General features: G+C 45.2%; 1 protein-coding gene, 1 long non-coding RNA gene and 1 pseudogene across 2 annotated transcripts; 2 read left to right on the top strand and 1 right to left on the bottom strand.

Annotated features, from left to right (window-relative positions):
* The first annotated feature begins 40,420 nt into the window (after nucleotides 1-40,420).
* LOC128572120 (uncharacterized) lies at nucleotides 40,421-117,332 on the top strand. The gene is made up of 6 exons (XM_053572054.1): nucleotides 40,421-40,472; nucleotides 41,234-41,338; nucleotides 109,943-110,047; nucleotides 113,194-113,294; nucleotides 113,666-113,755; nucleotides 114,932-117,332. Exons 1-6 carry the CDS (start codon nucleotides 40,421-40,423, stop codon nucleotides 115,250-115,252), a joined length of 774 nt encoding a protein of 257 aa, XP_053428029.1. The 3' UTR covers nucleotides 115,253-117,332.
* Nucleotides 50,368-50,632, bottom strand: LOC128572025 (zinc finger protein 706-like; annotated as a pseudogene).
* On the top strand, nucleotides 68,887-98,524 carry LOC128572026 (uncharacterized). The gene is made up of 3 exons (XR_008376031.1): nucleotides 68,887-69,220; nucleotides 70,902-71,076; nucleotides 97,729-98,524. It is a non-coding gene; the product is annotated as an uncharacterized LOC128572026 (long non-coding RNA).
* Nucleotides 117,333-144,179: the final 26,847 nt, after the last annotated feature.

The following is a 144,179-nucleotide window of genomic DNA, read 5'->3' as shown; positions in this document are numbered from 1 at the left end:
ACACAGAATGCCATGAGCTCAGAACTCAAGTTAGACAGTCAAGTGCATGGAGAGCCCTTACAAAAGAATAAGACAAAATCAATACGGCTTTTCAGCTTTCACTGGAGAAAATATTGGCTGGTATCAGTTAAGGGACAACCCCCAAGGCCAACTTTTGCCCTTGTTCTCATGTGCCTGGGGCAGGAAGTGTGGGGCATGCAGGCCTCACCTACATAGGTGTCCTCCTTCAGACTTTTGAATCCACTTCCTTGGGACAATGCTTGTTCTGCACTGGGATGGGAAGGAGCTTCCCACGTCTTGCTTATGTAGGGGCCTAGCACTTTGAGATAGAGCTAGTGGAGTTAGAAACTAACAAACCCCCCCAAACACAACTAAACGAGCTACCACCCCTACCCAGATAACTAGTTAAATTTGAATTCCAGATATGCAATGAAAAAATTTTAGGATAAGTATGCTTCATGCAACATTTGAGATGTACTTATCCTGAGAAATTATTTGGTGTTTATTTTCATTCCAAATTCTGTAGAAGTCTTGTGTCTTCCCTATCACCCTATCTTATGAGGGCTTTGTTATTTTTCTTCTCTTTTAAAATTAAAAAAAATGCATTTCAAACTTTTCCAGTGGGAATTCTTGGAAGATGGCCGATTGGTAGCAATTCTCAGCAGAGGCTCCTGACCAGAGGGAGAAAAACTGGTTGGAACTGGACTGAATGAAGCCAAAGGTGGGGAGCTGAGCCAAGAAAGAATTTCAGCAAGCTGTAACTCCAAGGAAGAGCATTCAAGGAAACAAATTACAGGTACAGAGCCTATTGACTAGAGGAAAGGTGACCCCCTCCTTCAAGCAGGAGGCCTACCACAGGCTATCTGTGAATGAGCAGGGAACAAAAGCCCTCTCGTTTTACCTCACTGGAGAGGTACCTTGCTGCTAAACACCAGGTCTCTTTCTCCAGGGAGGTCCCACTTATGAACCTAGACATCATCCTGTCTGGCATAAAATTGAACAGATATTTTCCCCCAGAAGTCCAAACTCCTAGTCCACCCCTCCCCTCTCACATGGCAATCTGAAGTTCTGCCCCCTGCAGAGCACAGAGTGTTTGGTCTTTTGCTGAGAGATCTGGGCGTAGTGTGGACCACCAACCATTAGGATGGAATCTGTAACTAATGGGGAAGAAAGAGGGTGCAGGAAGAAAGGGACGCTTGGCAGGAGGAGGAGCAGTCCCCTGGTTTTGACTATGCCCAGCCAGTGGTGGTGTTGACCCTCAGTTTGGGCTGTGTCTGGTGGAATGGGGGTGCAGAACCCCTGGCTCTGACAGCACCCACAGTGGGAGAGTGGTTGCCCTGTGTGGACTGAGTTCAGCAGGCAGGGCTGGTCCCCAGCCCCTGTTGGGTCTGTGAGCAGAGGCTTACCAGGTGTGGACTGAGGCTTGAGGGCAAGGGTGTGTTTCCCTGACTACAACAGAACCCTTGATCAGAGGCTTACTTGGTGTGAACTAAGACCTGAGGGCAAGGGTATGGTCCCCTGTCTCCAGCAGGGCCAGTGAGTACAGGCTTACCAGGTCAGGTCTGAGACCAGTGGACAGGGTGTGGTGCCCTGACTCCAACACAGCCTGCCAACAGAGGCTTGGCAGGCAGTGGACTGAGACTGGCAGGTGGGGGCGTGTTCCCCTGACTCCAACTGGTCTGGCAAGCAGAGGCTAACTGGATGTGGACTAAGATGAGTGGGAGGGGGCATGGCTCCTGGCTCTAACTGGGCCTGCGAGCAGAGACGTGTATAATAGTGTGGACTGAGTCGGGTGGGTGGGGGTGTGGATCCCTGGCTCCAATTGTACTGTTGGAGACCCTTGAATCCCTCTCTGTTGAGCAGGGTCTGTACTGCCTGAGACGATTTAATTGGAACTTGTGTCTGGGGCTGTCCACTCGGGGACATTCTGAGGCTGACCTTTGAAGGTCTGTAGCAGAAAAGAACTGAAGGATGGGGACTGGGTGCCACAGCTGTTTATATCTCTTTACAGCTGAGATTTAAACCTAACACAGTGGCTTCTTAGGATAGGGTAGAAGTTGGCTGATATCAAAATAGAGATAGCTTGTGCTATCTCACCAAGTAGGTCCTTAGAGTCTCTGGCCAAAACTCTGAAAGGGGCCTTTATAAGGTTGTAGGAGATAAACCACAATTCCAAAGCCCAGCACTTTGGTAAGGGGCTACCTCTACTAACTGGGAACCCCAGTTCAATCTCACCCTACCAGTTTTAATAACCAAATGGTGGAAAATAAACATGGTGTGGACCCAACAGAAGAACCAGCACCATGAATAACCAGAGTACATCAACCCCTCCAAGGAAGTGACAAAGGAGATACAACTGAAGATGCCATGCATAAACAAATGGCAGCAATGTCAGAAATAGAATTCAGAGTATGGATAGCAAATAAGATAAATAGAATGGAAGAAAAGATAGAAATTGAATTCCACGGAGTAGTTCTAAAGTTGTCTCAAGAAATCGAATTCAAAGACCAAGTCACCAAAGATATGGACATAATGAGAAAGGAGATAGCAGAGCTCGAGGAAATGAAAAAGTTAGTTGAGGAGCTACAAAATGCAGTAGAATCCCTTAGTAATAGAGTTGACCAGGCAGAAGAAAGGATCTCTGAGACCGAAGACAAAACTTTTGAATGTTCCCAAACACTCAAAGAGGCAGACAAATGGAGACTAAAAACTGATGATTCCCTGAGAGAGTTGTGGGATCAGTCCCAAAGGCCATTCATCTTATAGGAATTCCTGAAGGAGAAGAGGATGGTCCTAAAGGTACAGATGCTCTACTCCAATAGATCTTGGAGGAGAATTTCCCAAGCATTGCAAGAGACACAGAACTTCAGATAGTTGACAGTTTCAGAACCCCAGCAAGACTCAATCCAAATAAAGCATCTCCTAGACACATTGTGATTAACTTTGCCAAAGTTAATACAAAGAAGAAAATCCTGCAAACAGCCAGACATAAGAAAAGCATCACCTACAAAGGGAGAAATATCTGAATGATAGCAGATATCAGAGGATGGTCATCAACCTTCAATCTCCTAAAACAAAACAACTTCCATTCGAGGATGCTGTATCCAGCTAGACTGAGTTTCACTTGTGATGGAGAAATTAAATACTTTAATTACATTCACATGTTGAAGAAATTTGCCATACCTAAACCAGCTTTCCAGGATATTTTCAGACCTAGCCTCCACAATGACCAGTGCAATGCTCTATTTCCAAAGTAAACTCAGCCAGAAATTTTTTTAACAAAAGGCAACTTCCACAGTTTAAAAATGTCTACTGGATTTCTGAAAATCATGACATCCAAACCACAACCAGGCTTATCAATTCTCTCAATTAATGTGAATGGCTTAAATTTTCCTCTAAAGAGGCACAGATTGACTGTCTCCATACATAAACTCAGACCGGATAAACGCTGTATACAGGAATCTCACCTTACCTTAAAGGATAAAAATAGACAAAGGGTGAAAGGATGGACTTCTGTAATACAGGAAAATGGAAAGCAGAAAAAAGCAGGGGTTGCAATTTTAGTTGCAGATTAGCTTCAAACCAACAAAGATAAAGAAATATAAGGATGGTCACTACATATTTGTCAAGGAAAACACCCAACATGAAGAAATTTTGATAATTAACATTTATGCACCCTCCTAGAATGCTCCTCAATTCATAAAGCAGACCCTAACGGATACAAACAACTTGATATTTTCATGCACTGTAATAGTTGGAGATCTTAACACCCCTTTGACAGTTTTGGACAGATCCTCCAAGAAGAAATTAAACAAAGAAATATTAGACTTAAACCTGACCATAGAACAAATTGACTTTACAGAACTCTACAGAGCATTTTGTCCTAATAAAACTGAATATATATTCTTCTCATCAGCCCATGGATCATCCTCCAAAATAGGTCATATCCTAGGACACAAATCTAACCTCAGCAAATTTAAAAGAATAGAAATTATTCCTTGTATCTTCTTGGACCACTATGGAATAAAAGTTGAACTCAACAGCAACAGGAGTCTTCATACTCAAACAAAGTCATGGAAACTAAATAATCTTAGACTGAATGATAGTTGGGTCAAAGACGAGATTAAGAAGGAAATCACCAAATTTTGCGAACAAAATGATAATGAACACACTAATTATCAAAACCTGTGGGTTACTGCAAAGGCAGTCCTAACAGGGAAATTTATAGCATTAGAAGCCTTCATCAAGAAAACAGAAAGAGAGGAAGCCAACAACTTAATGGATCATCTCAAGCAACTGGAAAAGGAAGAACATTCCAATCCCCAACCAAGCAGAAGAAAAAAAAATTACCAAAATTAGGGCAGAATTAAATGAAATTGCAAACAAAAGAATCATTCAGATCAATGAAACAAAAAGTTGATTTTTTGAAAAAATTAATAAAATAGATAAACTTTTGGCTAACCTAACCAGAAATAAAAGAGTAAAACCTCTAATTTCATCAATCAAAAATGGTAAAGATGAAATAACAACAGACTCCTCAGAAATTCAAAAAATCCTTAATGAATATTGCAAAAAACTCTATTCTCAGAAATATGAAAATCTGAAGGAAATGGACCAATACCTGGAAGCTTGCCACCTTCCTAGACTCAACCAGAAAGAACTAGAAATCTCGAATAGACCTATATCAATCATTGAAATAGCACCAACAATATGAAATCTCCCCAAAAAGAAAAGTCTGGGACCAGATGGCTTCACATCCAAATTCTATCAAACCTTTCAAGAGGAACTAGTACCTAAATTACACAAACTTTTCCAAAGCATAGAAAAAAAGGGAACACTTCCCAACACATTCTGTGAAGCAAATATCACCCTGATCTGCAAACCAGGAAAGGATCCAACAAAGAAAGAAAAATATAGACCAATATCATTAATGAATATTGGTGCAAAAACATTCAATAGGATCTTAGCAAACAGAATTCAACAACTCATTAAAAAAAAATATATACACCATGATCAAGTTGGCTTTATTCCAGGGTTACAGGGTTGGTTCAACATACACAAATCTATAAATATAATATATCATATCAATAAAATAAAAAACAAAGACCATACAATTCTCTCAATTGATGCAGAAAATCTTTTTAATTTAATATCCAGCATCCTTTCATGATCAGAACACTAAGAAAATAGACATCAAAGGGACATTTCTTAAACTGATAGAGGCCATCTACAGCAAACCCACAGCCAATATCATATTGAATGGAGTAAAATTGAAAGCATTGCCACTCAGATCAGGAATGAGGCAAGGATGCCCACTGTCTCCACTGCTATTCAACGCAGTAATGGAGGTCTTATCCATAGCAATCAGGCAAGAGAAGATAATCAAAGGTATCCAAATAAGGTCAGAGGAGATTAAACTCTCACTCTTTGCTGATGATATGATCTTATACCTGGAAAATCCCAGGGACTCAACTTCAAAACTCTTAGAAGTGATCAAGGAATACAGCAGCGTTTCAGGATACAAAAATCAATACTTACAAATCAGTAGCTTTTATAAATGCCAATAATAGTCAAGCTGAAAATATATTCAAGGACTCTATTTCTTTTACAGTAGTGCCAAAGAAGATGAAATATCTGGGAATTTACCTAACAAAGGACATGAAAGATCTCTATAAAGAGAACTAGGAAACTTTGAGAAAAGAAATAGCTGAAGATGTTAACAAATGAACAAACATACCATGCTAATGGCTGGGAAGAATTAAAATTGTTAAAATGTCCATACTACCCAAAGCGATCTACAGATTTAATGTAATCCCTGTTAAAGCACCATTGTCATACTTTAAGGAACTTGAAAAAATAGTACTTAGTTTTATATGGAACCAGAAGAAACCTCGAATAGCCAAGACATTATTCATAAATAAGAACAAATCAGGAGTTATCATGTTACCAGACTTCAGGCTATACTATAAATCTATAGTGAACAAAACAGCATGGTACTGGGACAAAAACAGGGAGGTAAATTTATCGAACAGAATAGAGAACCAAGAGTTGAACCTGGCTACTTATTATCATTTGATCTTTGACAAGCCTATCAAAAATATTCAGTGGGGGAAAGACTCCCTGTAACAAATGGTGCTGGGTGAACTGGCTGGGGACCTGCAGAACACTGAAACTGGATCCCCACCTTTCACCATTAACAAAAAATTAATTCTCACTGGATAAAAGATTTAAACTTAAGACATGAAACTATAAAAATATTAGAAGAGAGTGTAGGGAAAACACTTGAAGAAATTGGCCTGGAAGAATATTTTATGAGGAGGACCCCCTGGGCAATTGAAGCAACACCAAAAATATATTACTGGGATCTGATCAAACTAAACAGCTTTTGCACAGCCAAGAGCACAGTAAGTAAAACAAACAGACAACCTTCAGAATGGAAGAAGATTTTTGCAGGTTATGCTTCTGACAAAGGTCTGATAACTAGAATCTACAGAGAACTCAAACTAATCAATAAGAAAAGAACAAATAACCCCATTTCTATGTAGGCAAGAGACTTGAACAGAAACTTCTCTGATGAAGACAGGTAAATGGCCTACAAACACATGAAAAAAATGCTCATCATTCTTACTCATCAGAGAAATGCAAATCAAAACCACTTTGAGATATCATCTAACTCCAGTAAGATTAGCCCACATCACAAAATTCCAAAACTACAGGTGTTGGCGTGGTTGCGGAGAGAAGGGAACACTTCTATATTGCTGGTGGAAATGCGAGCTATTACAACCATTTTGGAAAAAGGTTTGGAGAACACTTGAGGAACTAAAAGTAGACCTACCATTTGATCCTGCAATTCCTCTACTAGGTATATATCCAGATGATCTAAAATTATTTTACAACAAAGGCATTTGCACCAGAATGTTTATTGCAGCCCAATTCATAATTGCCAAGACATAGAAACAGCCCAAGTGCCCATCGAGCCATGAATGGATTAACAAATTGTGTTATATGTACACCATGGAATACTATGCAGCCATAAAAAGATGGAGACTTCATATCTTTTATGTTTACCTGGATGGAGCTGGGACATATTCTTCTTAGTAAAGTATCCCAAGAATGGAAAAAAAAGCATCCAATGTACGTAATACTACTATGAAATCAATATATAATCAGATACACATTCATATGAATGGCAGAACATAACTATAGTTCAGAAAGTAGAAGGGAAGAGGAGGGGGAGGGGAGGGAGGGTATTTGGGGGGACCTCACCTAATGTGCATGATACAATGGTACATTTCAAAACTATTAAGAAATGAGTATAATTATGATGGATGTGTTACTTAGTTCACTGTAAGAATTTCACATTGTATATCAAAGCAGTACCCTGAACCCTATCAATGATGCATCAATGTACAAAATTATGATTTAATAAAAAAAATTAAAAAAATATTTCAGATTAATATGAGGATACAGATAATTAGGTTACATTGTTTGTGTTTGTTAGGTAGACCCCAAGTTGTAGATATACCCCTCCCCCAGGAGTGTGCCATGTATCCCCATATTGTACCCATTAGGTGAGAGCACACAGCTTTTATTTTAAGGGCACCCTATGCCCCCAGGGCAGGTTTCTCTCCTTCTCCCTTTTGATTAGGTGAAAACGTCAGGAAGGACGTGTTCTGTTTTCTCGCTTTGCAGCTTTTGGTTTTCTGCTCTTCAGTGCGTGGAACCCAATGAGGGAACACATCATGAGAGCCGGACCTCTGGTGGACATGCAGGGCTTGGTGTGGGACTGTGCCCTGCCATGGCTGGAGGTTACTGGCCTCTTAAATGGAACATGAAGGGTTGGAATTGGTTCCATCTGTGAGGGTGTGGAGGGGACAGGGGGGAGGACCCTCGTGTGGAAGGGCCTCTGCTGCTGGCTACTTGGGGGCAGCAGACACCTGCTCTTTGGAGGGGGTGGGATCAGGTGAACCTGCATGGGTAGGGTCTGGCCTGGAGTGCAAGGACTTCAGCGAGTAACAGAGTCCTTGGCCTCGGAGGAGGTCTGCTCTGGCCAGATGGTCCTCAGGGCAAAGGAGCCATGTGGGTGTGCTCTCCCTGTCTAATAGGAAGACTGACATGGGTTAGTTGCAGGAGGTGGGGCTACTGGGCACCAGGGCTCTGTGTGTGTGTGTTGCAGGGTGGGGTGGGTGGCTGCTTGTCTTGGAGGTGTGCATGGGTGGGGCTTGGTCAGGTCAAGAAGGCAAAGGGCTGTTTTTAAAGCCCAAGTGAAGGGAGGTGAACCTTCTATTTGTTTGACTCCAGTTCTGTGCTTGCCTAGTCTTTTATACACAGGGCTGCTCCATAGACATTGAGGCTCTGTTTTTTTCCAAGGGACTGAGACCAAATATTAGTTCAGTGAGGGTGAGAAAGTGCCTTTTGTGACACTCGATCCCACTGCAGTAAAGCCAGTGGTGCCCACACGTGGGACAGTTGGACCAGCCGCAGCCCAGACCAGCCTCCAGGGTTCAGGCCTGTTCCTGGACCTGGGGATGCATTTCATGCTAGGAGGCCCAGGGAGCTTGAAGACTAACACTGACAGCAGCCTTTCCAGCTACAAGGTTAGGAAAACAGTGTGAGCCTCCAGGAACACGTATCTGTGAGGGACACATGTGCACGTGCACACGTGACAGGGCACTGTGTGTGCATGTCTGTGTGCCCTAGTTTATGAGCTTCCAGTTCCCCTCTGCCTGTGTCCTGGGATTAGGCTGAGTTCTCAGACGTCTCTCCAGCTGCGCCGGCTTCAATGAGACCAGGGAGCAGGTGGTATCAGTGTGGAACACAAACACACAGAGCCCTGGTGCCCACCATCCCTCTGCTGCAGGTTCCCTCAAGTGCAAATGGCTAACAATAGACAGAGGAGTAGTCTGTGAGGCTCTGCGGTACCATATGGGTTGTAGCAGGACCACGAACTCATATTTCCCACCGCTGTTTCATTTAATCCCAGAGCCAGAGCAACAAAGGTATGTGGTCCTTGTACCTTTCTCCAGCGGGGGACAGACTGACAGACAATGATGTTAGTGAGAGGGCAAGAGCAATTCTGGCTGATTTGAGATTTTTGTCCCTGGCTGCTGGTGTCAAGAGATGGGTGATTCAACAGGTTTGTTAGTGGGTGTTATGCTATTGTTTTGTTTTGACTCTTAGAAATAAAACATAAAAGTTAAAACTTAGAGCTTTGGATGTGGCTGTGTTCTACTGACATACAGGAACAGTTTTGTTAAAAGATCAGTTTTCTTTCTCCTGAATATGCATCAGCTAGTCAAATTCTGAATTCTATTCATAAGGAAATAACAAACTTTGTGGGAAAAAATAGAAAACATATAAACAAATGAAGAATAAGGCAAGCTTTGTAGAGTAGTACAGTGCCATTTCTCTTGGTAGGCCTCTTGTCAGACTGTTTTCTGTGCAAGCACAAAAACGCTCACCTCAGTTTATTTTATTTTTACAAAACTGAAATTCTGCACACACTGTTTTGTAATCGAAATTTTTTGTTTTTTGATATGTGATAAACATTTTGACCACCATGAAATAGTCTTCTAAATGCAATTTTAAATGTCTACATGCGATTCTACTGTGAACATGTGGGTTTACTTGATAGACCAACTATTGGATGTTTTATGTCTTGAAAATCCAGAATGGAAAATAATTAGCCAGAGGAAGGTGGATGGTCTTTTATTCTGAGGAAATTATTAACCCAGATTTCTGTGAGACAACACAGAGGTCCAGAGCATTCTATAGGGAGTTTCCTCCCTTGGGAGCCCTGGGAAGCAGCTTCCTCCATCTCCATGGCATTTAGTTTGCAGAGTATGTTCACCTGAGCGTGACGTACAAGTTTAAGGTATTAATCCTGCTCCCGACTCAGATTAATACCTAATGTGAGGTTAGTAGGGGAAAAGAGATGTGTTCCTCAGCGACCCAATACCCTTCCCTGTGGCAGGATGTGGAAGTTGGAGGATGAGATAGTGTTACATCCCTCGGGCATTGGCCCTGGCGTGTGAGCGCATGCCTTTGATAATCAGCATCACTATCTCTTTCATGTCACTGAACACAAAATGAGGCTGCATCAAAGAGAAAGACTGTTTTAGTAAAGAATTTTTTGAACAGGCTTGACTGGGCTGAATAACACTGGAGGCACAGGATTAGCATAGGTCAGTACTCTCGGAAGCAGCCAGGCTGGTTGCAGCTCTCATGGCGCCCACATGGCTCCTCCTCTCTTCCCTCTAAAGGTGTCCTGGGAAGGGGCACAGTGCTGGTTAGCCAGGCCTTTGTCAGTCTGAGCTTCTGAATTGCTGAATAATTCTAATCACACAGCCTCTCTGATCTTTCCCCCTCCTCCCTAAGCTGATGACATTTTCTTAATGTTCACTTACTAGTAGATACTTGTCCTCTGACACAGTGGGAGTCCAACAAAAACTCGTGAAAGAACAGCTCTCTGTTCGCGTGCCATCAGGGGTCCAGCTTAGTGAGTGCTTCAGCTATGTAAGGGCTCAGTTTTCTTTTCTGTCATTTTCCTGGTGCAGATGATCAGCAGTGATGTGTGGTAGGGAGGTAGGGGGTGGAAGTGCTGATGCCCCTGGACTGACTCTTTGGCAGGGCACACCTGTCTGACTCCATTGCACACTGGAGAGAACCAGACTCCAGCCCCTCGGGTTTGTGGGATGGAACTGCCTATGGATCCCTACTATTGGGTTGCTGGAGGCCCTTTGGACTCTCTCTGTTGAGCAGTGCCTGTACTGCTCAGGACAATCAGATTAGAACTCTTGATGTGGGCTGTCCACCTGGGACCCTCCAAGGTTGAGTGGTGGTTGTCTTGTAGCAGAAGGGACTGATTCTCCTCCTCCAATTGTTGCTGATGGGGGCAGGGCACTGCAGTTGCTTGTATCTCTCCCTAGCTGAGATTTCAGCCTAATACTGTGACTCATTACACTTGGATAGAGGCTGGACAGAGCCAGCTAGTGTTATCACACCAAGCAGGTCCTCAGAGTCTCTGGCTACAGCTGTGAAAGGGACCTTTGTAAAACTGTAGGGGAAAAACCACAATCACCAGCCCCAGCTCATTGGTACAGGACCAGTTAACTCCACTTACTGGGGCCCTCAATTCAATCTCACCCTACCAGTTTTACTAGCCAAATAGCAGGAAAAAAATCTTGGTACGAAACCAGTGGAAGAACTCTGGCAACATGACTCATCAGAGTAGATCAACTTCCCCAGGGAATGACAAAGGAGATACAACAGAAGGTGTCATTCATAGAGAAATGGCTGAATTGACAGAAATAGAATTCAGAATATGGATGGAAAATAAAATGAAGAGGTTGGAGGAAAAGATGAAACAGAAATCCAAAGAGTTGTGTAAAATTTGACTCAAGAAATTTATGAATTCAAATCAAAATCTCCAAGAATATGGACATAATGAGAAAAGAGATAGCAGAGCTTAAAGCAATGAGAAAGTTATTTGAGGAGCTTCATAATACAGTAGAATCCTTCAGTAATAGAGTGGAGCAGGCAGAAGAAAGTATCTCTGAAGTTGAAGACAAAGCTTTTGAATGCTCCCAAACACTCAAAGAGGCAGAAAAGTGGAGATCAAAAATTGATTGTTCCCTGAGAGAGTTGTGGGACCACTCCAAAAGAGCAAACATTCATCTTATAGGAATTCCTGAAAGAGAAGAGGATGGTCATAAAGGTCCAGATGCTCTACTCCAAGATATAATGGAGGAGAATTTCCCAAGCATGGCAAAAGATACAGAAATTCAGATAGTAGACAGTGTCAGAACCCCAGCAAGACTCAATCCAAATAAAGCATCTCCTAGACACATTGTGATTTGCTTTGCCAATGTAAAGATGAAGGAGAAAATTTTACAAGCAGCCAGACATAAAAAAAGCATTACCTACAAAGGAAGAAATATTAGAATGACTGCAGATCTCTCAGCCTAAACCTTTCAAGCCAGAAGAGGATGGTCATCAACCTTTTATTTCCTAAAACAAAACAATCCTCAGCCCAGGATTCTGTAACCAGCTAAACAGAGTTTCATTTGTGATGGAGAAATCAAATACTTCACTGACATACACATGTTGAGGAAATTTGGCATAACTAAACCAGTTCTCCAGGAAATACTCAGGCGTATTTTTCATAATGGTCTACCACCAAAGTAACCTCACCCAGAACTTATCAAACAAAATCTAACTTCCACAATGGTGAAAGAATTAAAAATATCCACTGGACCTTTGAAAAACATGACAGCCAAAACAGTACTATACCCATTAATCCTCTCAATTAAGGTGAATGGCTTCAATTGTCCTCTAAAGAGGTACAGGTTGACTGGATACAAAAACTCAGGCCAGGTATCTGTTGCCTACAAGAGACTCAACTTAACTCAAAGGATTAAAAAAAAAGAAGACTCATGGTGAAGGGGTGGACATCTATTAATACAGATAAATGGAAATCAGAAAAAAGCAGGAGTTGCAATTTTATTTGCAAATGCAATAGGATTTAAACTAACAAAGATAAGGAAAGACAAAGAGTACATATTGTCAAGACAAACGCTTAACGTGAAGAGATTTCAATAATTAATATTTATGTGCCCTACCTAAATGCTCCTCAATTTATAAAGAAAACTCTAACAGACATGAACAATTTGATATCTTCCCGCACTATAAGAGTTGGATACTTTAACACCTTTGGCAGTGTTGGATAGACACTCCAAGAATAAACTAAAGAAAGAAATATTGGACTTATATTGACCCTACAACAAATGGACTTAACAGACATCTATAGAACATTTCATCCTAATAAAACAGAATACACATTCTTCTTGTCAGCCCATGGAACATCCTCCAAAATTGATCCCATTTTAGGTCAGAATTCTCACGTCAGCAAATTAAAAAATAAATAGAAATTATTCCTTGTGTCTTCTTGGACCCTTGTGGAATAAAAGTTGAACTCATTAACAACAGGAATCTGCAAACTCACACAAAGACATGGAAACTAAATAATCTTATGTTGAATGATAGCTGGGTCATAGATGAGATTAAGAAAGAAATTACCAAATTTTTGGAACAAAACGATAATGAAGACATGAACTACCAGAACCTCCTGGATACTGCAAAGGCAGTCCTGAGAGGGAAATTTATAGCACTGCAAGCCTTCCTCAAGAGAACAGAAAGAGAGGAAGCCAACAACTTAATGGGACATCTCAAGCAACTGGAAAAGGAAGAAAATTCTAATCCCAAACCCAGCAGAAGAAAATAAATAACCAAAATTAGATCAGAATTAAATGAAATTAAAAACAAGAATTATACAACAGATCAATACATCAAAAAGTTGGTGTTTTGAGAAGGTCAATAAAATAGATAAACTTTTGGCTAACCTAACCAGAAATAAAAGAGTACAACCTCTAATTTCATTAATCAGAAATGCAGAGATGAGATAACCACAGACTCCTCAGAAATTCAAAAAATCCTTAATGAATATCGTAAAAACCCTATTCTCAGAAATGAAAATCTGAAGTAAATAGACGAATATTTGTAAGCATGCCACCTTCCTAGACTTAGCCAGGAAGAAGTGGAAATGTTGAATAGGCTTATATCAAGGAAGGAGGAAGGAGGGAAGGAAGGAAGGAAGGAAGGAAGGAAGGAAGGAAGGAAGGGAGGGAGGGAGGGAGGGAGGGAGGAAAGATTCTTTTTTAACTGATAAGAAAAACATATCTTTTTTAACTGATAGGACTTGGAGCAAGAACTTCAGGTCATGGTCCCAGGAGCTGGAACAAGGTAGTGACTGTCCCTGGAAAGGAGAGTCTTTCTGTTTCTCTAAAAGTGAACAACAGTGCAAAGAGTCCTGAGGTGTAGACAATATCCACACTCCTCCTACACAACATGGGGTCCCCCCTCTCCACATATAGACAGATATCCATTTCGCCATGAGAGCACTGAAATATACCCCACACATGGCTGTCTACATGGATAATTGCTGGGTTTCCCATTTGAGCTGAAAGAAAAAAGCTAAGTGACAAGATTAAAAAATAAAATAAACAGTTACTGACCATCTAAAAGCCTTGACATTTTGTTGACAGAAGCACAGATGTTTTGCTATGATTCCCAGGGCTCTTCCCTCTCTCATTCTTCATTTGGTTAATCCCTACATCTTCTTCAGATCCAGCCCACAGGTTACGTCTTCTGGGACTTCTCAGACACTCTCAGGGCGTCAGGCACTCTCCTTCCAACAGTGTTTTTACATTGTCTTGCAGTTACTTGCTCACTTGTCTTGGTAACTTCTGGGGACAAGGGCCACATCTGTCTCATTCTCGCTCTGCCCCCAGCACCTCACTCAGTCCCAGCACATCCTGGCTGTGCCTTAAACTGCATTGGGATGAGTGACTGGTGGCCTCTGTCCATATACTGAGTGTCCTTGACCTGAAACATACCAGTACTTGTCAGGTTAAACTTTTCAAGAAATGAAATATGGTCTTTACACTTACTGGGATATTTGTGCCTGTGCTTCTGACAGAAATGGGGAAGTGGCTCTCAGGATCCCACCGGATGGCACAGAGCTCCGTGGAGCTTGCAGATCATGCATTATCTCCATTTTTTACTTAAAAGAATGGAATTGAGAACCAGGATGTGAGGAAGGAGGAGCTGAGGGTAACCTCCAGTTGCCGTAGGCCCAGGCCCAGCTGTTGCCAGGGCATGGTGCCTTCCCCTGCCCTCACCGCCAGCCTTTGGTGGTAGACGGAAGAAGTCTGAGGTCTCCTCACTACCATCTTTAGGGATGCTCTTCTATTTTTCTCTCTAGTCCCCTGGTCAGTAATCCTCTGTAGGTTGCCAGGAAGCCTAACAAAATGGAGGTCAGCTTAATTAGAAACATTTTAAAGCCCTTATTTTTCTAATTAAGTAAGTTAAAAATATATAGGTTTTGTTTCTAATTGATAGAGATTAGTGTGGGATTAGAGATTTGGGGATTAAAGATTTTGTTCTCCTAGTAGGTTGGGGTTTTTTGTTGTTTGTTTTCATAACATTGGTCCCACTCCTGGTTGAGTAAAAAATGGACACTTGATTCCTGTCTCACACATGCATGCAGCTCCCTCTAGTATCATCTCAGATCCTAGCATTTCCAGCCCAGGGAGAGAACACAGTTCCCTGCCCATCTCTCCCCCTCACATCACACCAGGCCTCAGTGTTCACAGACACAGTAGTCACATACACAGGCAGCACCAACTGTCTGGCAGGAAGGACATTGTGGGGAAGATTGCAGGAGTCCAGCTTGGGCAGCTGAGGGCACCCAGACTCCCCAGGCACCCCACTGTTGCAAATCATACTGAGCATCTGTGGCCTTTTTTTGGGGGGGGAGGCAAACTGAGGCAGGCTGGGTGCGATGTAGGAAGTTTGTTCCAGGGTGTCCACTCCATTAGATAATCAAGAGAAACGTGGCTTTTATTTTTTTATTTTTATTTTTTCCTTTTATTAAGTCATATACACATAGATCATGAATACACTTATGCATTTGTGGGGTACAATGTGTTGATTTTTTAATACAGTTTGGAGTGCTTACATCAATTAATTAATATAGCTTTTGCCTCATTTACTTGATTGTTGTGTTAAGACATTTATGTTCTACACTTGATAGATTTGACTTGTACCCTTGCAATATGCTCCATAGGTGTGGTCCCACTGTTTACCCTCCCTCTATCAAACCTCCCCCCTCCTCTTTCTTCCCCCTCCATTTCTTCTTCATCCTGGGCTATCATTGTGATCTATCTTTCATAAGAAAGTGTGAGTAAATATAAATTGGGTTCATAAAAGTACTGAATACATTGAATACTTTTTCTTCCATTCTTGAGATACTTTACTAAGAAGAATATGTTCCAGCTCCATTAAGATAAACATAAAAGAGGTCAAGTCTCCATCCTTTTTAAGGCATCATAGTATTCCATGGTATACATATACCACAATTTATTAATCCATTCAGGGGTCGATGGGCACTTGGGCTTCTTCCATGACTTGGCAATTATGAATTGAGCTGCAATGAATAATCTGGTGTAAATATTTTTGTTGCAAAGTGATTTTTGATCTTTGGATATACTCCTAGTAGAGGAATTGCAAGATCAAACAGCAGATCTATTTTTAGATTCCTGAGTGTTCTCCAAACTTCTTTCTAAAAGGAATGTATTAGCTTGCATTCCCACCATCAGTACAGAAGTATTCCCTTTTCTCCACATCCATGCCAACATCTGTAGTTTTGGGGTTTTGTTATGTGGGCTACTCTTACTAGAGTTAGATGATATCTCAAAGTAGTTTTGATTTGCATTTCTCTGATGATTAAAGATGATGAGCATTTTTTCATGTGTCCATAGACCATTCATCTGTCTTCTTCAGAGAAGCTTCTGTTCAAGTCTCTTGCCCACAATGAAATGGGTTTACTTGTTCTTTTCTTATTAATAAATTTGAGTTCTCTGTGGATTCTGGTTATCAAACCTTTGTCAGAAACATAACCTGCAAATATCTTCTCCCATTCTGAGGGCTTCCTACTTGCTTTACTTCTGTGATCTTGGCAGTGCAGAAGTTTTTGAGTTTGATCAGATCCTAGTAATGTATTTTTGGTATTGCTTCAATTGCCTGGGGTGGGGTCCTCCTCATAAAGTATTCCCCCAGGCCAATTTCTTCAAGTGTTTCCCCTGCACTCTCTCCAAGAATCTTTATAGTTTTATGCCTTAAGTTCAAGTCTTTTATCCAGTGAGAGTCAATTTTTGTTAATGGTGAAAGGTGTGGGTTCAGTTTCAGTCTTCTAAAAGTCGACAGCACCATTTGTTAAATAATGAGTCTTTACCCCAATTTATAGTTTTGATGGGCTTATGAAAGATCGAATAATGATAATGTCTGGATTCATGTCTTGGTTCTCAATTCCGTTCCATACATCTACCTCTCTATTTTTGTGCCAACACCATGCTGTTTTGATCACTATAGATTTGTAGTATAGTCTGAATTCTGGTAGTGTGATTCCACCTGATTTTTTTTTTTTTTTTATTTCTGAGTAGTGTCTTGGCTATTCAAGGTTTTTTCTGTTTCCATATAAAATGAAGTACTGGTTTTTCCAGATCTTTAAAGTATGACAGAGGTGCTTTAATAGGGATTGCATTTGATCTGTCGATTGCTTTGGGTAGTATGGACATTTTAACAATGTTGATTCTTCCCATCCATGAGCATGGTATGTTTTTCCATTTGTTAACATCTTCAGCTATTTCTTTCCTCATAGTTCTTTTTATGGAGATCTTTCACATCCTTTGTTAGGTACACTTTCAGATATTTCATTTTCTTTGGCACTACTGTAAAAGGAATAGAGTCCTTGACTGTTTTTTCAGCTTGACTATTGTTGGTATATATGAATGCTACTGAGTTTTGAGTATTGATTCTGTAGCCTGAGATGCTGGTGTATACTTTTAAGTGTTTTGTAGTCGAGTCCCTGGGGGTTTCCAGGTATACAAGCATATCATCTATGAAGAATGAAAGTTTGATCTCCTCTGATCCTATATGGATACCCTTGATCACCTTCTCTTGCCTTATTGCAATGGCTAAGACTTCCATTACAATGGAATATCGGGACATAAGAATTTCCAAAAATTCCCCCCTTCCTGAAAGCAAGGAGAACACTGGAAAAAATGGTCTAAATCAACTTTTTCAAAACTTCAGAAATTAACCAATGGTTTACAGGAATTTTAGCAGTGTTTTCTCAAGAAAAATGGGTAAATTTCCATAAGAACAGTGAGATTTATGATGTTCTAGCCTGCCTGATTTCTATACCCAACCCAAGCCCCAGGCTCCATGGTGGTCTTGAAGGCACACAGCCTGCAATTACAGTGAAACCTGTGGCCTGGCAGCTCTGGGGGAGGGGAGAGCAGGGTTGAGCTCCTTCAAAGCTCATTTCCAGAGAATTGTCACTATCTGACCTGTCTTCTGGTCCTCTGGAGGATCTCATTCTCAAGGCTGTCTTTATTTGACTTTACTTGGAAATTTCCAAGTATAATAGACTTTTCTCCAGTGGTATTTGTCAAAACAAAACAAACAAACAAAAAACAACAACAAAAAAAAAAGAGAGAGAGAGGCAATTGTACATCTCAGCTGCCTGAGGCTCTGGATAATAGTTGGGCCTGATCAAAGAGTTAAAAGGGAAATCTGGGAAGGAGGTGCTCACAGGGCTTTAAAAAGCTCAGCAATAGTAATTGGTGGGACCACACCTATGGTGCATTTTACAAGGGTACATGTGAAACTTACTAAATGTTTTAACACAATAACTAAGAAAATGCCAGGAAGGCTATGTTAACCAGTTTGATGAAAATATTTCAAATTGTATATAAAACCAGCACATTGTACCCCATGACTGCATTAATGTACACAGCTATGATTTAATAAAAAAAAAAAAAGCTCAGTAATATTCCTGGGGTTCCTGAGGCTGTGCTCATGTCCTAGGTAGGGCTCAGTCTCAGAAAAGACTTGATAACCCCATCACTCTCACCTTATAAAGGAAGCCATGAGGATATTTCACTAAATAGACAATATTAACAAAGAGATAGAAATTATAAAAAAGGAACAAACAGAAATTCTAAATTAGAAAACAAAAATAAAGGAGATGCCTATAACTCCCACTGTAGGCATACAAAAACAACTATGGAACCAAGACATATCTACCCCCATAATAATCTGAGATTTTTAAAAAATGCAGCTAAATAGAAGGAAGTTCTACTGTTTATTAGCACCGTGAGGTGACTATAGTTATTTTCTAGTTCAAAATAGATAGGAGAGAAGATTTGGAATGTTTTCAACACAAAGAAATAATAAATGTTTGAGGTGATGGATAACCCAATCAGTCCAATGTGATCCTCACACATTATATGCATGCAATGTACCCCACAAACATGTATAATTATTATGTATCAATAAAAAAATAATTGAATATTTTTCTAAAAAAGAAAACTAAAATAAGTTGAAACATTCATAGAAAGTTTAAAGAGAATATTTGAGTAAACAGAGGGAAGAATTAGTGAACTTAAAGATAGATCAATAGTTATTATCAATTCTGAGAAGCAGATAAAAGAGAGGATGAAGAAAAATGAGCAAAGTCTAAGAGATCTGTTGGACACCAGCAAGTGCACCAATGTGAACACAGTACAAGTCACAGAATGGAGGGCAGAAAGATAGTTGAGCATATAATAACCCCAAACTTCCCAATTTTGGTAAAAATTATTAATTAAAAATGACTCTTCATGCTTAAGAAATAATAAGACTAAGAGCTGAGTTTTCATCAGGCCAGAAAAGAGTGCAATGACGGAGTTAAAGTGCCTAAAGAAAAATCTTGTCAACCAAGACTTTATTAGGTCATCAAATATGAAATGACCGATTTTGAATCAAAAGTTTAGTGTATTATATCTCAAACAAGAAGCAGTACAATGAACCAAAGTATGCACCTAAATGATCAACGGCAGTCTTGCCATCTTCACAGTAGCTTGTTTAGTCCCCATCACGGCAGCCTAAAGGGCGAGTGGCAACGAAATCATAAAGGTGTTTTCCATGGTTTGCTGAGAACTGAAGATGAAGAAATGGTAGTTGGTGCAAAGTCTGGTGAATATGGTAGATAACAGAGTTTCCAAGTCCGGCTTCTGTAGTTTGAACAATATTATTTAAGAAATATGTGCCTGGGTGCTGTCCTGTACTAGGACTGGCCTGTTTCTGCTGAACAATCTCAGCTGCTTGATCGCAGCTTCCTCTTCATTTTGTGTAGTTGGCTGCAGTCGGCATCTGCCATAATCGGCTGACGAGGTTTCATGAAACTGTAGTGGATAATACCAGTGCTGGAACACCAGACAGATATCGCGAGCCTTTCTAAGGAATAGTCAGGTTTGGACTATGTTTCAGCCTTAATCTTTATCCAACGATTGTGCCGAATGTTTGCAATTATCTAAAAAATACCCCCATTTTTCAATACAGTGTAGAAATGGTTCACCTTTATGTTGTGACAACAAAGAAAATCAAGCTTCAAGACAATTTCTCTTCTGATATTTGTTTAATTCCCAAGAATGACGTCTACCCAGCTTCTTTACCTTGCCGATTGGCTTCAGATGGTCCAGTCTTGTTGGAATAGTAATGTCGAACCTTGTTGGTCATTCTAATCTGTGTAGGTTGAGATGAATTTGCTTCCTCTACAGCTTTCAGCTCATCATTATTCCCCTTGGTCTCCGGTTGCCCATGTGGCTCATTTTCAAGATTCAAATAATCAGAATGGAACTTCTCAAACCATAGATGGTACCATGCCTTCATTAGCCACATCCTTCCCAAGGTGGCTCAAGCCATCAGCATTCAGCACCTGTGCCCTGAACGCCTGGACGCCGCCCGCATTGTGGTCAGCAGAGCCACTCTCACCGCTCACTGCCTCATCCACCTGTGTCATTTTGCTTAGTTCCCCTGCTTGGCAGAGCCCAGGTCAAAATGCCAATGGTGGGGGAGGGCTGAGGTGATCAGTACCCCACCTCCGTTAGCCAGGAGGTGCACCTGGGGGGCGGCAGTGAACCGTCTGGACCCCACCAGCTTCCGTGCCTGCCCTTGCTGCCAAGAGCGAACTTCTCTTCACACTTCAATCAATTAAAAACCTGTTACTGCTGCCAGGACTGCCCAGGGCAGTGCCTGCAAATTATTTTTGAAAATTGTGATTCCTCAGTAAGAAGTACATTCAGTGTCCTGATGTGGTGCATGTGCACACAGTCCAAAGCCCTGTGCATCGTACTGAATCCAGACCTGAGGAAATGCTGCTGTACAGCGTGCCGTGTACTCCAGTGTGTCACAATTGTATTTTAATTTTAGGAAGCTGATCCTAAGCCCACACCCACTAACGGGTGCGAGTGGCGAGGGGAATTCTTTTCTAGAGTTGGTCTGTGCTTTGATGAGTTCCTCTGGTGTGTCTTCAGAATTCTCAGAGGACTGGGCCTCTAAGCACATTCCCAGGGTACCTCCTGGTTCCTTGGCAGTTATAATAGAGCAACAGTTCAGAACCACCAAACTCCCTAGGCCAGTAATTTTCTTTTCTTTTCTTTTTTTTTTTTTTTTTTTTTTTGAGGCAGGGTCTCACTATGTCGTCTTGGGTAGAGTCCATGGCATCACAGCTCACAGCAGCCTCAAACTCTTGAGCTCTAGGCCAGTAATTTTCACCCTGTGTGCTGCACATGCTGGTGTCCCATAGAGGATCTTAGGGTGTGCAAAAAATTTTAAAGATCATTAATTAAATTATTCTCGAAAGAAGTTCAAAACACAGTAAGTGTATTATTTTTCTTTCTTTATTTCCTTCTTTTTATTTCTTTCTTTTTTTTACTCTCTCTCTCTCTCTTCTTTTTTATCAACATAATTTAAGTGTGCTGTGGAAGTTTAACTATAGGTTCAATTGTGCCATGAGATAAAAAAGGTTGGAAACCATTGTTGTAGACCACCTGCCATCCCACGATTTTTTCTGTCAGTGGAGTAACCTAGTGTCTGACCAGGTCTTGGAGAGAGAAGAGCATTTCCTGCTTCTCAGGGTATTCTTTAAGCACACAGTTGGCCTCATTTTGCCCCTTCTTTCTCTCCTCTCTTGAGAAAGTGGAGAGAATTACTAGATGGACAAGTCAGAAGGAATGACTGAGCCCAGCTCTGCTCTCTCTGCCGGTGGGGAGTGCTCCCCCTCTCTCCCTCTCTCCCCCCAACAGGTATCCTACCACCACTGTGCCTGGCTCCTCTGGGGTCTGTGGGGGCCCATCAAGCTCAGCTCTTGGCCCCCCTCTGGCTCTTAGCACTAAGGAGGGTGGTGTTTGGTTCCCCACCTCTCACTTCTTATTTTAATTCCCAGTTTGCTCAGCCGGGAGCGAGGTGCTCATTTATTAAATCTCCCTCGGCAGAGGCACTGGTCTTATCTTCCCGGCAGGGGCAATGAGACGGAGGGTCCCAGGTTTCACAGCCCATCCACCCCAGGCCCATCTTTGGAGCTCTGGTAGTTCCAGGGTCTCCACAAATCCCAGACAGTAGCAGTGTCCTTGGGGCCATTCTCAGAGACAAACTGGGGACAGCTTGACAGCCACCTCAACTCTGAGGTTTCTACCTTGTGCAGAGCCAGTGGCCACATAAGTAGAAAATGGCGGTTAAAAACCCAGTGCTCTTCCCCGGTTTGCCGAAGGTCCTGGAATCACTGTAAAGCCACTGAAAGGCTTTCCTTTCTGCCAGACTCTAAGCTACATGAAGGCAGGGACTCGCCTTTTGAAGTTGCTCGACATGACATCTGGGGGCGGCGATTCTTCAGTGGATACTGGCAGAATTGAACTGGATCAAATCACCTAATTAGACCATAGGATATTTGTTCTATAATCACTTCTAAGAAGGTTCTAGCATAGCTTCAGGCATCTATTATTATCACTCACAATCATGAAGCCATTCTGCAGTTATTTGCCTTTTATAGATGTGGACGCTGAGATTGGATCCGTCATCTGACTCACACAGCCTGTCGCAGCTGGTAAGAGGCCGAGCTGGGATCCAGATCCAGGTCTGTCTCACTTCAAAACCTGAAGGCGTCTCCTTAGCTTCTCCTAATGTTGCTGCCCCACTTATGGGGCAGCCCACAAGAGCCATAGCCAGGCAAAGATCCTGCTCTCACAGTCACCTCTCTGTGCATTGCGCCAGGGGGGTTCCGACTTTGTGAACTCAGACTCGTGCATCCATGAGAAGGCGGAACCATCCACATCTGTGCTGACAACCCCCAAGCTTCCTAACACGCTGCACGCCAGCCTGGCGCCTGTCCAAACGCTGGGCTGTGAGTGCCAAAAGGCACTTTGGTGCATGACTTTTGTAAAAAGGAGTGCATCCCAAGTTCAGATTAAGTAGATGTTTTGGAAAATAAAAAAAATAGCAGACATCCTTTAGAGTTCTTCTGCGGGTCACTCTAAGAAAACCTCATATCCTCTTTTCTTGTGTCCCTTTGTATTTAGTAAGACACACGTGTGCACACACACACAATGGCAAGCTGGCTGCAAGCTTGGTGCTGCCTTTCTGTTGGGTGGTCTGAGTGTTTATCATAGAGTTTATGCAGCAGCTGAGTAATTGTTTGTCAGAGAAATTGCCAAGGATATTCTCAAACAGACCCCCCCTGCTTGGACAGTTACTCATTTGAGTGTTAAGGCCTCAAAGGTGGCCTCCTCTTCACGCTGTGATGGAGCCCAACACTTGACTCCTCACTGGGAGCCACCCAGTTCTACCCTAGTCTGCTTGGCACAAGAATACCACAGGTGCTTTATAATGATGCACAGAATTTAAAGACACAAACTATTAAAAGGATTAACTTGGCTGTAGAATTCAGCTCTACTCCAGTTCACACACCTTAGGATTTGTGAGATCCCTGGGAGCTCGTATTCCTGATGCCTGCTGTCAGAGGTGTTCTAATTCAGTTGGCTCCAGCTCTAGAAATTTTAATTTTGAATGAGTAACTCAGGTGCACACAAGAGTTCCACCCGTCTGGCCAAGGAGCTTGTGAGAAAAGGCACAGCCAGGTGCACATAGGGGACGGATCTCCCGAGCTCCGGGTTCTGTGAACCAGGTATCTTGTAACTCCATTTTAAGGAAAACATGAAAAAATAACTTGCAAGTGCCAAATGGAGAAAGTAGTTACAATTATGGTGCATGAACATAGTGGAATATTGCATGGCCAATAAAAATGACACAGGTACACGCGTAGTATGGAAATAAGAAGAACATGGATTCGAGATGTTACGATGATATGAGCAGGTAATAGAAAGGTAACAGCAGAAATGATAGGGTTGTCCTTGACCTTGCTTCACTTTACTCAGCCATTTCATAAATGTCTTCACCACAAGCTCAGTATTAAAGTCACCATATATTTTGCATTTTGTACCAATACTGGGCTCTGTACCAAATACAAAGAAGATGTAATTCCTGCCTGCGAGAAGTGGATTGCCATGTGATGAGAGATGTGGGGGCAGCGTAGGAGGGTGGTGGAGCTTTGGTAGATTTGCGTGCTCAGCCTCCAAGCTCAGCACCTAAGGGACCAACACAGGCAAACATCTTAGCCAGTCTGGGTGCCAGATTTTTACTTCAAATGGGAATAACATAATAATGATAATGACAGAAATGTCTACTTCGAGAGTTGTGATAATGGCTCCATGAGGCTAATAAAATGAAAGTACTTTATAAACTATAAAATGCTATAGAAACACATTTTCTCTTCTGCAAAGCAAAATGGTGAAATTTCAACTTTAAGAACCACCCCTCCAAGATGTTTTCTTTGCCTATGAGTTCGGAAATGCCTCTGTGACCTAATGAATAGTGAATTCTTATAGTTAAGCACCTCGCAGGCTTGTGTGTGTCAGATGGCGTCTCTTCTGAGGGAGGACACCCCAGGGCTGAGGAGATCGGTGTGCACTGTGGTCCTGACACGCTGTCCCCCAAAGCTGTGTCTACCAGCCTTGATGTTCAGTGAGCCCATTTTTCTGTCTGTGATGTGAACGCCTATCTGCATGGGATAGACATAGTCATACGGAGTTTCCACCCAGCGCCTTGTGCACAGATGGTGAACCCAGTTCTGATTGTGGTTGGGGACAAAGAGCAGGACACCATTCTCAGTGTGTCTCTCACTCCCTCCATGCTGGCCAGTCTTGCACCAGGCCTGAGGAAGCCTTGGTCAGGCCATCCCAAAGTCCCTACCAAGTTCTCCTTGACAGGTGTGCTGGCTCCATCTTGCTGGAAAGATGCCTTGCAGGCTGGGGGAGGCATTGAGTGCTCCCCCTCCTGCGGGAAGGCAGCAAGCTGGTGCCCTCCTGGAAATGAAGGAATTAACCAGATGCTTCCAGTAAAGCCAAGAAGTCCTAGTGAATTACACGCTTATTTCCACACTGTTTATTAATGATTCTCTGCTCCAATGTAAAGTTCCCAAATATGGTATTTCATGAGGCTGGCTGGGATGGGGCTGAGTGCCTCAGACAGACAAACATTTACTAAATAAGCAAATGCACTTGGAAATGTGTTTCTGCCTCATTATTAGTGCAGTGGTCATGGGCATTAATTCTCAAAGTCAGGCCATTTTATGGTTTATTCCCAGTTGGGATTAAGGAAATACATCAATATCCACATATTTCAAGGCCCGCAAAGCATGAAGGGGTTTTTTCCGGGAAGGTGATGTTTTACATGCACAGGAGCAGAAACCCCATTTGGTGCTGAGCAAAGGAGAATGCAGACTCAGGCTCGAGTCTCAGCTTCGACACTCTGTGACTTTGTGCAGATGAGTCCTCCTGTCTGCCTTATCTGTAAACGAAGGGCAGCTGTCCACATCTCATGGGGTTGTTGTGAAGACTAGGTGGAATAATGTGTATAAAGTGTCTGGCCAATATTATGCACTCATTAAATATTAGGGTTTTTTTTTCCCCTTGAATTATTGTGTTTTTTAAAACCTTGGGGTTCTACCAAATTTCATCATTCCTTCCCCAGGACGTTCCTCTGCAGCTCCGATGTATATATGCAGTGAAACTGAGTCCACGTGTTCTTCATTTGTGTATACCAAAAGCATCAAAATGTTATTCCAGAAGACTTGTTTGATGTTCAAAAATGTTAAAGTGGCAGGGCCCAGCATCTGGAATGCCCCAAAGATGTTCCATCCCGTCGGATTTCAAAGAAGCATCAAGGCATTGCTTTTTGTGTTCTGTACACTGAGACAGGTCTTGGCAATTACCTCTGGCTTATGAAATAGCAAAGCCTGGCACGCAATTGCACTTTTTGCTATAAAATACTTTCATGAATATTTTCTCCTTTAGTCATGAAAACAACTGTGTGTGTGTGAGAGAGAGAGAGAGAGAGCGTGAGCGAGGCAGAGAGCAAGAGAGCGAGAGAGAGAGATGATTGTATCATTAGCCAACTTTAAAAATGAGTAAGTTGAGTCTCAGAGGGATTGAACAAACAGCTGATAACTGACAACAGTGAGTTTCAGATATTTTCGCATGTAGGGCATGCCATAGTCACAATGGGGCCTACGGAGTAGAGGCTGTGATCAGCATCATCCAGCTCTCCCCTGGTCTTCTTTTTCTTGATTTTCTATGGGTATTCTCACAGAGGTTTTAGAATTTAAGGAGGTCTTGTGGATTCAGTGAATAGGGTTGTTGGGGGCTGGGCTCAGTGAAAATTTTGTAGGCTGAGTATTAAAAAAAAAAAATCTGGCAAGGAGCACAGAATTGAGGGGGCCCAAAGGGACCTCTAGAGGTGGAGTCATTCCCGCTGGCCTTCAGGATTGCATGTGGCCAATTTCCTTTTAGTCCTGGTGAGCGCCAGGCTCTATGCAGGGCGCTGGAGGTCAGTGTCCACAGTAATGGGCATAGTCCTTGCTGTCAGGGATTTAGAGTCAGTCTTTCATCCAGCCCTTTAAATTCACAGGTGAAGGAATGAGGCTAAAGAAGAGAAATCACTTTGCTGCAGCCCAGGTGGCTGGCTGGTTAGTGGCAGATTCACACTTTCCTGATTTCAGTAAGTTTTACTCCAGTCCCACTATGGCCACACCATTTAGAAGACAGAAGACATTGATCATGACCCTTTCGTCTCTGTCCGAGTGGGAGAACAGCAAAGGCCCTCTTCCCAGACAGTTGTCCCATGGTGAGACATCTTTTCTCCCTGTGGCTCCTGGTGTCCACTTGGTGAACCAATGTGAGAGCAAAACCAGAACGGTCCCCATGGACCTTGCCATAGGGAGCGGGGTCTGGGTTACAGGTACCGGGCCCAGCAGCCACCCATGTGGCCCCCGTGAGAGGATGGGTGCTGGGAAGTGACCTGGGCCTCCTTGCTGCACTGAGGAAGATCCAGGGCCTTGGTCCTTGTTGCTCCTGTCTCTGCCTGGGACCACTCTGCCTTGTAGGCAACAAAGGCAGCCCCAGGAGGAGTTTCGAGTCTTTTAAGTTGTGCTTCATAAGCTCGGAAAACAGAGAGGACTAACCGAAGTGGGGAGGGCCCTCACAGATGGGGGACAATTGCTAAAACATCAGGCCCTGTTCTGCCTAAATCAAGACATCTGGCCACTTTGATTCATCAGGACAAAGAGTCTTTTTTTCCTAAGCCAGGATTTTACGTCTTTAATCTTTTCCAGAAGAAAAGAGTTCTCGTTACGTCTGCATCTTATCACATAACCGTGTATCATAAAGATGTCCTTGTCGCCTCTTCCTTCTGATTAACTGGCCCTGAGTGATTCTAGCCAATGTTATTAGCTGTGTCCTAAAAACAATGACACTAGTATCAGCCAGCCATCAACAGAGGTCAGATTCCTCGGCACTGTTGAGTAATACACAGGAATCTCTGCAAGCTCTTCATGATAAACAATGACCAGAAGGGCTCTTTGTCCAAACTCTGGCTCAGCAGGCTCGGAGGGCCTTTCTCTGCTCTGGCACCTGCCAGCCGGAGTCCAAAAGCCTCCAGCACACTCCATTCCAGTTCACTGGCTTGGCTTCCTGAGTCAAAACAATAGAAAGAAATTGAGATGTAGCACCTGGTTTTAAGTGGCCAAGTAGCAAAACAGGTGTCATCCCTTCAAAAGTAAAGCAGTTAAGCACCCTTTGGAAAGGAGCTTGTCAATGCAGAATGACATTGGCCCAAAATCTTAGATGTGGAATTGAAAAGGAAGCTATGGATATGTGAGACTGGCACTCAAGGGTTAGTGTGATGTGATAGGAATGGTGACGATGATGGTAGTGACGTGATGACAATGCCAGTTGCTGTCACTTGGGGGTGAATGCCACGGCGATAGGAGTATAGGATGCTTGGGGAGTTGGACTACACTGATAGTTTTCACGCCTGGCCCCCTGCTCTCCTCACCTGGCCTGGGCACATCCCATGCTGCAGAGTCTGATTTAATTGTTCTGGGTGAGGGTGGGGCCTGTAGTTGGTGCTTACACTCCAGGAGATGTTCACGTGCAGCCGGGTGGAGAACATTTGCCTCTGGTGACAATAAGCCAGTCTGGAGGGATCAGGAAGGAATGGGAGTCGGGTGCTTTTCAGCTCCCTGAGGAGTGGGTGAGGTACAAAGAGGCAGGCCCTCCAGGGGCAGGGCGGGCCTGGGGCTGTGAGCTCTGGAGGGGAGGTGCGGGAGCCCTTCTGGAGAAGCGGTGCCCTGGGGCACGGGGTGGCCTGGTGCATGAGTCTGCAGTGTCCCAGGACACTTTGGTGGTATTTAGCAAGGTAGATGGTGCCAGATTCATGTATCAATAAGTTAAAAGACGATTCTGGCTGCAGACTGGAGAGCAGCTGGACTGGAGGTGGGAGGCTGGGAGGACGCTGTCCTAACGCCGTGAGAGGTGTGGTCTGAAGAGGAGGAGGCAGTGGCCGTGGAGGTGGGTTCCATTACACAGAAAGGGGCTCAGGGAGGCCAGAGGGGGTGTCCCCTTGTTCCGGACTTTTCTACCCCCTCAGGTCTTCCCTATTCCTGCACTTGTTCCTTGCTGCTCTGCACCCTTCAAATCCCGGGGGCACTGGAGCTCTCCCCCGAGAGGTGATTCCATTCCAAAATATCATGGCCGGGAGTGTCCAGTGTAGGTCAGGACGCAGCCGGTGCTTTAACCTGAGAACTGCACTGTCTCCCCGTTCATTCCAAGGGCCGGGCACATGACAGGCAGGACTCTGCCACTCCCAACCTCCAGGAGCCCTGCCTCTCCAGCTGCCTGTTCCAGCTTCTACTCATCCCGACCCCAGCTCGATGGGAGCTTTGGCTGAAGTTCTGTCCGGTGAAGTGTACTCCAAGATGACCCAGGATTCATGGGCCATGCAAGAGCCTTGCCTGATGTCACTGCTTCATTTCATTGCTCTGGGGTGCTGCCGTGCCTGTGGCAGCAGCACAACCCCATCCTGAGCCTCCGGCCTGAGCCCCCAGCCTGCAGGAGCCTGTCTCTGCTCTCCCGCTGTGCTGCTTATGTCCTGTTCTTGCAAAATCCCTTTGGTTTGGAAGACAGTAAGACGACACTGCTGAGCAGTGGCCTGTGGCAAAGATAAACCACGATGGGGCAGCGGCACGAGGGAGGACCACACTGCACCAAGGGGGACACAGCCACACAGTCATAACATGGCCCACTCGCAGCTTGCTTATTTCACGTGCCCAAAGAAGGTTCGCAGGTACAAGCCTCACTTCCAAGTCAAAGTGCGTGCAGCAGCGTGGCTATTGGATGTGGCTTCAGCAAAGCTGCTGAGAACTTTGGACACTGCTTTAGGTTTGTCTCTGTAGGGAGGAAGGGCTTTGCTCCTGCCCTCTGAGGGCTCAGTAATGGTATCTATGAAACAAATCGATAAGAGGCCAAGAAGAGAAAAAGTACATGAAACTCATGCACCGGGAACATCGCATAAAGGACCATGAGCACTCAAATCCCAGGGAGAGCTCGATGTTTAGACACTCTCTCTACAGGGGACAGGGCAGGGGGTGTAGGCAACGCAGGGGAAAGTAAATGAAGTTTTAAAAAACGAACAGGCCCTCAGAAGAACAGGGGACAGCCTGTGACAGAGTCTGGGCATGAAGTCAAGTTCTAGCCTCACCTCCTGGGATCTGAGTGAATCTCCCCTAGGTGATGAGATTCCTGGGAGGAGATTCATGACCTCGAGCTCCTTTGGGGGAGCTGTCTTTAGGCAGACAGGGGGACTTCCAAGGAAGGCCCTCCCTGCATTCACTGCTCCCCTAAGTTTGAAGTCATCAGCAGGTTTGAACTTTGCATTTTGGGGTGTCATTTCTTGGACTCTTTTATACTGCGAACAAATAGAATATTTGAAAAAGTCACTTCCTGTGGCCAACTTTAAGTCGATGATTGCTGTCGAATCATCACATTTACTGTGAGAAGTGGTGTGGAACACTTCAGGGGGGAATGTGTCTTTTTAGAACACTCCAGTGACAGAGACGTGTGAAGATTCAAAGTGATCACTTTCAGCGGCTCCTTGGACATCAGCCAGTGTTGCGTTTTGATTTCTCCTTTTATTGGAAACCATTCCTGCTCCTTTGGTAGAGTTCAGGGCCCAGAGCTAGGATGAGTGAGGACATCTGCAGGGGTGTGGCGAGGCCTGCCCCTGGCTGGAGCTGCATGTGGGATGAGAAGCTGGGGACCACATGGGGGCGGGAAGCTGGGGGCAGTTGGCTCTGGAAGTCCAGTCATTCTCTGAGGACCTCCCATCTCCTCTGTTCTGCCATGGAGGCTCAGTTGGGTGATGAACTAACTGGTCAGTAAGATGAAGAGGGAGGAGGAAGTTCAGAGGTGGGCTTGCTCTCCTCCTTGGAAAATAGCCTTGAGCTATGGTTTGAAATAAGACATGCTCTTTAAGGATTAGTTGTGTTTTCAAAAACCACATCAGATGGAAAACCCTGAGTCATAAAAGCTCTGGGCTTGGCCTTGAGTTGAAGATGTTGCAATGATGTGAACCATCAGTGACCTGAGAGTTGTTGACCTTGGAAGGGGTCAGGTCTCACCCGACCTTTCACCTTCTGTCCAGAGGGTAGACACCTGCTAACTAAGGGCTCTGCCTGCTCCTGTGTCCTCAGATCTCCCCACTTAGAAGGTTCTCACTTGTGCTTCTTTGGAAGTTAGAACACTGCAAACCTGGAGCCAAAAGCTTACAAATTAGAGTGATTCATAGCCCATTAAGGACAGCTTGAGACCCTTTCCTAATCCTGGTGGGCTTTTAAGAAATAGTTTTCTGTTGTTTGAATTGTCTCATACTTTATCAGAAGGATACACGATTCCAGATGGACAGGTCATTTCTCTGGTCTGATGATCATGTCCAGTTTCCACATACTTCTCTCACAGTTGGTGTTGGGACCTGGCTGCCCTGGGGAGGACAGGGGACTCTCAGTCCCAAAGGGAAGGATGAGGGACCTGGAGTGGGATGACGTCAGGCATCTCTGTCCAGTGAAATGCATAGCTCACAGCCCTGGGTAGCCTCAAAGGTTTCCTGGTGTCCTAATATAAAAAATGGCCCTGTTTCTCCACCATTCCCAGGGGATGGTGATTGTCTGGTGTCTTTGGGATGCTGGAACAAAAATATCATGGGTGGCTTAAAAACAATAGAGATGTGTTCCTCAGAGTTCTGGAGGCTGGAAAGTCCAAGATCACAGGGCTGGCAGATTCCATGTCTGGTGACAGCTGCTCCTGGCTCACAGATGGCATCTTCTTGCCATGTCCTCAGAGGGTGAGGGGGAAAGAAGGCTCTCACCTTTATAAGGGTGTAAATCCATTATGAGGAATCCACCCTTACGGCCAAATTGCCTCCCAAAGGCCCTGCTTCCTAGTTTCATCACACTGAAGAATTGGCATTAAGTGAATTTGGGGGGACACAGATCCTCGGTCTATAGCTGTGATCAGTAAACTGGCTGAAATATTTTGCTTGCAGCCTTTTAAACTCTGGTCACCTTGAGGAAAATAAAATGGCATAACTTGGGAGTGTTCGCAGCTGCCCTGGTCCTTGCACGGGAAGGAGAGTCTGTCCCTGCCTGGCCAGGTCTTGTGTCTTCTTGGTGGAGGGAGATGGAAGTGGCCCTGACTGGCATGGCTCTGCCTGTGGTCCAGAGCAGGGAGAGGGGAGGCAGAGAGACACAGCCACACAGGTGGAGTGGGGTGGTGGTGGGGTTCACAACCATCGGACAGGGGGCTGCTGTGCTCAGGGGAGAGTGGCCAGAGACTTGTGAGAAATTTTGCTCTGAGTCAGGAATGAGACCCCCTTTCTCCAGAAACTGCTGTGAAGATTGAAATGGCCATTCAAATGTCTTTGGTTGTTAGTTTGGTGTTTCGTCTGTAAGGACGGTGGCCTGCACCACTGCACTCTGTCCAAGGGCCGCTCACCTGGTCCTCCCATTGCACACACTGGAGTATTAATGACCATTATTATCTGAAGCCACTTGGGTCATATAATACCTAAAACAATATTTTAATAAACACTGTTTAACCGGGCCTGCTTCTCTTTACTTTCTCTGTCTCTTAATTGTGTTAAAATACACAGAGCATAAAATTTAACCTCGCAACCATTTTTAAGTGCTAATAATTACATGCACACTCTGTCACCCTGGGTAGAGTGCCATGGCTTCTCAGCTCACAGCAAGCTCCAACTCTTGGGCTCAAGTGATCCTCTTGCCTCTGCTCCCAAACAGCTGGGATTATAGGCATGCGTCACCATGTCTGGCTAGTTTTTCTACTCTTAGTAAAGTTGGGGTCTTGCTCTTGCTGAGGCTGGTCTCCAATTCCTCAGCTCAAGTGATCCTCCTGCCTTGGCCTCCCAGAGTGCTAGGGCTATAGGGGTGAGCCACTGAGCCCGGCCCACCACCACCCTTCTACTTTCAGTCTATGAATTCCACCACTCTAGGTACCTCGTGTAAATGGAATCGTACAGTACCTTTTGCATCTGGGTTATTTCACTGAACACCGTATCTTTATTAATGCACGTGACCGTGTGTGTTCGCATCTCCTTCCATTGGGTGGATAGACCACATTTTGTGGATCACTCATCTGTTGATGGACACTTGGTTGTTACTGCCTTTTGGTTATTATGAATAATGCTGATATGAACATGGGTATGCAACTATCTATTCAAGACCCTGCTTTCCGTTCTGTTTGCTGTATACCCAGAAGCAGAGCAGGTGGATTGGATGGTGATTGTAAGGTCCACTGTTGGAGTAAACTCTGTACTGTTTTCCGCAGCAGAGGCGCTATTTCACAGTCCTACCACCAGAGATCAAGCGTTCTAATATCTGCACATCCTTGCCAACACTTGTGTCTACAGACACTTCCCAGAAGGTCAGGAGTAAGAGAAAGGTGTTGGTATTATCCCTATTATTTAAAATTATGCTGGAAGATATAAAAAGGGAAAGAAGTGGGAAGGTAAAGAAAAATTATCATTAGGTACAGATGATATGATTATATGCCAGAAAATCCAGGAGAATAGGCTGAAAAAAATGGAATTGGAATTTAGTAAAAACATAGTTATTAATTAATGTCTAACAAAATCTTTAACACTAAGAGGTCTTGGCTCACGGTTCCACATAAGCAGTTTTCTTGCCCTCATTTGGCTAATGTTCTAGAATTCTGCCCTTGAAGGTGAGTTGATGTTGGTCTTAGATCTGAGGATTGTATTTTATCTTGTCAAACAAGTACTATCGGCTCCCATTTTCCTGAGGATCTTTTTGGTTAAAGTTAAGAAAGAATGTAGGATTAGGTCCTTAAAGGCCTTAGTAGCATCTGCAGGCATCATCTTTTCTCTGAGTCCTTACTGTAGTGAACTATGCTTATGGGTTTGCTGGAACCCATGTCCTCGGATCTTGGCCTTTTCGTCCCAGCCACGCTTCTGTGCCACAGTGGTGCTGCCAGGCAGGGCCTGCCTGGCCTCCGGAGGCTCGCTGGGAACCCAGCTGGCCACAGAGGCAGGCTTCCCGGGGAGCCATTCAGGATGGTTTACTGTTCCCGAATTAAACAAATAAAGAATGAGATTCAATTAGAGGCAGCATAATATAAACCAAGATCCATTTATATTTAGCAAGGCAGAGACAAGTGGGAGAAAAGGAGACTTCCTTCATTTCAGAGTTGGAAAGTTGGCTTTGAAGTCGGGAGCTGGGCTCTCTGGACGCTGTCTTCACCTCCTCCAGGCTCGCCCCCAGATGTTTCCCTTGAGATATTTAACTTCTTGGGAAAGTATCAGGCCTCAGTGGGAAGCAAAGTTCTAGCATTTGCACGGGGAGCCTCCATTAGTGGCGCCCGCGTTAGTGTGGCCTGTTTCCTTCTTCTCAGAGGGGAGGATGGCACCCCACGCTGTCCAGTGCAGCGTGATTTACAAAAGCATAGATTTTAGAACATGGTGCAGATGTTAATGCATTGAGTCTTATCTCCAAACCCAACGCTAGAGAGTGCTTTCTAGAGAAACAGACCTCTGAGCTCTATTCTGTGTGGGTCATCTTTTGGCAGATAAATGAGATGGGGCAAGACTTGGTAGATATGTGTCTTGGTGGAGAAGAGTCAGTGACTGTGGAGCACACGGTGTGACATCAATAGTGAGGCCCACCGTCATGCACCTGCCACGACACTCTGTGCCAAACTTTCCTCTCTTTAACCCTTGCGTCTCGCCCTCCTTGAGAGGGGAGTGCTGTCTGCCTGTTAGGCGGCTGGACTGAGCAGGGGCTCAACATTTAACATTAAAAGGGGAGGGGGGAGATGGGAAGACCTGCTTCTTTCCCTTCCAGACCCACATCTTTGTTTCTTTGGGTCTCCCTGTGGTCCCTGCTGCAGCCACTCATTCATAAGGAGCTGCTCTGGGGGAATTATTGGCATGGCCTGGCAGGGGTGACTCTGGTTTCTAAGAGGCTCTGCAGAGTTTATTGTAGCAAGAAAGCAAATGAGAGTTCAGGCACTGGGGTAAAGAAAGATGGAGTTGAACAGGCTTCCCAAGTCAGTCAGTCCTGTTCATAGCAGCTGGAGCAGCCTGGAGGAGGGGAGGGAGCCAGGCCTGGGAAAATGTCCCCAGACATCCTCTGGGGAAACCATATATAAAGCCCACCATCCAGGTAAAAGGAAAATTTTGAGGAACAGAAAGAGAGTTTTCCTGGAAAATAATTTAGACATGGGAGCTCTGTACTTTTCTGATTGCTTAAGAGAGTGTAATAGTGCTTCTGAAAAGAAACAAGACACTTGTTTAAATGTGTGTTGTTTTTCCTATTAATCGTGCTCTTCCAAACACTAAGGTGTTGTAATTTGCCCTCTTCCCTCTCCTCTCACAGATCAGGGCTGAATTTTTGTTTTTAATTAAATCATAACTGTGTACAATTATGGGGGACACTGTGCTGATTTGATCTACATTGTGGAATGCTTACTTCAAACTGACTAACATTACCATCACCTCATTAACTTATTTGTTGTGGTCAGACATTTACACTCCACCCTTAATTGATTTGAAATGTACCTTTGCATCGTCCTTGACCAGGAACCTTGACCAGGCACAGAGGGACAGTGGGTATTCTGCAGTCCTGCTGTTTTACAAAGATGGAGAAAAATGAGTGACTTCCTTTGAAAAATTGGTTCGAGGGAATTGTTTTCTTCCACAGACAGCTGAAAAAAATTCAGTGATATAACCCTTCCTATCCTTTCCTTTGTTTTTATGTCAAGGAGTCAGTAGAAAAACTCAGACCTTTTGATATCACAGGCCTGCAGCGGTTTGGGCTCGCTCTTCCCTGCACAGAAAAGCATGTCAGGACTGATTAAATTATCTAATTAAAATAATGACCACAGAGACACTGTTTATTTTGGCCCAAGGAAGGTCAGCTCAGCGGGCCCCTCTCTGTCCTGCTGAGGTCCCCCGCCCAGCCACACACAAAACCCCCACAATAGTCTGGCTCCAGGAGATGTCAGGGTGGGACCCTGCTCACCAACGGGGATGGCTGGGACAAAAGGTCATTCTTTAGAGCTCTTTAGACACCTTCCTTGTCAGTGCCTATTCACATAGCATCTTGAAATATGGAAAATTCAAATGATTATTTTTAGTCTAGATAAAACTGATGATTATTTGATTGAGCTGACTGTCTTCTTGGGTTCTCTTTGCATCATGAAGATGAAATCTGACATCCATAGAGCATGTTGACCAGTAACAAGTAAGAGGAAGTCAGTAGAAAATGCTTTGCTGTTGTTGACACACTCTAGATAGCTTTTTGAACCGACGTGTTGTGAAATCGCTGGGCTCTCTCAATGTCCTGCACAGGGGATGTAGCCTGGAGAGGTGATTATTCTTCGATCGTCACCTCCCCACCCCCACTACTGCTGAGGACATGGGGTGTTAATAACTAGTGACAGGCTCATTATGGTCAAGCTCCATCAAGTTTCTTTGGCCTGGGCTAAGATGTGGGACACTGAATGTAAATACGCTATTCACGATTTAATGTACATGGAGCCACGAGGGAATGAATGGTCTGTGTCTGTCACCAGCATGGTGTGAAACGTTCTGTGGGCTCTGGAAACTCCCCGTCGGTCTTGCCATTGTTCATTTTGTGCCCTCTTATGGGTGCTGGTTCAATGTCCTGAAATGTCCTTTGCGTTGGTGGCCAATGCCTCGGCAAGCTGAGCTGCTAAGGCTCGTTCTTATTTTCTGCCACTGTCTGATAGGGTGTCCACCCTGTGGCCCTCAGGCCCCTGCACATTATTTGAGGACTTTTGCTTATATGTGGTGTTGGATGTCACAAAAAGTATGCAGGAAAAAAAAAGCGTGCAGGACCCTTTTCTTTTGCTCATTAGTGTTTGTTAGTGTTTGTGTAATTACTGCATGGCCCAAGACAACTCTTATTTTTCCAACATTCAGCAGAAAAGAAAAATGGTTGGATGCCCCTTGGAGGAGCTGTGGGCTGAATGAGTCCACTTCAGAGGGAGAGGCCAGGCCTTCTGCTGACCACAGGGAGACAGTGGTTCCTGCACGTGAAGGGAAGTGTGGGAAGTGTCACAGCAGCAGGTGGTGGGCAGAACCTGGCTCCCAGGCCGGTTAGTGCGCCCACCCCTTCCCTCCCTCTCTCCCTCTCCCTCTGTCTCTCCTTTCCTTCCTTCCCCCTTTCCCCAACTTCTTTCACTCCTTTGCTTTTGCCGCTTTCCCTCCTTCCAGCTTTCAACATTTCCCTCCTTCCAGCTTTCAACATTTAACAAGTATCTCTATGAGCTATCAGAGATAGATTTTTTTGACATTTAATACTATTAATATCATTAATATTAAAAAAAATGTCTTAAAACTCTGTGTGTGCAGCCATTCCTACTGTAGGACATGAAGAGAAAAGGGGAGCAAGGCGCCAGCTTGTGCCGGGAGGTGTTTTGTGGAATGTTATCGTGGCCGTCTTCCAGTCCGGGTGCTCTTCATTCTTTTGGGTAGATCTAGAGACTCCATGTGGTATAGTCTTCCTTTTGCCTGAAGAAATTCCTTTATTATTTCTCGTAGTGCAGGTCTGCTGGAGATGAATTCTTTCTGCTTTTATACATCTGAAAAATCTTCATTATGCCGGCTCGGCGCCTGTGGCTCAAGCCGCTAAGGAGCCAGCCAATGTACACCAGAGCTGGTGGGTTCGAATCCAGCCCTGGCCTGCCAAACAACAATGACGGCTACAGCCAAAAAATAGCCGGGCAATGTGGTGGGTACCTGTGGTCCTAGCTACTTGGGAGACTGAGGCAAGAGAATTGCTTAAGCCCAGGACTTTGAAGTTGCTGTGAGCTATGATGCCACAGCACTCTACCCAGGGGTAGAGTCTCAAAAAAAAAAAAAAATCTTCATTTTGCCATAATTATGGAAAGTCTTTCCCCCAGATGTGGATTTTCAGGTTAACTTTTTTTTCTTTTTTTCATTTTTCTTTTTTTGAGACAGAGTCTCAATTTTTCACCCTGGGTAGAGTGCCATAACATCATAGCTCACGGCAACCTCAAATCCTTAGGCTCAAGTGATCCTCTTGTCTCGGCCTCTTGAGTAGCTGTGACTACAGGCACCTGCCACAGAGTGATGCAGGTGGCCTTATGGAGGTGGAAACAGCCCCAGAAGCAGTGAGGAGATGAGGACCCCTGACAACCACAGGATCTGAATTCTGCCAACAACTTTAGTGAACTTGAGTCCGGAAAGGGACACAGCCCTGCAGAGACCTTGACTGTGGCTTTGTGAGCCCCTGAGCTGAGAACCTGCTGAGGTGCGCTGTGCCGGCCTTCTGACCCGCAGACGCTGTGACTAACTGTGGGTGCACTTGGGACCCTTGTCTTTAGCTCTTGGGACCCTGTCACCTCCCTCTCATTGGAAGGGCTGAGCCATGGTCTCTGCATCTCTCTTCAGCTCTCAAGGCCTAGGGCTCACTATCAAAAATTAGTTGAATTGATAAAAATGCCCACAGTTTCTGAAATAAGGATTTGGAGTCAACCAGACAGTATTCACATTGCCTCTTGACAACCTGAACTGTACCACCTATGCTGTCATTCCCACCCTGTGAACGGGGACACTGACACTGGGCCTTACAAGGTTTTAAGGACACTATATGGAAAAACCCTGGCTCACAGTTCATGCTTGATAAATATCACTTCACCTCCCTGCCTCGTTTTTGCAGTCCTGCACTACAGCCTGGGTTGCTGCCCAAAAATGCAAAGAGGGCTCCCAACAGTTTTAAGGTTTCTATCCTTATAGCTGGGACTTTCGGCTTTTGGCTAGAACTCTGGGGACAAGAAAATTATCCAGGACTGGTTACAAGGAACCCAACCAGCCCACAGAACTGCAAGCGAGTCACGGACCCTCTCCCCCGTGGTCCCTGCACGGGCTCACCAGCTGTGGCCAGGAGCCCAGCCTTTTTCTTTGGGCTCCCAGGAGTTTGGCTGGCTTTGTTCCATTGCTGCTGTTGGCATTAATTAAGAGGCTGGCATCACTTCTGACATTTGATGGAGCCCTAGACCTTCCAAGGCTCTCTGATGTGTTTATTTCCTGGGATTTGCTGTCCAGAATTCAGAGAGCTGACTGCTCCAGGGAGGGGGGTTAGGTGGGGGGACCTCTAACTTTCAGAAGCTGAAGCTCAGCTTCTCTTGTCTTTCGTGGTGAGCCAGCTCCCAGACCTGGCGTGGATGAGCTGTTAGAACAGTCATTTCTTTAAAAGGTGCTGGCCCTGACCACGGAGGTGGGTAACGCATGAAGTCCCCCCACTGGGCCTGCCAAACTCACTGACTTTGAGATGTTACCAACAGGTACCTTGGCCTCTCTCTCCTTCTGGAAGCAGCTAGAACCTTCATCAGGAACTCAGCTCATAAAGAAACCACTTTATTTCCTCATGCTCTGGGATAGCTGTGACTTACGACCAATAAACCCCACTGGCCTGTGGCTAGAAAGGGTAGCAGGAAGAATTTCATTTAAACATAAGTTAGGGAAACATCTAGTCAGATTTCAGTAAAGTCCTGACTCATAAAATGGCAGCTATGTATACATTAGGAAAATTTGGTTGCAATTTTAGCTCAGAAAATCTGAGTGACTCTTTCCTTTTCTCTGGGCTCATCAGGATTTAAATGCAAGAACCACCTCCGAGGTCAGCTGAGTTGAAATGAAGCGCGTAGGGTTAGGATACACGCTGGCGGATTCAGAGGCAAACAGCCTACCTTCTAATTCCAACTCTGCACCTTGCTAGCTGCGTGATGTTGGGCAGGTTACTTAGACTTTCTGTACCTCAGTGTCCAAATCTCTAAGGGTTGCTATGAAGAGTCAAGGAATTTAAAGAGAGAGATGTACAAAGCACAAGGTAAGCGTATTATATAAACATTAGCTAGTCTTGTGGCATCCTAACCTGGTCTTTGTATTGACTAGACATTGCTGGTCCCTTGGGCCTGTCCCATTCATTCAGACAAAGGATCCTGAGCCTGTGAGGCAGTGAGCCTGGGGTCAGCTTCTCCCCAGAGTCCTCCCTTGGGTACCTGAAGCTGTGGTGCAGGTCTTCCTGTACCCCCTGTTCTCCCGCAGTAGAATTCTCCAGACCAGGTGAAGTCACCATCTCTTTCTCATGGGTCAGAATTGCTATTCCAAATGGGCAAACTTTTTTTTTTTAAAGCATATACATTGCTAGTGCTCCATTTTAAGAAAATTATGTCAATAGCTTTATTGGTTCCAGATCAGCAAAAGAAAAGAGCGAGCAAAAAGTTCTGCTTTTCAACAGAGCAATCAAAGACGCTGAACATGTCTTCCCCTGGAAGGCTTATTTACGGCTTTCTTTTCAGAATTCTTTCCTTCAGTGGTTAGAAACGCACAATGCTTTTGAAGTGGGCTAGACATGTTTTCTGCATGTGTGAGCAGCTGTTTCCTTCTCTGTGGGGCTGGCTTGAATAAACTGCCCTTTCTTACAACTTCCAGTCACAGATAGAGGGGCCTGTCCCAGGGATTTGCGTGGGATTTGGGCACGGTGGACAAACAAGAGGATTTTAGAGGTGTATCCACGTCCCCACTGTGGAACAACAGTTTTCAAATGCCACTTACAGGTGACGCTGTCTTCAAGGTTTTCAAGCTCCCAGGGGATGCTGTTGCACTGAGCCCACACTTCGTCCTGTGTTCCTGCTGCATGCCCCTGGCAGAAGCTTCATCCCATCAGTTATGCATATGGTGAAGCCAAAGCAAGGCCTAGACGCATGGGAACACCCGGGGATGCCTGGCCTGTCACTTCCAGGAGCCAAATGCCAGCAGATTCCTCATCAACTGCGCTCTGATTGGAATTATGAGTCAGTTCCTATTGTGACTTTCCAATGATTGTTGCAGCTTTTGCTTTTCTTCTAAGAGAAAAACCTACATTTCCATGGTTACATGCCAATTAAAATGAGATAAACAATCAGGTAAGTATAGTTAGCACACAGGAACCACTCATTAAACTTTCCTTATGACCGTCGCTATTGCGTGTTGCTCTAAGCAGGGATTTCAGGAGAATAAAGGTAAGGACTGTATCTGTGACACTCCCGTATTTTAATCTCTCTCTAAAGACTGTCAGGGTTCCCAATACCCCTCTACTTTACAGAAAAGAACCCGCCTGTGGTTTTAGTGTCCCCTGTTGCTACGTGTTGCCGCTCTCCTTCCTTACAAAGTCAATATCCAAGAAATTCACATTCTGACCTTTTCTCACTTCCCCTCAACCTGAACCCTCAGCTGTCAGGCCATGCCGCACGCTGGGGTCCTCCCATTGCCATGCCCAGTGGTCACTTGGTTCTGCAGATGTGCACTGCCCAGTCAGCTGGCCACCTGGGGAGAGTGCTGTGGAGCACATGAAGTGTGGCCGTGCACTTGAGCAGCAGGGCTTTAAGTTTGATTTTAATTCTTTTAAATTTAAAAACAGACACTTGATTCAGTTATGGAAAAAGTTTTAAATGTGATTGGAACCGTTTGGGACAACAGAAGCTAGTTTCTCAACTGTAAATTTTCTGAACTCTAAGTACAGATCAAGCATTTCTAATGAAAATTTGGTATCTAAATTAAGATGTGCTGGGTGTGTAAGACACAGACCATGTAAAATCATTGAGAATGTAAAATTGCTCAGCCATGGCTTATGTTGATTACATTTTCAAATTATAGCATTTTGGCTATATGGGGTTGAACAAAGTATATTATTAAAATGGGCTTGATGTGTCTGGTTTTCTTCTTAGTGTGGCTACTAGAACATCCTTGGCTTGTGTTTTCTTTCCGTTGTCTGGCCCTGCAGGGCCCTTTGCTCCTGGTATTCTCTGGCATCTGAGCCCTGGATCCTCCCGCTACGCTCATGCCCTGGGGCTCCCCTGCGCTGGGTGCTCCCAGCGCTTCTCAGGAGGTGAGTTGCGTGACATAGTACGCACCATGAGGGATCCTTCCTTGGCTCCTAACACTAGCCTGAGTCTCTCAGCAGGAAAGCTCCGAGAGAACATCCTTGAGAGGTTCATGTTCAAACCATGGCCAGATCACCAGGGCTGTCCCCTGGAGGCTCAGCTGCCTGTGGAATGGCCGTCAGCTCTCTGAGAGGACATCTCCAGAGCTGGGGCTAAGAGTGCCACCTCTTATCCTCCCACCCCTGAGATACTGCACCCTGGCCTCCTGCCAGGAGCAAGGTGGCCTGGGAGTGGGGGGCATTATGGGGTACAGTGTCTACAGAGAATTTAAAAACAGTGATTGGGTGGCGCCTGTGGCTCAGTGAGTAGGGCGCTGGCTCCATATACCGAGGGTGGCGGGTTTAAACCCAGTGCCGGCCAAACTGCAACAAAAGTAGCCAGGTTGTGGTTGGCGCCTATAGCTACTTGGGAGGCTGAGGCAAGAGAATCGCCTGAGCCCAAGAGCTGCAGGTTGCTGCGTGCTGTGACGCCACGACACTCTATCGGGGGCAATAAAGTAAGACTCTGTCTCTAAAAAACAAAACAAAACAAAAAACAGTGATAAAACCTAAAATCTAGTCTGCTGTCTCGTACCAGCCTGCACTGGCAACTTTAAGCAACGGCAGAGAGAGAACCCTCCTCCCTCCCACCAAGGCCATTGTCACGGCAACTTGTCCCACCACCTTGAAGTTCCTGGTTTATTTTTCTATGTCACCTATTAGGCCATATTTTTTTAATGGTGGGGGCTAGATTGTGTATTTATTTTTCCAGGGCCTAGCACGGAGTCTACAATAAAGGCGGTATTAAAACATATTGAATTCATAAATTAACAGATTTTCTGAAGTGGCCAGAATATCATCTGGCAGGAAAACAAATGGTAAGAAGACAAATTCCTAGTAGGAATTTATATAAAATAATCTTGTGAAGCAATAGTCTAAGATTACTGGAGGGTTAGCTAACGATTCAGACTCAACTTTTGTTTTTATGGCATTGGAGAGTCACATAGAACATGAACTTGAAGATCCTGAGCAACACCAAGAACCTTAATTAACACATTTGTTATTCTTTATTACTTAGCATCTGCTAGGGCTTGTGCTATACAAGAAAAGAAGAAAATGGGTCAGCCATGACAGCAGAATTGTTCTGGTTGAACACTGAACTTACAAGAAAGCCCAGTTAAGCAGATGCAGGATTTTTCAGACATTTCCTGGAATAACATGACATATTTGCCTCCCTCATGGTGGAGCTTTGGCTCCATTAATCATGACTGTGTGGACGCTTCAATCAACCAATGGAAACAGCAACCGGTGTACTCTCAGGCATCTCCTGATTTCTGGGGACGTTTGTTATTCATGGCAGAGATCAAAAAGTGTTTAGCCATCTGCACAGACTTTATTCATCTGTGTGTATCACATGCATGCACAGAAGAAAGACTTGCCCGTTTACTTGCCAGTAAGCTTATCAGTCAGCTTCTTTAAAGAGTCTGTGAGAATCTTGTTTTCTTTTGAAGGAGAAGGCCCTGTGTTTGCTGCCTTTGATCTGGGTGTGAGATGGCCCTGCCTTAGCGTGAGTGGAGGTGAGCCACCATTCCAATGACTTGGATGGATGCACTGAAACTGCAGCGGGGCTGTAGGCTTTAGTCACTTTGGTTTAATGATTTACATGGGTTATTGCCAAAGTTTTGAGATACACAAAAATCAAGAAACATAAAATCTGTGTGGATGGAAACAATGAAGCCCTTCCAGCAACACCGATAAGCCAAGCAAGTTGAAACTTGCACGGGGGAATCAGAAAGGATGCTGTCGACTGTGTTTCTTAGAAGTGAAATAATGGACCGCAACACAGTCTGTCTCAAAACTTTCATATTTGACCCATGTAAAGCCACACTTTTGTACATTACAAAGCCATTTGCTTTGCAAGTCTGTGAGCTGGATCAGTGACAAGGTACAAACTTGTTTGTCAACATCGTAAATGTGCTTTGGGGCCAGACGTCAGAGCTTTTCCTCATGAGCCTGCACCTTTGAAACATTCACTCAAGCCGCTGTGAGACAGGACACATAGAAAATGGTAAAGGGGTTTGAAATAGGCTTTGATGTGCAGACATGGGCCTTAACCCAATGCCATGCCGGTGTCTAACCTTTCTCAATTGAGTCTTTCCCTTCAGGCAATGTGAGCTGCCAGGGGGCCCAGCAAAGGTCCCACTTCGGACCATTCACCAATATAAGGACAGATAGGGGACATGTACAACCATGGATTGTGCAATAAGGATATGTCCTAAGAAAGAGTCATTAAATGATCTTAGGTGATTTCATCCTTGCATGAACATCAGTGTGCACTTCCCCAGGGCTAGAGTGTAGAGCCTGCTGCATGCCCAGGCTGTGTGGTGTGGCCGACTGGTCCTGGCCACGCACCTCACCTGTACAGCATGTGACTTTCCTGAATATTGTAGGCAATTATAACACAAGAGTAAGTATTTGTGTAGCTAAACATAGAAAAGTTACCGTAAAAACAGCTTTTACAAGATAAAAAAGGCCTAACTGTGCAGGGCAGCGTGAACGGAGCTTGCAGGGCTGGAGGCTGCTCTGGGCGAGTCACTGAGCGAGTGCGCAGCCCCACGCCTGTGGGCTTTCTAAACACCACACTCGGGCGGCACCTGTAGCTCAGTCGGTAGGGCGCCGGCCCATATACCGAGGGTGGCGGCTTCAAACCCAGCCCCAGCCAAACTGCAACCAAAAAATAGCCGGGCGTTGTGGCGGGCGCCTGTAGTCCCAGCTGCTCGGGAGGCTGAGGCAAGAGAATCGCGTAAGCCCAGGAGTTGGAGGTTGCTGTGAGCTGTGTGACGCCACGGCACTCTCCCGAGGGCCATAAAGTGAGACTCTATCTCTACAAAAAAATAAATAAATAAATAAACACCACACTCTTAGGCAAAACCACAAGTATTTAAAAAAATTTTCTTCCTTCAATGATAAATTGTTTTTTTGTTAGCTTACCTTTTTACTTTATAAACTTGGAATTTTTTAAACTTTTCATTCTTTTATAATAGTGTTTAGTTTAAAATACAAACACTTCGCACAGCTGTGCAAAATAGTTTGTTTCCTTATGTTTTTATTCTATGAGCTTTTTTGAATTCCAAGCATTTTAAGTTTTTTTGTTTTATTTTACTTTTTAAACAAAGAAGCACACATTGTCCTAGGCCTACACAGGGTCAAGATCATCAGCATCACTGCCTTCCACCTCCACACCTCATCCCCTAGAAGTTCTCTAGGGGCAGTCACATGCATGGAGCCATCATCTCCTACGACAGCAATGCCTCCTTCTGAAACACCTCGTGAAGGACCTTCCTGAGGCTGTTTCACAGGTAATTTTTTTTGAATAAGTAGAAGGAGTATACTCTCAAATAATAATAAAATGTATATCACAGTAAATGCATCCCAGCAGACCAGTAACATAATCATTTGTTATCACATTAAGTATGTTGCACTGCACAGGACAGGGTGTGCTGGACTCTTATCCAACTGGCAACGCAGTAGGTTTGTTCACACTAGTGTCATCACAAACACGTGAGGAGTGTGAGCTGCTCTAGGCTGTTAGAATAGCTAAGCCATCACTAGGTGACAAGAATTTTTCAATTCCATTATATCTCACAGGACCACTATTATATGTGTGGCTTGTTGTTGACCAAAATCTTGTGCACTGAGTGTGTATATATGTATGATATATACATGTGTGTATATATGTATGTGTGTATGCATATATGTTTGGGTATATGAGGTCTGACATTTAAGTCCATGAACTTGTCACTGTGCACTTCTGTTGCCAGCACTCTACAAACACCTCCGTTAGGTTTCATAGCCTTGATGCATCAGCATCTCACAGCTGTGTCCGTGCTGATGTGTGGCGGTATCCTGATGAGTTGCTTCATTGTTGTTGTTGTGTGGTTTTGTCTGGTGTTGTGAGAATGTTGGAGCTTGAATTAGAGCAACAAACAAACACTAAATTTCTTGTTAAATTTGGAAGAGTGGAAGTGAAATCAGGGACATGTTAGTCCAAGTTTATGGGGATAGTGCCATGAAGAAAATGGCAATGTGTAAATGGGTTAAACCTTTTTCTGAGGGGAGAGAAAGTGTCCCTGATGAAGAGAGGTCAGGGTGGCCAGTAACAAGCAGAAATGATGAAAACATTGCAAAAATTTGTGAAGTTGGGCATCAAAGTCTTGGGCCAGCTGTGAGAAGCATAGCAGACCAAGTCAACATTGATAGAGAAATAGGAAAATCTTAACTGAAAATTTGGCATGAGAAAGCTATGTGTGAAAATAAGCTCCTGTAAATGTCAATACCACCCTAAGATATTAGCTAACCCCAGCAAGATTAGCCCACATCACAAAGGCCCAAAATACCAGATGCTAGTGTGGATGTGGAGAGAAGGGAACACTTCTACACTGCTGGTGGGATTGCAAACTAATACAGCCTTTTTGGAGAGAAGTATGGAGAATCCTCGAAGATCTAAAAGTAGACCTTCCAATTGACCCTGCAATCCTATTACTAGGCATCTATTTAGAAAAACAGAAATCTTTTTACCACAAAGACATTTGCACTAGAATGTTTATCGTGGCTCAATTCATAATTGCCAAGTCATGGAAGCAACCTAGGTGCCCATCAACCCATGAATGGATCAACAAACTGTGGTATATGTATACCATGGAATATTATTCAGGCATTAAAAAAGATGGGGACTTCACATCTTTTACATTTACCTGGATGAAGTTGAAATACATTCTTCTCAGTAAAGTATTTCAAGAATGGAAAAATAAATATCCATACTAATATGAAATCAATATATAAACAATTATATCGCTCATAAAACACGATTGTAGTCCAGTTCAGGGGCGGAGGGAACCAGGAGGGAGGTGGGGCGAGGATGTATGACAGAAGGAGGGAGGGCATGAGGTGATATCTCACTTAAGGTGCAAATTGTGAGGATGTATAACACCCCCCACCCCAGGTGAGGGTGCTTCTACAAATGGAACTTTACCCTGGATGTGAGAACAATGTAACCTAAAAATTTTACCCTTGCATTAATCTGAATAAAAAAAAAATTGAAAAAAAAGGAAAGAAAATAGGCTGTTGCATCACAACAATGTGCCAACTCCCATAGCACAGTCTGTGAGGGAGTTTTTAGCCAAGAAAAAAATAAGTGTATTGGAACATCCTCCCTACTCACTGACATGGCCCCTCCAATGACTTTTTTCTTTACTCAAAGATAAAGGAAATATTAAAAGGAAGACATTTCGATGATATTCAGGACATCAAGAGTAACACAACAACAGCTCTGATGACCATACCAGAAAAAGAATTCGAAAATTGCTGTGAAAGGTGGACTAGGCGCTGGGGTCAGTGCATAGCTTCCCAAGGGGAGGAATTCAAAGGTGACCATAGTGATATTCAGCAATGAGACGTGTAGCATTTTTTCTAGGTCTCAACTGTCAGGCCTCATGTGTATATATGTGTGTGTGTGTGAGTGTGTATATATATGTATTTTGGTGATGGGTCATGTAGCCAACTATTTTTTTTAAGATGCTCCCCTTTACTTTTTTATTATTTCAGGTTAATTTGAGGGTACAAAGAATTAGGTTATAATGTTTGTATTTGTTAGGTAGAGTCCCTCTTATAATTGTGTCTGGGCCCCAAGAGGTGTGCCATCCGTCCTAACATTGTACCCATTAAGTAGGAGCATACCAATCCCTCTTCGTCCTCCCCTTCCCCATCCCTTATTCTCCCACCCCCCACTTTAAAACGATTTGAGTTTTTGTCTTACGTAGTATGTATATTAGATCTCTACTGGCTTTATATTAGCATTGATTACATTGGATTCTTTCTCTTCTATTCTTGTGATAATTTACTAAGAACAATGTGTTTTAACTCCACCTAGATTAATGCAAAAGATGTAAAGTCTCCATCTTTTTTAATGGCTGGATAGTATTCCATAGTATACATATACCACAGCTTGTTAACACATTCTTGGGTTGCTGGGCATTTAGGTTGTTTCCACATCTTGGCGATTGTAAATTGAGTTGCAATAAATAGTCTAGTGCAGATGTCCTTAAGATAAAACAATTTATTTTCCTTTTAGGTAAATGCCTAGAATGGGATTGCAGGATCAAATGGGAGGTCTAATTTGAGTTCTTTGAAGATTCCCCATGCTTCCTTCCAAAAAAGGTTGTATTAGTTTGGAGTCCCACCGACAGTGCAAGTGTTCCCTTCCCTCCACATTTGCACCAGCATTTGTAGCTTTGCAACTTTGTGATGTGGGCTATTTTCACTAGGGTTAGGTAATATCTCAGGGTGGTTTTGATTTGCATTTCTCTGATGATTACGGATGATGAGCATTATTTCAAATGTTTGTTAGCCATTTGTCTATCTTTCTCAGAGAAGGTTCTGTTCATATCTCTTGCTCAGTGGTAGATGGGATTGTTTACTCTTTTTTTGTTGATTAATTTTAGTTCTCTGTAGATTCTAGTTATCAACCCTTTGTCAGATTCATACCATGCAAATATCTTTTTCCATCTTTGAAGGCTATTTTTTTTTTTTGCTTTCCTTGTTGTGTCATTAGCTGTGAAGAAGCTTTTCAGTTTAATTAAGTCCTGTTTGTTTATTTTTGTTGTTTTGTGATTGGTGCTGAAATCTTTGTAATAAAATCTTGCCCCAGTTTGACATCATCAAGAGTTTTTCCCACACTTTCTTCTAAGATTTTTATCATGTTCTGTCCTAGATTTAAATCTTTTATCCATCTTGAGTCAATTTTTGTAAGTGGTGAGAGATGTGGGTCTAGTTTCAGTCTTAAACATATGGTTATCCAGTTTTCCCAACACCATTAGTTGAATAGGAATTCTTTTCCCCATTGTATGCTTTTGATTGGCTTATCACAGATCAGATGATTGTAAGAGACTGGTTTCATCTCTTGGTTTTCTACTCTGTTCTATATGCCTATATCTCTATTTTTGTACCAATACCATGCTGTTTTGATCACTGTGGACTTGTAATATAACCTGAAGTCTGGTAGAATGATGCCTCCAGCTTTGTTTTTATTACTAAGAATAGCCTTGGATATATGGGCTATTTTCTGGTTCTGTACAAAATGAAGTACTATTCTTTCCAATTCTTCAAAGTACGATGTTGGTATTTTAATGGGGATTGCATTGACTCTGTAGATTGTTTTGGGAAATACAGACATATTAACAATGTTGATTCTTCCCAGCCAAGAGCATGGTATGTTCTTCCATTTGTCAATGTTTTCTGCTATTTCTTTTCTTAGTGTTTCATAATTCTCTCTGTAAAGGTCCTTCACCTCTTTTGTTAGGTATATTCCTAGGTATTTCATTTTCTTTGAAGCTACTGTGAAGGGAATTGTACCCTTGGTTTGCTTCTTAACTTGGCTGGTATTGGCATATACAAAGGCTAATAATTTGTGGACATTGACTTTATACCTTGAGACACTACTGTATTTTTTGATCACTTCCAGGAGTCTTGTGGTTGAGTGTCTGGGGTTTTCTAAGTATAAGATCATATTATCAGTAAAAAGGGAGAGTTCGACCTCTTCTGCCCCCATTTGGATGCCTTTCATATCCTTCTCTTGCCTGAATGCATTGGCTAGAACTTCCAGTTGACTAGTAGTCACAATAGAGGACATCTTTGGTTCCAGTTCCAAGTGGAAAAGCTTTCAGTTTTTCTCCTTTTGGCATGATATTAGCTATGGGTTTGTCATAGATGGCTTCAATCTACTTAAGAAATGTGCCATCTATGCCTATATTCTGAAATGTTCTAGTTAGAAAAGGGTGCTGGATTATGCCAAGTGCTTTTTCTGAATCTATTGAGAGGATCATATGTTCTTTGTTTTTGTCTCTGTTGATATGGTGAATTACATTTATGGATTTGCGTATGTTAAACCAACCTTGCATCCCTGAGATGAAACCTACTTGATCGTGATGTATAATTTTTTTTTTTTGATATGCAGCTGCAATCTATTTGTTGAGTATTTTTGCATCGATACTCATTAGTGAAATTGGTCCATCGTTCTTCTTTTTAGTTGGGTCCTTTTCTAGTTTTGGAATCAGGGTGATGTTTGCTTCATAGAACCTGTTGGATAAGGTTCCTTCCTTCTCAGTGTTTTGGAATAGGTTCTGCAATATAGGTATAAGCTCTTCTTTGAAAGTTTGATAGAATTCTGGTGTGAAGTCATCTGGTCCAGGGCATTTTTTTTTTGTTGGAAGCTTTTTAATTATTTATTCAATCTCAGTACTTAATATTGGTCTGTTCAAGAGGCCTATTTTTTCCTGGTTAAGTCTTGTAAGATGGTGTCATTCCAGGCATGGCTCCATTTCCTCCACATTGTCAAATTTCTTGGCATAGAGTTTTTGGTAGTAGTCAGAAATAATTTCTTGGGTCTTTGTGATATCAATTGTTATTTCCCTCTTTTCATTTCCAATTCAGGTTATTAGAGATTTTACTTTCCTGTTTCTAGTTAATCTGGCTAATGGTTTATCAATTTTATTTATATTTTTGAAAAACCTAGTTTTTGGTTCTTTAATTTTCTGAATGGTTCTTTTTTTTTTCAATTTAATTTATTTCTGATTTAATTTTGGGTATTTGTTTTCTTCTGGTGGGTTTGGGATTAGGTTGCTCTTCATTTCCCATTTCTTTCTTTCTTTCTTTTTTTTTTTGGATGTTGTAAAATCGAAGTACTACTTTATTAAATGGGTTATTTTACACAATATGAACATCAATATAATTACAATTGTAAAAAAAATTATAACAAGGATGGACTGATTTTCAGATTTTCAAATCAGAGTTAACTGTACATTTATACAAAATTGTCTTTGCATGAAGCCCAAAAGGTAACAGCGTAGAAATGAGTGTTTCTGTAGCCCCTTTATTTTTGCTAATCAAAAGTTTGTTAGAAAAGCAGCTGCAGGTTTGTCACTAAGGTCTGAGACAGAAGAGTCAAAGGTGTCATGAATTCACCTGTAAACAACTTTATGCCTGAACATCAGCCAATTCTGGAGGAAGTGGAGTCTTAGGATGCTTGCTCTCAAAGTGCTGCTTGAAGGTGTTAGGGTCTGGCATTTGTGTCCTACAGACAGTGCAGGTATATATTAAGGCAGCTTTGGCAGTAGCCTTTTGGTCATGTCCTTATTTATTCTTTTGTCCAGCTTGCTTTTTGGCATTTTTCTGCTGAGTCTGAATCTTCTTCTGTCCATGAGCCATATCTGGGTTGGGACAGTCTTGGGTCAGAGAGACAGCGCAGTGCTAGAGGGTCGGGGGAGGTTGCTTGAGGGAGAGGAAAGGGGAGTGTGCTCAGCACCACTTCAGCCTCTTCTGCCCACCAATGAGTGGAAAGAGGAGAGCCCAGACCACAACAGCCTGCAACTCACACTCCTGCTGCAGCTGCGCACCTGCCGCTACCTCCCATTTCCCATTTCTTTAAGATGATTCTTCAGGTTATTGATGTGTTCTCTTCCTGTTTTTCAAATGTAGGCATCTAAATGTGGTAAATTTCCCTCTTAGGACTGCTTTTGCAGTGTCCCACAAGTTTTGGTAGCTTGTGTCTTCATTGTTGTTATGCTCAAGGAAGTTAATGATTTCCTCCTTTATCTCTTCTTTTACCTAAATGTCATTCTGCATAAAGTTGTTTTGTTTTTATGCATTTGTGTGGGGATGAGAATTTTTTTGTAGTTGAGTTCCACCTTTATTGCCTGTGGTCTGAGAATATACAAGTTATAATTTCAATTCTTTTGATTTTGTTGAGGTTTGATTTCTGTCCTTGATGATCTATTTTGGAGAATGTTCCATGGGCTCATGAGAAGAACATATATGCCTTAGCCTTGGGATGGAGTGTTCTGTCTATGTCTGTTAAGCACAGTTATTCTAGGGTCACATTTAAGTCTTGTATCTTTGTTTAGTTTCTGTTTAGAGGATCTGTCTATCTGTGTCAGAGGAGTGTTAAAGTCCCCTACTATTATGATATTATAGGATATTATCTTGCTCAGACCAATTAAGATCTGTTTCATAAATCTGGGAGCATTTAAGTTGGATGCATAAATATTTAGAATTAAAATGTCCTCTTGTTGCATTGTTCCTTCAACCAGTATGTCTTTTTTTACTTTAGTTGCTTTAAATCCACTTGTATCTGAAAATAAGATTGTGACCCCTCCTTTTCTTCTGATTTCCATTTGACTGAAATATTGTTTTCTAATCCTATACTATGAGTCTTGTTTTGTCCTTTGAAACTAGGTGCATTTCCTGGAAACAGCATATGGATGGCTTGTGCTTTTTTGTCCAATTGGCCAGTATGTCCCTCTTCGGTGAGGAAGTCAAGCCATTAACATTTATTGAGAGAATTGATAAGTGCAGTGAAGTTCTATTTATCTTATTTTGTGAAAGTCCATTGCTTAGTTTTATCTTTTGCATCATTGTGGAAGCTAGGTCTTGTCCTTTAGTTTCGGATATTTAGTTTGCTGGTGGTCCATTGTGATGGTCAGTGTGGAGAATAGGTCTAAGTATTTCCTATAGAGCTGGTCTTGTGGCAAACTTCCTCAATGTTTACTTATCAGTAAAAGATTTGATTTCTCCCTCAATTTTGAAGCTTAGCTTAGTAGGATATTGAATTCTGAGTTGAATTTTTTTTTTTTTATGAAGATTAAAGGTAGATGACCATTCTCTTCTGGCTTGAAAAGTTTCATTTGAAAAGTCTGCTGCTGTCACCTTCATGGATCTGCCTCTGTAGGTCAATTGGTGCTTACTCCTGGCTGCTTGTAGAATTTTCTCTTTTGTCTTGACTTTGGTTCATGACAATGTGTCTTGGAGAAGCTCTGTTTGAATTGAGATAACCTGGGATTGGATCTCTTGCTCTCTGTTTTTTTTGCAGTTTTTGGCCAGGGCTGGGTTTGAACCCACCACCTCCAGTATATGGAGCTGGTGCCCTACTCCTTTGAGCTTCAGGCACTGCCTGGGATTGGGTATCTCTTTGAAAAGAATGTGTTGGAATGTTTGGTGATACCTGGGAAATTTTCATTTAAGATACCATTCAGTAGGGCTTCCATTCTTCTGGGGCATTCTTCTTTCCCTTCTGAGTTACCTATAATTTGTATGTTGAATGCTTCATGAAGTTCCGTAATTCTCTGAGTCAGTATTTTGTTTTCTCTCTCTTCTGCATCTTTAACTACCTGTGTTAGCTCAAGTGCTTTATCCTCTAGGTCTAATATTCTTTCTTCTCCATGGTCTAATCTGTTATTGATACCTTCTACTGCATCTTTAAGCTCCCTGATTGATCTTTCAATTCTTTAAGCTCCACTATATTCTTTCTATATTCTTCATATCTTTCATCCCTTATTTGGTTCTGATTTCGGATTGCCTTTTGTTTCCTCTTTCTCAGCAATTTCCTTCATTATTTTTGCCATTCATATTTTAAATTCCCTTTATTTCATTTCTAACATTTTTGTAGGAATCTTGTGTGGTAGCTACCTCATGATACCTTGGAGGGGTTGTTCTGTTCTGGTTTTTCACATTTCCAGGATTTTTCTGTTGCTTCTTGCTCTTGAGTGTATTCTTTTGTTTGCTTTCTTCCCCTACTTTTTCCTTTCGCTTTCTCCTTTTCTTTAAATTACCTTGTCTTTGTGCTTAGGTGTTGAAGTGTTCTTTTGGTATTGGACCAAAAGGAAGAGTGAAGAGAAGAAGGGAAAAAAGATAGAAAAAGAGAAAAGAAAAAGAAAAAGCAGGGGGTAAAAGGAAATATTGACGAAAAGAAGAGAGAAAGAGAGAGACAGGAATAATAGTGGTGTTCAGCAGCGTGCTTTGACCCACAGCCACAATTCCTGGCCTCTGGGGAGCTGGAAGCAGTGGGTCCCTTGAGGTCAGGAGTTACTTACCAGCCTGAGCTAAAACAAGACCCCACTTCCACCAAATAGAGAAGAAAAAAACCCCAGAAGTTTGTTGCAGGGAGAACCTACTAATAGCATCCTTCCAAAGGCCAAAGCTAGAAGGACTCCCTAGACCAGGGGATCAAGGTCTCCTTGAGCCAGGCCAATGCTTTGGCACCCTTCCCTAGGCCTCAGAGTGAAGCTCTGTCCCATAAATGGAATACAAATTGACAAAGTATAAAGCAGATCAGAAAAAAAGAAATAATAATAATAAAAATATGCAAGGAAAATTGAAAATAAAATTGCATAAGATGTTAAAAATGGGGTAAATCTTAGTTGTGATTTGAGAAATTTGTGTGGGAAAGATAAAAAAAGTAGAAAAAGCTTTATAAAAAGAGAGAGGAATGGAAAGAAATGGAAAGAAAAGAAAGAATAAAATGGAGCCCTTATTATTGAAGAAAGTAAAAATGGAAAAATAAAAATACCATAAAATTTAACAAAACAAACAAAAAACTTTAAGGGTTAAAGGGGAGCAGAAAAACTGTAGCAAAAATGGAGCTCCTACTATTAAAGAAAGAAACAATGAAAAATTATAAATGCAAAAAAAAAAAAGAAAAAGAAAAATCTGAGGGAAAAAAGTTGGAACCCCCCCCAAATATATATATACTGCCATATATCGCCTGGACAACAGGTGATATTTTGGGGTATGAGACGCTACTCATGACACTGACAATAGCTGTCTAAGATGGGGTCTGGAAGCCTCTATCTTGCTGAGGAGACCTCATCCATCTTCCTGACTTTTTTTGCCCTCAGTCCTCACAGAGTTGGGAGCATGAAGCTCTCCTTAGCCTACTTATTAAGAGACATGCCTTGACCTTTCCATACCATGTCCCTTGGCTAGCCAGTGGCTTTCCCAGGAAAGTGTGTATTGCTTAAGTCTCCCCACTGGTGGGTGCCCAGCTCAGCAGGTGTGCCAGAACCATCCTCACTCTAAGATCCTGCAAAGCAGCTATCCTACAAGGGCTCTGCCCATCCAGCAGCCAAAAGACAAGAGCTCTTCTCTGCTCGGTGGCTCAATCCCGGCTCCTGGGTGCTGTTCAAGGTCATTCGCTTGCCCAAGATCTCCCAAGGTAACTCCAGCAAGTGCTTAGGATTTGCTTGCCCAAGATCTCCCAAGGTAACTCCAGCAAGTGCTTAGGTCCACAATTAAAAAAAAAAAAAAAAAGCCTTCAGGACAAGCCCTCTTTTTCTGAAAAACTGGTGCTGAATTGGCTGGCCTTTGCTGACGTGCAAGCACTCACCTTCTTTGCCAGCTCTTCATTGTTCCCAACCTCTTCATTGGCCCTGGCGTCTCCTACTGTTTACCTGCACCCCTAAAGCAGTGTTTCTTGGCAGGGCCCCGAGACAGAGGCAGCTGGAGTCCTTTCTCCCCATCTCACCACTCGTGGCTGCAAAGATGTCTTTAGTTCACCATTTTGCTCCACCCCTCACGTAGCCAACTTTTCTCTTTTTTTTTTTGAGACATAATCTCAAGCTGTCACCCTAGGTAGAATGCCATAGTGTCACAGCTCACAAACACCTCAGGCAAACAGGCTTGTCTGTTTCTAAAATAATTGTGGCAGGAAAGAAATGAATGAAATGAAAATCAAATTGCTCTCAAAACATCTCAAGAAAGCAGCTAGTAGCACACGCCTCTCCGTCCTCTGCCTGGCCAGGCCAGGCCAGATGTAACTGCAGCCTTGGGAAAGCTCATGCAGGCAGGGGACCTTCTCCCCCTCAGCGTTTGGAGAAACTTCTTTCTCACCGCCTGTCCCCAGGGCCATGCCAGGAAGAATGGGATTTGTTATCTCTAAAAACTCTTATAAGATTTAAAAATCAAGCTCAACGTGGATCCTGCATGGAAATTCCTGTGAAGGGTATATTTCTTAAAGATTGGTACTCATTGCATGACCATTTCAAAATCACTGAACCCATAAACATCTACTGTGCGGTACTGAAGTTTCATTTCAGAGGTGCTCTGGGAAGCGTTTGACATTTAACAGGGAGAGCTGTGATTTGAAGTCTTGAGGTCAGCATCTGGAGCACGGAATTTTTTTGGTGACTGTATTTTAAGACAGATCTAGTTAAAATCATTCATATTCTTAAAGGTCCTCTGTCTAAAGTGGGAGCATGTTTTGCCTTTGAGAGTGGGCACAACGATGTCCAGCTGTGTGATGGTCACAGGGTGAGCTAGTTTGCAGAATGCTGAGAGCAGGGGAGAGGGACAGAGAGTGGAGAGAGCACAGGGAAGGTGATGGCTCTGAGGGTCTCAGGGAGCAGGATGGGGAGCTGGGGTCCTGGTGCGTGCTCTCTGGAGGGGTGAGGTTACCAGGTGAGGGAGGATGCTGGCTCGGACCCATGGCGCACACCTGCCCCACCCTGGGAGGGCTGAAGCTGCTCCTCTCATCCAGGCCAGGGACCAGGAACTCTCACTGGGGCTGGGCCTGGGGAAGGGTGAGGTGGGAGGACTGATGCCTTCAGGGTGGAACGAGGCCCCCAGAGGAAGCACCATTTTCCTTTTCATTCTAGAGCTGCCCTATTTTGGAATCCTCTGGGGACATGGAAAAATCAGGCAAGCCCTGGGGCAGGACTCTGCAGGCCCCCACACTTTGACCATAAGCAGGGATTTCCCAGTCTGATCCGTTTACTCCAATATGAGAGAAATCATGTTTCACTCTCGGCCGCTGTTAATTCTCGTTTATTTTGGGGACTGACATACAGATGGTCACTAGGTTCCCTGATTCTTTTCAGTCTTGTGAGTCACATCTTTTCACTCTACCTTGTAAATGTCAGTTTCAAGCTCTGTTCAGAGGACCCTTGTGCAAGGACGTCCGGCACCTGGAGATGGACGCTCAGCTCATGTTTTATCTCTTGGGATTCTCACTGCAGCCCAGGAAGGAGGCACCGCCATATCTCAGCCCATGCTGAGACTGGGCTGGTACTGGGCCCGAACCAGACCCTCCTGGTCCATGTCACCCAGACTTGGACCGTCTGGCTGGACAGGCACTTACTTGTTTGGAAGGCAGGGCTTTCAGACTGCCTGAGGCACGTAGCTCTTGCGGTGTACGAATTAAGCAACACGACAGCATCACCAGCAAGGGACAGCCACTACACAGCTGAACAAATTGTCTGGCTGTCCTTTTGGTGGAACCCTTGGGAAAAGCCCCCTGCTGTCCTAACAATCTGATAACTGAGTGGTATTTACAGAGTTGGTGGCTGGCTTTGAACTGGCTTTGCTGTTAGATTCCCAGGAGGGTAACCAGAAAACACAAGCTCTTAAATCTCTCTTTATTCCTTTTGCTCAGGCTGGAGGAGAAGGTGGGAGCTTTCTTTAGTCTCACCCTGTGACGTGACCTGTGGTGACAGCTGGCCATATCCATAGCAGAAAACACAGCTGGGAAGACGCATGTCCTGTTTTCTGAATGATATAACACAGGCTAGAAGTCTGTGTCCATCACCTGGTTCCTAGTGCCTATTGTAAACGTTAGGTGTCAATTTACTCATCCTCTCTTCCCGCCTGCTACAATTTTTATTTTATTGTTTGGTATTCATTGAGGGTATACCTTATTAGGTTACACTGATTGCATTTGTTAGATAAAGTCCCTCTTATAATTGTGTCCCACGCCAAGAGTTGTGACATAGGCAATGCCCCCCAATCCACCTCTCTCTCTCCTCTCCCTGCTCCCGTATTCCCCTGCCCCACCTCTTGCCTCTTCTGAGACACTGCACATGGAACTAATTAGCCAGGCCAAGGTGTCCCAAAGCCTGGACTTGGAAACCAAACTCCGTTGATTCTGTGAAGTCATTCACTCTGCTGTGCTCAGCTGCAGACACCTCTGATAGAGTCAGAATGCTGTGCTGCCTGGTTGATGCTGACTTGATGCAAGGTTATTATTACTTTTTAACAAAGTCAATGCTTATCTCTTTGGGTGATAAGAAACCAACAGGGTCATTTGGTAGGAATGGCCTAAAGCCACCAGCATTGTTCTCCCCTCAGCCTAAAACCTACACGTTCTGTGAAGCTGCCAGGTTTATTGTGTGGGACTTTGGATCACATTTGGAATTCCCAGTGTCTCCTTCTCAGGGAGGCTGACATCGGGGGAACGAGGACAGACCCTGGAGGCCCACTGAAGAGCTGTGGAGAGTGACTTCGGTGGTAGGGAGAAAGGGCAATGCTGCAGGGCTCCCCGGTGGCAGCCGCCGTGGGAGACGCCGGGAGGCCCCACCCAGTGAGGGGAGGCCGGTTGGCCTTTGGGGACCCAGCCTGTCCCCCCCCGTTCCTTGCTCCCCTGCGTCTCTTTCTTCTCCCGCCTCACCTTTTCTCTTTCTCCACCTTTCCTGGCATGTGATTTCTGTGCTTTCTTTTCTCCTTCTCCAGGCAGAACTTGTGACATGCCATCCTCTGGGACATGCAGGGCTGTCAGACAGGGATCCCATCTCCAAGGCTGCCAGCTGTCCTCCCACCACCTGTGGACAGGTGCTTCCAGAGCCGAGGGGTGTTCCCAGGGTGGTGGCCGCCCCTCTGCAGTAACAAGTCATCCTTGTTTCCAGAACACTTGGGGATGTTTCCCGTTGGTCCAGATCATCTGTTGATGCTAAATAACCTGAGAGCCCCAGGGCAGGGATGGTGAAACTTCACCTGTGACACACCGGTGCCTGTGTCCATGGGCAGGTGTGCCGGTCACTGCTGTCTGCAGAGAGGGTCCTGCAGGCTGTCCTATGAATCAGCTGGGGAGGTTTAAAGACCTGGCCCCACTCCCAAGGCTTCTGATATGACAGGAGCACAGTCTGGATTCCTTTTTGCTCATGGTTCTCAAATGGTTTCCCAGGAGCCTCACTCCCTCAGGACACGGGAAACTTTCTCTTGTGCTGGTTTATTCATTCAGCCAGTGTAAGTGGAGACCCTATTACTAAGTGTCAGGTGTCAGGGAGACACATGGAGGGCACACGGCACAGAGCGGCTCTCACAGAACATGCAGGCTATGCTGTTGAGGGAAAGCAGATCTGTAAGTAGCTAATCTCAGCACCCCGCCCGAAGATATGTGTCAGCACAGTAGGAGGAAGGGCCCGCTCACCCTCCTTACCCACATGGGCTGGGAGCAGAGTTATAATTCTGTAATTCTCTTTAGAAGTTACCATCCTTATTTGGCAGTGAGAAATGTTGAAAGGTGGGGACCACGCTGTGTGCTCTCGGTTACCCAAGGTCAGAGCGACAAGGTGTCCCTCCTCCCACACGCTGTCCTCAGATGGTCTTAAATGTGCTTCCTCGTCAGCAAAGGCGGTGTCCTGCCACACGCACCCTGAGCAGTGCCGTTATCAGTAGAGAGCGAAAACGTTTCCATCTGCTGCCCCCGTGCACCTGACACATGGTCCCAGTGAGTGTGAGGTGGGTCACTGATGCTGAGAGTATGGCCAGTGCGGCTGTGTCAGCATCACTGGGGAGCCTGGCAGCAATGCGAATTCTCAGGCCCCACCTCGGAACAGGTGCATCAGCCGCTCTGAGGGTGGGCAGAGGAGTGCATTGGATGAGCTTTTAAGGTGACTCTTTGCCTGCTAATGCATCAGAAGCCCCCTGGAGGTCACTGGTCAGCTTCTCAGGGCAGTAGTTGGGGTGGAAGGTTGTGCCGTTATTCCCAATTTTCCCTCTCTCCTTGAATCCATCCCTTCTGCTATGTGACCCTGCAGGTCTCCCACTAGAACAGCAGTTCTCAACCTGTGGGTCGCAACCCCTTTGGGGGTCTCCTGCATAGCAGATATTTACATTACGATTCATAACAGTAGCAAAATTACAGTTATGAAGTAGCAATGAAAATAATGTTATGGTTGGGGTCACCCCAACATGAGGAACTGTATTAAAGGATCACGGCATTAGGAAGGTTGAGAACCATTGCACTAGAGAAGCTGTATATTCCCCCTCTCTGATGATGCTGGACGTGGTCAGGTGAGTGTTTTTGGCCAGTAGAATGTGGGAGGAAGGGGCAGTGGGCCAAGGTTGAACCCAGTCCTTCAGGGGCATTGCATATTTCTGCTTGCCCCTTTGGGAGCTTCCAGCTTCTACATGGGAAAAAAATGCCGCAGGTAACAGCTGTCTCTTTAGCTTGTGCCATAGAAAGAACGCGTGTGGATGAGAGCCTCCCAGCTGCCTGTAGCCCCACAGACCAAAGCAGAACCTCCCTGGCTGACACGCGTGTCTCTGACAATGACTGTACATGCATTGTAGTGTTTGCCCTGGGCTGGTTTGTCACTCAGCACTAGCTGACTGACATGGTTGGTTGGGGGCAGATTTTGTAGGTCTAGGCAAAAAATATTCAGTGCCCAGAGGCACCAAGATGTCAGGACAGAAGTCAGAGATCCTGTGTACTGTGGCCCTTCATCTCTCAGCCTTCGGAATTCTCAGCACTGCTCCGGAAGCTTTCTGCCTCATTCTCTTGGTATTACCTATTCAGATCCATGAGAGAATTTGATTCACCTTGCCACAGCTCACAGAAGCCACTTTATTCTCATCTGAATTATCACCAGGGCTAAATAAGACAAGTGCTACTAGATGAAATGAGAGCTTAATGGTTTCAGGAGTTAAAGGAGTCAGCCATTGGAAGCTAGTCTTCAATTTTATACTAAATGAAATCTGTTAAACCAGCAGACAGATTTATTTTAAATGAAATTCACAGCAGTAGACCTGGGGCCTGTTTTGCATGTGTTTGTGTTTTGAGGTCATGAAATTAGGCTGGGGATGATATGCCAATGGGGAGAGAGTCTGGAAAGCAGGGCTATTGGACAGGGCTAGTTCAAAGGAAGCTTTGACACGTGTGCGTGTGTGAGGGAGGGAGAGAGTCTCAGGGCTGTGAGTAGGGGGAGCCAAGGACGCAGGTGGGGCCTGCCCTGCCCTCCAGGTATGTCCCAGCTCCCGAGAAATACTGTGCCGAGGAGATGCTGCTTTCACCGCACGTGCACAGGGAGGGGAAGGCTGAGAGAGGACAGCCAACCAAAAAGTGCAGTTCTTTCCACACACACCCTCCATGGAGTATTTTAGGGACAATGTAGAGCAAATGGCCTAATACTATGTATAGGACCTAACTCTGACATGAGGATGCAAGGCCCCTCCCTTTTTTTTCAATAATTTCCAATTTACAGTAGACCCTCCATAGTTGACCAGCTCCTTACATTGACCACCTCCTTAGGTTGACCTAATTTTCATAGACCAGACGTGCACCACATGTCTGTGTCAGTACATAGGCCTAGTTCCCTATGCTGACCACCTCAGCACATTGACCAGTTTGTTGCAGTCCCTCGGGTGGTCACCCTTCAGAGAGTACACTGTATTTTATGAAGGACATGGTGTTTTGAAATATGCATACATGTGGATGTGGACTGGCTAAACCCAGCTAATTAACATGCAATATCTCACATACTCATCATTTTGTGTGTGTGATAAAAATACCTAAAATCTGCTCTCTTAGCAACTGTCAAGAATACCAGGTATTGACCTTGTTATTGACGATAGTCAACGTATTGTACGACAGATCTCTTGAACTTATTTCTCTTATCTAAATGAAATTGTGTTTCCTTTAGCTAACGTCTCCCCCTCTGCCATATCCTATGCTTTTTGAGGCATAAAGTTTGGGTAGTGACTTTGTATCTGGCAAACTCCCCGTGGACCAGACAGATGAGTGTCAGTGTTAATTGGGAGCCTGATACCAGGAGGCAGAAACCTCAGATCTCCTTGGATCCTTGGCTGGGTAGAAAGCATCACACGTCCCACAGGTCACTGGTCTTTGGCCAGCAAACATCATCTGGTGACTTTAGACAGCTCTGATGCTTGTAATCCATCCCAGCCAGACTAAATTGGAACCTCAGGAGATGGGAATGGGGCCCAAACATGGTCTGAAGGGGGCCACGTGGTTAAAAGGTAACTCAGGTTGAAAAATACTTTTAAAGCTGTTGGGAATGGACTGTGCCCCGGCCCCCAAATTCATGTTCATCCAGAACCTGAGGGAGTTACCTTATTTGGAAATAGAGTCCTCGAGGATGTAATCAGGTAAGAGAAGTTCCTGCTAGGGTAGGGTGGGCCCTAAGGCCAGTGACTGGTGTCCTTGTCAGAGGGGGCGAGGACATGGATGGACAGAGAGGACCATGTGAAGGCAGGAAGCAGTCGGAACTGTGGGGCCACTACAGGCTGGAAGAGGCCAGGCAGGGTGTCCCTCCCAGCCTCCAGAACGGCCCGAGGATGCTTGCCTTCAACTCCTGGCCTCCAGAACCATGAGAGAATACATCTCTGCTGTTTCCAGCCACCAAGTTTGCGACATCCCTCACAGCAGCCCTAAGACGCTCTGGCAGGGGGTTTACAGAACCTGGTTTAGACGGCCTTTTCCCCAAGGTGCAAACGGATTTAGATCCAAAAACCCTGACCCAGGCCTCATGTTCTCACATGAGTCCAGGCAGACCTTGTCTCTCTGGAGAGCAGCAGAGACTCAGATTCCTCCCAGAAGGGTCCTCTCAGGGGTGGTGAGCTGCACAGGGGCTTAACGAGGGATGTCCCAGTGGGAAGGCAAAGCCCCTCCTAGTCCAGCTGTGGGGCACTGTGACCACCATGGGTCTCTCAGAGCACACACAGGCACCGTGGTAGCTACTCAAACACAGTGGGGTTGGCCCTGCAGCAAGGCCACAGGGGCAGCCCTGAGCCACGGAACGCCGTACGCTGGTGATGGACTGCATGTGTGATGGTGGACCCCTGAGATTAAAATGGAGGGAAGAGTCCTGCTGCCGGGGCCGTCTTAACCTTCCTAACACAGCACAGCAGCCCAGATGGCTCATGTGCTGGTGGTGGTGCTGCAGTAACAGCCTCTCCTGCAGCCTGCTGCATGCCAGCCAGGCACACACCACCTCAGGAGCGAGGTGATGCCTGACAGTGACAGTGAACGGCTGTGCTGCCGGTCTGTGCTTTTACTATACTGTGCCTTTGTCACTACAGTGGGGTATGGTCCTTCTACTTACTAAAACAAACAACGTTAAGTGTAAAACAGCCCCAGGCAGGTCCTTTAGGAGGTGTTCCAGAAGGTCCCTGAAGAACTTCCAGCTGTCCAGGGGCGGGGGAGCAGTTCTGATGACACTGCCCCGGGCAGGCCTAGGCTGATGTCACGTTTGTGTCTCAGTTGTCAACAAAAAAGTTTAAAAAGTAAAAAAAGTAAAATGAAAATAAAGTAGACAAGAGCATATAGAAGGATATGAAGAAGGAAAATATTTTTGTACGCCTGTGCCATGCATGTATTTGTGTTTTTAAGCAGTGTTACTTTGAAAGAGTCAAAAAGTCAAAAAATTTCGATGTTTCTCAAGTAAAAAAAAAAATTATAGCAAGCTAAGGATAAGTTTTAAAAATTAAAAAAATAAAGACATCATCATAAGCTAAGGTTAATTTTTAAAAATCAAAAAAATTGGTGTCGGCTAATTGACCATGGTTATAAAGCCCACAGACGTGCAGTGCAGCACCCCGGATCTCCCGTTCACTCACTGGCCCGCCCAGAGCAACTTCCAGTCCTGCAAGCTCTATTTATGGTGAGTGCCCTAGAGAGGGGTGCCGTTTTTTATTTTTTATATTGTACCTTTCCTATGTTTAGACATGTTCAGATCGTAATTCCTACGGTGTTCAGCTCAGTGATGTTCTGTACAGTATCACACACCACATAGCCGAGATGGGTAGCAGACTGTGCCATTGAGATCTGTGTGACCATCCTGTGATGTTGGCACAGTGATGATGTCACCTGAGGATGTTAAGTGATGGATGACTTTGTATATTGTAAACCTCCCTCTTTGCCTTCTCCAAAGGCTCCACTTGTCAGGTGACTGTGCTTTAGGGGAAGGGGAAATTTAAGGATTTATTAGACCCCAATGCTGTTGTGATGGTCCATCAGCTGGAGCAGGAGATGGTTGGCGTCTTGTGACTCAGGTCCATTTCACAGTGGGCCAGACATGTCTCTGAACCGTGCTGTGCTTACAGCTCCAGTTCGGCAATACATATCTGGAATAGCCGAACTCTATCACCGGCAGAATTTCTACATTGTTTTCCTGACCTATGGAATGACCCAAGGCTATACAGTGGGAAAGACAAAGCGGAAGATTCTAGAATTGCCTCTGCCTCCTCACATGGTAAATCAAAAGCATCATGGCATTTCGGGAGGGGTGCAGAGGTCAGTGCCACTATCAGGAGCTTGAGAACCAGAGTTGGTGAATCCTGCCCCATCTCCATTTAACTTACCTATTTGACCTGTGCGGAAGACAGATAGATTTTAGAAACAAACAGCGATTGTCGTCAACTTAATCCAGTGGCAACTCCAAGTGCAGCTGCTATTCCAGATGGGGAGTCTTTGCACACCACTGGCACCTGTATGCAGCGAGCAAGCTTACACACTTTCTTCCCTCTCTACCTATTAGCAGAGACCATCAGAAGCAGTCCATCCTCAGCCAGCATTGCACTGACCGTCACTGCACTGACCTGGGCTTGTATTAACTCTACTCACAGAGATGTGGAGTCTCCCCTTGCTCTGCCGGCTGTCATGCCGGCCTACCACAGTGATGGTAACTGGTGGTGTCGTGCTGATGTTGGACAGCAACGTGACTTTGACAAGACTGGCAACAGAGGGTGGGAATAAATTCCACAGAAGTTCAGGGGCCCTTCATCTTCTAGGCATTTCGTGTTCCAAGGCATGTTAAAATATCCCTTCCCAGGGGAAAGGCAAGTTTCTGCATCTAGAATCTTCTCTGCTAGGAAAGAAATGCAAACTCTACTGGGCCTTCGTGGAATGTGAAGGCAACATTTACCTCATTTGGTCCTGTTACTTTGAGCTATTTGTTGAGTAACCCAACAAGCTGCCAATTTTGAGTGAGTCTCATGACAAAAGAAGGCTCTGCAGTTGACTCTGCAGGGTCCTCTGCCACTGCTGTGTGACCCAGCAGATTTGGTGTTGCCTGGCCCTTCTCTGGCAGATAGGATTGTCAGGCTGCCGCAAAAGAGTCACAGAGCAGGTCTTTAGGGTTTTGGAGGATAGTGATGCCACTCTCTACAGGTAACTATTTTCCTCTTAAGAAATACCTTCTGGCTTTTTATAGAGCCAAAGAATAGACTGTACATTTTGTCACAGGAGGTCACCATATAACCCAAACTTCCCATCACAAACGGGTGTTTTCTGGTCAACTAAGCCAAAACGCTGGACACCCACAGCAGCACTTGTCTTCAGGTGGAAGCTATAGACACAACAGGGCTGTTGGGCAGAGTAAGGATGGGGTGGACCCCACCAGCAACCTTCTGACCACCCATTGACAAGGAACAAAGAGAAATGACAGATGTCTCTTTGAGGAGGAAAGAGGAGGGTGGTGCTCCTGTTTGAGAAATGACTGACTCAAGCAGTCCCCAAACACAAGGAATTAGACAAACAAGTGGCTCCGAGTCCCACCGTGCCTTACTCTGCTGCGCTGCCTTCTCTCCCACCCTCCACTGCAGCCTCACTGGGGATTCCCTACGACCAGCTGACGGACAAGGAAACACTTCAGTCCTAGTTTATGAATGGCTTTGCATGATACGGCCACCCCAGGATAGATGGACTAGTCACGTGATCCCATTTTGGAGAGAGGCTTAGCATGTTCTGTGGTTTATGAGAGAGAGTTGCACCATGTTCGGTGAAGATATGATTTTACTATTGTCTTTATTAGGTTGAAAGAAGTATATAAAGGATGGATTCTACTGGGTCAAATTGGTGGAGCTGGAACTACATCTCCCAGAATCCTTGCATGGGGTAGAGTTGGCCAAAGGAGAGCGTTGCAGGGCACGAGTGCCCTCTGAAGATGGCTATGCTGGAATGTGGTGAGAGGCAGAAGCAGACGTCGGTCATTTCTCTTTGTTCCTTATCAACGGGTGGTCAGAAGGTTGCTGGTGGGGTCCACCCCGTCCTTACTCTCCCCAACCCACGTCCAGCTCATCTTCTTGACGTTGGTCCTGCTTGCCCAGAGGCTCAGGCTGCCTTCCATGGGCCTCCCTCACTGCTCTCTGCCACCTCCCTTGGTGGGTGGATGTGCCTGGTGTCCCAGAAGCTCTGGTCCACCAGGGTTGTGCCTCAGAAAATCAAATTAGTGTCTACGGTCATACCACCCTGAGCGCACCCGATCTCGTCAGAAAGTCAAATTAGTGACTCCTTCTTCCAGGCCTCGTTTCCCTAGTTGTTCAATGTCTGTATACGGGTTTATTTCTGTAATAAATAGGAATTGTCAACACCCTGAACCTAGGAGGAAAGGAAAATTCACCAAATGCTTAAAGGCAGCAAATCTGGGACCCAGCAGGAAAGAGGAGGGTGGTGCTATGCCTTTTTTGCCTCGGCCTCTGCCCCTGGCAGGCACACACTGCCACCTCATGGGAAGCCTTACCTATGAAGCTGCAGTTTGGGTGAGCTGATCCTTCAATGCTCACTCCCAGGTGGAAGATGAATGGTGAATCCCAGCAGATTCAGCCGACACTGGGAGCCTTACCATCCACTGCTTTTGGCAATCTAAGTCTGAAGACAGTTATGTTATATAAGAAAATCTCAGGGTAGAGTGGAGAGAGCCAATTTCCAGAATGTGTTTGAGGATGTTAAGGTCTAAATCTTAATCAGCCCATATTAACTAAAAATTTAGCAATAAACAACATGTGACTCGGACAGCCGCAGGGAAACTGTTGAAACACATGTTTGGTGTCTCCAGATGCCATGAGGTAACTGTTTTTGACATTCTATCCCCTAATTTTATGTTCATGAAACTGCAATGGTAAAAGCAGACTTCTAAAATGAAGTTGGAAATGTTTCTTGTCTGGACTCAAAAATGAAACACAACCCCTCTCCCCCAAACCCAGTACCCCACGAGGTGCACTATAGGTTTCTAGAAGGTCTTAGCTCCAGACATCCTTAACACTTGGACTGCCACACTAGAAAACATTTTTTCCTTGGGGCCGTGGTCTTTTATTATTAGGTCGAGAGATATGTGAGTTATATACACTTCACAGGGCCCCAGGTGCAGAGCTAGCTTGAGTTAAATACAACTCACATGGCAGTTAATGTGTTCGACCCGAACTTTTAGAAAAGTAATTAATCACCATTAAATCTGGCTATGTTTGTAGAGCATGGAATGTTTTAATGTTTAAATCCTGGAGTGCTTTGTTACTAAATCAGAGCATGGTGCTTTTGGAATGCTGACGAAATCTGGATATCTATGTTTGCATCTGGGCGTTCCTACAAGAGTCACTTATTCTCTTTAGATCTAAGTTTTCTTGTCTGTAAAACAAATTGGTTGAGCTAGATCAGAGGATAGATTAATCCCCAATTCAGCTCAAATCAACTGGAGGCTTGTATGGCTCAGGAAAGGGTGCTGGGAATGGAGCTTATAATTTAACGAGAACCAGCTCTTTAGGCTGGGATCTTGCACATTCAGCTTTATCGTTCTCCAGCTTGGTGACTGAGCTTTAGTCTAGTCAATGTTAACATGGGAGTGCTGCAGTATCTCCACAATGCAGGCCTTGTAGGGGCTTCATCTGGGGGTCTACCAAGTCCTCAGAACAGGGCCTGGTGCCTACTGGAAGCCAACAGCAGTTACCAGTGGTCCTGCCATTACAGGCTGCCTGCCCAGTGGCCCCCACACTGACATCCTGTGCTCTGACCACAGAACCAACCGGGTATGTTTTAAAAATTCTCAGATTCCCAAAGTGGAGATTTCTGTTCCATAGGCCCAGCTTGGGAACAGGCATCTATATTTCTGTAAATATATGCTGTTCAGATAATAACTTGTAGCCTTGTTTTGAAATCCCTGCATTTGGCAACACCCAGACATACCCCCACCTACACAATCACACACATGCAAACACCCTCACTTACGTCTACTTAATGAAGTCTACTAAAACAGGAATATGATTTGAAAAAGATATCCCTTAGTTCACAAAATTGATTTGTACTCCTGGCTCTTCTAAGGGATTTCAGGTGGCAGAAAGTGCCCTGTTCCCCAGAGAGTCAGCCTCAATTCAAAGCCCTTCTTCTGACTTTCAAAAACACTCCAGGCAAGGCTTCCTTGGAAGAATGCAGTGGAGCCATCGGCATCTGGACACTCCTCCCACGTTATGGTGCACATCTGTCTCTTTGGGATGAGCAGAACATTTCCCATCCCACTTCCCTCCAGATGTTAAAGATGTGAAGACACAGCCACAGGGTAAGGGATTTATTTATCAAGCTTCATCAACCGATTAAAGAATAGTCCTGGGCAGAGTCCCTGCTGGACTCATTATAGTCACTGTCTGTTTATGCCCAGGCCTTTCCGTGCAGACACAGGCCACACAGCAGGCCTTTGCTTAAATAGAGCTTTCGTCAAATGGACAAGGGATGTTTTCATTCCCTCCATTTACAACGTGCCTCAGAAGCCAGGCGGAGTGAGCGGTGGGCTCATGCACACACACCTTGGGGCAGACAGACGTGTGGACGGTTATCTGGCTTCTACGGAGTCCAAATTAAGCTAATGCCACTCAAACTCCTTTCCAGCCCTATGCTGTGCTTTCTCAAGGTTGCTGAAATTGAATTCAAAGGCCATAAACAGATGCTGGCTAGGCTCAGAGAGCAACTGCCGATTGCAAACACATGGCTTGGTAGTGCATGAGAGGCCGAGAGGTGACACTTGGTGTTGTTGATTAAGTGGGACAATCATGAGAAAAACCACTCAGATCCTGTGCCCTGCACACAGCACATGTTAAAAATTTTTGTTTTCTCAACAAAGCACTAATAATTAAAAAAGAAAAGAAAACAAAAAACTCTGATGAAAATGCTTAATGGTTCTGAAAATGGAAACGAAATTTTGGATTTGATTTTTGCAGATGTCAAAGGAAAGTGGCACATAAAGCAAGACCCTCTGCCGTCAGGATTTCTTGCAGCCTTGGGTGCAATTTCTCAAACAAAGGCGATTAAGACCCATGGCCATAAGGAGTCCCGTATAGTGGTATCTTCAAGTCACACAGCAAAAAACAATTTTTTTGTGCGTGTGCAGGAGACATGTCTGTTCCCGTCAGTCAAGGATGCCTGCGGGTACCAGGCTTGGCCAGATCAAATGCTGCACTCAGAAAACAGCCACAGGCCTAGAAGGGGTAAAGAGAGGGAGGTGGTCAAAGAAAGCCTCCACGCCTCCCTCAAATTCCAGGTTGGAACATTTCATTACTGGCAAATGTCCAGCTTCCTTAGCTTTGCCAAGTGACTCCTGAAAGCAGAGCTAGTCTTAGCAGCGCAGATTTGGGTGGTGCGGGAGACATTTGAACAGAGCAGGTGGTCCTGCCGCCAGGAGGAAATGAAAACGTGGGGCACAGGAACCCCTCAAAATGCTGCTGGCCCCAGGCACTTTCATTGTTTTGCAGTTTTTAATTTTGGCGCCTTCCATTAAAATAACCACTGGCCGTCAGAGGCAGGGTGGCATGCAGAGCGTGCCCTGGCTCAGCTCACAGGTCACGTCCCTGGCCTGGCTGTGGCTCCTCCTCTGGGACCTCGGTGATTTGCTAATCTCCCGGGTCTCCATTTCTCCTCCTCTCCTTCGGCAGATTCCCTTTAAAAGAGGAATTCCTTGCAGAACTGCGCCGTGCGCTCTCCCCTCTTCCTTTGTGCCTTCTGCTCCACCAGCGCGGCTGCCTCGGAGGATCTGCGTTGCTTCACGGCCACCTTCCCAAACCCCTTCCAAATGCAGGGCCCATGTTTCTGAAGCGGTGGGCGGGCAGTGCCGCGTATGGAGATGGAGACAGAGACACAAACACACAGGCACGTCTCCCACTGCCACCTGTCATCCTGCAGCTGTTTCTGGGGTTCAGCTTGGCTGGAGCAGAGGTGAGCACCAGCACATTCTGAATTCAGAGAGACACAAAGTAAGTGCCACCAGCAAGATGTCTGTCGTGTGCTACTGTCATGTCCTGAGCGCTGGGGTGGGCCTGGGGCATGGTGACCACCTGAAGCAGCATTTGCCAAAACGCACCACCTCCCCAGAAGACCTTCCAAGCCAGAGCTCTGGGCTGCGTCTGGGGTCACTTCTTGGAGAGCCACTGTGCCGCTGCTGGGCACCACTGGGCAGCCCTGCAGCTAAGGGGACAGCCCAGCGCTGTTTTATGCAGAACGGCACAAACGTGTTTGTTTTTGGGAGCACAAGTATAGCTACGTGCTGTCTAGCTATGCGGTGTGAGAAGCTACGTGGGGAAGCCGGGCAAGCCCACGCAGCTGCAGCCGGCTGAGAAGGCGTGGGCGGCACGGGCGCCCTCCAGGTGTCTGCAATCCGTGGTGTGCCCTTGCTGGCTGCATCTCTCATTCTTTACATTGTCACTGCCCCAGGATGAAAGAAGAAATGACATTTGAATTCTCCCTAGTGAGAGGATGAAATGCCAAGACACACGATTTTGTTGAGTAGCGCTGAGCCTTGGTGAGCCACAAGCTGTTATTATAAGGAACAAGTTTCATTGTCCCTCAAGAATCTTCTTCTGCGGCCTTGGGGGCAATGTCATGCCCATTGAGGGTGTCTGTGTGGGGGCCACATCAGCTTTCAGGTAAATGTGCTTGGTTTAGAGGAGTGCAGCTAGCCCTCGGGAGGCCCGTCCCGCTGCCTCCTTCTGCTGCATCCTGGTGGATGGGGAGTGGGCTGGTGGGGGAGGGGGCAGACTTGCTTCTACCGTTCTCAGGGACTCCAGGCAAGTTAGGAAGGAGTTTCCCAATTTCAGATAAAAACAGACAAATATAAAAATTATTAATTTATGGAGGTGATGTAGGATGGGTTTAAAGAGCAAGAGTTCAGACCTCAGTCTGCCAGTTGTTGGCTGGAAACCTCAGGCAAGTTACCTCACCTCTTTTAGCTTCTCTTTCCCTATAAATTGGGGAATCATATTACCTCAGTGGGTTCTTGGGCATATTATTTAAGGATCTGAAAAGTGCTCAGGACAGTGCCTGGCACCTAATTAGCTCTCATTTGAATTTCTAATTTTTAAAAAATATTCAAATTACAATACTAATCTGATTACCTAATTTTAGGAATGTCAGGTTACTCAAGGGGGTAGTGGTATCCATTTTTCCTTTAAGAATTATTAATGGCAGGAATTCTTTTTTTTTTTTTTTTGCAGATTTTGGCTGGGGCTGGGCATGAACATGCCCCTCCCGCATATGGGGCCGGCACCTTACTCCTTTGAGCCACAGGCACTGCCCAACAGCAGGAATTCTTAGTTCTTGTAGCTGGTAACCAGGAGAGCTGTATTTGGGCTTGCATTTTTCTGTAGCTTTCCAAATTATGTCAATGTTAGCCATGGACTTACTTGAGAGCCTAAGTTTTGCATCTTGGCTCTATTGCTTTAAAGGCTGGGTGGGCGAGAGCAAGTTAGACATCTCTGTGCTCCGGTGTCCTCTTCAGTAAAATGGGGACAGTGACACCTGTCTTGCAGCCTTGAGAGTCAACAAGGAAATGCATGTGAATGACACCACTGGAGGCTGTAGCGCGCTGTGGTGGGCCCCGTTGGTTGCCTACTTCAATGCCCGCCACCCTCTACTTCCTAATAAATTTGCTTTGTCCAGGCTTCCACCCGACCCAGTATGGTCCAAGGCCTCAGAGTGCTGGCTCCACCTCTGACTTCCATCCATGCTGATCGTCCTGCAGTGCTTCCCTGAGGGAGCCACGGTGGGTTCTGCCCAGGGAGGTTCATCTGTCACGAGATGTGAGTGAGAACACATCTGGCCCTGGTTGCTCTAGGTGAGCATCTCACAGCCACCAGGCCACCTGCTTCGGAGGCACTGGCAAGGAAGGGGGGCAGAGACGGGGAAAGCTCGCATTTCTGGTTGTACTGTGTGGCCCCGATCCCACATCCCCACGGCTCCTCCTTCCTCTGGGCTTCTGGTTATGTGTGAGAATAAGAAATAACTGTATTTTGTTATTGCGTCAGGCAGTTTGAATGCAGGTTAAAAACATCTTAACTAATGTATCAATTTCCTCAAAATCCTCACAACTTTGAGTTTTGTTTAAGTGTATTCTTCCCCCTCTCTGTTCATTCATTCCATCTTTCTCTGTACTGAGCCCTGTGTGAAGACCACCATACCCCATGCTGGGAGACACCATGGAATTAGAGCTTCAGTCTACTTGCTTAAGAAATATGGAGTTGGGCTGGGTGAGGTGACTCACCTGCACTCTGGGAGGCCAAGGCAGGAGGATCCCTTGAACTCAGGAGTTAAAGACCAGCCTGAACAGCAGCAAGACCCGTCTCTACTAAAAATAGAAAAACTAGCCAGGTGTAGTGTCAGGCACCTGTAGTCCCAGCTACTTGGGTGGCTGAGCCAGGAGGATTGCTTGAGCCTAGAAGTTAAAGGTTCCTGTGAGCTATGACACCAGCTGTGAGCTTTGACACCATGATACTAAACCCAGGGCACAAAGTGAGACTCTGTCTCAGGAAAAAAAAAAAAAGGAAGAAAGAAAGTGAAAAAAAGTGCCCTGAGGGTACAGGAGTGGCTCAGGTTCCAAGGGGACAGAGGATGAGACACTGGTCTGTCTGTAGGCAGGAGGCCAGAGGTCAGGGACCGTGGAAAGAGGACAGGCCCCACCTGGAGTGGCCCACACAGGAGCAGGAGAGCAGGTGACCAGGCATCAGATCACCACTTTGGGCCAGTCCTGGGGTCTATAGGCAGGCTGGTTTTTAGAGAGGCCAGAATCTAAGGAATCTTGAATGTTAGCCCCAAGAGTTTGAAATGAAAAAAAAAAAAAAAAGAATATAAATTCATTGAATAGTTTTGAGCTGCATAGTGACAGGATGAGAGTGGTATTTTAGGAAGAGTAATTTGACAAAACCAGGTAGCTGAGGCGCTGGCTTGGAGGTTCCACTGTGGGTCTCTTCACACCCTCTGAAGTGAAAAAAGTGACTGGGACCACGCAGGCCTCAGCCCTCGTGTACTTGAACTCCTGTTTCTAGTCGCCAAGATACCAATAAGAGCCCTTCTTTGAACTAAAGCAGGATATAAGTATGGGAGAATTTGCATCTTATTATGTAAGAGATTTCATTTCAATTCATGCCCCTCTGCCTCAGAGGCACAGCGTTCATCACAGTCCTGAGCTCGTAGCCACTCAGAGGAGAAGGGAGGATTCTGAGTTTAATAGTATAGTAAACCAGCCCATAATGCAAATGGTCACCCTAGCAATCTGTTTGTCATCATTGTCTTTTCTGTTTGTTATTCTCCATATTCCTAAACATTTGCAGTAATCTGACAATATTTATAATATTAGCTCTCCCTTTAGCTTGGTGAGGAAAAGAAACCTCCACCCAGGTCAGAATAAGTTTGACTCTTCCAGGTCATCAAATTCTCAAAGCCCCAGTCTCTTCTAATCATCTTCTGATGTATTTAATACTCTGATTTATCTCATTAATCATAAATGTGGGCAACTCTGCAGTGCTATCATTAAACAGTGTTCATTCAATTTAAAATAACTCAGACCTTCTGCAACTGATGAGCATTTGTAGATGGGCCCACCCCCCAGTATTAATTCAGTTGTATAATTAACCAGTGGTGGACCATTGTAACTTGAATACTTCTCCTCCACTTATTCAATCAACACTGGCCTGTCCACCATGTCTTGCCACATGTGGAGGAACCCACATGTCTTCTCTTCCACTGTTCACACGTGGGCATCTTACCCCCTTACCATCTTACCCTGAGATGGCCTCAGACCTCCAGGTCCTCCCAAGTGGCACTGGACATTGTTGACCTTCTTCTCTGTGAAGTGCTTCCTTCACCACTGGCTCCTCTGACTCTTGGATGTGGAACTCCTCAGAACTCGAGTCTCAGCCCCCCTTCCTTCAAAGCCATAGCCCCGGCTAAGCAGCCTCATGCCACCTGCTGATGACTCACACATTGTTCTCTCCAGTTGGCCTTTTTCTGGAGAGCTGACCACTGTCCCCACCTCCCCTGGAGGCCACTGCTTTAGTCTGTCCCTGAAAAGGAAGTCACTGTCTTCTCCAAAGCCACAACTCTTCCTGTATTTTATGTCCTGGCTAATGGTGATTGTCAAGGTCAGCTGACCCACTAAATGTTTGTCCATGAGGCAGTTGCTGCCGACAACTTTCCTATTTTCTTTTCTACTTGCGGTCACTCGTGTTATTATTGATCGGGAGGTGAGTGACAAGGGTGTGAAACCACTTAATGTCAGTCTTTTCTTATAAATTTGTAAATTTTTTTTTACTAAAAAGCCTAAGTCAACTTAGCGTGAGGTCTTTCTTGAGTAAAAGAAAGAGAAGTGGAATTAAGACCACTTTGTTGTGAACCACAGGGATATGTTGCTTCTTTGGATGACTTTTGTCCTGGGCATAAGGGCAGAGGAAAGTTCAGGAACCTGCGTTTTGGCCTGTACCCAGGAGTTTTTCAGGGTTGGACTGAGAAGTGCACTCAGGTGGTAGAGATGGTGGGGTGTCTGGGGGTTCCTGCCACCATGGGCTCATCTCTGGGTCCCCAGGGGCAACCTCACCACATTGCGGACCATGCCTTGTTGCCTTTGCACAAACTCTTGTTTACACTGGAAATAGTCATTCCTTTGTTCATTTGTCAAACAGAAATAACAGGAATGAACTGGCAACCCCACTCCAAATAATTAAAATCAGAAACTTGAATATCAGTTGTCATTGCAGCACCATCACAATATCCAAAAGATGGAAGCAATGTAAGTGTCTATCAGCAGGTGAACAAATAGACAAAATGTGGTCCGTGTGATGATGGAGCTTGGTGCAGCCATAGAGAGCAGCGAGAATTTGGTACCTGTTACAGTGTGGACTGGCCTTGAAAATATTATGCTGAGCAAAATAAGCCAGACACAATGACAAATACAGTTTGATTTTCACTTATCTGAAATAACTAGACTAGGCAAATTCAGAGAAAGAGGATTAGAGGTTACCAGGGGAGGAGGAGGAGAAGAGTGGGAGTTACTGCTTAATGATGACAGAGTTCCGGTTGGGGCGATGAAAATTTAGGAAGCAGAGAGTGGTGATGGTTGCACAACAAACGGCATAGTTTATGTTATATACTTGATATGTCTATATGTATCTCACTACAATAAAAGATATATAAATGAAGGGATAACATTTGCCACATTGGTTCTTAGGGTATTTGTACATTTATGTGAGAGCATTTCTGGGCCTGGAGCAGAGCCTGATTTAGCTGTGTGCCCTTGACCTTCAGCACTGGGGAAGTCCAAATACGAAGGGGTTTGGCTGGGTGCTGCGAAGTCCCTGATGAGGGGTGTGGGCATCATGAGAGAGATCTTCTGGTATTCTGGAATTCAGGTGCAGAGTGTGTCAGTCATCTTTTTGCTCTCAAAACCTGGGATTTTGTCACCTTCTGGGGTGGAAGTTGCAGAGAGGGCTGGGGGCGGGGCACAGTGTTTTCTGGAGATGAGCCTTGGATGCCCCTGGTGGTGCAGTTTGTTGAAGGCCAAGAGGAGCAGGGGAAGTGAGTTTGGGTCCATTGTAGAGAACTGGATTCTCAGCCCAGCACTCCAAGGTGGAAAGGCCAGGGTATGTGGGCAGGGGCACGTCCTGAGGAGAATGTGGACAGGGGGAGGGGGACTGAAGCCCCTGAACCCAGAGGACCCGCCTCACTCTCCCAGGCAGCCTCTGTGAGGCACAGGTGCCTGCAGAGCCACCAGCCTGGTAGGTTCAGTGCCGGGCAGGCGCTGCCCATAGTCAGGTTGTAATTGTGTTGATCAGAGCTGTCTTTTCCCTGGGGGAAGGACAGCTCTTCTTTTTCTTTTCATTTCTGCTTAAAAGAAAGAAAAAACGAAAACAAACAAGTAGTCCTCATTTCCTTCAAAGGGCTGTGGCATCTTCAGATCCGGGAACTTGAAATCTAAAGCTGATCATAATTTCCGATGGACATAATGTGCATTTGAAATTCTTTTCCACATCAAATTAAGTCTGTCTTGGACTGATTTCCTGGAAGTGTTTTTCATTAGAATAATAGTCCTCAGCTGAGCAATCACAGGATCAGATACCACAGGAGGGGAAATGGAGCAGGGTCATCAATTCCATCCTCCAGGGACACAGGAGACACTCCACGATTGCTTTTGGGGGAACTTTGCTGATGAAAAATTGTCCTGCTCCAGGATTATCCCCAGGGAAGAGGTGCTGGGTTTGGTGAGCACTCTACGAAGTGGTAAAACCTTTGTGTGGTGTTTGTATAGATGTGTGTTTAAGTTGAAATGTTAAACAAGAAAGAAATTGTGTTCGACTAACCAACCAACCAGGTATAAAATGATTAATAAGACCAAGTCCTTGAAATAGAGTAAAGCTCACAGGAGAAGTCCAGGGATGACAGAGCTCCATCAATATATAATTGATTCTTTTCTAGTCTCAAATATGTCTTTCTGCGATATACATACATACACACTTTGCCTTACCTGTAGAGGGTTCTGGAGTTATGGAGGAAATCCCTCTGAATTTCTTTTCTCCCCCTCCTCTCTGATACTTGACTTGTTTACTGCAGGCTGTTAGCAGCCTTGAGAGTGCCTTTAATCCTTATCCAGCATTTTTAAATATAATACATCAGTAACAGGTAATTATTCACTTTGAACTCTTTGCTTCTTCCCCCAATATCCTGCAGCATAGGGCTTGGAACTTTTAAGCAGTGTAACAGCTTCTTTCTATCAAAGTGTCAAAACTCAGTAAGGTATATTCAAAGAATTCATTGGCTGACTTTAATCTGTCTCCCCTCTTCCCTCTTCACACGTATCACTCTGCCTCAAGCTTCGTGGATTAATGCATGGAGGGCTAGTTTGTATCTTGGGACATTTTCTCTAAACAGGCACCCACCTAGGACGCTGAAGCATCTGCCCCATGCACACAACCTATGGCCCCAGATAACTGCCTGCAGTCCGGTTTGTTGTTCCTGGCCTGTCACGTTGTTCCTGTTTTGAATGTGTGCCGGAAAATCCTGTCAAATTCAAAACTTCCTTTGCCTCAAACCCATCTTTGATGTGAGGGGCCTGGACACAGCTGGCTTCAAGGAGCTTGCTGTGTCCCAGTGCCCTGCTCTGTAGCCCCTTTCTCAAGCATCCTGGAGCGAAAGAGATGTGGTTGTTCTGACGGTAGGTTGGTGATGGATGGCCTGATCTTTGGCTCTTGTGAGGTCCTGGCACAGCTCTGTGCAGAAAACAGCAGTGTCTCTGGGGAGTCCTCCCCATGTTTTTGGGCATCACAGCCCACAGACTTACTACCTCCAAGCAAGCCACTTGCACATCTCCCCTGCATTTTGCTCTCTGACAAGTCGAAATAACCAAGTGATTTCTCTAAGCTTATTGCTAAAGCATTGCATCTAGTGGTGCAAGTTTGGATTCTTGTTCCCGTGAAATCTTTATTGCCTTCCTAGGCTCTCTGTGTGTACGAAGGGGTTTTCAGGACCTCAGCTCAAGTGGTATACAATATAAGTGCTGTTCACTCTAAAGGAGAAGGCTTGGGTGTGCAACACACATTTCTGTGCAGATAGTCAAGGAGTTCTGTCAATATTTCATACCTCAGGCTGTCTTAAGGCAATGAAATCAATGAGGAGCTAGGAACTTGTTCCAGACTGAAGGAGTCTGCCAGATTTAACAGTGGGGAACAGCACTGTCTCAGGATATAAAATCAATGTACACAAATCAGTGGCCTTCCTATACACCAACAGTCAAGCTGAGAATCAAATCAAGTTCACAATTCCCTTTGCAGTAGCACTGAAGACAATGAAATACCTTGGAATAAATATTGACAAAGCATGCTAAAGATCTCTATAGAGAGAACTATGAAACACAAAAGTTGCAAAAGATATTAACAGATGGAAGAACATACTATGTTCATCATTCAGAATAACCAACATTGTTAAAATGTCTATCCTACCCAAAGTGATCTATAGATTCAATACAATTTCCATTGAAATACAATGTCATATTTTGTAGATCTTGAAAAAATAGTTCTGCACTTCTTATGGAGTCAGAAAAAACTCCAAATAATCAATGCAGTTCTACAAAATAAGAACAAATCTGGAGATGGCACTTTATCACATTTCAGCCTACACCACAAGTCTATAGTGATCAAAACAACATGGTATTGGCATGAAAATAGACACACTGCCCTATAGAATAGATGAGAGAATTGAGGGATGAAACCAGCCTCCTTTTGTCATCTGATCTTTGACAAAGTCAACAAAAGCACTGGGGAAAAAATCCATATTCAATAAATGGTGCTATAGAAGACTGAAACAGGACCTGCATCTTTCACCACTCACAAAAAATCAACCCTTGATGGATAAAAGGTTTAAACCAAAAACACGAAACTATAAAAATTCTAGAAGAAAATGTGGGAAAAACTTTTTTTTTTTTTTTTTTTTTCCTTTTTTTTTTTTTATTGTTGGGGATTCATTGAGGGTACAATAAGCCAGTTACACTGATTGCAATTGTTAGGTAAAGTCCCTCTTGCAATCATGTCTTGCCCCCATAAAGTGTGACACACACTAAGGCCCCACCCCCCTCCCTCCATCCCTCTTTCTGCACCCCCCCATAACCTTAATTGTCATTAATTGTCCTCATATCAAGATTGAGTACATAGGATTCATGCTTCTCCATTCTTGTGATGCTTTACTAAGAATAATGTCTTCCACTTCCATCCAGGTTAATACGAAGGATGTAAAGTCTCCATTTTTTTTAATGGCTGAATAGTATTCCATGGTATACATATACCACAGCTTGTTAATCCATTCCTGGGTTGGTGGGCATTTAGGCTGTTTCCACATTTTGGCGATTGTAAATTGAGCTGCAATAAACAGTCTAGTACAAGTGTCCTTATGATAAAAGGATTTTTTTCCTTCTGGGTAGATGCCCAGTAATGGGATTGCAGGATCGAATGGGAGGTCTAGGTTGAGTGCTTTGAGGTTTCTCCATACTTCCTTCCAGAAAGGTTGTACTAGTTTGCAGTCCCACCAGCAGTGTAAAAGTGTTCCCTTCTCTCCACATCCACGCCAGCATCTGCAGTTTTGAGATTTTGTGATGTGGGCCATTCTCTCTGGGGTTAGATGGTATCTCAGGGATGTTTTGATTTGCATTTCTCTAATATATAGAGATGATGAACATTTTTTCATGTGTTTGTTAGCCATTCGTCTGTCGTCTTTAGAGAAAGTTCTATTCATGTCTCTTGCCCATTGATATAAGGGATTGTTGGCTTTTTTCATGTGGATTAATTTGAGTTCTCTATAGATCCTGGTTATCAAGCTTTTGTCTGATTGAAGATATGCAAATATCCTTTCCCATTGTGTGGGTTGTCTCTTTGCTTTGGTTATCGTCACCTTAGCTGTACAGAAGCTTTTCAGTTTAATGAAGTCCCATTTGTTTATTTTTGTTGTTGTTGCGATTGCCATGGCAGTCTTCTTCATGAAGTCTTCCCCCAGGCCAATATCTTCCAGTGTTTTTCCTATGCTTTCTTTGAGGATTTTTATTGTTTCGTGCCTTAAATTTAAGTCCTTTATCCATCTTGAATCAATTTTTGTGAGTGGGGAAAGGTGTGGGTCCAGTTTCAGTCTTTTACACGCAGACATCCAGTTCTCCCAACACCATTTATTGAATAGGGAGTCTTTCCCCCAAGGTAAGTTCTTGTTTGGTTTATCGAAGATTAGGTGGTTGTAAGATGTTAGTTTCATTTCTTGGTGTTCAATTCGATTCCAAGTGTCTATGTCTCTGTTTTTGTGCCAGTACCATGCTGTCTTGAGCACTATGGCTTTGTAGTACAGACTAAAATCTGGTATGCTGATGCCCCCAGCTTTATTTTTGTTACTAAGAACTGCCTTAGCTATACGGGGTTTTTTCTGGTTCCATACAAAACGCAGAATCATTTTTTCCAAATCTTGAAAGTACGATGTAGGTACTTTGATAGGAATGGCATTGAATAGGTAGATTGCTTTGGGAAGTATAGACATTTTAACAATGTTGATTCTTCCAAGCCATGAGCATGGTATGTTCTTCCATTTGTTAATATCCTCTGCTATTTCCTTTCTGAGGAGTTCATAGTTTTCTTTATAGAGGTCCTTCACCTCCTTCGTTAGGTATATTCCTAGGTATTTCATTTTCTTTGAAACTATGGTGAAGGGAGTTGTGTCCTTAATTAGCTTCTCCTCTTGACTGTTATTGGTGTATACAAAGGCTACTGACTTGTGGACATTGATTTTATATCCTGAAACATTACTGTATTTTTTGATGACTTCTAGGAGTCTTGTGGTTGAGTCTTTGGGGTTCTCTAAGTATAAGATCATGTCGTCAGCAAAGAGGGAGAGTTTGACCTCCTCTGCTCCCATTTGGATTCCCTTTATTTCCTTGTCTTGCCTAATTGTATTGGCTAGAACTTCCAGCACTATGTTGAATAGTAAAGGTGACAGAGGACAACCTTGTCTGGTTCCAGTTCTAAGAGGAAAAGCTTTCAGTTTTACTCCATTCAGTAAAATATTGGCTGTGGGTTTGTCATAGATAGCTTCAATCAGTTTTAGAAATGTGCCACCTATGCCTATACTCTTCAGTGTTCTAATTAGAAAAGGATGCTGGATTTTATCAAATGCTTTTTCTGCATCTATTGAGAGGATCATGTGATCTTTATTTTTGCCTCTGTTAATATGGTGGATAACGTTTATGGACTTGCGTATGTTGAACCAGCCTTGCATCCCTGGGATGAAGCCTGCTTGATCATGATGAATGACTTTTTTGATGATAAGCTGTAATCTATTGGCTAGGATTTTGTTGAGAATTTTTCCATCTATATTCATGAGTGAGATTGGTCTGAAATTCTCCTTTTTGTTTGGGTCTTTTCCTGGTTTTGGTATCAGGGTGATGTTTGCTTCATAGAATGTGTTGGGGAAGATTCCTTCTTCCTCAATTTTTTGGAATAATTTCTGCAGTACAGGAATAAGCTCTTCCTTGAAGGTTTGATAGAATTCTGGAGTGAAGCCATCTGGACCAGGGCATTTTTTAGTTGGAAGCTTTTTTATTGTTTCTTTGATCTCAGTGCTTGAAATTGGTCTGTTCAGGAGGTCTATTTCTTCCTGGCCAAGTCTAGGGAGAGGGTGTGATTCCAAATATTGATCCATTTCCTTCACATTGTCAAATTTCTGGGCATACAGTTTCTGGTAGTATTCAGAGATGATCTCTTGTATCTCTGTGGGATCAGTTGTTATTTCCCCTTTATCATTTCTGATTGAGGTTACTAGAGATTTTACTTTTCTATTTCTAGTTAGTCTGGCCAATGGTTTATCTATTTTATTTATTTTTTCAAAAAACCAACTCCTTGTTTCATTAATTTTCTGAATGATTCTTTTGTTTTCAATTTCATTGATCTCTGATTTGATTTTGAAGATTTCTTTTCTTCTACTGAGTTTAGGCTTAGATTGTTCTTCTTTTTCCAATTCCATAAGGTCTCTTGTGAGATTGTTGATGTGCTCTCTGTCTGTTTTTCGAATGTAGGCATCTAAAGCGATGAATTTTCCTCTCAAAACTGCTTTTGCAGTATCCCACAGGTTTTGGTAGCTTGTGTCTTCATTGTTGTTATGCTTAAGGAAGTTAGTGATTTCCTGTTTTATTTCTTCCTGCACCCATCTGTTATTCAACAGAAGATTGTTTAATTTCCATGCCTTTGGATGGGGTCGAGCATTTTTGTTAGAGTTGAGTTCCACCTTTAGTGCCTTATGGTCTGAAAAGATACAAGGTAAAATTTCAATTCTTTTGATTCTGTTGATATTTGTTTTGTGTCCCAGGATATGATCAATTTTGGAGAATGTTCCATGGGGTGATGAGAAGAATGTATATTCTTTATCTTTGGGGTGGAGTGTTCTATATGCGTCTATCAAGCATAATTGTTCTAGGGTCTCATTTAAATCTCTTATATCTTTGTTTAATTTCTGTTTAGAGGATCTGTCCAGCTCTGTAAGAGGTGTGTTAAAGTCCCCTGTTATGATGGTATTATCAGATATCATATTGCTCAGACTGAGTAAGGTCTGTTTCAAGAATCTGGGAGCATTTAAATTTGGTGCATAGATATTTAGAATTGAAATGTCTTCTTGTTGTAGTTTTCCCTTGACCAATATAAAGTGACCATCTTTGTCTTTTTTCACTTTAGTTGCTTTAAATCCACATGTATCTGAAAATAAGATTGCAACTCCTCTTTTCTTCTGAATTCCATTTGCCTGAAAAATTGTCTTCCAACCCTTGACTCGGAGCTTTAATTTGTCTTTTGAAGCCAGGTGTGTTTCTTGCAGACAGCAAATGGATGGCTTGTGTTTTTTAATCCAGTCAGCCAATCTATGTCTCTTCAGTGGGGAATTCAAGCCATTAACATTTATGGAGATAATTGATAAGTGTGGTAGTATTCTATTCGTCTTATTTGGTGAGAGTCCATTACTTAGTTTTATCTTTTGCATCAGTGTGGAGGTTAGGTTCTGTCCTTTGATTTCTGAGTTCTTACTTTGCTGCTGATCCATTGTGGTGGTCAGTGTGCAGAACAGGTTGAAGTATTCCCTGTAGAGCTGGTCTTGTTGTGGTGAATTTCCTCAATGTTTGTATATCCGTAAATGATTTGATTTCTCCATCAATTTTGAAGCTTAGCTTAGCAGGGTACAGAATTCTGGGCTGAAAATTGTTCTGTTTAAGTAGATTAAAGGTAGATGACCATTGTCTTCTTGCTTGGAAAGTTTCATTAGAGAAGTCTGAGGTAACTCTGATGGATTTGCCCCTGTAGGTCAACTGGCGCTTACTCCTGGCAGCTTGCAGAATCTTTTCTTTTGTCTTGACTTTGGACAGGTTCATCACAATGTGTCTTGGAGAAGCTCGGTTAGAGTTGAGGCGACCTGGGGTCCGATATCCCTCTGAAAGCAGTGTGTCAGAATCTTTGGTGATGTTTGGGAAATTTTCTTTTATAATATTCTCTAGTATGGCTTCCATTCCTCTGGGGCAGTCTTCTTCCCCTTCTGGAATTCCTATAACTCGTATGTTGGAACGTTTCATAAAGTCCCATAATTCTGACAGTGAACGTTCTGCTTTCTCTCTCTTCTTTTCTGCCTCTTTTACTATCTGAGTTATCTCAAAAACTTTGTCTTCTACCTCTGAAATTCTTTCTTCTGCATGGTCTAACCTGTTGCTGATACTTTCCATTGCATCTTTAAGTTCCCTGATTGACTGTTTCATTTCCTTCAGCTCTGCTATATCCTTTTTATATTCTTCATATCGTTCATCTCTGATTTGATTCTGTTTTTGGATTTCCTTTTGGTTATTTTCCACTTTATTAGCAGTTTCCTTCATTGTTTCCATCATTTCTTTCATTGTTTTCAACATGTGTATTCTAAATTCCCTTTCTGTCATTCCTAACATTTCTGTATAGGTGGAATCCTCTGCAGTAGCTACCTCATGGTCCCTTGGCGGGGTTGTTCTGGACTGGTTCTTCATGTTGCCTGGAGTTTTCTGCTGATTCTTCCTCATGAGTGATTTCTTTTATCTGTTTCCTTGCCCTAATTTTCCTTTCACTTCCTCTTGCTCTTTAAGTTCTCGTGCCTGTGGACTAAGGGTTACAGGACCAGAAAGGTGAGAAGGTTGAAGAGCAAAAAAGGGATGAAAGAAAGGAGGACCGAGTGATAAGAAAAAAAGAAAGATAGAGAAAGGAGAGGGGGTAGGGATAAGGAATATTGACAAAAAGAAGAGAGGCACAGAAAGAGGGAGACAGGGCAATATAGGTGTACAGTAGGGTACTTTGACACAACCTTAAAAAACCCCACCTTCTGGGGGTTGGGTGCCCAGTTGGGTGGTTCCCTTGAGGTCAGCAGCTCTTTGCTAACCTGGTCAGACACAGTACCCCACCTCCACCAAGTAGAGAGGAAAGACAAAAGTGCTATAACTCAAACCAAAACAAGCAAACAGAAAACTTTATGGCGATAAAATTGGGTGAAAAACCAAGTGATAGCGGTAGAAACACTAGCAAAAATGAAGTTGTAGTTATTAAAAAAGGCAGCAATGGGAAATTATAATTAAACTAGAAAAATTGAGAAAGAAAAAGGGATCTGTATGGAAAAGATTGAAATTAAGAAACAAAAGAACATCAACAACGTCAAAATAAACAAACAAAAAAACCCAACCAAACAAAAAAAAAAGAAAAAAAAAATACACAACCAAAAACAAAGCAGTTTGTATATGTTGTTGAATATTGTCTGGGCAACACGTGGTCTTTTGGGGTATGGGATGTTAGTCACAGTTCCAATACGACTGGAGGCTGCTGATTTCTCAAACCCCAGCAGGTAGACACCCTAAATCTCTCTTCAGCCCACTTAAAAGGCACTTTGAACTTGTAAACTTGCTGAGCAGAAGCTTTCCCAGCTTTCTCGCTGGAATCGCTGCTGAAGTGGCTATCCACTTACTCAGTGTGCCAAAACCGGTCTCACTCTGCCCCTGAGGGTTAGGGCTGCAAGGCGGCTCAGACCCACCCTTAGGCTACTTGGTTGCTGGGTTACCAGCTCCCACCCGTTTCTAGCTCTGTGACCCTGAGGGCGGAGCTTGCCGGGGCAGAACACTGACAATGGATCCGTGTGACCCACCGCCAAACACTATTAGCTCCGTCTGGCTCAGCGGCTCAGACTGGGGCCCTAGACAACGGCCAAAGTTCTCCGCACTCCCACTCAGGCCTTCCCCAAGGCAGTTCAACTCAGTGCCAAGTCCAAGGACATCAAAAGAGTTCACAGGTAAGGCCTTTCTGGTTTGCAGTCTCGCTGCTACTGAACTTACAGTTGTGGGCGGGTTTAGACGGGTTGAACACACGCGACCACTTGCCGGTTTTCCACTGTTTTAGTCCTCCTCTTGGGGTCCAGAAGTCTCTCGCTGACTCCCTGTATTCTCATAGGAGTGATGATAGGCAGTTCCCACCAGCCAGAGATGCCTGGAGTCCTATCTCCCCAGACTCACGGTGCCCAGATGCAAGGAAGCTGTTACTCGGCTGCCATCTTGCTCCGCCCCCAATCGGGAAAAACTTTTAATAATATCAGCCTAGGGAAACTATTTATGAAGAAGACCCTAAAGGCAATTGCAGCAACAACAAAAATAAATAAATGAGACTTAATCAAGTTAAAGTTTCTGCATAGCTAAAGACATAATCAACAAAGCAAAGAGACAACCTGCAGAATGGGAGAAGATATTTGCATCCTATGAATCCGACAATGGGCTAACCAGGATCTACAAAGAACGCAACCAAATCAACAGGAAAAGATTGAACAACCCCATTAAAAACTGGACAAGAGACACAAACAGAAACTTTTCTTATGATGATAGACTAATGGCCAAAAAACACATGAAAAAATGCTCATTGCCCCTAACCGTCAGAGAAATGCAAATCAAAACTACATTGAGATATACTTTACCTCACTGAGAATAGCCCACATCATAAGGTCCCAAAGCAACAGATGCTGGTGTGGATGTGGAGAGAAAGGAACGCTCTTACACTGTTGGTGGGACAGCGAGCTAGCACACCCCTTATGGAAAGTAGTATCAAGGTTCCTCAAAGAACTAAAAGTAAGCTTACCATTTGATCCTGCAATCCCACTGCTAGATATTTACCCTGAAGGAAAAACACAGATATTTTATCATAAAGACAGTTGCGCTTGAATGTTCACGTCAGCACAATCACAAAGATGTGGAATTTACAATCACAAAGATGTGAAAACAATCCAGTGCCCTTCAACACAGGAATGGATTAATCAATTGTGGTATTTGTATACCTTGGAATACTATTCAGCAATAAAAATGAAGATTTTGTATCTTTTCTAACAACCTGGATGGAATTGGAGACCATTCTTCTAAGTGAAGCGTCACAAGGATGGAAAAACAAGCACCACGTGTGCTCACTACTACATTTGAACCAGTAGATTAACAACTACATATTCACATGAGAGAAAAAAACTCAATAAAACTCAAGTAGGGGGAGGAGGAGGAAGGAGGTAGGGCAAGTTCCCACCCAACAGGTACATCGCACAGGTATATCACACACTTCCTGGGTGAAGGACACACCTTCCACTCGGACTTTAACCTTACAAAAGCAAACTATGCAACCTAATCATATGTGCCCCATGATAATCTGAAATTAAGAAAAAATGATAACGGAGGGGAAGCAGTGAAGATGTTACTTGACATTGAAAAAGTTACTCACATTTCTATACTGAAATAATCAAATTGAGTAATTTAATTCCATCCTGTTCCTCAGATCTCAATTGATAATGATAAAAATTCACTTTGAATGTAGATGTAACAAGATCTAACGGGATTTTCTGGAGTCCCACTGGGGAATAAAGGCTAATGAAGTTGAAACTTTCCCTCTTAAATTTGATTTCATCCTTGACCTTGCTAGTAACCTTTGGCCTGTTGCCTACATTTTCAATAACTGTTTCTCCATGATTGTGATGGTTATACAATATCAAAGGGGGCTTTACATGTCATTAAGAAAGTATATGATGAGCATTATATTTATTTTAGAGAGGAGTGAGCAATTCAGACTGTCTATCCAGGACGCAAAAATGTCCTTTATTTTCATCACCGTGTTTAAAACATCGGTGTTTCGGTAGCACGAAGATGGGTGCACTAGAGGGCCAATTTTCTTCATTGAACAGTTATTTTGGCAACATATGGTGGCGTTTGAGTGCTCTGTGTGCATTGTTAATGAGGGAGGGGGAAGCAAGGGTGAGGCAGAGCTGCTAACCGTCAGGGAGGGTCAGACAGCTCAGCAGGGAGGAGAGAAGTCAGACTTAACGCTCCCTGCTCTGAGGCTCGCGGTCCATTCTTCTGCCTTGTCACTCTTCCCTTCACTAATCTGCAGTCTGATCACAGGTTAGACTCACTGGGCTGTACTGGCCAGGGGCTGGAAGACGGGGAGTTGCAGGAGTGGTAGTTGATAGCAGTGGTAGCAGGGGTATTTAGGGTAATTCTTTCCTTGGGTGAATCTTCTGCTGCTCTGTTAGCAGCTTGGGGCACTGGGGGGTTCTTGTTAGCATCCCTCTTCCTTCCCACAACTGGCTGGCTTTCCAGCCGAGGGACTGTCAGAAACGTGGAATGCATCAGCGTCAGTGTGGATTCCTAAATGGATGCGAAAACTAGCCACAAATATTGATCGATTGTTAGTTTATGATGTCAAAATGAACTCTTCATTGCATGCTGGGATAACCTGACTGTGGTGTTTTAAATCAAGTAGATAGTTTAATATGCTTGAAATCATTAGAGCGAATTTGTTAATATAAACAGAAGACAGTGGGATTCTTTTCAATAAAAAATTGAATGAAAGAGATTAAAATATCGCAAAAACGGAAAAGCAAGTATTCAATGAATTCAATACTAATGTGAATCCAGTAGACAAAATAATACAGGCCCACACAAGAGAAAAACTCAATTCAATGCAAGCTGTGAAGAGGGGGCAGACGTGAGGGGGGAGGGGCAGGAGGAAGGAGGCTTGGTGTGCTGCTACTGATGGTACAATGTTAGGGTCCCTGGCACGCCTCCTGGGGGAGGGCACAGCTACAGCAAGGACCTTACAAGCACTAACATTGCAACCTAATTGTTTGTACCCTTGTATTAATCTAAAATTAAAAAAAAAAAAAAACGAAGGGGAAAAATAAATACAATGCCATCAAGAAAATAGAAAAGAAAAGAAAGGGATTAGTGATTATTTTGGGAAGAAAAGAATTAATGACTGTAACCAAAAATAAGTAGATTTCCTTATAAAAAGTATCTACAACCTTATATGCTTCAGTAAGATGTTTGTCCGTTCAGTTAAAATAAGCAAGTGATGTCCTGGTGGGGGTCTCTGGCAGGTGTGGCACTGACAGGTGACTTGTACCAGAAGACTTATCCATAGCTTCCGTTAGCTGTAGTAAGAGTCTGCTTTTCATTTTTGTAAAACAATGGGGTTGAGACTTACATTGTACTATGTGTGGTAGCTCTCTTTTCCTACTGTTAAACATTTTATTCCATTCCTGGTAATCGCACAGGCCTTTTCTCTGTGAAGCTGGAGGAGAGCACATCTCTGCTCCCCCCAGGCCCCACCTGTCCCTGAGTTTACAGCTAATCTCATTGTGCATACAGGCAGAGCCAGAATCCCTCCTCTTGTGACTTTCTGGATACATTAGGAAGATCCTAGAAATCTCTGTAAGGATAATAATAAACATCTCTTACACTGCTTAAAATGCAAGATGAGAAACTTCCTTTCTGTGCCTAATTTGTTGAGAGATTTTATAGGGAAAGGATTTTGATCTTTGTCAAATGCTTTTTCTGCATTTATTGAGATAATCATATTTTTTTGGTCCTTCATTCTATTAATATGCTGAATCATATTTATTAATTTGGGTTTTGGTGAACCATCCTTGCACCCCAGGGACAAATCCTACTTGATTATGGTAAATGATCCTTTCCATGTGCTGTTGAATTTGGTTTGCTAGTATTTGGTTTAAGATTTTTTACATGTATATTTATCAGTGGTATTGACCTGTAATTTTCTTGTAGTGTCTGGCTTTGGTATCAGGATAATGCTTGATTATGGTAAATGATCCTTTCGATGTGCTGTTGAATTTGGTTTGCTAGTATTTGGTTGGAGATTTGTATATTTTATCAGCGGTATTGACCTGTAATTTTCTTGTAGTGTCTGGCTTTGGTATCAGGATAATGCTGGCCTCATAATATAAGTTGGGAAGGATTCCCTTCTCTTCAAACCTTTGGAAGAGTTTGGGGAAGACTGGTATTAGTTCTTCTTTTTTATTTCGAATTAATATGAGGGTACAAATTTTTACCTTACATTGTTCTCACTTCCAAGGTAAAGTTGGAGTTAGTAGAGGCCTTTACCCAGGGGGCCAGTTCAATGCCCTCACATCGTGCACATCAGATGAGATCCCACCAGTCGCCCTCCCCTCTCCTCCTCCCTACTCTCCCCTCCCCTTGCTAGATTATATTTATGTTTTATTGTTTGTGTGGGCATGTAATTATTTATATATTTGTTTCGTATTAGTATTGAGTACACTGAATTTTTTTTTTCCTATTTTTGAGATACTTTACTAAGAAGAATGTGTTTCAACTCCATCCAGGTAAACATAAAAGATGTAAAGTCTCCATCTTTTCTTATGTCTGAATAGTACTCCATGGTACTATATTCCACAGTTTGATCCATTCATGGGTTGATGGGCATTTGGGTTGCTTCCATGACTTGGCAATTATGAACCGAGCTGCAATAAACATTCTGGTGCAAATGTATTTGTGGTAAAATTATTTTTGTTCTTCTGGGTAGATACCTAGTAATGGAATTATGGGACAAAATGGAAGGTCAACATTTAATTCTTTAAGGATTCTCCATACTTCTCTCCAAAAAGGCTGTATTAGTTTGCAATCCCACCAGCAGTGTAGAAGTGTTCCCTTCTCTCCATATCCACGCCAGCATCTGCAGATTTGGGACTTTGTGATGTGGGCTAATTTTACCGGAGTTAGGTGATAGCTCAGGGTGGTTTTGATTTGCATTTCTCTGATAATCAGGAATGATGAGCATTTTTTTCATGTGTTTCTTGGCCATTCATCTGTGTTCTTCAGAGAAGTTTCTGTTAAAGTCTCTTGCCCACTTATAAATGGGGTTGTTTGCTCCTTTCTTGTTGATTAATTTGAGTTCTCTGTAGATTCTAGATACCAGGCCTTTGTCAGATTCATAACATGGAAAAACCTTCTCCCATTCCAAGGAGAATGTCTGTTTGCTTTGGTTGTAGTACCCTTAGCTGTGGAGAAGCTTTTTAGGTTGATCACATCCCATTTATTTATTTAAAATAAATAATTGCTGGGGGCTGGGGTGGGGGGGAAGTCTTCCTCATAAAATCTTTTCCCAGGCCAGTATTTTCAAGCATTTCCCCCACACTCTCTTCTAGAGTTTTTATTGTTTCATGTCTTAAATTTAAATATTTTATCCAGTGAGAATCAATGTTTGTCAATGGTGAGAGGTGTGGGTTCAGTTTCCGACTTCTACATGTGCCTAACCAGTTCTTCCAGCACCATTTACTAAATAGGGATTCTTTTCCCCAGGGCATACTTTTGTTAGGTTTATCAAAAATCAAATGGCAATATGTAGCTGGGTTCATCTCTAGGTTCTCGTTCTATTCCATAGATCTATGTTTCTGTTTTTGTAACAATACCATGCTCTTTTGAATGCTACAGATTTGTAGTATAACCTGAAGTCTGGTAATGTGACGTCTCCAGATTTGTTTTTATTTCTAACAATTGTATTGGCTATTCTTTTTTGTTTTCTGATTCTGTATGAAACTAAGTACTATTTTTTCAAATTCTTCCAAGTATGACATTGGTGCTTTGATGGGGATTGCATTAAATCTGTAGATTGCTTTGGATAATATGGACATTTTAATGATGTTGATTTTTCCCAGCCATGAGCATGGTAGGTTCTTCCATTTGTTAATGTCTTCTGCTATTTCTTTTCTCAGGGTTTCATAGTTCCCTTTAGAGAGATCTTTCACCTCATTTTTTAGATATATTCCCAGGTATTTCATTTTCTTCAGAGGTACTGTCCATGGTATAGAACTCCATCATTTCTCTGATAGAAGACTTTATCACTGACTCTATCTCCTTAATCATTATTTGTCTGTTCAGATTTTCTGTTTATTTCTGATTCAACCTTAGTATGTTTTACATTTCTAGGAATTTATTAATTTCTTCCAGGCTACCCAATTTGTTGGCATATAATCATTCATAGAAGTCTCTTTTGTATTTCTTTGGTATTGGCTGGAATGTTCCTTCTATGAGTTCTGATTTTATTTGAGTCTTAATAAAAGCAGAAAAAACACTTGACAAAATTCAATATCCTTTCAGGATAAAACCTTTCAACAAATTAGGTTCAGAAGGATGCTCTTCCACACAACAAAGACCATCTATAACATGCCCACAGCTCACGTCACACTCACGGGAGAAAACTGCTAGGACCAGGGGGTGTGGAGGGTGAACGAGGAAAGGAGTGACTTTGGTTCAAGGGAGAAAAGTTTCAGTTAGATGGAAGGGGTAAATGTTCGTAATCCATTGCATGGCCTGGTGACTATAGTCAATAATGATGTATTATGTATATTTCAAACTTGCTACAACAGTAGATTTTCAGTGGTCTCACCATGAAGATATAATAAGTATGTGAGGTGATAGGTATGTTAATTAGCATGATTTAATCGTTCCACTATATACAGAGGGTGTCAAAAATCTATATACGTGATTTAAGAAATGAAAAAACTGTACTATAATTGTAATGCTTGATATATACCAGTAACATTTGTTATCTTGTATATTGCATCTCATATCTCTCGTAACTGCAAAAGTCAACCATGACTTGAGCATTACCATTTAAACACAGTTTTATCTTGCGTATACATTTTTGGGGACATACTCTGTGTGTGTGTATCGTAACATCACATTGGACTCCATAAATTATATAGAATTAGTATGTCAATTAAAATAAAGGAAAATAAATTTTTAAAAACCTCCCTAAATACAAGCTGGTTGAATTCTTTTTTGTTTTTTTGCAGTTTTTGGCCGGGGCTGGGTTTGAATCCACCACCTCCAGCATATGGGGATGGCGCCCTACCTCTTTGAGCCACAGGCTCCGCCCCAAGCTGGTTAAATTCTTTATCAACTTTTGGTTTAGGACTTATGTATCATTTAAAAATATTTCAGTAATATTTTATATGTTGGAAACTTCCCCTAAACATTTTCAATCAAATACTTGCACATAAAATTCCCTAGGTCCATGTGTAAACATACGCTGTTGCCATATGTGTGTGGAGTCAGGGTCCACTTGTGGAAGAGGCCATGTTGATATATTTTTAGGAGGTGGGTATGTGTGTGGCATGGGGTCTATTTTAGATTACCACGCCCCCCCTCCCTGCCGCACTCCACCCAATTAAACATGAAAAGTCACAGGGTTCATTCCTGGGTGTGGATGGAAGCCAGTTCAAAGGCTGCTCCACCTATAAATCAGGGCTTTATTGGGTTTACCCAAACCTCTTGCCGAGAGACGATGTGTTCACACACATGGAGCAGACACTGAATGCCAAAAATACTTGAAGAAGTGCTTTGCAACTTTGCGATCTCCCAAACAATCATAGATTTCTATGTGTTCTTTAGCAAACTGTATTTTATTTGCTATTTCCCTATGTCTCGGGAGCTTTCCGTGTGAGCCCCGCTGTGTGTGCCAAGCTGAGCATGTGGTATTTGGGTCACATAACTGCTGTGGGTGCCAGCACACGTTTTCCTTCACATTGCTGTAAACCGGGCAGTCAAGGAGGGAGATTGGCTGGTGAAAGTGTGCTGGGTCCCTCAAGTCTGCTCAGATTTCATAGTGCCTGTAATCCAAGCTCCCTAAATTGTATTCTTCAGTGGTTACGGTCAGATGACTGCTTTATCCTAACCCGGCAGCTGAACAGTCACGTTTGGGTGTGTGTCTGATCATTGCTTTAATTGATATGGGGGGCTCAGAAAGGCCCTGGAGCTGCCTGGCATCAGATGGCCATGTGCAGTCTTGGCCTGCCCCACTGCCGGCTCCATGCTTGGTGCCAGGCCTGGTGATCACCCCTGCTCCCCAGCCTGGGACCCCCACACAGGAGGAGGCTGACAGCTGCAGCTTATGTGAGATGCTACCACTGTCTTGTCTGACTCGGCACAGCTATCACAGGGATACTGGAAGAAGGGGTGTCTGTATTAACAAGAGAGGCCTGGTGGTCTGGGCAACAGGCAGAGTTGTTTCCAAGAATCAGTCTTGCTCTGTCACCCAGGCTGGAGTGAGGAGGCATCAGCATAGCACACGGCAACCTCAGGCTCCTGGGTCCCAGACATCTTTTACCCCTGAGGCTAGGGAGGGATCTGAGAGCAGTTTTTGTGGCCTCCACTTTCTTTTATTTAAGGGGTGTGCTATTTTTGGTGTAGCTATTTATAAACACACTTATGTCTCAGTCACCATGCTTATTAAAGACATAAATATTTTACCTCTTAGCAAAGAGGAAAATAGTTTTCACAGATTTCCTGGCAGGCAGTGGTACAACCCAGCCAACCCCTTTCATCTGCAGATTGCAACCTAGTAAAGTATCTATCTAAGGAACAGAACTTGTTTCCACGTCATATTCCTGAAAAGTGTAAGACCAGATTGACCAGGGCTAAGGGGAGGGTTGGCCTCTACCTTAGGATATTTTAAATTTTGTGGACACTTTGTTGAGTGATGTTTAAATAGAAAGCAGTGACCAAATAAAAGACATCAAATCCTCCAAGGCTTGAGGATGCCTCCTTGAAAAGGAGAACACCTTTCTTGCTGGTTGCCTGGTTACTCATCTTAATTAGGCATTGTCCTACACGACAAAACTCTGCCAACTCCTGTAACGTTTCGGTTCTATAAGCAAATCTAACAGTCACAACTCTACTCATGTGGCAGAGGCTTTAGGCTAAAGGTGGAATCTGGCGGGGTCTGGATGCACAATGCAGAGATGGCTGCAAGGACGGGCCCTGAGGTCAAGGCTGGGGGCCTTGTACCTGCTCACACAGTTGCTCAGCCATCTGGGACTTAATGAGAAAAGAGGGAAAGGCAAGGAGGCCTTTTCCAGGGGTAGGATGATACGTAATCCCTCCCTTTTCTTGTCTGAGTAACAGCTACTGTGCTAGCACTTTTTATGTGTTTTTTATAAATCCCTGCCACACCCTGTGCAGCGGACACTTCCTTCCTTCTCTCGGTGATTGTAGCCTGGCAGGTTCAGAGAGCCTTGGCCACCTGCTTCCCAGGGCAGGCGTCCACCACCCTCACCCTGCTGGCAGTGGCCCTCAGCCCCTCTTTCTCACCAGCCATTGTCCCTCTGTCATCCCGTGCCCTCTACCCTGCACTGGGGGGCTGTTTCTTTATTTCCTCCCTGGCTGAACCAGACTCAAGCCAGAGCCCAGACTCCCTTCTTCCCAGACGTTGCTGGTATGGGCTCCCCGCGCAGCAAGATCACAGCAGGGAGGATGCAGCCTCATGACGTAGATGACTTAGCCACAGACCCTCAGCTCTTTGAACCTCCCTCTGTTACTTCCACCAGCCGGGATCCAGCCTCCCGTGCTTGGCTCGCCTCTCCCTGATCTTGCCTTTGCTGCCTCCTTGATCATCTCCCTGCCCCCTTTGAAACGTCTCCCCTGGGTGGTTATAGAGGGCCATCCTACTCTACCCAGACCCTACCCCTAGGGCCAGGGCCTTGGTTTGGGTGACTGAGGCCCTGTGTTTCCTCTGCCACAGCTGGTGCCACTGGTTTGCTGGCCTTGGGCTTCCTGGGGTGACACATTTCACTGCAGGCCCAAGAGGTAGGCTCTGCGGGTGCTAGGGACAAAGGCAGGACACACACGTGGCCCCTGAACCTCCCTAGTTCAGCAAACAGCCAGTTTTAGAGCACCAGGTTTTCCTCCTGACCTTGGCACCACACCAGGCCTCACTAGCCTGAGACCCCGAACAACTTCAGGATGAAGCTCACAGTGCAGGGATCTGAGCCACCCGCTCAGTTGTTCCTTTAGGAAACAAATGCCAGGAGGTGGTGTAAGGACACCAGTCAACTCTGCAGTGCCAACAGGTGCATTGTTAGTGTTATTTTTTTCTAATCCATGCTTGTTGCAATTCTATCAAATGAATGCTTCATTTATTAGAGAATATGATTTTGCAACACAAACGAAGGAGGGCTACTCAAACAGTCCTGGGACTTCTGTCACTGTCTACTGCACTTGCCTCAGCTTGGGACACACTGGCTGACCCCAGGCCCCTGCCTCACAGAGACACTGGCTCTTCTTCAGTCCAGACTGAAAGTGGGAGTCAGGGAAGTTCCCGGGAGGGTGGACTTTCTGAATGTCTAACTGCCCAGGAAAGAAAGTTGGATCCCTGGTGGGCTTGGTGGCTAGCTCCAGTAATCCTAGCACTCTGGGAGACTGACAGGGGAGGAACCTGGGACCCAGGAGTCTGAGGTTGCTGTGAGCTATCATGATGCCTCCACACTCCAGCCTGGGTAACAGAGCAAGACTCTGATTCAAAAAAGAAAAAGAAAAAGAAAAGAAAACAGAAGAAGTAAAGAAAATCTTTACGAAATGTCCTTTATTTCTACGAATGTTTTTTCCTTACGGAATGTGATACTACGCATTAGTACAGATCTTTCTGTTGGTCATTCTGATGCTGTGTCTTTTCCCGCCGTTTCAACTTTCCTGTACTCTTATATTATGGGTGGCTCTGACAAGCAAGAGTTATGTTTTCTATTGTAGTGTGACAATCTTTGTCTTTTCAATGAAATGTGCATTTACACTTAGTGTAATTACAAAAGTTTGCCATTTCATTACTTGTTTTCTAACCATCCTGTCCGTCTGCTCCTTTTTTCCTTCTGCGCTCTTTCTGTAGACTGATCTTTCTTCCTCATCTCCTCTTATTAGTTAGTTAGTTATGCTTTGTCTTCCTGTTTTTTTACTGGTTCTCATAGAAACTATAATATCCTCCCTGACTCACTAATTTCTAATATAAATTATTTCTTACCACCTTCTTCTGAACGAAGGAATCTCAGAACCCTTTAACTCCATTCACCCACCTCCCTCCTCCTGTGCTACTGTTACCTGTGTTTTAATTTTTTGTGTGCTCAGAGGCCTAGAGGACACAGCCACCACAGTTGTCATTTCCGTTTTTCCACATACTCCTCAGTCTTTGTTTTTCCTGCATCTGGGCTCCCTGTGGGATTATTTCTTTCTGCCTGAAGGATTTACTTATTCTTCTGGGAGGCTTTTGGTCAGATCTGGTGAGGGGGTCATGCTTATTTCTAGGGAACCTTCAGGGGCTCATTGAAGCCTCTTCGCTTTGCTGAGACCCACACTATACATCTTGCCCTTCCAGCACCGTGATTTTGCCAGAAGCTCTGATCAGCTTTTAGGCTACTGCCCTTCTCTTTGGAATGGACATCTGTCCCATGGGGAGCAGTGGTCCCCATCCAGGGCTCCCTTGGTTGGTTTCTCTCTCCTTCCAGACCTGCAAATTCTCATCATTTTGGCTTTCCCAAGTGTCCTTCAAGCAGGTTGATATATATATGATATGTGCTAAAACTCTGGGACCCTAACTCTCAGTCCCAGGCTCTTTCCTGAGGCTGTATTGTTTTGGTTCAATTTTGAGGCTGGGTTGATAGGGTTGAGCACGGAGGGGGAGGACCCTCAGCTGGGAGGAAAACTGGATGTGGAGGCAGCAGGAGGAAGAACTGGAGGGACAAGGACTCCTGGTAGCTCCAGGCTGCATGGCCTGATCCTTTCCTGAAACGACAACTCAGCATGAGAAATCTGCTCTGTGGAGTGACTGCCTGGCTAGCAGGTGCCAGGGCCTCCATGCAGTGTTGGCCAAACTAAAAGCCAGTTGTAGACCAAAGTAACATTCTCTGGGGCATTGTCACACCCGCTTTCTCCTGGGTGTACTAGACCATGGGACTATAACAACAGGCAGGCTCTCTCTCACACCCTGGCAATGACGCCGAGGGAATATCAAGTTCATGTTTGGAACTTCGAATTCCCTGGGCCTGGCACACCACACTCTGTGGGTGCTCATTTTTCTCAGGTTGCGGATCTGAGCTTGTTCGAGACAGATACGCAGTCCCTGCTGTGTGTCCCCCTCACCCCCCAGCCTCCCTTAGCCGTGTCCTTGGCAGAATATTTGTAGGTGAACTTCTCTTGGACAGAAGAAGGGAAATGTTGGCTCTTCACCTCCAGGGGATGCCAGCTCTCATTTCACTTCCTTTCCAGCCTTATGAGTTTCTTCAATGCCCAGTGCAAGATGCTTCTTTGTGTCCACAGTGCTTTCCGAGAATCGTTTTGGAGTCGTTTTTCTATCATTATCCACATTTCCAATACATACTGCTAGAGGCAGAATAGCCAAGTTCTCACACGCACATTCCGGCATCAGAGAGACCTGGGTCTACTCTACTTCTGCTATTTGGTGGCTGTGTGAACATGAGCAATTTATCTAGCTCTGTAGGTCTCAGTGTTCTCATCTGTTAAATGGGGATATGATATCTAATGGGACAAAAATTGCAAAAGACTTATTGCAGTTGTCTGGCACAAAGTCAACAATAAATGGTAGCTGCTGCCAGTGGGGGTGGTGCTACTGGTTTCATCAGGAGCTCTTTAACCCAATGCTTAAACTCATCAACTGCTGTACCCACACAAATTAATCTTTTCTCCTTAGATTTTTCAGGAACACATAAACGTGTTTGGGGACTGAGTGCTCTGACCTTCAAACCCGTGGAGAACTTACGAAAACATTAACCTGGGTTGCTCAAGTCTCCTCCAATGCTGTTACTGGAAAGCCTATTCAGACTTTCTCCTTGGAAACTTCCCTTCCCTTCCCTTCCCTGACAGGAGCTTGGTCTGTGGCCCAGGCTACAGTGTAGTGTAACTCTCAAACTCCTTGGCTCAAGCGATCCTTCTGCCTCAGCTTCCCAAGTAACTGGGACTACAAGCATATGCCACCACATCTGGCTATTTTTTCTTATTTTTTATAGAGATGGAGTCTCTCTATGCTGCACAGGCTGTTCTTGAACTCCTGGCCTCAAGCAGTCTTCCCACCTTGACCTCCCAAATGCTAGGATTACAGGTGTGAACTTCTGTGCCCAGCCCACCCTTGGAAACTTCCCTGGTAATTCCAGGACAGGGTCTCACCACCTTGCGTGCTACAGCACAGAGTCCCCACGCTCAGCAGGAACTGACCTGCTGTCCTGAGCCAGTAGTTACTGGTTTATGTGTACGACTTATCCAAAGATACCGTAAACTCAGAGCAGGCAGCTGGGGCCGCGGTTGCGTGGTTTCCACTCCCCAGCACGGTATTTCCCTGTAGTATGGTAGCAGTAGGGGACTGAATCAGGACAGAGGCTTTGGAGTAAAATGGACCAGGATTAAATCCCATACTGTGAGGATTTAACCCTAGTCTAGCACAGTACTTGGCACGGAGCAAGTGCCCAGTAAATAGTAACTATGTAGTTAATAACTATTTGTTGATTCATTAATTGCATTAATAAAATTAACAGGAGCATCAGAGATTTTGGTCAACTGCCTCAGGGTTTGTAGCCTAAATACCTGCTTTGAGCATGTGTGTAGCCGGGTGCACTTGGAGAAGAACACCACAGAGCCGGTTCTCCATCTGCAGCCCTCATATTCATTAAGCAAGTGCAGATGAATTAGCAAGGTACACTCACTAAACGGGTCAACCCAGAAGAGCCTGTCCTGCAGACCCAGTGAGCTGTAAAAATAAATTAAGGCCCACGATTCTGCTGTTTTTTAAAAGCCCTTACAAAATTCTTTCTTTTTAACTTCCAGGGGGAGGAAAATATGTTTTAAAGCCAATTGATGAATTAAACACGACGGCATCTTCTCAAAGATTTTGTGATGACTCGCACCCACCCTGTCAGTATCACAGGCATGTTCCTTTGTTTTTCTAAAAAGATGGTCAAGACCATGACAGTAATGAATCACTTTATTGTCAAGTGCATCTGACATCATATTTATGCTGAGAAAGGGAACATTCTAGCAGCTTGGATGGAAACCTCCGGCGAGGTTGATGTTGGTCTTGGGGTTTGGAGTGTGTCCTCCACCTTCGGCTCTGCAGGGCGAGGGGCACCCACATCTGCCGTGCTGCTTCTGGATTGGCCATTTTCACTTTGAACGATCCACAGCCTGCCTGTGTCTGCCTGCCCTGACCCCAAGAACTCTGGCGAGCCTAGATTCACCCTCGTTAGACACAGCCTGGTCTCAGGAGCTGCCTCTCTCCCTGGGAGGCCTCCTTGCCTCTTCTGTGGTTGCACAGTTCCCAGAGCCCAAGTACACAGCTGGCTTCCTGCAGGAGATCCGATACAATCCCCCAGGTTAGTGGGTGACACGAAGGGGAAATCCCTAAATTTCCTCTGGTCAAGCAGCGCCCTTGCTCTGGCCACACATCTCCTCTGCATTCCTTTTTCCGGCTCCCTTGTTACCCTGACTGGACTTTATTCCTTCCCTTCCATTGACTCAACCTGGTCTAGTCTAGTCCAAGCCGCCAGCACCGCACCCCAGCCCAGGGTGGGTGACAAGCTCCGTTAATTGCTGTAGCAACTTGTTATAAATTCTACATGTACTAAATTTAGAAAACCTAAAACTTAGAGCTAAGCACAGAAATGGAAATAAAAGTCACCTTTAATCACACTCAGCAATGACCTCTTAATCATTTTCAATAAAGGTAGATGTGCGTACAGCACACATCTCAGGCTGCCTGAGACCTTGCCTGGAGCCAGCAGGCAGCCTCACCCAGCATGGCTCTGGCCTGTCAACTTTTTCATTAAAGGAACCATTTTTCACTGAGACATCTATGGGGAGGGAGGACAAAGTGGCCGATTCTTTCAGGTTGCCAGGGGGACGCACGGCAGAGCAGGTGGTGGGGGGAAGGTGAGCAGGCAGAGGGGACCTCCACAGGGACAGGGTGGACCAGGAGGGCTCCTCTGGACCTGGCAGTGCTTGCAGGGAGCCAGGGCTGTCTAAAAGCCGCTGGGACAAGGGGGTGCCGCTGGGGGGCAGCATGGGGGCGCTAGGGTGGCAGGTGCACCCCAGACTGTGCTTCAACCCCGCAGTAAATTCCATAATTACAGGTCATCAAGTGGGCGCCCCTTTGAAGTGAGGGACTTTCTGGTTGTTCCTGCAGAGGATACAATGTCACTGAGATATCAAATGCAGATAGTAAAAATTTAATTAACAAATCAAAGACTTTATCTGCAGTTTTTAGAACTGTGGCCAACAGTTCTCTCCAATCTCAAGAGCTGCAGTCAGATGAAGGGAAGAGAGCAGAGCCTCTGCAGCCTGGCGATTGCTGGGCAGATAAGGCCTCTAGTAACGGGAGGCTTTGAGGCCCCGGCAGGGCTGCATTTTTGAAAACCCTTTGACATGTGTGCTCTGGTTAACCCTTTATTCTCAAGACACAGGATGGCTCCCGCGCCAGCCGGCCTAGGGGAGGGGGGAGGCCCTGGTACCAAGCATGTAGCCAGACAGCACCCTCAGGACAGACCAGCGGTCAGCCCAGACCTTGTTAGGCGCTTCTTGTGAACTCGGTCTCGTCAGAGACATAAAGTCATATCGGTTACTCATAGCTGCCATCCACTTAGGTGCAGATGGGGAAACTGAGACTCAGAGGTTAAGAGCACCTCCTGTCCTCGTCCTGACAAAGATGTCATGAACAAGGCAAGAGGAATAATGTGAGGTAACATGTGATTCGTATTGTCATGACAGCATCAGGACCCAAATCTCTGGCACGGACATTATTAAAGGATGTTTAGAGGTGTCCTGTGTCACCTTCCAGAGTCACCACTGGCCATTGTCCATGTGAATATCTTCAAAATCTGCAGGCTCCCTGTGGGGCCCCCTCCTGGGATTCGACAGTGCAGAGCAGAGCTGCTCTTGGGACACCTAATTGTTCTGAAGCACATTCCGGTGGGCTAGTTCCAATGAAGGTGGTGCTTTTATTTGTTTTTCTTATTTTCTTTCATCTTTATTTTTAAAGTTCAATTTTAGCACTATCTTGTTAAATTAAAAAAAGACTCCGTCTAAGCCATTTAGGGAAGATGTATACACAAGCTGGTCAAAACATACAAAACCTAATGAAAAAGCACTTTGGGATCCAGGCAATTTGCACAGAATAGATTGAGATGGAGTTTCTCCGATGAAAAGCCCTGTTGTTTTCACTCTGGGTGGCCCCAATTTTGACCTGGGCTGTCTGTGTAAAGGAGGCTCCTCCCTGGAAGAGGAGGTGGGAAAGACACTGTCTGTGTGCACACGTGGTCTACAGTGTGTGTCCTACATACGCGAGTAGCCGTTGAGCCGGGGTAGATCTGGGGTTGATGGTGCAGGCTAGCTGATCCTCAGAGGAGACACACCCTCCCTCCCATACCTGTCACAAACTGATGGCTTCTTACATCGACACACCTACTCCTCGGCTCTCCAAGAAAATCTGATATCACTTGCTTTTGCTAGACGTCCTCTGACAAGTGGCCTCCGAGTGTCACTGTAAGATCTGGCACTAATAAGGGTTCTAATGGTGTTTGGGTGGCGCCTGTGGCTCAGTGAGTAGGGCGCCAGCCCCATATACGGAGGGTGGCAGGTTCAAACCCAGCCCTGGCTGAACTGCAACCAAAAAATAGCTGGGCGTTGTGGCGGGCGCCTGTAGTCCCAGCTGCTCGGGAGGCTGAGGCAGGAGAATCGCGAAAGCCCAAGAGCTGGAGGTTGCTGTGAGCCGTGTGACCTCATGGCACTCTACTGAAGGCAGTAAAGTAAGACTCTGTCTCTACAAAAAAAAAAAAAAAAAAAAAAAAGAGAATGTTCTAATACTAACCTTGTCAATGAAAGTAAAAATCTTTTTAGAAACCATAAACCAACGGTTTTCAACCTGTGGGACGTGACCCACAGGAACCGTATTAAAGGGTTGCGGCATTAGGAAGGTCGAGAACCCACTGCCATAAACTCTTTGGTACGTCCTTGTCTGGATGCCTAAAGTAGCAGGTGCAGCTATAGGTGAGGGGTCCATAGAATCCAAGATGACCTAGAGAAGGAGTGGTGGCCTCTATGAAGTGTGAGTGTCTGCGTGACATGTGACACTTTCGGTGTTGTACAGACCATAGCTACATAGCCTGTTTCAGAACATTCAAAAGGGAACTCTACTACTACTATTCACATTTATAAACACATACCACAGGCTGTATACGGAGTGGATTCTTTCCACCATAGCTTTCATAGGAAATAAAGATATCTCTTGGTGCAATGAAATCCAAAGTGAAAGTTTTTCTTGCTGAATTCTTCCTGGAATGGCATAACAGAATAGCCAAGGCCACATGAACGCCAGGAATTTCTCCCCCCTCCCTGCCATGATGATATAATACTGTTTATAACTTGTCTATAACCTATGAATAATTTACTTTTTCAAGTTCAAGTAATGGTAAGTAACTTCAGATCTTTATACAAATTGGAGGACTACTTGTAGAAATAAAGGGAAAAGAATACAACTGCTCAAAATTCAAAGTCTTGGTGGGTTCATAAACATCTTTTTCAAAATGCACATGAACTCAAGAAACCAAAAACTGGAGAAATGAAGATTATACTACCTAAAAGAAAACTGTTTCTCTGCTCACAACACATCTGACACCAAACCTGTGGGTTTTTTCTACCTAACAACCAAGTTTCCAAATCTCCAGATACCAGCTGGGTGTCCTATAATTTAATTCAATTCTGACACTAATAATCCAGAGTTTGCACAGACACCAAAATTCACTGGCTCAGTCCTTCCCCCTCCAGATGCTAGTTGCATTAGTGGGTCTACAAGTCACCCGAATGTCTGCCCCACTCACTTGCAATCTCCAACCCTGGTCCATGGACTATTAGGAGCTGGGCTGCAGAACCCTACCTACTCCACCCCTCCTCCCCTGACCTAGAACATGGGAAAATTGTCTTCCATGAAACCTGGGACTGGGCCGCCTGCAGGAGGTGAGCCGCAGAAGCAGCTTCATCATCTGTGTTTCCCACAGCCCTCTGTTCCCCATCGCTGGCATCACCTCCTAAGCTTTGCCTACCCCACCCCACTCCACCCTCATCCCCATCTGCCAAAAAATTGTCTTCCATGGAACTGGTCCCTGGTGACAAGACCACTGCAACTCACTTCAAATGATAGATTCTCACAGCCCCCTCCCCAGGTTCGCTATTTGCTGTAATGGCTCATTGAACTCAGGGACACATTTCACTATTATCAGTGTATTACAAAGGATTCAGATGAACAGCCAGGTGCAGAGATGCATAGGGCCGGGTGTGGGGGCTGCAGGAGGCTTCACGCCTTCTGGGTGGGCCACATTCCCTAAACTCTGATTCCTTCCTCAACCAGGAAGCTCATCAGATCTCCTTGTCCAAGAGTTTTTTTTTTGTTTTTTTTGTAGAGACAGAGTCGCACTTTATGGCCCTAGGTAGAGTGCCGTGGCCTCACACAGCTCACAGCAACCTCCAACTCCTGGGGCTTAAGCGATCCTCTTGCCTCAGCCTCCCGAGTAGCTGGGACTACAGGCACCTGCCACAACGCCTGGCTATTTTTTGGTTGCAGTTTGGCCAGGGCCAGGTTTGAACCCGTCACCCTTGGTATATGGGGCCGGCGCCTTACCGACTGAGCCACAGGCGCCGCCCGTCCAAGAGTTTTTTACAGAGCTTCATCTCTAGCCGCCTCCCCTTCTGGGAGGTGGCGGGTGGGGATGAGAGTCCCAGTGCGCTAATCACTGGGTCTTTCTGAGGACAAGCTCCATCCGGAAGCTGTCTAGGGGCCCCACCCTAAGTCATCTCATTAGCATAAACCCAGGTGTGAGGAAAGAGGTTTTTTATGAATAACCTGTCACTCAGGAGATTCTGGCACCAGGAACTGGAGACAAAGACCAATTATAGTCCTTATACCATGCTGCAGCTGACAGTGTGGAGGTTTCAACATACCTTCTTACGAATGTTGGGATAAAGTCAGGATTGCCTTCAAAACAAAACATTTTTGCCACCCAGCCAGGTTCACCTGCCCTCTGCCCAAGAGAACGCCAACACCCAGAAATAGCAGGGTTCACAGAAGAGAAAGCGTTTATTCCGCATAGCACTAAGCAGGGAGATTGGAGAAATTCCTCAAATCCACCTCTCCAAGAATTAGGGCAACAGGGTTTTTAAAGCTAGTTCAGTAGGCAAAGTTTTAGGTCATCAGAGTCTCACCGTCTGGTTTGGGGGCAGGACCAGCAGTCCTTCGGTGTGGGCCTCTCTCTGGCTGGGTCAGCCAACTGGCTTGAATGTGGCTGCTTGAGTGGGGACCAGTTGAGTCAGTTTTTGTTCTGGCTGATGAGAGGTCAAAGACTGAAAATAGAAGATTCTTCCGAGACTTGAGACAAAAGGAAAACAGGATTCTACCTGATGGGGGTGAGCTGAGTTTGAGAAAGAAGTCAGCACATGAATAAAGATGGATGGGGATTTGAAACATCCAAGGGTGGGGGTTGGGACATTCCCTTTCTTGGGCGGGACACCTGTCGGAAGGGCGGGGTTTGGCCTGTTCACCTGTCCTGGGCGGTACATCCGTCAGGAGGGTAGGGGGTTGACCCATTTACCTTTCTCAGTGGGACATCCAGGGGGAAGGGGTGGGGGGTTGACCCATTTGGGCGGGTCTGCCCTATTTGGGTAGGTTCCTACATTTGACTCTATCAGCTGCGCCAGTCAAGCCACTGGAATCCAGGACCTGGAAGATAGCTCAGAAGCTACCCCTCAGTTCCAAACAGGTGATGTTACTGACAGACAAAAGTTAAAAATCTTTATGGCTACTACCTGTGCCCGCTAGGGCGGCAATTGTACAGAAGCAAACAAGGGCGCAGTGACTATTATCAAGTGAACAAGGGGACAGTGGCTGATTATTATCATTGTTTTAGCTGACCTTGTTCCTTCACAGAGTGAGACTATTGTCATTATTTCGGCTGTGCCTATTTTGGGGCCCTGACTCTGGTTCTCACCTTGTACCTGTTAGTTAACCTTTAAAGGTGGTTCCAATATGGTCAACAATGTCTCTGATATATGTTTCATAATGAACTTTTTGTGTGACTCTGAAGTCAAAAGTGGATTAACTACGCACGCCTGCTGGTCCTGTAATTGTGTTTGTTCAAGACCTGCCAATATTCTGTGCCGTCACCCTCGTGCTGTTACACCACCCTCAGCTTGGCTGGCAGGCTGGCTTTGTGTAGGAAGATGCTGGCCAGATGGAGAATGCGGAGAATCCTGGGTGTGGCTCTTGTCTCTAAACACCTCCTGTGGATTTTTACAGTGACCCCACCCAGCTAAGGGACAATTGTCTTTCCCTAAGGTCCTTTCCCCTCTACCTGCCTCCAAAACAAATGTGAGCCAAACAATCAAAAAATGATTATCAAAAGCTTTTTCTGCATCAGTTGAGAGAATCATATGGTTTTTGTTTTTTAATTTATGTACTGAATTATATTTATAGATTTACGTATATTGAACCAGCCTTGAGACCCGGGGATAAAACTCACTTGGTCATGATGTATAATTTGTTTGATGTGTTGCTGGATTCTGTTTGTTAGGATCTTGTTGAATGTTTTTGCATCAATATTCATTAGTGATATTGGTCTATAATTTTCTTTTCTTGTTGGGTCTTTTTCTGGTTTGGGGATCAAGGTGATGTTTGCTTCATAGAATGTGTTGGGTAGTATTCTTTCTTTTTCTATATTTTGGAAAAGTTTGAGTAATATACGTACTAGTTCCTCTTGAAAGGTTTGGTAGAATTGTACCTCATGATTGCATTACTGTTCACAGCTATGATTTAATAAAAAAAAAAGATTATTGTTGGATGGCACTTTTAGCTCAGTGAGTAGGGCACCGGCCACACACACTGAGGCTGGCAGGTTTGAGCCTGGCCCAGGCCTGCTAAACAACAATGACAATTGCAACAAAAAAATAGCCGGGTTTTGTGGTGGGTGCCTGTAATCCCAGCTACTCGGGAGGCAAGAGAATTGCTTAAGCCCAGGAGTTCGAGGTCTATGAGTTTGCTGTGAGCTGTGACGCCACAGCACTCTACTGAGGGTGACATAATGAGACTCTGCCTCAAAAAAAAAAAAAAAAAGATTGTCATGTCTTCAGGTAGGGGCGCTGCTTTGTGGAGAACAATCCAGGCTCCTGTATAAGAAGGAGGCCCCATCAGACGTATTAGTCCCACCTTATTTCTAATTTGTGATTAATGAGATGTTATGGTTTGAGAGGAATAGGAAACCACAGTTGATGCTGAGTTGACTGTGACTTGGAGGTTGTGTGATCCCCATTTTCTGTTTCCTATTCTCCCAAGGGGTTTCAAGAACACCTCAGCATCACCCAAACGTCTCCTGCCACGTCACAGCAATAGCACCGGCCACAGTCTGTTCCAACTGCTCTCCCATGCACTTCTCAAAACATGGTGAAAACTTGGGGGCTATTTGACATAAGTTTGGTTTATTCTATGTCCAGCTGCTAAGAAATAATGTAAGAAAATATGATTATGATTCACATTCTCCATAAATCCTAGAAAACATTCTTAAAATTCATTTGAAGCCAGGTTAGTTATCAGCTGTACTAAGGGCCAGGATGACATACTGAGATGGATACGGATCGCCCCGGATCAATGCTGATGAGCCTGGAGACGCTCATCTACCCTCTCTGCCTCTCCAGGGTCTCTGACAAGGTGATTAAGCATTTTAAGAAAGCATGGAATAAATGCCTTAAAGCTAAAGGGCCTGACCTGCAGGGTATGTACTCAGGGAAGGACTTCTTCCTAACTCACTCTTCCATTCCAGAGAGCAAGTTAATGAAAACATACGTACTTTTTTTTTTTTTTTGAGACAGAGCCTCAGCTGTCGGCCTGGGTAGAGTGCTGTGGCGTCACAGCTCACAGCAACCTCCAGCTCCTGGGCTAAAGCAATTCTCTTGCCTCGGCCTCCCAAGTAGCTGGGACTACAGGTGCTCACCACAATGCCTGGCTATTTTTTGGTTGTAGTTGTCATTGTTGTTTGGCAGGCCCAGGCTGGATTCGATCCTGCCAGCTCTGATGTATGTGGGTGGTGCCTTAGCCACTTGAGCCACAGGTGCTGAGCCCACAAGTACGTTTTGAATCATATGACCTCCGGCAAGAAGGTGGTGGATTGTTCCTTGCACATGGGATGGTCTAACTCCCATCTTTAGCTTTATTTCTGGTGACCTTAGGAAGATAATTAGCTGCTTCGACAGGGAATCCCTGGAAAGCCTGTCTGAATGAGCTCAAAGGAAATGACCAGACAGTGCAGACTTTCCCTGTGACCAAGGGAACCAACTGCTCAACTGCCCAACTGCCTGAGGAGGTGTGTGTGTGGTGAAGCCAGGGCAGGCCCGACTGGAGAGATACAAGGCTCATGCAGCTCCGGCTTCAAAGGGGGCACAGGGTGGGTGCACTGAAGCATAAGACATGACCTAGGAAACAGACTCCGTGGGTGAAGAAGTGGCCAGCAGACAGTCTGCAGTGGTCCATCCTCATCTGTGGGGGACAGTGCTAGAGCCCTCAGCAGCTCTCTCAGGCCTCTGAGGAAATCACCTTGCCAGTGATTGGGATGTGTTTTAAGCAGATAAAGCTGGGGACACATGTTTACACAGGTGATTGCTGGAGCCAGTGTCCCTTGGCCTCAGGACTATGGAGACCTGGATGTGACCACCGAGGTCAGCAGAGGGGCCTTCCCTGGTCCCCTTCCTGTCAGTGTCACTGGCCCAGTCCTGTAGACAAGGCTCCCTGCAGTGCTGGGGACAGGCTAGCTGCACAGCTGCCCCCATGTCACCAGGTGGCCTCTCACAGCTCCAGCACCCCCCCACCCCGACCCCTGGCAGGTGAGGCCTCACATCATGGCACGTTATTTCTAGTGGGGTGAGGGTGTATGTCACGAGCTTTACTAGGGTCATTATGGAAAATGAAGAAGAAAAACACCTAAATGCCCAGCATTTATTGACTTCTAAGAATGAGACCCAAATGTTCACCACAGAGTCTAAAAATGGGTGAATCCAAGTGGCAACCTGCCAAAACCAAGACCAAGGTGGAGCTGATGGATGCTGAGGCGTCAGTCACAAGCTGTCTCTCTGCTCGTGTTTTAGGTCTGAGTGGAGGCAGGTGGCGCTTCCCCGTGGACAGCTGTGTTTTCATGGGAAAGGCACCGGGCTCCTGGCCCAGGGAGCGACGCTGCAGACAGTACCGCTATGAAGGGGGCTGCCAGATGGGTCATTATGTTGGTTTCAGACAGAGGTTGTGTCTGTGGATCTTGAAAAATTCATCTTGCATGAAAAAATACCATTTGTTTCATTTGATGTCAATTTTTAACGAGAGCCAGTATTTGGATCGAAAGCTCAGGCCTCAGCAATAAGTTTGAGGGAAGAAAAAAATAATTTAGAGAATACAGGAAACTTCTATTAGAACCTTTTATGTTATTCAAACACTTGGGTTAACTCGTGAAGTATGGTGGTCTCTCTGAATCCCACTTCTCGGACTGAAAGATGAGAGTAAAGACGTCTATCTGCTCAAGGCATTCTGAGATGAGGTCTGATCAACATGAGGAGAGGGGCTAAGCGCAGTGGCTCAGCTCACACCTATAATCCCAGCACACTGGGAGGCCGAGGCCGGTGGATTTCCTAAGCTCAGGACTTTAAGACCAGTCTGAGCAAGAGTGAGACCATGTCTCTACTAAAAATAGAAAAACTAGCTACCGATGGTGGCAGGTTCCTGTAGTCTCAGCTACGCAGGAAGCTGAGGCAGGAGCCTGATGCAGGGGGATCACTTGCGCCCAAGAGTTTGAGGTTGCTCTAAGCTATGACACCACAGTACTCAATCCACGGCACAGAGACTCTGTCTCAAACAAAACAAAACAAAACAAAGGGAAGGAACCGGAAGACAGAACGGGGGAGGACACAACCTTGTCTGGTCTCCAGCGTCTCGGCATCTTGGCAGGAACCGAAATGTACTCTGGACATTTAGGCTCCAATTTTAGCCTAAGCTGATTTTAGATGCTTCATGCTTGTTAACATCACAAGAAGACATTGCCTAAGTGACACTAACCACACGCCAGAGAACTTGACCAGAGATGCTCAGGCTGCAGACGGTTCTGCAAACTTCCAACCATTCCGTTAGTTGTCCTTTTGGGGGGGCAGTTTGAGAGCCACATTTGGAGAGGAGAAGCCCTTCCCTGGAACCCACCTGGGTGGGACTGGAAGTGCTTTTGGCTCACGTACTTTTCCACAACTATCTCCTGGTCCCTCTGCAGTCACCTCCTCCCAGCCACATGCATAGACCTGGAGCACTGATCTGCAAGGTACCACTTAGGGATTGAGCGAGGGGGACCCAGTGTCCCCAGGAGGCATGAGCCCCAAGCCCTGAGGCCAACTGCCCAACTCAGGAGCTTATCTGGGCACTGGGGTCGGTTGAGTTTACCACCAGCCAGCCTTGGACAGGAGCGGGGATAGTCCCAGGCATGCCCTGATGGCAGGCATGTGCACATCCTCAGCCCATGGTGACGGCCACTTCTGCTGTTGACCGTCCCCTCAGATGCAGGTCTGCTACACAGGGGAGGCGCAGAGAGAGGAAGCTCAGTAAGGAGGGCTCTGTTGTCAACAGGAGACGCTTCCATTTGGAGTGTGCTCCACAGGGCTCTCCCAAGCATTGGGCCTGAGCTCCAGGGACAGAGCCCGGCCAGCACATGAAACCCTGGGAAGCAGCAGGCAGCCTGAGTAATCAGATGTGAGCGGAATCACAGCATGGCTCACAGCTGACGCCCGAGCTCTACACTGGCAACCAAAGTCCTCAGAAGCACATGGAAGAGGGGCCAGAAGAGCGTGTTAAGAAACCCACAAGGAATGAGAACATGTTTTGAAGAGGAGGAGGTTTTTGAAAAGGTGCCCTAACAAGTTTTGCCAGATAGTGGCTACTCCAGTTAGCTGTGCACCCTCCAGACGTAGGTTGTGAGCAGACCTGTCAGTGGTTAGCAGCAGCCCTGGCATGCAGCCCGCTAGAAGCAGCCTCCACGGGCTAGCACCTTCCTGAATCTTTTTGACTGTGATCCCAAGAGGTACATTTTACGTTATCCTGGTGACACACACACACGTCTATATGTGTTCATTAATGTTTATAAACACATTGAACCTCAATAAACACTTCATGAGACAGCACTTGCTATTCTTACACATTTTGCACTGTGGCGTTTTCTAGTCCATTGTATTGTATGTGCTCCCTATCGGTCCTGCAGTTCATTACAATTCTACTACTTAGTATTTTATAAATTGATCTCAAATGTTTGAGGTATTGTCTACTGATGTTCTGAAACCATTCCAGGTCCTCAGCGGTGTATGTGAGTCCCGGGCTGCAAAGGAAAATATATTTCTTACTTTGGGGTGTGGTCAAAAAACATTTGACAGCCACATCTCCTGTCCCACCCTTCAGAGCTCGCAGCCCCATCTTCTTCCAGATGGGAAGTTCCTGAGGAAGGCGGGGAGCAGAGGGGAGGAGGGAGTGGCACCCACAGGAGCTGAAAAAGACGAGCAGTGGGTCTGAGCTTCTCACTCCAAACAATACTTGAAAGACACACAGGGGTCGCAGAGGACAGCCAGGGCTCTGCGTGGCCTGCCGCCGTCTTGGAGCAGGGAGCCACATGAAGCACAGCCACACCTCTGCTTGCCCCGTCTCTGAGCCTGGTCTGGTGTGACAACTTCGGGGCTGAGGAGATGTGGCGGTCCAGACGGCCTACAAAGTTCACAACATTTACTAACTGGCCCTTGACAGAAAAATCGTGCTGCCCGCCAGCGCTGCAGGTATGCCCGGGCGCCACCCTGGACCCCTTCCCCAGACACCTCTGGGGCTGTCTGTGGCTCCTCTCTAGTCTGTCCTTTATGGTCAGTTACCCTTGAGTTTTCCATAAGTAGCAATTTTGGGGTCAATGGCAGGCATTGCTGACAGCGCCCCCCTCTCTATGCCCCACAGGTCTGAGAAGCGGCTACTGGGGGACAACTCCCCATACAGAGTGCAGTGGCGTGTGCTTCTTCAGGCTGGGTGATCTGCAAGCAGAGACGGAGCTTCAGCTTTATGGTGACAGCTTTCAGTTTATGGTGACATAAACGGTGGGAGGGAGCCGGACTGGGCAGAAGAAAACCCTAAACTGCAGTGTAGCCCAGGAGGCCTGTCCAGCTGGTGGGAGCGCTGGGCATCCTTGCTACATCACTGACCACACTGCCTGCCTCGGTCACCACGGATGCGAGCATGGTCTCAGGTGACAGGGCTCTCTGCTGTGTAATCTCAGGTGACCCTAAGGAGCTGTGGCTGAGGCTGTCTGAGTGCTGTCCCCCTGCCACGGGGCAGCAAGTCCTTCTTTGCAGGGCGATCTGGGCTATGCCTCCCACGGCCCAGGGTGGTACCCCCACTTCCTGCCAGGCTTCCGTGCACCCGGGAAGCAGGAGCTTAGAGGAGGGAGGAGATTAGCAGGACACACTGACCTCTGCTGCTGCAGTGGGGTCAGGGCTAGAGCTGACCCCTGGAATGGTGACATAAAGCCACTCTCAGCCTGGAGTCCCTCATCCTCAGCTGCCACGGCTGTATCTCCATGTCCTGCCTGGTGGCGTGATTGTGTCCCTTCACTCCCGAGGGGCAGGGTCTTGGTCATTATGCTCTTCTTGTTTTGTTTTTTTAATTATCATTCCTTTTATGTCTGTTTATTACAACTACTTATGTTTTGCTCTAACACTAAAACTAATAAGGAATTTCTTTTTATTTTTTATTTTTACATAGCCATGTGCTTATTAGGTTCCCATTTTTTTTTTGCCTTCACAGAATTAAAAAGGCTTAAAATTTAATAACGATAGCACTGTTTAAGATGACTAGAAACAAAAACCTCGTAAAGAACGAACAGCAATAAATACATTCCATCGTAGGGCGGCGCCTGTGGCCAAGGAGTAGGGCGCCGGTCCCATATACCAGAGGTGGCGGGTTCAAACCCAGCCCTGGCCAAAAAAAAAAAAAAATACATTCCATTGTGCTCTTCTTGAGCCAGGCTTGCTGCACTTGCCCACCCATGTCACAAAGAGGTGCCAAAGCGAGTCACCTGGAGCCCACACACTCGTCCCTGCCACTCAGTGCTGGCAGCCCAGCCTCATCATGGTGATCCCGAGCAGGTTGGCAACTCCTTTCCTTGCACAGGAGGCCCCCAAAGTGCCCAGTGGCTGAGCAGCTTATAATTCAACATAACCCTTGCTCTGGTCCCCTACTATAAGTGGACCAAGACCTCCAACTCTGCAGTGCCCAGTGTTGTGGGAATGGGGACGGACTTTCCTCCAGTGGATCACTGGGAGGGACAGTCCCCACTTGGTGCCAGCAGCATTCCCTCAACTGTGACAATTAAAAACGTTTCCACACATTCCCAAATGTCCCTGGAAGGTAAAACTGTTCCCCATTGAGAAGCTGTGGAGTGCAGACCAGGAATGTGTGTCTTATTTTGTGCTGGGGAGCCTGTGAGTTCTGCAGATGGGGATGAATGTCACAGGACTCATCCTGGGAACTGTGGCCATCTGAGCACTTCTGGAATCTCACCTGGTAACTTGATGACAGACTAAAGGTAGCTGAAGAAGAAAGGTCTGTAACGAGAATGGGAACCACAGAGAGAGAGCCCAGGGGCCCAGACCCCCTTGCACCTCAAAGCACTTGCCCACCACTTCCAAGGCGTCATGTGCGGCTCCCACTGCCAGTGCACTGCCGAGCTCACTGGCAGAGAAACAAAGTGCATCCTCCCCGGGTTTCAAGATGTCTTGATTTGATCATTGTCGCCCACATGGAAACTTCTGACAAATCAATTTGGACATAGCGTTTTAGACATCGGTGAGACAAGCTCTGAGATTTGAACCAAAATCAGAGGGAAGACTCTTGTTAATTGCCCCTAAATTGCCTGGGACTTTTGAGATGCCGAAGACAGAAAATATATTCCACAGACACATCCTGAGAAATCGTTTCCATCTGAGGTGGTTTGGATCAACTGACTTTCTAAGAGAGGGATGATGTATCTATTTCCAGTTGAGCTTTCCCAAGAAATGGACATAGCAATTGCAGTATTTCATCACTTCCTTTAGGTTGTTAGTTTCAGGCACGGTCCCCGCTCCTTTCCAGGCATTTCTGAGACAATGAGAAAACCAAAGTTCCATTCAGAGTTTATAGGCTGGATGGCACCACGCAACACACTTGCGGGTTATTACGCGGAGACACCACCGTGATGGGGGCCTGAGCCTGCAGACGCACGCGGCCGGGTGCACAGACCGCTGTGTGCCACCTCTCAGCCTCTTCTCAGTCTTAATGGCAGCTGCTGAATTTGGGGAGGGACCAAAACTCATCCACTGTCTGTCCCTGGAGCATGGCTCTTCCCTTTTCTGCCCTCTGGGAGATCCTGGCCAGCAGCAGCCTCTGCACACACCCACCTCGTGAGCCACACCGGCGGGGACTGAAGCCTGTCTTCTGTGTTTGTTATCGTTCTTGTCTGCTTTTCATTTCCTCCTGGTGGTATTCTTCCAAGACACCCTGCCCCTCATTCTTCCGACATTATCTATGGCACTACCCTGTCTAGGCCTGGTGCACACGGGTCATTGGCAGAGTGGCCTTGCCTCTCCGGTATCTCTCTCTTTGACCAGCTCCTGCCCCACAGGCCTTTCCCGCTCCCAGAGCTTGGTTCTCTCACGCTCCCTGCCCACGTCTGCTCTCTGAGAGCTGCTCTGTTTTGCCACCTGCCATGTGTTCCTCCAGTTCCACAGGCTTCTCCTCCTAGAGGCACAGACAGAGGAGACATCCTAGCTGCCCTTGCCGTTGGGTGGACCAAGCCGCTTAGTTTGGCTATGAGGACACATGCAGGGCCTGTCACCTGTGGGCTGGACTCTAAGGGGCTTCCTGAATGTGAGCTTCTGCCCTCTCCTTCACTCCAGTGCTGGCCAGAAGCACAGGACCCAGTGGAGAACTCTAAGAGGAGAAGCCGGAGCTGAGAGGTGGAAGGAGGGAGGGTCACTGGGGTGGTTGATTCTATGAGACAGCCCAGCCCAGCCCACCCCCTTCCTTCCACTGATGCATGTCAGAAAAATAAATTTTTCTTGGGCCAAAACATCAAGACCTGGTGGTTGTTTGTTACAACAATTAGTCCACTCTGATTCATGTACTGACCCTCCCCAGTGTCACCTAAGACCACCGTCTACCTTTCTCACCTGTAGGCCCTGGACTAGCTTCGCTGGGCTTCCCAGATGCTGTTCTCCAGCCACTGTTTGCCACCAGAGTGTGCTGCGTCGCTCCAGCCGATCGCCAGGGGCTGTGGGTGAGAGCTCCTTCTCCACGGCCTTGTTACTTTATGCCACTTGTTGTGGCAACCCACTTGCAGACTCCAACACCAGCCCTAGCCTGCAGCTTGCCTCTCTCCAGCAGAGCGTCTGCCGTGGCCCCGGCCTCCTCCATGCCTCTCGACAGTCAGGTCTCCGGCCTTTGCTTCCTGTTCCCTGCTGCCCACAGCCCCTTCTGAGCCCCTGCTGGCCACTATAGGTGTGACCTGAGCTCCTCCCCACAGCCCCTTCTGAGCCCCTGCTGGCCACTATAGGTGTGGCCTGAGCTCCTCCCCACAGCCCCTTCTGAGCCCCTGCTGGCCACTATAGGTGTGGCCTGAGCTCCTCTGTCTGGATTCCCCTTCACCAGGGCCCAGCACCGACCGCCTATAACTCTCCAAGGTTCACACTGACCCTTCCCAGGGGACGTCTGAACTGTAACAGGACCAAGGACACTCCTGTAAGGTGCTATCTCTTTCTGCTTGGGAAGTTGGACATTCGAGGGGAGATGGGCTGTGCATGCATGCTATCTGTGTGGAAGCGTGCCCTGTGTGTGTGTGTGTGTGTGTGTGTATGTATGGAGGTGTGTTCTGTGTGCTTAGATCTGCACAGAGGCGTGCTGTGCTTGTGTGGATCCGCACAGAAGCTTGCTCTGCATGTGTGGGGATTCATGTGGAAGCATGCTCTTGCAGTGTTAATCCGTGTGGAAGCATGCTCTGTGTGCCTGAGGATCCATGTAGAAGCGTGGTCTGTGTGCATGTTATCTGTGTGGAAGCATGCTCTGAGTGCATGTGGATCTGTGTGAAGGCGTGCTCTGTGTGCATGTGGATCCGTGTGGAAGCGCGTTCTGAGTGCATGTGGATCCGTGTGGAAGCATGCTCTGTGTGCATGTGGATCTGTGTGGAAGCGTGCTCTGTGTGCATGTGGATCTGTGTGGAAGCGTGCTCTGTGTGCATGTGATCTGTGTGGAAGCATGCTCTGTGTGCATGTGGATCCATGTGGAAGCGTGCTCTGTGTGCATGTGATCTGTGTGGAAGCATGCTCTGTGTGCATGTGGATCTGTGTGGAAGCGTGCTCTGTGTGCATGTGATCTGTGTGGAAGCATGCTCTGTGTGCATGTGGATCCGTGTGGAAGCGTGCTCTGTGTGCATGTGATCTGTGTGGAAGCATGCTCTGTGTGCATGTGGATCTGTGTGGAAGCGTGCTCTGTGTGCATGTGATCTGTGTGGAAGCATGCTCTGTGTGCATGTGATCCGTGTGGAAGCGCGCTCTGTGTGCATGTGAATCTGTGTGGAAGCATGCTCTGTGTGCATGTGGATCTGTGTGGAAGCGTGCTCTGTGTGCATGTGATCTGTGTGGAAGCATGCTCTGAATGCATGTGGATCCGTGTGGAAGCGCGCTCTGCGTGCATGTGAATCTGTGTGGAAGCATGCTCTGTGTGTGTGTCCAGAAGGCTGCTCAGGGCCTTCCCAGCTGCCCACCCTCCTTCCCCCCCTGACCCCGTCTGTGGAACTGCCACTTTCATTAATTTCAGATTCAGGACTACTCTGAGCCTTTAAAAATATTTTATTTTAGTGCTTAATTCAATTCAGTTATTTTTTTACTCAAACTTGCTATGTTGTACTCGTGGCTCTAGACCTGGGCGACAGCAGATGAAGGCAACCCATACCCTGTGTCTGAGGAGCTCACTGCCTCCTGGGAGGGAAGAGACCACAACTGGCACCTGAGTGTCCCGTGGATATGGACAACATGGCACCAGAAATGCAGAAATGCAAATCAGGCGCTAGCAACAGCATCACGGCCTGCTCCTGGGCCTCCTGATGGGCTCCTGTCTCACTGCTCCCTCCTGCTTGTGGTGTTGGCTTGGTGTCTGTGGCCTTCTTTGAGGGATGTTTTCTTTCTTTCAGGCACTTTTCCTGTTTCTCTTTTTGCCCAGGCTGAGCTTTCTTCGGGGTAAATGCTTCACTTCCTCAGCAAGCCCCGAGACCCAGGCATCCCAGTCCTGGGGACTCACCTGAAGCTCACCTGCGGCTCACCTGCCGCACATCCGTTCCCATCCTCTCCTACACTCAGCTCCCACCAGATCAGAGCAGCTGCTGCCTTTGGTGTCTGGGCCTGCTCTGATCTGCATATGGACATCTGTTTTCCAGAAGATCACTGTCCGGGCTATGGTGGCTGGACGTGGGATTGACAGGCACAGAGAAATCCTGCCAGTAGAAATCATAATAGTAATTAGTAGTCAGGATGATAATTATCTAGCTGCAGAGGCAATACACTTGAAAGAATATCCTTTGACTGTATATTTTATTTTTAAATGTTCTAAATGGAGTGGGAAGATTGGGCTTTTGAAGATATTAAAGAAACCCGAAAAGGACTGGTCTGATCGATGTTGATTTCACTCACCGTAATGACTATGTGGTTCCTAAACTTGGCAGCGTTGGAATTTCTGGACAATTTTTTCTTAAGTGGTTGAAAAGAAAAGTGGAAATGGGGCGAATGGAATGATGACATGGTGGGACATCTCCAGGTGGGCGCCACCTGGCCATTCCTGGCTCTGCCCTTCTCAGGTTTTAAGGATTCACGCAGACTGTGCAAGGGATTTAAGACATGTCAGCCATGAACGTTGGTTACGGTGCACATCTGGCTCGAGGTCTGAGCTCCCACCCACAGCCCGGGTATCTTCCTGGTTGTGGGGACCAGCATCCACCTTCGTCACTATGGGATCACATGGGTGTCCCTCTTTCTCTCCATATTCTAGCCACTTTCTCAAAACCTAACATTTATTCCAGTCTCCCTTGCACTGAGATCCTGACATGTTTATTGCAGTAATGCATTTACCCAAATGTCCCATCCATCCCCATAGTTTCAGGAGCCCAGCCAGACTTTTTCTATTTTTAGTGGAGACAGGGTCTTGCTCTTGCGCAGGCTGGTCTTGAACTCCTGAGCTCAAGCAACCCTCCCACTTAGGTCCCCCAGAGTGCTAGGATTACAGGTGTGAGCTACCTTTCCTAGGGTAGTAATGAGACCTTAAGGCAGGATATCATTGCTCACTAATGTTTCCACTTTGTTCAGGGCTAAAGTTCTATGTACGAAGAGGTTGAAAAAGCACATGCTTTGGAGTTAGATACGGTTGTAAATTCTGGCTCAATCCCCTGTGAGTCATGTGACCTTGGATATTTTATTTAACTACTCCAGACTTCACTGCCCTAATTTAAAAAAATGGAAATAATTTTCACATGCAAATGTCTAGCAAACCAGTGCTCGATGAATACAATCACGAATTCCTCTATTGACTTACGGTGGTTTCCAGATCTGTAGTGCCCAGCAGGTTACCACCAGCCATATGTGGCTAGTTCAAATAAATGTGCTGTTGGTGAAGAGTACACTAGGTTTTGAAGTTTTGATATAAAAAAGTGCAAAATATTTAATCTTAAAATACTGATGGCAAGACAATTTGTATATACTTGAGTAAATATAATATTAAAATTAATTTTACTCATTTCTTTTTATGTTTTTCATGTGGCCACTTAAAAAGTTTAAAACTACATACAAGGCTCATGTTTATGGTCGTGTCATATTTTTGTTGGATAGTGCTAGTCAATATTACTAGACACCTCAGCTAGTTTTAAGACACCTGTTGGGTGAGGATGTCTGTATACAATTTGACCATTTGTGGGAGGCAGGGATTTCTAGTGCCCTCCCACATCCATTTCTCTTCCGCCTGACACATGGGAGGACGGCAATTCCATGCCATACCATGAAGCTAGGTTGAGCCCATGTTGTGAGAGGAATGAGCAGGTTCCTTCCGAGTGAGCATTTAAATTACTTGTGAGAACTTGCATCACACCTGCATCTTCTGGTGTGTTGACTGAAGAGCTGAAGACTCTTGGCCTGGACTGTTGAGTCACCTCATGGAGTGTAGATGGTCTGGAAAGTTGCCCAGATATATGGCGGAATGTGTGTAAATAAAAAATCAACCATTGTTGTGTTAAGCCATTAACGTTTGTAGTTTTTGTTGCAGCAGCATAACCCATCTTCCCCTGCTAATAAATGTGTTTTCTGATTAACAAAATTATTATTATTGTTGTTGTTATTTCTGAGCCAGGGTCTTTCTCTGGTGCCCAGACTGGAGCGCAGTGGATCACAGCTCACTACTGCTTCAAACTCCTGGACTTTAAGGGATTCTCTTGCTGCAGCCTCCTGAGTAGCTGGAGTACAAGCTATCATGCCCACCTAATGTTTTTACGGTTTGTTGAGACAAGGTGAAATTAAATGATCATCTTGGTTTTTTCCTATTTTACTCTACGTAGATAAATGTGCTGTTGGTGAAGAGTACACTAGGTTTTGAAGCTTTGGTATAAAAAAATGCAAAATATTTAATCTTAAAATACTGATGGCAAGACAATTCTCAAAGAGAATTTTGAGAAAGCAAGCTTAAAAAGTAGATTTTTCATAGATTAGGGAAGAAAAGCTTGGCAGGGAATTAGAAATCTATAAAAAGTATTTATAAAAAGTGAGAAATACTATTAACTTTTTAGTAAGTATAAAAGAATGCAATCCAAGCCCTCGGACATTAATGGGTGATAGAGAATTACAGAATTGAGCAGGATAGCCCTTAATGTGTGACCTCAGAAGTAAGGATTTTATACGCAGTGTGAAAAATACAGAGAAAATCAGGATGTCTAGGGATGTTATAGAAGCTTTCTTTAGAAATAGGGTTGGCACCTCCAGGCTAGAGATAAAACTGTATTTCTATAATGATATTGCTTTCTACAGTTATGAGTGGCCCATCTTGAAGTAGGTCAAACATATTCTCCTCCTAATGGATTTTCCTTTGTCTTAGCCCTCCTTTTAGACATTTGTGTGCTTTGGAGTTAGACCCCAGGGGTAAGACTGGGCTAACTTGAGTTTTAACATGGAATTCTTCCATACTCCACTTCCTTCCTGCATTTCTTTCTAAAGGAGAAAGTTGCCACTGCGTGACCTTCACAGAGCCTCTGGGTGACCTTCACAGAGACTCTCTGGGCAGAACACGTGTGCTGTGATGTCTCCATACTGAGAAGGATCAGTTAAGAACTGGGATCAGATACACACCCAAAGTCAGGATTTGTAAACGCAGCACCATGAGTAGAAAGCACATTACAGTGTGGCATTGGTCCAACTTTGGAATACAATGGCCCTAGAAACATGCACAAATCACACATATGTTTTTTGATTGAAAGTGTCATGGTGTAGCTATCAGATGAAGGTGCAAAAACTTTTGTTGTTTATGAGAAGCAAAAATTGGAATATGGTGTTTCTAGTGAAGAGAACTGAAGAAACTAAGGGCTCTAGCCCGCCCCCATTCTGGCTGTCCTCTAGAGGGCTGGGCTCCCTTCATGGGGCAGTGAGTCCCAGTGTCAGCACACCTAAGTGCCCAGTCACAGCCTGTGCCCCTCCTCCAGACCTGGCCCTCAGGCCCTGGGTGCGTCTGAGCTGCTGCCAGGGCAAGGATGGGCCTCCTCCACCAAGCTCTGAGGGAGTGTGTTCCCTGGATAGGAAGGGGACAGCCCACAGGGGCTATTCCACCAAGGGATACGAAGCTTTGTTATGCAAGCTACCCTAAGAAGGGCAGAGTGCAGGGAAGCCTGAAGGAGAGGAAGAACACTGTGGGTGTGTCCCCAATGAGGAGGTAGGAAGGAGGAGTGCTCTGGTGGGGTCCCGTCATGGGGTGACACCAGTTTCAATCTGATGGGATCACGGATCCTGCCATGCGGCGTCTGCTTGTTAACTCAGTCCCCGAGCCTTGCTCCACTATGGTCACGTGGTTGGTTCTTCTGAGCGTGCTTGGGTTGGAGCCCCTCACCAAGGGGTCCAAGGAACTGAACGACAGCTCACTCTGTTATGTTGAGCCAGAGGGCTCTGATGAGGTTACACCTTCAGCCATGGCACTCCTGCCTGTACCTGTCTCATTTACAGGCTCTTGGGGTCAGAAACAGTTTGGATAATCAGTCTGAGGCTGGAAAAAAACACTCCCAATACTATCGGCCTGAAAAAGCTTCCTTGGCTTTGCCAAGTAGAAAATTCAATTTGAAAAGGTTTAGCAAGAGGCAGGGAAATGTCATCAAAGCACCCTTGCTCCTCCCCCGCTGCCGGATCTTTAGCAACAATGTGAGGTCTGTCCCTGCCACATTTCTGAAACATTTTAAGGGCTTTTGATCTTCTTGTCACCACCTCTCACTGTGATTTATCGTTCTCATGAATTCCTGATGGCTTTCACAATCTGCCATCTGTGGTGATTCTCTGTTTCCTCAGTGGTGACTTTAAGCTGGGACACAGCCCTTCTGACGTGAAGTCTCCGGAGCAAGTGCAACCAAGGCTGCTGTGTGCAGCAAAATGGTGGGGAGCGGTTGTGTGATCAGCAGTTGGGTGGTGGGGACTCGGAGGGGCCCCCACGGAGTGCACTTCCTGATTTGCTCTCTAGGGTCTGCCCCGGGCCCTGACCCCCAGCCCCATGTCTGTCCCACACCGCCTCACATCTCCTGCCCTCTTCCCACCTGCTAGAAAACTCCCGGCTCCTCTTTCTTTCTTCCTTTTCTTTCCCTTCCTTCCTCCCTCCCTTCCTCTCTCTCTCTTTCTTTTTTCTTACAGTTGCCAGCTGAGATTATCCTGGTTTCATTCCTTCCTTCTTTCTTTTTGATTCTAAGAAAATTAACAGAATTCATCTCTGGGACACAGGCTTCACAGTGGCCCTCCTGGCACGAAGTCTTCCCCTTGCCCGTGGAAATGTCAGTTCTTGTCCTCATCTCTCTGACGATGCTGACGCTGCTAATTGTTCCCGTGGCCGTGAGCATTCCCTGGCGTTTACTTGCTTCAGGGAACTGGGCTTTGTGTGACCAATCCTTTCTCTTCTGTCTGGAAAGAACAGTGAGAGTCAACTCCTGGGCAGGAGCCCATCTCTAGGACCGGTCAAGGCAGTGCACCCAGGGAAGGGACAAAATGACAGTCCTTATTGCCCAGCTTTAAGTATCAGAAGTCAGGACCTCGTACCAATTCCAGCCCCTCCCATAATCTTGGTGGCAAAATTACCAAAAAGGAAGAGCAAATCAGCTGTCTCACAATACTGTAACAGCTGGCATTCCTCTGTCCCCCTCTTCTGAAACCTCTTACACCTTTCAGTCTTTAAAACTAATCCAGTCCTTTTTTTCCCCCCAGGGAAACATGCTATAAATATTTATTCTAACTGGGCTTTGTGGCTCAGGCCTGCAATCCCCACACATTAGGGGCAGAGGTGAGAGGATCGCTTGAGGCCAGGAGTTGCGTCCAGGGAGACCCTGTCTCAACAAAAGCTAATAAAAAAACACCACTGGGCCTGTAGTCCCAGATCCTTGGGAGGCTGAGGCAGGAGGATTACTCATGCTCTGGAGTTTAAGGTTATAGTGAGTGGCCATCTACTGCTTCATTCTAGCCTGGTCTTAAAAACAAAAAACGGCATTCATTCCCACCAACACTGACACAACTTACTGTTTATATGCGACATGAGTGTCACCCACAGCCATATGGAGTGTTCCATCCCAGACCTGCTTGTCCCCATTATGAGCTCCAGAGCCCACCCTGACAGCAGCTCAGGGAGGCCAGGGGCCCTTGCTCTGGGCTTTCACTGGGCAGTCCCTTCCTCATCGGCTCTTAACTCGTGTGTGTTTCTTCTCTATCTGGAAGGGTATCTACTTCAAGGCAGAGCCCGAGAGAGGAGGGGTACCCCTCACCACCCCGTGAACCTCGCAGGCCAGTGGAAGGTGGGTGCTGCCCACATCACCCTCGTGTGTGCGTCCTGCTCGGGGCCGTGCAGCTTCGTGTTTGGTTCTGACATCTAGAATTGCTTGTTGACTCCAGCACTGACTCCCGCATCACGCCCCGGGTTGGTAGCTGGAACTTTATGCTGCTGCCTACGCCTAAGCAGGCGTGGACCTGGGAGCTGCCCTGGGCATCCGTCCTGAGGCTCAGTCTGCTATTGTCCTCTGCAGGTGCCCCTGGGCTCCCCCTCTGAGACTGTTCTGATGTTACTTTAACTTCTTGTTCTACCTCTCAGGTTTCTCCTCCCTCTCAATGGTCAGCACCTCACTGACTCTAAAATACACTTCTGACCATAGAATTATATCAAGAAAGAATTTTAGAATAGAGGAAACCTGGACCTTACAACCCTGCCTTTCCCCAGCTCAGAAAGCTTTAATGTCTTCCCCTGGCCAACCACAGAAAGCCAAAATTCCTAGAAATAAAGCAGGCCCTTGTGGTCTGAAGGAAACTTTCCTTTTTAAAAGTTTTGTTGTAATGAATTTGATGGCATTTTGCTTCAGAAAACATGTGCAAAGCCTTTGGAGCAGCAGTGCCTTGCACGTGGTGACAGCCGCAGGGGTCTTTAGTGCAGGTTCAGAATTCCTTGTTGAACCCCCAAGGCCAGGTGTGTTTCAGAATTCAGAACTTTTTGTATCATAGAAGGGGGACATGGTGTCCATGCCATGGATTTTACAAACTCTATGACGGGAGCTGGAGTTAACCCCCAGCTAGTATTTCTCTGCTAGTATTTCTGCAGAGAAATGGAATGGGACCCCTAAAGACTAGAAATAGCCTCATGGTGATTCAGGTCATGTGTTGCTGCCAAATGAGCAGGAAAATCTGTTTTTCAGTGCTTTGAAAATTTCAGGCTTGAGCTGCAAGGACTATGGGCATGTTATGCTCTTGTCGCTGGGAGGTGGGAGAGCTGTGGCAGGGTGGCCTCAGGCCTTGGGGAAGTGGAGGGATGTCAGCTGGAACTCAAGAGATGTGCAGTCCCAGGTAATGGCAGGGAAGCAGAGGAGGTTCTGGGCCTGGAGGAGCAGAGGGCAGAGAGTAAGCATTGGTTTTTGGGGAGAGCCATGTGCTGGGGACCAGGAAGGCACTCAAAGGTGCACTGTCTCGAGTAACCAAGGTCACTCGGAGAAGCATAAGCATTTGGCAAAGGCCCGTTCTGTGGGGAGCCACATGCTGAGTAGGAGACAGGTGGTTCTTCAGAGCCAGCATCTCAAAGGGTCACTTGGCTACTCAAAGCCTCAATTCATTACACAGAGTGGTTTGGAACCTCCCTGTTTACATTAGGAGGACTTGGGCAGAGGGAGAGAGTCACTTTCAGGCAAGACACCAGGCTAAACATGGTGCGTCAGTGATGCCTGGGAAATTCTGACCCTGCCACCGCACAGACCAGACTGTCTCCAGGAGTCTGGCTGCTTTAGCCGAGTCTTGCGAATGCCCAGTCTTCTCTGCAGCCACAAAGCCTACCCTCTGAATAGTGTGAATTTAGTAATTCAGTCTGATTCAGCCCAAGTCAGCCTCTTTGGACTTAGGTTATATCTGATTCCCAGATTGTCTCTTTATGTCTTTTCATGTCTCATTCTAGCAGAAAGTCCCGAAGAGCAGCTTGCCTCGCTGCTTACTCTCCCTTTTCTCCCTTAAGAAGTTTGCTTTATAAAGAGAGGAAAGAAGCCTCTATCTCCACACAAGTGTGCCAGGGCCACCAGCTCTGCTGGGGCTGGTGTGGGGGGTGTGCAGAGCCCCCGAGCCCCCGCTGTGCTAGGCACACACCTGGCAGTAGGGCAGGAGTGGGTAACGCTGGTTAAAGCTAATAGATGCATTTTGGCAACAACCATCTGTTCTCTAGCACTTTCATCTTACCTGGTTACTAACGTGGCATGTGAAAAAATGCACACACTACTTGTCATTAGCAGCACAGGTGGAAATGCAAAGGCGTGGACTGCTGATAAAAGCCCCAGACGTTCATTCCTCTCCTACTGATGATAACAGCCACGATGCGTGAGTGCGGCTGAACTCCCACCAGCGATTCCGGCGGATGTGCAGCAGTGAGGTCCGGTGGTCGGAGCACGTTCATGTGCAGGTTGCCCTGCTCCCCGCACACCGTCAGGGAGCTCCCCTGAGGCGGGGGAGCATCGCTTAGTGCAGGCTTCTTGGTCCTGGCTGTACACAGAGATCACCTATCACAGTTGTGACAATGATGACAACGTGTCAAACCAAACACTGGTGGCTGAGCGCCACTCTCCGAAGATTGGCATTTAGTCATTTATAATAAGTAATTGTGATTTAATAGTTAGACTGTTACTTACTGGTTAATTGGTCTTGGGTAGGTCCCCCAAATAGGAAAAAATATAAAAGCTCTCCAGGGTAGTTCTAATATGCAGCCAGGGTAGACAGCCCCTGTTCTTAATGCTCCTATTTCCTTGTTAGGCGAGGTGAGGTCCAAGTTCGTTATGTTGAAGTGTGTATGGACTAGTCCTGGCCTGAGGGTAAGTTCCGGACACATGAGGACTCCGAACTTAAGGTCAGACTTGCCATCTGGGTGGAGCCTGCGGCTCAAGGAGTAGGGCTCCAGCCCCGAATACAGGGGATGGCGGGCTCAAGCCTGGCCCCATCCTCACTATTGTACATGACGAGCCAGGCTTAGTGGCCTGACACTGAGGGGCTTTCCAGGATTGGAGACTTTCAGTTTTAAAACCAGGACACACTACCACAACCCTTTAAGAAAAAGTAATAACCTTGCACTATTCTGATTTTCAGTGTGTTGATGCGGCCGCTGTGAACAGCAACCTCGCCTTCCATGTGCGGCATCTCTGGGTTCACACCCCCTGCTTTAGTCTGTGTTAATTTCTGTGTCCTTGTATAGCCCAGGGAGGCAGGCCGAGCAAGGAAAGTCGCATTCATTTTTGTGCAGATGAGGTGGGACACTGCCGTTAAGTGACCGGTCTAAGATGGGTAGCCCTGAAAGAAAAATTACAAACTAAATCTAACTGAGTTTTAGCAGAAAAAGAAAAGCGCTGTACAGAGATAGTCATGTGGGTTATAGCCCAGTGTTTGCCTTACTTGCACATGGTTTGAACAGCGGGGGGTGTGAGTGGCTGAAGGATGGCTGCTGTGATGGAGTGAGAGAGACCTGGCTGCTTGTACAAGGTCGGCCTGTTGACACATCCAGGTAGGTTACAGAGACACCTTTAGGCTGAACTTAGGATGTGTAAGGAGGCAGCTTTAGGCTAAACTTAATTTAATAATTTCCCTCAATTTTGAGAGATCAACCACAACTATAGGCATTGATGTCCCTTTGTCATTATCATAAATGTATCTATTTGGTCTCAAATTTCACTGGGAAATAGCAGAACAGTGGGTTTTGTAGCACGGGAATCAGAACTTTAGGGTTTTTTGCTAAGGATTAGACTAGAGGCAACCTCTTTATGTTGGAATCTCCTGTTTTTAGGAGAGGAAAAAAATGTGGTCTTTTTTTGATTTATCCGTTTTTAAAACAATTTTAGTCTGATTATGTCACATTTGGTAAGAGTGACTCTATTTTGGTTTGATTTGGTCTGGTCTGTTGAGGCCAGACCTATTTTGGTCTGGTCTGTGTGAGCTCAGTTTAAAATAATGGCAGCTTATAATTTTTTAAACAATTTTTGGGTCATTTTTCTTTAAAGGAGAATGGGACTAAAACTTAGAGCTTTACATTATTTTGCTTGTCATTTTGGGATTTTGTGATTGCAGGTCATCATATCTTCATGATCGCTTTCTTTTCTTTTTTAGTTTTTGTTGTTTTGAAGAGAGACCATTTGCTATTTTATGGATGGCTACATGTAAATGTTTAAATAATATTCTTCTTAGCAAGGTATCCCAAGAATGGAAGAAAAAGTACCCAATGTACTCAGCCCTAATATGAAACAAATTTATAGCTTTCATACAAAGGCTACAACCCAATCTCAGTACAAGAATATGGGGACAGGGTCAAGGGAGGGGAAGGGAGGGGGAGGAAGTGTGGAGGGAGGGTGATTGGTGGGTCCACACTTAGGGGGCATCTTGGAAGGGTGCAGGTGAAGTTTACTAAGTGTAGAGTACAAGGGTTTGAACACAATAACTAAGAAAATGCCATGAAGTCTATGTTAACCAGTTCCGTGAAAATATTTCAGACAGTGTATGGAACCAGCACATTGTACCTCATGACTACATTATTGTACACAGCTATGATTTAATTAAAAAATAAAATAAAGATAATATAGCACATCAGGGAGACTATTACTATAATTATTAGGAGAATAATATCAAGAGTTTGGAGTATGTTTTATAGCCAGGGTCTCCATGAATCAAAACTACTAAAATTAAATAGATTAAAGAATGAACCAAATAAAGAATCTGTTTGTTTTAATTACGTAGCCTGTTTGATAATCTCTTATAACTGAATCTCTATATCTGATGTATTTATCTATAGAATGTCAAAAACCATACAGATTTTTTTCTATTCAGTCAGTAGGTGAATTAGAGTGATTTTTCTTTATCTAATACAACTTTAGTAAGAGGATTGAAGGAAGTCTGTTCTGTAACCATAGCCTTTGTAGTAGAATCTGTGATAGCGCTTATTCACACGAATAAAGTATTTTACTTATTCTCAGTCATAGAAACTTAATTATGTCCATCTAGAAAGGTAAAGCCTTTTTTTGGCAATTTTTTTTAACCTATAATGTAAGTTAAAAGGAGTGGGAAAATGTTTTTATTTTGACTATGAAGTAATGAAGGTATTATTAAAGTTTTTAGTCAGTATCAAACCTTTATTTTTTATCTGTCTAGGCATAAGTTTGTCATGTTTAAAGTTGGCGGAAATCTTTATAAGTAAAAGTGTATTTCATGGGTGCATGCAGACCCTTTTTTAAAGTTTTATTGTTTACAGACACATAAGCCAGGGAAACTTTGAGAGGTCAGAGTTGCACGATGGCAGGGAAGCCTAGTTTCATGATTTCGGGAAAGCTGTGCATGTCTGTTGCTGGGGAGAAACTCCTTTGGTTAGATTTGCCTCAAGGTTCCTAATGGGAGCACGGTTTTAAGATTCTGGTGGGCCTTTTCTGAGTTGTGAGATTATGAACCTAAGGTTTGAAGTCCCCAAAGTTTTGTGGGTGGAAGGGCCGACTTTTTTGATGTTCTTTTTAGAAGACTCAATCTCTGGGATCTAGACCATGAAGAGTTTGATTGTCTTTAGCCAGAGGATCATGAAAGGCATTTTTTAAATGGCAAAAACATATTTAGGCATAATATATCAAAGCCTTTCAGCATTTGGGCATTTAGGAGTGGACGATATATGAAGTTCTATTGTTGGGGGCATCAGCCTTTTAGTGATTATTTTATAAAGGGCCATTTTATGCTTTTTCTTGGTAGTGGATTTGATTTTTATCAATCTGGTAATTAATATCTTTGATCAAGCAGTTTTGTTTTGTCTAGTATTATTATAACATCTTATTTAACTAGAGGATTATGGGTTTGACAAATTAAACATTGGTCATAAATCATTTTGGTAATTTATAATAATTATTATAATAACATGCATTTTTTTATTTGAATTTCTTAAAAATAATGAGTCATGGAGTATATAGGTTTTAATAATGAATGTTCTGAGGGCTCAGGAAAGACCAGGTGGCCATCTAGGTTCTCCATGAGTTTTTCTCTTAATATTGGATTTATATCCTTCTCAAATATTAATTTTACTTTTTTAAATTTAGGTTTGTTGGACCATGGAGATTATTTAAATCGCATATCTTAATAATTTTAGTACTGGTTGATTTAGCATGAAAATTTGGTGGAATTTTTTTTTTATTTAATTAACTTTTCTCCTGCTTGGTTAATAGTTTTTATAAACCAGTCTCTTTATTAGACTCTGAGAATTTATTCCTAGTCTAAGTGATAGGATACTAAAGTTATCAGAAACCTGAATTTAAGAGTATTTGTCCTGAAGTGCTTTATCTTAAAGACATAATATTTTAGATTTTTCTTTGTAAAGAGTTTTTAGAAAATGTATCAGGATTAAGTAAGGAAACAAAATGGTCATGTTTAAAGACATAAGTGATAAGAAAATTGGTTGAGATGGCCCATGAGACGCAACTTTAGCCAGAGGCTCCTGACCAGAAGGGGAGATTCTGGACAGATTTAGCCTCTGAAACTGAAGGAGGGGAGCTGAGATAGGAAAGAAGATAGACAAGCACACATCAGCTCAGCTGTGGCAACCTGCCGCTCCAAGAAAGAGAATCCTAGTGAACAAATTCCAGGTACAAAGTCCAGCGCGACAAGGATGACAATCCTATCCCTCAAGCGGGAGGCTTGCTGCAGACATTCTGCTAGCAGGGGACAAAAGTCTTCTCATTTTACCCCACAGGTGAGAGCTGCAAAATACTGGGTGTCCTCCCCAAAAGAGGTTCCACCAGTGAATTCTCTCCCTGCAATACTGAACTTTCAGCACACCCTTCCCACCTTGCCCGGCCGTCTGAAGGTCTACCCCTTGCAGAATCCAGAGTGTGTGGCCATCTAGGAGCTTTGGGCATTGTATGGATAGAACTGCGGAAACAGTGGAGGTGGGGGGCACAGGAAGAGAGGGACTTAGGGACAGTGAAGCATGTGCGACATTGCCCTGTGGGCGGGGGTGGCTGTGCAGACTCCTGCTTGAGACTTTCAAAGGCAGAGCCTCTGACGCTAGGTTAGGGCTGCCATGGGCAGGTGAGCTCACTCCCATTGGGACTTTCGGGGGCGGAGCCACTGCCAACCGGTTGGGACGTTAATGGGTGTGGGGGGCTGACCCCCATTTGGACTTCCAAGAATGGAGCTTCTGGTGCCCATTTTGGAATTTCAAGGGAAGAGCCAGGGGCACCTGGTTTGGACTGTCAAGAGTAGAGCTGGTCCCCAGTTTGGACTTCTAAGGGCATTGCCGCTGGTGCTGGATTTGGGCTTTCAACGGTGGAGCTGTGGGCGCCGGGTTTGGACTTTCAAGAGCTGGGAGCTGACGCATGGTTTGGATTTTAGAGGCTGGTGCTGCTGGCACCTGGCTTAGACTTTCAAAGGTAGAGTCGCTGGTACCCAGTTTGGACTTTCAAGGCCAGATCAGACTTCTAAGGCTGGAGATGCTGATGTCTTTGTTCTGACTGTGGCTAGTGATCTTTCCTGAATTGGTGGTTCACCAGAGAGGACCAGGCTCCATCCTCTTGTGTCTGCTGGTTGGCGCTATCTGTGGATTTCCACTATCAGGATACTGGAGGCCCTTTGAGCTCTCCCTACTGAGCAATGATTGTACAGTCCAGATCAATCTGTTTAGAACTCTAGACCTGGGCTGTCCACCTAGGGTCCCTCTGAGGTTGAGTGCCGGTTGTTTTAAAGTGGGAAAGGACTAAATCTCCTTCACCAGCTATTGTTGGTGAGGGGCAGGGCATCACAGATGCTTGTATCTCCCCCTAGATGAGATTCCAACCTGATATCTCAGCTCCTTACGAATGGATAGAGGTGGCTGATTTCAGGTTAGAGCCATCTTGTGCTCTCTTACTAAGCCAGTCTTCAGAGTCTTTAGGCTACAGCTCTGAAAGGAACCTGTGTAAGGATGTAGGGGAAAACCCAGTCACAAACCCAAGCTCATTGGTTAAGGGTGGATTAACTCCATTTCCTAGGGCCTCCAATTCAATCTTACCCTACCACTTTATTTATTTTTATTAATTAATTTATTTTTATTGTTAAATCGTAGCTGTGTACATTAGTGCAATCAAGGGGTACAATGTTCTGGTTTCATATACAATCTGAAATAGTCTCATCAAACTGTTCAACGTAGCCTTCATGGCATTTTCTTAGTTATTGTATGTAGACATTTGTATTCTGCCTTTGGTAAGTTTCGCCTGTACCCATTCTAAGATGCACCGTAGGTGTGGCCCCATGCATTACTCTCTGTTTTTCTTTTTTTTTTGGCCGGGGCTGGGTTTGAACCCACCACCTCCGGCATATGGGACCGGCGCCCTACTCCTTGAGCCACAGGTGCCGCCTCCTCCCTCTGTTTTTAAATGTATTTTTTAAAGTGTGGTGTTGTTTCTTTGGAATAGTTCATCATAATTATAAACTATTTTTAGTATGATTTTGCCATTTTGGTAAGCATTTGTTGTTTTGAGGACCTAATACTTATATGTATATAGGTAGCTATCTGGAAGGTGGAAAAGTTAGGATTTTAGAATTTAAGGATCTCATTTTTATGTTGACTCTTCGCTTTTAGATCCCCTTTACTAACTTAGCTAATGATTATTTTTTTCTCTCCATAAACATGCGAGAAAAGGAAACGAAGGACATAGAACACAAAAATCTCTGCAAATTTCTGAGAGCTGAAGTTTGCGGCCCCTGCTATCTTGCTGTTCACTGCCAGTTTCTGTTGGACATCTGAGGCCTTTACTGGACTCAGTCCAGTTTTTGTTCCAACTCTTGAATCCTGTTTGGATAAAAAAAATTTCTCAGACATACTCGGATACTTCAAAACAGGAATCCATGGCGATACAGAATCTGAGAGAGAATGTGTTCGCTCTCTCCCGTGCTGTGAGAGAGCAATGGACACGTCGGGCCTGGTGGGTACCTCGCTTGGCCATTTGATGCTCATGGGGGTTGCCAGAAGTTCCAGTTTAAATCCCATTTCTGATACCATCTGTTAAAAGAAAAACTTTAGACAAATTTAACAGAGTTTATTTGAGCAAAGAATGATTTGCGAATTGGTCAGCCCTCATCAACCAAAATAGGTTCAGAGCGATGTTGGCGCTGCTGCATGGTTGGAAAGGATTTATGGGCGGAAAAGGGAAAGTGACGTCCAGAAATGTCCAGGTCAGTTCCAGACCAGTGATGCCTTGTTGGAGCACAGTTGAGCTGTTGGCCACCTGTGAGTGGTTGAAGTATGGCTTCTGTGATTGGCTGAGTTATAATTATAGGTTACAGTCTGGTTACACATCCAGTTAGGTTAAGTTCACTGTGTATGCAGAAACCTTTAGGTCAAACTTAAAATATGTAAGGAGTCACCTGTGGGCTAAAGTGAATTTAATAATAGAAAACACTGAAGACCAAGTCTCTGGACTTCACATTTTCTTTCTACCATAACCCACAGGCTCTGAGACTCTAATGTCAGAAGCACGCCATTCAAAAAGGAAAACCCCATGAGCTTCATTTGTACCTATAACTATAATCCCATAGGTCTCGAACAAAAGCTGCTGACTGATAGGCAGGGAAGCGTGTCAAAACTGGGAATGTCTTTGCAGGATTCAGCTCCTGTAGCAAAGCTATCTCTGGCTGTCTACGGCTGAGTTGGAACAGTGCCCATGGGGACACCCCTCGCTTGGCTTTGCTGTAGAATTTATTTCATTTATTCTCTTCCCCTTCTAGAATTGGGGACCAGTCTGCCTTGTTTATGGTTTTATTCTGTGTGTACTTAATGCCCAATAAAGAGACACCAAATGTTTCAAAAATCAGAACATTAACAGCACCAGTGAAGACTCAGACCCAGGAGTGAGCAGGGCACCAGGGAAGGGAAACCTAAGCACTGCCCCCTGTCTTGAGGATACCTGTGGTATGACGTTGAACATGACCCTACATGATGCCCCTCACTAGGAATTAACTAGTTTCTGAAACACATTCCTACCCCAGAAGAGCAGGAATATTTCCTCAGGATTCTACAAAGGACCCTTCCTGGGGCCGACCAGGGAGCCGCTTCTGGGATCCTCTGTCCCTCTGTGAGCAGGATGCTGGCCTGCTGTGGCCTCTCTGGGAGTATCCCAGTGGGCCTCTGTCACACTGTGCAGGGCCTCGCAGCCGGGGAGAGGCTCCCTGCAATTTGCTCTCAAAATGGGTTGTCTCAGTGTCTGTCATGCTTCCTGTGGTGGGACGGGGTCTTCCCAATGGAAAGGCCACCCCACCCATCTGCCCAGTATCCTCAAGACAGGGGGCAGTGCTTAGGTTTCCCTTCCCTGGTGCCCTGCTCACTCCTGGGTCTGAGTCTTCACTGGTGCTGTTTGTTATGGGCTGAAGCCCTGACTCCAGTAACTCAGAATGTGACTGTTTGGGGAGAGGAGACACAGACTTTAAAGGGGTGATTACGTTAAAATGTGTTCACACAGATGGGCTCCAATCTGTATGACTGGTGACCTTATGAGGAGATTAGGACACAGACACTCACAGAGGACACAAGGAAAGACAGCCACCTGCAAGCCAAGGGCAGAGGCTTTCGAGGAAGCCAGCCCTGCTGACATTTTAATTTTGGTCTTCCAGCCTCCAGGACCACGGGACGTGAATTTCTATGGCGATCCTTCATTATTGACTTGCTAATTACTTCTCTCTTCTAGAAGGGTTAAGGATAGATTCAGAATTTTAAGTGATCTTCTATATGCCTGGGTGCTATGTCCACCCCTGACTAAGAGTGATGTAATTACTGGAATAGTCCAGTGATGAAGGGGCTAGTGATTGAAGAGCTAGTGTGAAAGTTCACTCTGCATCTCATGAGCTGCATGACCTTGAAAAAGTCACATGACTTCTCTAAGCTCCACTTTCCTCATCGGTAAAATAGAGATAATCACGGGTTAGAAGTTAGCCTGTAAGAACTATTACTGGGATAAATATACAAAGCATTTAGTACTGCCCTACACTAAATGTACAAGAGATGTTAGATGCTACTACATTGGAAATATAATTCAAAATATTTAGAAGTCATGTAGACATTTAGATTTTCTTGGAATTGAGGTGGTGCCCACGGGGAGAAGCTGCCTCATGGCATTGGCTATCTTTTTTGCCTCTCCCTTTTTCCAATTCTTTCCTTCTGTTGTAGAGAGTGGCTTGCTTCTTTTCAAGTTGTCACTAGTCCAAGCCAGCCCAGAGCATCTCCTTCCCCAGAGTCCTCTTACCAGCTTTGAGAAGTATGTGACTTTCTACAGATCACCTCATTGGCTCCTCCTCTCTGTGGCTTCCAGATGAGTCACATGCTGGGGTCACTGCTCAGGCAGCCCTAGCAAGACACGCTGTGCTGTGCCTGAGGACCAGGATCTGCCTGTCCTCTTCACATGGCAGGAGCAGCCAGCCCCTCTGCCTTTTGCTGGCCTTGACTGCAGGGTTGGGAGAGTTGTGTCTCATCTACTCATGATGCTGTCTGCTCATAGGCAGGTGTCAGTGCTGTGTAAACCCTGGATTCCAGGATTCCTGTTGAGGGTTCTGTCCCACACCTTTGCTTTAGTGCTCTTGCTGGGTCCAAAGGGGCTGGGCAGCATCTAGGGCACTTGCTGGGTTCCCAGTTCCAGCTCCAAACCTGACCCCATATCAAGACATGCTCATCTCTGCCCTCTGCAAGGCTAAGAAGGGTGAAAATTCACCTTGCTCCCAGAAGCTGAGTGTTCTCAGACCCGGGGATGGAGCCAGCATGCAAGAATACAGCCATTAGTCTTTAGTGTGGGGCTCCTTGGTTCTTCTTGCAAATGAACCTCAGCAGGCCTGCCTTCCACGGCCTCCTGCCACACTCAATTTGCAGAAGGCTAGCAGCTCGTGGGCTGTCCAGCTCTATTGCTTTCCTCTTAAGAGAGAAAACTTCCCTCGGTGACCCAGAACCTTCAGAGTGTTCATGTCAGGGGAACTGCCCTCCATTTGCTGTGATAGATTTTTACATTTTCCTGATTGCAGGGCAAGTTAGATAGCTGAGAAATACCTGAATCCAGGTGTAGTCACATCACCCCCAACCCCATCAGGAGCACCCCAACCCCAGGGTCTTCCTGCGCAGACTGCCAGCTGCAAATCATTTATTACCTTCTTGCTATGCTATTGGAGTTGATCATGAGTCAGTCGCCACTGAGTAAACCCAGGCTTACACTATTATTCAACTGTCTTTGGCCCAATCTATCATTATTTCCTCTGTAAAATGCCAGCTTGGTTTGGATTCTATTATGGTGTTTTGCTCTTTTCCAACTATTAATTTGTGTTTTCCTATGAGAAGCCTGGTAACTATTACAATACTTTGGTTACCTAACCTGGCAGGTGCCCAATTCCTAATGGAATACTTGAGGTTGAAAATCTGTTTGGAGTGTTCTCTTCTATTAGGGGAAAAACCACACATCTTAACCTCCAAAGGGACAAATATTCACGTATAAAGGAATAAAGCACTCAAAGTAGTCTCTGAAATCTGAGGTGTCTCTGCCTTGGAAGCTCATCTGTTCATCTGTCTGTCACATGGGGGACAGTTCTCCTTACAAGCACCCTGAATATGACAGGGTCAGACCAGAATTTCCCTTCAGTGGTGAAAGTCATAGAGCTGGTGGACCTAGAAGTGAATCTTCTGCAAATACAGCCCTGTCCCCTCACGGCCAGGGCTGGAGGAGGCATCCAGGTGGGTCCTGAAGAGAAGACGGGGATGGGCCGAAAGGTGATTTTGGCTTCCACCTGTCTGTACCCCCTTTGATCAGGGAAGGTCAGCTCTAGTCTAACACACACGCACACACTCAGACAGACACACACACACACACCCATATATAGTTTAAAGAAAGTCTAAATACCACATTCAAGTCTATCAAAGGACCACTACTCTGCAGAGTCCAGCATGTCCCAGGCACACACCCCACGTGTGCGCAGTGGGGACCTGGGGGCGAGCCCTTCCATGCATGTCCTTTAACTGGAAACTTAAGTGGTATTTCTCACACTGTAACTCACACACACACATGCTGTTGTAATTGGTAAATACAAATTCATTTAAAATTTATTGAATTCATAACAGCTTTTCGTTATTATTGTCATCATACACATTACCAGTCAGTGTGTCTGAGAGATACAGCCGCACCAGGCAGAGGGCATAAAAACAACAATGATGTTTGTTGTTCAAGTGGGACCCTTAAGCCCAGACAGACTGGGAAAGCTTGCCTTTTCTTATTTAACTCGCATCATTCAGGCGAGCAAAAACCTATCTCTGTTCAGTCCTCTGTTCAGTTATTTCTGCTTCAATATTTTACTGGGAAAAGTCATTATTAGCCATTTTACCAGCTGTCCTTGCACAAGGATGGCCTCTCCTGTCCCTGCAAGGTGACTATATTTGGTGAACTGATATTCCCCAGACCCTGTTCCTGAAGGCTCTTGACCAAACCTCCACACATCTGACCATGGTGCCAGATCCAAAACAGGACCTCTCCTGGCGAGCTTCCCCGTCCACCACCCTGGGCCTCCTGAGGAGCCTTGGAAGGGTGTTTCCCCAGCTCACACCCTTGTGGAGAATTAGATCCATTTCCTTCCCCTCCCTTGGCCTTGGAGGCAGCTGGAATGTGGGTGGGAGGTGTGGACAGAGTTAACCTCACTCCACCAAGGCCACCTCTCAGATGGAGAAGCTCATACAAGTGGACAGTTGGCTTTCTCTGGGTTAGTTTGAGAAATGAACCCATTTCCCTGGGTCGTTCTTAAGGTCTCTTGTAGTGAACTAGTCTTTATGTGTGACCTTCACAGACATCCAATATCATTGTTCATTCTCAATTAACTTTTATTTTACACTATGATGAACGGGAACTTCCTGAATGTCTCTGATCTCATATCTCATAGACAACATTCTTTGCTGGGGATTTGCTAAGAGATGGGCTTCTCTGTTAAATCCTCATGTCTGCCAAGCAATGTATTGGTAAGCAGAGAGACTATAAAACACCACATCAGTAACCTTGCACTTTTTTGGAAGCAGGTGGAAGGGCAGGTATGTAGTGTAAGGAAAGCTTTCCTAAGACCCTACTGCACGTCCCTAAGTGTAGGCTGAAGGAAGGGACAGCTGAGATACTTGACTTCAGCAAATTAGTGAAAACATATTTTCAACTCTCCTTCAGGATTATTCATTTTCCCTTTCTCCATGAGGCAGGGCACCATCTTAGTCCATCCAAGCTGCTGTAACAAAATACCATAAACTGGGTAGCTTATAGATACATAAACAGCAGGAATCTGTTCTCACAGCTCTGGAGGCTGGAAAGTCCAAGATCCGGGCTCAGGCAGATCTGGTGTCTGATGAGGGCCACCTTCTGGGGCACAGATGGCGTCTTCCTGTTGTGCCCTCACATGTGGAATGGGCGAGTCAGGCTCTCCAGGGCCTTTTTTTGTGACACAGGTGTCGTTAGACTACTACTGACCTTCTGTATTCTGGAATCTGTGTAACCCTCCCTGACTGTAGTGAAGGGCTGGGTGTCACTGTTTCAGGGGGTCCCTTGCTGAAGTCTTCATATAGACCCAGTGGTTTTGGCCATTAATAGAACACGTTTCTGTTCATGTCTTCCACCCACAAATTTAATGCCTTTTCCATCTTAAGTAAGTGCTTGTCACAGACAAGTGCCGTGGTCACTTTTGAAGTTTGTAACAGCAAAACTGGCATGACTTTCATTTTCCTTCCTTACAATTTCACAGACACAGGAGTCATTCTCACCACAGATCTCAGCAGCCTCAGCCTTCAGATTTTTTATCCTCCCTTAAGGAGAGAATGTTCACTTTCTTACTTAACGGAAGTACTTGATGGCTTCTCTTTGGCATGTCTGAATTGATAGCATTGCTACTTTTGCTCTTTGGGGCCACGAGTAAGTAAAGTAAGGGTGACTTGAACTGTGAAAACATATTTTCAACTGTGTTGAGAACTGTGATGGCAGGACTATCCGTCTGAGAACCAGGCTGGCTGCTAAGTGACTCACGGGCAGGGAGTGCCTACAATACTGGGTACAGGGAGGGTTCACACCCTGGCAGGATGGTTGGGGATAGTGCAAGATGTCATCAGGCTACTCAGAATGGTACTTTATTTAAAAGTTATGAGTTGTCCATTTCTGAAATTTTCCTTCTACTATTTTTGGACTGTGGTTGACCACAGGTAACTATGGATGGGAGGCAGCGGGGTGGGGGGCACTGTTGTAAACCCATGAGTGAGGTTCCATGCTCCTGGCTAATCACCTCCACTAGCCCCATATCCTAATACCATCACATTGGGATGTGGATTTCAACAGATGAATTTTGGCAAAACACAAACACTCGGATCATAGCAAGCAATAAACTCCACTTATAATTTCAGATATGCTTTTATTTGTCAAAAATGTCTAATGACACCACCTTCTCCTATCAAGGCTGATTTATGCCATGTTATCAGCAGAGTTCTCCAAGAAGCACAGCGTGTCCCATGTACGTATCAGGACGTTCTCATTTAACATGCATTACGTGTACGTGGTCTTTAAATATCTCCAGAAAGATATTTTATCTGGCAGTAAATACTATAACATCGAGGTGAGTTGTAGCTCATTAGGCAATTTATTTTAAAAAGCAGTGGCATTCAGGCCCCAAATCTGACTGTGCTCATAAATATTCAGGGTCTTGATGAAGACTCAAAAAGAATGAGTCGGAGCCACAGAAAACAGAGGAAGGCAGATTAGCTTTGAACACAGAGAGAAGGACTAAAATGGTTATTCCTCCTAGATTTTGGAGAAGATACAGACCCAGCTTCCCTGCTGTCCGCTGGAAGCACAATGTAAACCTGTGTGTGGAATGGGCCTGGTACTTCTGTCAGCTGCTCATAACAAGGGGGGAAACCCCTTTCCTCTATTCCAGCGTTATATTTTCATGGAGAACACGAGATTCCCATGGAATGACACTCTTCTAGAGAACACAAGTGAGAGTTGGATGTGGCTGGTTAAAGAGTTCAAAGGAAGGTGGCTTGTGCAAGTTCAACGATAACTTCTTGGCCCAGGAGTAGGATGTGTACGCTGAAACTCACAGATATCAAGAATCTGTTGTTTGCTCTGGGGAAAAATCGGCCAGGTCATGTGTTTCATATAAACCATGAGAGCCAGCAGCACTGGATGAGGAGGCACTGGTCATGGATAGTGAGTTCATTGTTGCTGTAGTTTGTTTTGTCAGATCTCCGTTGGGGGAGAAAGCAGCAAAAATGAAAATAAACAACGTCATTTTAGCTCTGTCAGGGAAACCAGAGTAAGAAACTTTTATTTCAGGGAGGGTATACACTGATGCTAAGGCTGGTGTCCTAAGGAGGTGGGGCATACAGGAACGCACCCCGCCCCTCAGGGAGAGGCATCCTCATTGCCCTGAGGTTGAGGCTGTGACCGCCTGACCCTTAGCACTCGTCTCCAGTGAGCTGAAGGAGCAAGGTCCAGAGAGGTCCTTATGCTACAGGCTAACCTGGTTGACCACCATTCTGAGGGGAGCAACATCGGCAGGTTGACGCCTTCAGTCTGCCCTTTGCCATTCTTTCTCTCCACCCTGAGAGTGGAAATGATCACATCTTTTCTAGTCCTCCAATCAAAATGATTCTTCCCACAGCCAGAATGTACAGTGTGATGTGAATATACATTAATGGGTCCCCAGTGCCTGGCATTCAGAACTTCGGGCATGGGCGGGGGGTTGTTGGTGTGCGGAGGAGGCAGAGAGGGACAGTGCTTCAGTGCCCTGGATGTCCTGGAGAGCAAGCAGAGGCTTCCTTCCTGGGAAAATCTCCTCTCTCAGGAGCCTGGGTTCACCCCAAGGGTCTTATTCTGGCTGAGACCCCCATGGAATCACACCTTCTACAGGGTGTCTCCACCCTTGACTTGGGCTTATTGTGGACCCCCCGGATTCACACTGTTGATCTTAGGTCTCCAAGGCAGGCCTGGACCCACGGGGAAGTGGATGTGGTACCCACAATGGTACCAGACCCTGTGACGGCTGACCCAGAGAGGCCACTGTGGGCAGCAGGGGGAAGACTTTGCCTTCTCTGGTTTCCTCGTCCACATTCCAACACCTTCAACTCAGTCGGCCCTTTCCAGGGACAGTTAGAAGAAATGGAGCTGCTACCTACCCACTTCAAAAGCGAAAAGTTTCTTTTATCTTCTGTGGTGAGATTAGGAGGCTGGGCACATTTACTTGTGTCTGAATACTTTGAACACGTTCTTGGGAAAACATAAACAGGATTTATATGAAAGGCTTTAATCACTCCGAGAGCAATGAATTCGTATGAAAGGGCACCAGCCATTCCAGTTTGTGTGATAACATTTGCTGATGACTGTGTCTCCCCTGTGACTAGGTAGTGGCCCAGCCTGACTCATCAACATCGCCCGAATACCTTTCCATTTGGGTAGTGCACAGGGAAACTGAGACACACAGGAGTCCGTGAGCTGGAACCGGGAAGAGCTCAGGGTCTTGTGTTTATAAACAAAGCACAACTTTAAATTTCAAACTCATCCGTCTTTCTTATCCTGCTGAGTCTAAAATGATTCTCGGCAACTTCTGTATCAGAGACCACAAGCCACATGCTCCTACAAATACGAACGGAAGTGGAGTCTTGGCGGGTTGAACCATCTGGTCAGCATGAGAGCCAGGCTGTGGAACCCTTGTCGCTGAAATACAATCTGCCCAGAGGTCTTCCTGCATGGAGCGCCCTGAGGGCCTCTCCTCCAAAAAGAAAATGAGTCCTCAGTAGCTGTTGGGTAAATCGGGACTTTTCTAGCCTTGTAGAATTGAATAGGAAAGTGGCTTTCAAGGTTGCCTGCTTGGGTGTGTTGTGTGGATGAGAATGCTGGGGCCCTGCAGGGCACAGCAGTGTGCATGTGCAGGGTCCCTTTGCGCTACAAACCCAACTTTAGCCTCTGTGATTACTTACCGTACATTCTGCTTCATCTCAAGGGCCAAAGGATGGGCAGCACTTAACAGACTTGGTGATAGGAGAGAGACAGCACCCAGGTGCACACCTCACCTGTGTACACGTCTGCAGCACGGAAGCAGGTGCATACATACTTTTATGTTTACAAAAGAAAGGGAATTTTGGAAAAGAAGGAATGTCATCTTCAGCCCGATGTCCTTAGGAGGGAGGACAAGTATCACATCGACTCAAGGCAATGACTTTCAACCCTTGTGCTGTGAGAGGATCTTAGGTGTGCCGCAACAGTTCTTAAAGATATTAATTGCATTATCTTCAAAAGATATTCAAAGCACAGTAAGTATATATACAGTTTTACTCCTTTTTTTTTTCTGATCAACATCATTTAAGTGTGCCGAGGAAGTTTAACAATAGGTTCCCAAATGCTGTGAGATTAATAAAAGGTTGAAGAATGCTGGCTTAAAGTGTCTGAGATTTGAATTCTCAAAATTAAAATTATGTACAAAAGATTTAAGAAAACATTATTACTCAAGTTTTTCAAGTGAGGATAAGTTTGAAAGGCAGGTGGAGCAGACAAGGAAATGACTTAAATATCTGTTTCTCCTTCCTGTGAGTTAACGCATCTGTCGTGCATGTTCTATCGTGTCTCTGGAAATAGTACCTCTGGAGGCTGTTTTCATTGTATTTATTTATCAATTTAGTTTTTGGCTGGGGCTGCCTGGCCGGGCATAGAGGGAACTCAGCTGCGGGGAAGGTGCCGTTTGCTCTCAGTATCTGAATGATCTGCCAGAAATCATCTATTTGTTTTCAGAGTGTGATCATTATTTTTCTGGCATGAGGCCTGAGTCAGCCTGGGAGGCACTTGTTTGAACCCCCCAGCAGTAGAGTGGTCTAGAGCATTTTTTTTCTGTGACTTTGGGAGCCTCTGCTAAGGACAGGGAAGAAGCTGAGGAGCCAGCCGGACTCTGGGAGCCTCTGCTAAGGACAGGGAAGAAGCTGAGGAGCCAGCCGGACTCTGGGAGCCTCTGCTAAGGACAGGGAAGAAGCTGAGGAGCCAGCCGGACTCTGGGAGCCTCTGCTAAGGACAGGGGAGAAGCTGAGGAGCCAGCCCGGCCGGCCTCCCAGGGACGCAGTGCTGAGGGCTTTGTATGGAGGGCTGGAATGGGAATCTCAAGGTGACACGTGCTGTGTGATGTAACTGGACAAGCCTTGCAAAGGTTAGTGAGGGTGCTGGTGGAGCCCAGCCCCTGCCAGGAGGAAAGGGCTTATCTGCCTGCCTCCAGCCTCTCTCTGTGTCACTTCCAATGGAGTTAAAAGCAGCGCTCTAAGTGGATTAGGCCTCGAGATTAATTTGAGTATCCTGCGTTGAAAGGCCGGATTTTACTCTCCCCTGAGACCCTGAGGATTTGCTAAGGACCTGTATTTCCAAAACATTTACAGCAGCTGCCTCACAGGCGACGCTGTTGTTGGGGACGGACAGAAGAGTGTGAGAGCCATCAGCGGGCTCTGACTTGCCCCCCTCACCCTGCGTGCTCCCAGGGCGTCTTTGCACCACACTTCCCTCTCCTGGGCTGTAGCTCCCCAGGTGCTATCTGTGTGGGCCGAGAGGCTGGAAGAGGACCCGCTCACCCTGGTGACACAGGTCTCAAGAGGCTTGTCTCTGGGAAATTTCTAGGGCTCCTGATGTCTCTTGTTAAAAAACGTTGGAGAAATGTATTAGACATTAAGGTCATAAGGAAACGTGGAATTGGACAAGGTTCTGTAACTCACAGCTGTCATGGATCCTGAAGCCTCCAGGAGCAGAAGGAATGGCGGGAGGTGGTGTCCACGAGCTCCCAGAGGGAGGCCCTCTATTCTTCCTCGGGTCTCTCTGTCTTCACAAGAACTGGAAGAGGGAAGGAGTGGGCTCTGCTCTGTTAGGGGAGTAGAGTATTGCTGTCAGATGCCAAGGGGACAGAGAGGACTCCCGGAGTGTAGAAGAGGCCTCTGTCAATTGCATACACACACACACACACACATCAGAGTGCACCCAAATTAATTTCCAAGTTAATATGAGGGAACACATGTTTAGGTTACATTGTTTTCATTTCTAAGATAAAGTAGTTGAGCACCTCACATTGTGCACATCAGGTGAGATCCCACCAATCACCCTCTCTCCTCCCTTCCCCTTGCATATTTCTCATGATTCCTATTGGAAAGGTAAGGAATGGAAATTGTGCTAATCCAGTTATTACTGTGATTTAATTTTGTGGGGACTCTCCATGTAATTGAGTCTTGCGTCCTCCTAGTAATACTTCAGGTAGAGAAAGTTGACTTCACTTTACAGAGGAGTGGGGTTTAAATGAGGAACTTTCTTCAGATGACTGCTGCTGGTGAGGAGGCGGGATCTGCACGCGGGACCGGCAGACTTTCCCCGGCACTGCCCAACGGCTGCTGCGTCTCAGCTGTGCACTGGACCAAGGATGCGGATTTTCCCCCTCGGTTGTGGAATCCGCACTTGGCTCAGGGGAAGCTCAGCTCCCGCCCTGCCTTTGCCTTTGCACATGGTGGCCAGCTGTGGCCTTGCCTGGGGAAGGGGTGGAACCCGGCCAGAACCGTACATCAAAGGCCAGCAAGGACAGCACTGCTTGTCCCTGGAGCAATGGCATTCTTTGGGGACTGCAAAAAATTAACCAAAGCAAAAGGATTGGGAGGGTCCTGTTCTGGAGGACAAAAACTGTTTTCCCAGCTTTGTCCAATCCAATTACCATTGGTGACAGGTAGGTAGACACGCGGGGGCAGAGGGTGGAAAATTTCAGAGGTTTCTTTAGAGTAAGTTCTTAGGGCTTTCACTGGGGAGTGAAAACTGCTTAAAATAAAAAAGAGATCAAAGCACAGCAAATTCTTAGTCATTTAGCAGTGCCACAGATGAAATAAGCTGATCAACTTTTCAAAGAGTTAGAATAAAGTATAATTAGTATAATATAGTATAATAAAAGTATAATTAATAAAGTATAATTAACACAAGTTTTATCTACTATCATAATCCAGAAACAAAAACCTACCGAGCGTGCACATTGTGCTTTGCGTAAAAGTCACACACACTCCAGAGAGCACCTAGTCTAGTGGGGACAGACACAGGGACCATCCCAGTCCAGTTAGGACTACAGCTGGGGTGTGCACACATGCTAGAGGGCCAGGGGAGGCAGAGTGGGTGCACTCTGGTGTGATGCTACTACAGCTGAATGCAGAATGGTGCCAACTTTAGCAGGCAGCGCTGAGGGAGAGGACTTCCAGTCGGAGAGAGCAGCCCGTGCTGCACAAATACAGAGGTGAGAGGGGCCTGACGCGCCTGGGAGCTGGCTGCAGGGCCACCGTCTTGAACATTAATGATCCCTGCTCCCACTAGAAATATACAGTCTACAATGCCCGCAGACAGTACAACATATTTTACTACATGGTAGGAGGGTAGGCAGACGGTGGGTTTAAAAAGACCTGGATTAGAATCATGGCTCTTCCACACCATTAATTGGTCCTTTATTCATTTATTCAGTGGTGTGCTTGGTCCTGGGCATACCAAAAATTAGTTAAGACGTAGCAGCTGCCCTTGAAGATCTGACAAGCACGGAAGTGGAGGGAGCTGCAGGAAGGCTCTAGTGGGGCTTTTGTGGAGCTGTGGTCGAGCCAATGACCAACATGGTTTCTTGCAGGAAATGGCTCCTGTTCTGAGTTTTAAACTTGAAGGTTAAGAGATGTGAGGATGGTGGGAAAAGGGGAGTGGAGAGGATATTCTAGACCAAAGGCAGGGCAATGAAGGTGGGAAACAGCCCCTGTGCAGGAGGAACGTACACAGGGCGTGTTCCCTGAGTGCAGATTGTGAGCAGGGAATGGCAGAAGTGAAGCTGGTAGCATCTTCAGGGCCGTAAGAGAAGGACCCACACAGCCTGCACGTGAACGGCACGCTGCAGGTTGATGGCTCCAGTCTGGCTGTGTGTAGGCATCTTCTGGAGGGCTTTGAAAAGGTATTAGTGTTTAAACTATACTACTACAGATAATAGGGCCTGGAATGTGTTTTTGTTTAGTTTTGTTTTTTTACATATCAGAATGTTATGGGATTGCAAATGTTTTGTTTTGATTGCATGAACTTCGTGTACAGTTTGTGTCAAAATATGTTGTTTGTTTCTTCAGCTCCCTGGTGATGGATGTGCACTCAGGGCTGAGAATGGCTGCTGTGGGAGCCACCAAAGAGTGTCAGCTGTGTGACGTCAAGGGCCTTTCTGATGGACATCTAGAGGGAGTGGGGGGAGAAACAGGGAGCACATTGTCCACACCAGAGATAAGGAGGGCCTAAATGAGGGTGGCAGTTTCAGGAGTGGAGACAGAGAGAAGGATGCTTGGGGGAATCTTTAGGAGGTAAAATAAACAGGCGTCTGTTGATGATGTAGCAGGAGACAATGAGAGGGGTTTCAGAGGCTGTTCCAACACTTATCACTAGGATTGCCAGACGAAATAGAAGACACTCAGTTAAGTTCGCATTTCAGATAAACAATGACTAATTTTTAAAAATATAAGTATATACCCCATACAATGCTTGAAAAAAACTACACAGAATAAAATCATTTCCCCCCTGAATCTGACAACATCAACTAAACAGAGACTACGGGAGTAGGGACCACTTTGATGTGTTGATGATGAATCCAGATGTGGACTTATTATCTTTGCAGAACTCAGGTGGAGAGATCCATTCAGCAGTTGGCTGCATAAACCCGAAGTTTGGCAGAGATGTCCAGGCTGAAATCATCAGTGTATTTTTGTAGCAGCTGAAACCATGGAACGTGGATGAGGCATACGAGGGAGAGAGAGAGAGGAGATGTGCTGGGGTGGAACTTTCCAGGGACTGTGAGCCAGTCATGTTATTTCTCAGCGCTTTGGTTTCTCATCTGTAAAACGGAGAATAATAACACCCATGCGATATGCTGTCTTAATCCATTTTGTGTTGTTATAACACTGTACTTGTGGATGGGTAATAGATAAAGAAAAGGGGCTTATTTGGCTTATAATTCTCACGACTGGAAACTTCAAAAGCATGGCCTCGGGGTCTGCTTAGCTTCTGGTAATGGCCTCGCACAACTCTATGGAGAAGCAGAAAGGCGAGAAGGCCAGCGCAGAGATGTGCCCAGGAGGCCGGCTCACTTCGTAACAGCCACCAGAGGGAGCCCTCACTCACTCCTGTGAGATGCATTGATCTGTTCCCCAAGGCAGGGCACTCATGACCCAAATACCCACCACCCCGCCCCCCTCCCAAGACTGCCATATTGGGAATCAAATTTCAACATGAGTTTTGGGAGGATTACAGCATATGTGTAAGTATAGTCATGCATCCCTTAACTGCAGGGACTTGTTCTGAGAAGTGCATTGCTAGGTGATCTCATCATTGTGTGAACACCATAGAATGATGGTGTGG

The sequence above is a fragment of the Nycticebus coucang genome, chromosome 19 (assembly GCF_027406575.1).
Source record: "Nycticebus coucang isolate mNycCou1 chromosome 19, mNycCou1.pri, whole genome shotgun sequence".
In the NCBI taxonomy this organism is placed as follows: Eukaryota; Metazoa; Chordata; class Mammalia; order Primates; family Lorisidae; genus Nycticebus; species Nycticebus coucang.
The sequence above is the reverse complement of the archived record's forward strand: the minus strand, read 5'-3'. Positions and strand labels throughout refer to the sequence as shown.

Coding starts and splice junctions, on each gene's coding strand:
- LOC128572120 (XM_053572054.1), top strand. CDS start 40,421: ATGACCGTCGCTATTGCGTGTTGCTCTAAGCAGGGATTTCAGGAGAAT. Junction 110,048..113,193: donor GACGGAGCTTCAGCTTTATG/GTGACAGCTTTC, acceptor TCTCACCTGTAG/GCCCTGGACTAGCTTCGCTG. Junction 113,756..114,931: donor ACAGGACCAAGGACACTCCT/GTAAGGTGCTAT, acceptor TCGTGGCTCTAG/ACCTGGGCGACAGCAGATGA.